The 144179-nt window shown below is 32.5% G+C and overlaps 2 protein-coding genes across 2 annotated transcripts in view; both read right to left on the bottom strand.

Moving 5' to 3' along the window:
- The window catches only part of LOC143046717 (tachykinin-like peptides receptor 99D), a 16470-nt gene extending 12300 nt beyond the window's left edge, over nucleotides 1–4170 (bottom strand). Inside the window, exon 1 of the mRNA XM_076219815.1 lies at nucleotides 3418–4170. Coding sequence (XP_076075930.1) covers nucleotides 3418–3785 — 368 coding nt within the window. The 5' untranslated portion in view covers nucleotides 3786–4170. The remainder of the gene's footprint in view (nucleotides 1–3417) is intronic.
- Nucleotides 4171–78630: 74460 nt separating this feature from the next.
- Nucleotides 78631–140821, bottom strand: LOC143044701 (tachykinin-like peptides receptor 99D). The gene is made up of 5 exons (XM_076216783.1): nucleotides 139876–140821; nucleotides 94323–94520; nucleotides 89657–89807; nucleotides 88501–88694; nucleotides 78631–78996 (listed from the first exon to the last, which is right to left on the bottom strand). Exons 1-5 carry the CDS (start codon nucleotides 140226–140228, stop codon nucleotides 78759–78761), a joined length of 1134 nt encoding a protein of 377 aa, XP_076072898.1. The 5' UTR covers nucleotides 140229–140821; the 3' UTR covers nucleotides 78631–78758.
- Nucleotides 140822–144179: the final 3358 nt, after the last annotated feature.

Genomic DNA, 144179 nt, shown 5'->3' with positions numbered 1-144179 from the left:
TCAATTTTCTTTAAAATAGGAAAAGAACGTTGCCTCGTGAGTAATACGTCACCTACGGAGTTATAAGAAAACCTATTGATAGATGACTATATTCATAAATCCCAAGTCTACCCTATCGTTTGAAAAGAATCTTATAGTAAGCAAGTGGATTTTGTGCAGAAAAGTATAAAACTGGCTTCTTCGTTTGATGATAACTATTATTTTTTTGTTGATAATTAAAAAATTTTGTCGGCAAAAAATCGCGGGGCTATTTTTATGGAAACGGAAAATAAACACTTTTAAAATTAATTTATTTTCACACCAAACTCTCTTGCAACATTTTATTCCTTATAAACTCAAGCAGTCATTTTTCTGTTTTGTTGTGTTCTACAATTCTTTTATTTTATCTATTTTTGTATTAATTTATCACATTATTTTTCAATAACGTTAAATATGATATTATTATAAAGGAGTGGATAGACTTTTCACAGTTATTCTGTAACCTGCAGAGGATTTGCTACTTTCGTTAGACGATTTCATTTTATTTCCGATGCCTCTTTAGTATTGATGTTAACGCCAAACAGGAAAGGTCTAGCAGCAATTATTTCAACATTTCAGTCAAAATTGAAATAATAGTTGTAATCAAATAAAGGGGGTTAAATGTCAAAGTATAATTCAGTTCTTACACATAGGTCGAAGATAAACTTACAACGCCATTGCAAAATCATGAAAGACGACGAGAAGACAAACAAGTCCCCAACTAGACAAATAAAGACACTACAACCTAAACGACACCAAAAAGTGAAAGGGATCTAAGGTTCCTCGCAAGGGTAAGCGAATCCCGTTCACCTAGTGTCACCCATTGTGTTATATATGGCAAGAACAAATTTGAAGATAAGACTCATTCGGCGATGTCACAATCTTGTACAAGAGAACGGGAATGTGGTAACACTATCAGTGACACATATATTTTATAACTAATTAACGCCTTTCAATGTCTATTGCTGTAGGTCTTCGTCTTTCTGTAATGCAGATATTGTTGTTTCAATAATTACATTTCTAGAGCATTTTAGTACATTCAAATACGCTGTCATTTATACTTATCATATTATCATTTAAAGAAAACTATATTATATTTAAAGAATAGACACTTCATTTGCTTATATCCGCGCGACCCATTTGAAATATAGCGAATAGTTGTCTCATTAGGAATCACACCACATCTCTTTATTTTTAAACTTATACTTTATAACAAGTAATACAAAATGTCGCACAAGGACATGTGTTTTTGTGGAAGGGTATTGCATTCCTTGGTTAATGAATCGGCGATGTATACGATTGCTATCTGAATTACATTAACTGTTTAACATACAAGCCTATTTCATTGGTAATTAATTCAATTAATTCAATCAAATGTAAAAATGAAGAACCTCCGTATGATGTAATACTTTGACCTTTCTTAAGTAATTGCATGCAGTTATTGATACGATATTTTTCTATGTATTGATGTAGTTCGGTTTTTATTATCTGTTATTTCTTATATTGCTGTATTTGATAGTGTTTTTTTCTTGACGAATATCTTAACTTTTTTATATATTTTGTTATTTTACTGTTCCAGAGATGAGAACTGACAAAATTCCAACCAAATATTAATGTGTTTGTCTATGAACGTTTTTTTCCAACTGTATGATACCCTGTTAGAATCTGTTCGTAATTTGCTAGACTATCAAAAAATGGAACTGAAATGAGTCACTGGCGATTGTTTATTATGTAAGACCGTTGGAATGTAAGTGTCGTTTTCTTTGATTTGAGTGTTATTTTGAAACACAAGAGTGTCAAGTGCATCCCTATATGGAGTAGACAATCTTACTAGAAATCCATAGAAGTCGTTCACGTAACATAATAAGCATAATGACGTCATTGAGATCAACAAATATTTAACAATATCCTTAGAATCGAATTTCGGATGTTCTGATCTATTTACTGAGTTCCATTTGTATTTAAGAAGAAATACCTTACACAAAACTAGATATTATAGTGAAATCCTAAAACATTTAACTGTAAAGCTTTGCATTTTGTTTTGTGGGTCCAAAGTGCTTTTTAGAATCTACCATCATCATGATCGCTTGGACTCCAATAATTTGTATTCCAAAGAATAATATGAATAAATGAAAAGCTAGATTTATATTATCCAAGAAGACCTAAAACAGTCAATTAATCGTAGATCCAGGCACACCGTATATAATACATGTATAACAAAACCAAAAATGAAAGAAGAAGGTATCTATGGACACGAATGCCCTCGCTAAAGTGTTGAAATATTTCAAATTAAAAAGGAGCATAACTATAGAACGATTAGCGACTCACTGTCCAAATTAAAAGTCTACCAGCAAGTATTGATTCGCAGCATTAAATATGAATGTCATATGAATTGAATTAAGAAAATTAAAATGAAAGTACGGAAATGAAATTGAGACGGGCGGTTAAGAGTAGCACTTAATATCCCCTTTTGCCTACAACAACAAAAACATCGAATATGATAGTCACAGACGAAAATCAATCACCGATTAGATACAGGCTCGTGCGGCCATCTATGGATTCTGCACAGTGTTGTTGATTGTGTTACTTAAGAGTCTGAGTATTTTCTTTTGAATGGAATAGGATTGAACGTGTGCCACTCCGATCTAAACGGACGGCTCTTATGGTTAGTTGTTTTCTACATACAGTGGAATTGAGTCTTATACATGTATTCTGTACCAAGTCAGGAATACTGTAGTTGTTATTAATTAGTTCGGTTCGATATATGTTACATTGTTGTTTTTTTTTTTTTTTTGTTGCACTTCAGTGTTTCTGTTGATTCGTTGTTTTCCTCTTATAGTATATGTGTTTCCCTCGAATTTAGTTTGTCAACCGGATTTGTTTTTTCTCAATCAATTGATGACTTTTTAACAGCAGTACATGACTGTTGCCCTTATTTAGCCATCCCATATTGTCTTTGGGGACTCCTTGATATTGATTCCATAACGTTGCAAAATCATGAAAAGGCATCTACATTCAAGTTTTAAAAAAGGTGAACCCGATATTACATGATAGTATTGTAATTGACGAATAAGTCACAATTTTAGAAACATATTTTGTCGATAAATTGTTTGCAAGGCCGCATTTTTCTAAGCATATATGTATGTTTTAAATTAAAACAGACAATAGGTTAAGTTGTGACCTTTTAGGAAAATTACTCTATTTATTAAGATTTTATATATTATACACGATTATGTGTATATATTTGCGATTATCTATAGAAATATACAATTGGAGGTCCCGATTTACGTTTATTTATCGGATAAATGTATAGATGATTAACAATTCTGTTAAATATGGTAGAGTTACATATTGTCCCAAACCACCCTGATTTTTACTACGTATGTATTTACTACTTACCTATCTATAGCAATTGCCATTAAAGTCAGTACACTAGCTGCCACAGTACATACAGAAATAAATGTTGTAAATTTACACCACGCTAATCCATACCACCAATCTTGATACATCAGAAAAGTTGACGTAAATAAAGTATTAAGGACAGAAATCAGAGCATCGGCCACTGCTAAATTAACAAGGAAATAATTTGTTACGGTTCTCATTCTCTTATGTGCTAACACAATCCAAATCACAATTAGATTGCCAACTGTGGCCACCAGAAAAAGTATAACAAAGGCGGTAATAAACAGCCCCTGTTGCCACCATGGCATCACAAAGATGTTTTCTTCCATCGTTCTGTTTTCTGTAAAAGAGTCGTTTCTTGTCATTATATAATATGTGATATATCCACAAATGCACTATGAACCACTGCTCAAGTCTTGATTTCAGAGATCCCTTCTATTAAATTCCTGAAGAACTGTTAATCATCTCCTTCATCAAGATATCGCACAGAAATTGAATGAATTAGTCGGAATCCAATATTTCAAAACTAATTTGATTGCTGTAAATTTTTTTGAACAATCTTGTGCTAATTTTTGGCTTTGAATGCGGTTTACAGTCTAAAGCATCTACACTGATATAATTCGAATGTATAATTAAATCAAATAGCTGCAAGGTAGTGGTGATCTTTCAAGTAATGATTCCAATAAAATACCAAAGTGTTGTCAACATACATCGTTTTTCCCCAATCAGATGAAAGACACTGATAAGCAGGAGTTCAATTACAGTTATACCTTCACTAAACATCAGACAGATTTGACTAACCTGTTATTCTGATAATCAATATAAGTTATACGTAATTAGTTTCACGAGGCGGTAAATTGCCGGACATTAAACGGTTTTATATGGAATATTATGTACTCTTAATTCTTTGAATTCAGATTTTACTTTTAAATTATCATTTGTAATCTTAAAGCATTAAAGATTAAACAAAATATAATTATAATAGAGTAGTAACAAACAGCACACAGGCAAATAACCTGATGTTTAAATAAAGCTCTAGTTGACATGTTGGTTATGTTTTTGTTTCTTAGTAATTAATTCATATTTCATTTTACATATAAAATGCTGTTGATGTTGGAATGTGTTTGTAGACTGTATAGATAACTAGAATGCATATGCACTTACTGAAATAATAAAATTAGGATAATATAAACCATTTACCACTGCAATTCATATCATACACACACGCTATTACGCTATTTACATTATTAAACTTAAATATATAAAATATACCGAACGTGTTCAACTGTAACAGTTGATACCTTCTATTTCAATCTACTGTTAACAAAGTACAGAATTTTAAAACGGAAAGTCCGTAATTAAATGGCAAAGCTCAAACACATCATACGAATGGATAACAACTCTCATTTCCTGACTTGGTAAAGGGATTTTCTCTCCAAAATAATACTAATTCAGCAAAAATTAACCCGACACAAACGACAAAATCTCTGAAACCGAATGAAATAGTCTAATTGCTGGAACATCGATATTTCATGGGGAAAGCTATGCACCTCTGCTCATTCATATTAGGCAGACTTCATGGAAGAGCTTCTGATATAGAACAATAGGAACATATGAACCTATGGTCATTCTTTTGCTTCAAGTTTCACTATATCTGATTATGTCCTCTCACTAAATAATTTCGACTTTGATTTATGAGTTTAAATCTCCCTACCATATCTTCTGGGGGTCGGTTGCCCAGTGGTCTTAGAGCTACTACTACGAGGCAGTCAACATTGAAGTTGTGAGTTCGAACTCCGCTTGTGCAGGTGCACTCGTCTTCCTTCTTTATTGATCAGAACTGTCAGTTTTCCTATCGAAGGTAGGTGTTGTTTTTTTTTCGGGCACTCAGAGCCCTCCACCAATTAAAAAATGGCTACCACGAAACAGCCTAAATGCGGTGCTGAAAAGTGGTGTTTAAACACTAAAAAACAAAATTCAAATCATATTTTCCGCCTATTTTACTATTTTTACCAATAAATCTATTTATACATTTTGGCATTTTATGTCTGTTTGTTTTGTTCACACATCGTTGTTAAAATAATGGAATTCGACGCGACTGTCATACAAGTGAGGTTTAGCTATCTACAAAACCAGGTTAAATCCACCAAGTCAGAAATATGACAGATTTTGTCCGGTTGTTTGATGTGTTTGGGCTTTTGATATTGCAATTTGATTAGGGACTTTACTTTTTGAATTTCCATCTTAGCTCAGTATTTTTGTGGTTTTACTTTTAACAATATTACTTGGTAAAAAGTTGCAAGAAATACATGTAATACAGTTTATAAACTACTGTAATTTATGCATGATCATAATTATTTGCTAGCATTTATAAGTACTTAAGATACACTTTAGATTGTTAGTAATTAAACGACCGCTTGTTACAGTTTCTATAAATGTTCAACAAGCGGACTGGAAAAGTTAATACAAAATCTGGAAAAATGTTGTCGCAACAAATAAACTCGTCCTTTAATGCATGTTACTTTACTAGTGACGAACGGAGATCATGTTTGTCAAAGTTCAAAATGATTGTTTAAAACTTATTAAGGGCAGAATATTGAATTTGTTTTAAAATCGACTTGAACAATAGTTGCTCAAACTTTCCAGTAATGGAATTACTGAAGCTACATTGAATAAAAACAGAACATTTCCGAACATTACTGTCTTTCATTAAAGGTTCTCAATAAAATTAAATCGATGTAATAACAAGACAAATATTCAGTTGAACATAATATTTTTGAAAAACAGAAACAGACGTAGTGCATAATAAATGCTTTCAGTGATTATTAACATGAAAGAGAAAGTGCATACTCCTAACCCATTTTTGAAGTGCACATTGCTGTCTGCCCTGGCACAACATCACAGTGTATTTACATGTTTCATATAGATTCTGATATGAAGAGAACAGATATTGCCTGGTTCAAATCTTATAATCTCTTTGTCATTCTTTTTTTTTAATTTAGAATAAAACTATCTACAAGGTATTTAAAAACACTTTAATTTCCCGACTGCACGATATTGAAAGAATGGGTTAGTTGAAAACTAATTAAGTTGTCTACAAAAAATACTTTAAAATTAGTTGAATTCATCCTCTAATAAGATTAAAATATTTTTTAATCAAGGTTTAACGAGTATGATAAAGGTTATTTTTATTGAATACTTTGTCCTTTATCCAATGGTTTATTACTTTCCAACATTAAACACTAAGCGTTCTTGAGGAAGACTAATCTAAAACAGAGATTCAAAGTCAGGTTCTTAGACTTCAGATCGTTTTATTTATATATTTTTTAATTTAACTTTGACCTTAAATTATTTTATTCCCAAATATGTATAAAAATAAAATAGCAAAATATAATTCCGGTATCACTGTTTTCAGTGATTTTCATGAACATTCATCCTAATTAGAACTGGAAAACAGAAACATTGTGATTAATGTTGGCATACCTACGTGTACCTAGTTTTAAAAAATAATGAAGGTGAATTTTCAATATTAAACGGAATGTAGCTATTGGAACATATTTTCGAAAACATTTTTACAACGTAAATACGACAGTTGATTTACATGTGTTCCGTTGGTAGATATAGTAGCGCATTTAGTTTTTGTTTTGTTTTGTTTTGTTTTTTATTTTCCAGAATTCCATTTTTTTAATTATCTTTGAGGTAGGTACTTTTTTCAAATATTATCAAAGATATAATTACAGAACGCGCGTTCAACATTTTGGCTTCATATGCATATGTTATGACATTAATACCATTGTACTTTTGACCTATTAACCTATTGCAACTAAAATTTTCAATTACAAACACGTTTTGCAGGATCTCGATATTGATGACTTCAAGTCTAAACCTCCTGATTGCACTTGTGCTAGTTCCCAATTCACATATAATCCTGCTGGCCACGTTATTACCGGTGACCTCAACATTGTTAATAACACTTCTCTACGAAATGTGTTATCGAAAGGTCCGAAATATCGTGAGCCTAAATCCATCAATTGGAAATACAACTTTAAAATTTTGATGGACTCAGTTGAGGATTATGCCAGGCAATGGGCTAAGCGCAAGAAGGAAGACGTAGACACTCTTTCCGAATGGATTAAGGCAGTGAGGTCGTTGATACAAATCAGAATTAAGAAACTGAATGGGTCTATCAATGCTCATGCTACGTCAATCTTTAAAGACCCAAATGTTGCAAAACACCTATCCTACCTCCATGACAAATATGGTGTTGTCCCCGCAGATAAAGCCCAAAACAACATCGTTTTTGTATGTAAAACTCATTACATAAACTGCTTGATAAACGAATTAGGTATTGACAATTCACTTGGAAACTCAACATATACCCTCACGACACTTACCAAAGAGGAAATCTTGGATAATCATAGGTCTGTTCGGTGTTCCTTTGGAATTTCAACCAAAGATGAAGAACTGGATCTGCCATCACTGTATTGGATACCTAAACTACATAAGTGTCCTTACAAACAACGGTATATTGATGGGTCTTCCAAGTGCTCCACGAAACCACTTTCTAATTTATTAACATCTATTTTATCAGCAATCAAAGACGGGCTTCAAAGTTATTGTGAAACTGCCTATTCGAGAGGAGGCGTGAATCAGATGTGGATACTTAAAAATTCCAAAGATATTTTAGAGTACATACAATCTAACTCTCTTTCATCTTGTAACAGTATTAAAACATTTGACTTTTCTACTCTGTACACTAATATTCCTCATTCTAAACTAAAAGACAAATTGAAAGAGTTGGTATTGCTTTGCTTCGTAAAAAAGAATGGCCAACGTAGATACAAGTATCTTGTCTTAGGGAGGGATAAATCCTACTTTGTAAAGGATCACGCTGATTCGAACAAAAAATTCTCTGAAACTGATATTATCAAGATGCTTGATTTCTAGATTGACAACATATTTGTTACATTCGGAGGACGTGTTTTTCAACAGACTGTCGGCATTCCAATGGGAACAAATTAAACTGTGCCCCTCTACTTGCCGACTTGTTTCTTTATTATTATGAGGCTGACTTCATGCAGGAACTTCTTAGTAAGAAAGATAAAAAGTTAGCAATATCCTTTAACTCTACTTTTCGCTATATAGATGATGTTCTTTCACTAAATAATTCAAAATTTGGTGACTATGTGGAACGCATCTATCCAATCGAGCTAGAGATAAAGGATACTACAGATACAGTTAAGTCGGCATCATATCTTGACTTACATCTAAAAATTGACAATGAGGGTCGGTTGAAAACAAAACTTAACGACAAAAGAGATGATTTCAGCTTTCCAATTGTGGACTTTCCATTTCTAAGTAGCAACATTCCAGCAGCACCTGCATACGGGGTATATATCTCCCAATTGATACGATATTCCCGTGTTTGTATTTCCTATCATGATTTTCTTGATAGAGGGTTGCTGCTCACAAGGAAGTTATTAAACCAAGAGTTTCAAATGATGAAGTTGAAATCATCCCTTCGTAAATTTTACGGACGCCATCACGATTTGGTTGACCGTTATGGAATAACCGTTTCACAAATGATATCGGATATGTTCCTTACGTCGTAACTACAATCCCCTTCCCTTTCATGAATGTGACCTACCGAATTAGACTATTTACCGGATTTGTTATCACATAAGCAACACGACGGGTGCCGCATGTGGAGCAGGATCTGCTTACCCTTCCGGAGCACCTGAGATCACCCCTAGTTTTTTGGTGGGGTTCGTGTTGTTTATTCTTTAGTTTTTTATGTTGTGTCGTGTGTGCTGTTGTTTGTTTGTCATTTTCGTTTTTAGCCATGGAGTTGTCAGTTTGTTTTAGATGTATGAGTTTGACTGTTCCTTTGGTATCTTTCGTCCCTCTTTGACACTTTTCAATGTAAAATATTCTGTGATGTTTCGATAGGATAATTACACACATACAAGAATAAACTGATACAGTGGTAAGTTATATGCATTTTTACTGTTTATTTATTCAACGAAGGCTATTGCAATAGTTAACACTGGGTAAAAATAATGCTACTCAAGCTTTAACATGTTTAATCAGTGCATGCAGTGATATCCATTTCATATCAAAGAAGTGGAATGCAAATTAACTTTGTAAACACACTGTTATCACTGATGTTGTTTGCTTCATTATTTTTTCAAGTTTTTGAACATCGACAATATGTGCTTGCATTTATAATTGTTTTAACATCATAGTATTTTGCTTCCATTTCAATAGTCAATTTGCTGTTATTACTTTTCACTTTTTAAGGCCTGGTATCTTTAATGAGTATTTACTCTCCCAAGCTGACAAAACAACAAACAATGTTCCGTCTTTAAACATGCTTGTAACCACTAAAACTTTCTTGTTTACTGAGTGGAATTGCAAAGATAGCAGAAAATCCTCATCCTGTTAAAGGAAACAGTAGTCTACATTTGTTCGAAACTCATCAATCGATTGAGAGAAAACAAACGTACAACTATAAGAGGGAGACAACGAAATTATAGAAAAAAAAACCAAACGCAAATATACATAAACATTCACTTTTTGATAGCAACTGACATATTCTTGAATCGGTACATAGCTAGCCAGACCTCCCGAATAACAAAGGACATCTTCCTTAAACATACGTTTCTAGACACGTTATGATTTAATGATTGAATAAGATATTTTACGTTCTAAACCTTCTCATACAAAAATACGGTTTTTTTTTAATGAAACGCAGCTGAACCGTGTTTGACAGCAAATATTGCAATAATCAAATGTTTATGTCTTCTAATGAGTTTTGTCTTTATCAGAGACGATCTAAGACTGAAGTCATCGTACGCCCGTTAACAATAACGAGAAAACTAGCTGCCTAATGTACATGTATGTGCAAAACAAAAGACGAATGTCAAATACAGCAACACACGACAACCACTAAATTGAAGACTACTGCTTTGGAAACAGAAATGAAATGAATACAAAATGAAGCAGAATAAAAAAAAAAGCTCCTTGCGGTTGCCAACCAATTCAGTAACGTGGGGCAATGGTGTATGATCACAACCCAAAGACAAACGATCCAAAACAATAAACGACAAAATAATTACACGACAAACAACCAATTACAGGCTTTTTTGAGACGTTAATACCTCCCAATCTTGATATTGCTTTCTGTGAAAGTAATGTAAGTGTAGACAGTTTAATGGTATTTGTTTGGTTGATATGAACCATGGCCGATGGATGTCTTTCGTAGATTCTACTTAATTGTGTTATTCGATCATTTATATAATGTAGCCAAAAGATTACTAGAAAGTCGCCTACGTTGACAGTATCTTATATACTCCATTCCATAATATCCTAATTTTCAGCATTCATACACCATTAATATATCAGTGTGTGTGTGTGAATGATTTCCTTCACTCTCACAATGTAACATTTCTATTACATTATATATGGTGTGTTAGATTATATATCATTCGGCATTAATATATCTCCTTCTGAGTAAGACTGGAAAATAAGATCTTCTTGATCATTTATAACCTTCATAAAGGCATTAATCAATCAAAAGGGAAAATAATACTTATTTTTATGTATTTAATCAAATACTCGATCTTGTATTAAGCAAACATTAATCTAGATTCTTTTAGACACGTTTATTATTCTGTTTACTATTGTAATGACTTGACGCCATACCATGATTTACTTCTATTTTAATCAGAAAGAGGTTAAGACATTGCATTTTCAAAACCAAAATAAAGGCAACAGTAGTATACCGCTGTTCAAAACTCATAAATCCATGGACAAAAAACAAAATCGGGGTAACAAACTAAAACCGAGGGAAACGCATTAAATATAAGAGGAGAACAACGACACAACACTAAAATGTAACACACACAGACGTCAATTGCAACTGTCAACGTTGTGTCAAAAAAATAAATCTATCAATCATTTGCTCGTTCATATTTATTTACCTCGCACAGTAGTTTATATGTTGAAATCCTGTTTCTTTTGCTGTTTATGCATTTTGTATTATTTTTTTTTTTTTTTTTTGCATAGCATTGCTTCTATTGCTCATTGAGAATTCGTAAATATAAGAAGAGAACAACGACACAACACTAAAATGTAACACACACAGACGTCAATTGCAACTGTCAACGTTGTGTCAAAATATTAAATCTATCAATCATTTGCTCGTACATATTTATTTACCTCGCATAGTAGTTTATATGTTGAAATCCTGTTTCTTTTGCTGTTTATGCATTTTGTATTATTTTTTTTTTTGCATAGCATTGCTTCTATTGCTCATTGAGAATTCGTAAAAGATACAAAAGTTATGACAAAGTATACAAACACACACTTAAAACTCAAAAGGACATCAAAAAGAAGTACATAAAACTCAATTATAAAGAAAAAGTGACTTAAAAATAAAAAGTGACCAAAAAACATCAAATCTTGCAAGACCATCTATTTCTTGTGGTAGAAAAAACTTTAGATTACACATGTGGTAATGCTTAAAGGACAGTAAGGTTATATAAATGACTGCATCAACGATTTGTTATGCTAAAACAAGAAATTTTGAAAACTGAGCATAAGATAACGTCGTGGAATACAAGTGACATGTGAGACAGCAGATTTAAACAAGTTCCTATAAAATCATCAAAGATAAGAAGCTAATAGCTTAGTACGTCAAATGCGGACTTCCTTTACCACCGACTCGGTAGTGGTGTTCAAATAACGGAAGATGGAATAAAAATCAAGTCATAATGTCCATGAGAGTTGACAAACTTCAAGAATTGAGCCAAATCTTTCTATAGTTTTTGTGTCTCTTTATAGAAAAAACATAATATTTAAGAGTGTCGTCAGCTCCTGTCAACAATCAGTATTCATCTATATTAACTTTCATTCGGTCGTGTGTTGCTAGCACAACTTTCCGATAAGGTCTCATAGTTAGACTTGATCGATCCCTTACTTATCCGATAGTGTACATGTATGATACACTATCACCGATTTTGTTTTTCCGTAAATTGATTAGAAAATGGAACCGGAAATCGAGAATTTTGTAGTTGATCGATTCTTTTCTTGATGTCTGACTAGTTTTTGTAAACTGTTACCTTTTAGTCTTATTTTCCCAGTTGGCAACGAAGTGGGTTACTAAGAAGTGGGTTACTAATTATGTTTAGAGTACTTCAATTGCTATCAGTCTTAATAATACAGATACATGTACGTTGCTTAAAGTCATATGAAACGAGTGACTGGTTATGTTTATGCACTTATTAAACCAATGCACGTATATGTCATAAACTTAGTCTTCGATTTTATCATTTTTACGCATCCATATCGTATAACTGTATAAAGAAAAAAATCTTCATTTGTTATGATGTGATAATATGGCATTTAACTAAGTGTCGTATTTTGACGTCGTAGTTTCCCGATTGTCACCATGTAGTAAACAATCAACAAAGACGCAGGATATTGAGAACATGTATAACATGTACAATAGGATTATAGTTTATTTTAATGACAGATCCATTGGTATTGCGATTGTCGGATTTTACGATAAAGGTCATGCTGAGTTCAGTGCATACGAAAAACAAATCGGCGAATATTTTACTGGAAGCAAGCAATTAAAAAACTTAATTTTTTTCTAAATTTGGATAAATAATAGAATTTTCTTGAAAAAAAAGTATATGGACATAAGCTTTATAATAAAAGCTAGTCATTTAGTTATAAAATCATATGCATCATTTTTTTTTTTTATTTGAAGTTCATATGACTTTTCATCTAACTATAGTTATACTGATTACTCTAGAGAAATACACTGTATTAAAGTGTGACCTTATATGCGATTAAAAGATATGCGGTCAAACCGGATACTTGATGTGGTTACTAGTTTTGGTTATGCAGTTTTACACATATAATTACATGTATTGCCATTGACTTATTTTGTTTTTGTTTTTAGATAAAGGCAGATGTGGTGTGAGTGCCAATGAGACAACTCTCCATCCAAATAACAATTTAAAAAAGTAAACCATTATAGGTCAATGTACGGCCTTCAACACGGAGCCTTGGCTCACACCGAACAACAAGCTATAAAGGGCCCCAAAATTACTAGTATAAAACCATTCAAACGGGAAAACCAACGGTCTAATCTATATAAACAAAACGAGAAACGAGAAACCCGTATATATTACATAAACAAACGACAACTACTGTACATCAGATTCCTGACTTAGGACAGGTGCAAACATTTGCAGCGGGATTAAACGTTTTAATGGATCCAAACCTTCTCCCTTTTTCTGAAACAATAGCATAACATCACAACATAGAAAAACATACGATAAAATATCAATTGGCAGACTTAACTCAATCAAAAAACGTATGATTACACAATGAACGAATAAATTTGATCTGCGATATCTGAATACAAATGCACAGTTAAATAAATATTAGAGACAAACATTCATGACCAAAAAGCTGACAAACAAATTCAAACACACTGAGAAATATTTAACCAATCAATGTTCACTATAGAAAAAAACCGGTTTTTTATAATCTTGAAGTTTATACAAATGTTGTAAGAATAAGTGAAAAATTGAGGATATTACAAATAATCAAAGCTGGTGTACAGACAAGATCCATATAAATAAAAAATAACAAAAAAAGCATTATAAACAGTATCAACAGGTCGAATTAACAAGAAAATACGATTTGAGAGTACTCGCAGTTACTGACAGCTAGTTAAAAGCCAAAACCAATTAATAGTAAAAAATCATGCATCAGATACTAAAATCGACTAAAACACATCACAGGGATTTAGTTTTTTAACGTCATTAATAGTCAAAGAAGACATGACTTGTGCAATGCCAAAAATAAATGTATCGACAGGTAGTAGTTTAGTGAAGAGCGACTTCTATAGAAACAAAAGTTAACGTGTCTGTGTCTCTATACATCTCGCCTCAAAAGATAATGAAATTTAGTTATGTTTTAATTTGCTAATGACAAAATCAATATTAGTGCCAATGTGAACTATATTCAGAGATCTAATTACAATATTGGTACGATAACCCTTACTTATAAGTTTGTTTAAAGGTTCGATGAGTTTACAAGGATCACATAGTGATTTCCCCGCTTTAAGTACAATATTACCATAAAATTTAGGATGTGAAATACCATTTTTAATAAGCTTTCAACAGGTATAGCCAAATTTACTTATCAAATCTTTGTATCTATGAAAGAATTTAGTAAAAGTTTTAAGTAATTTATGGTATCGAAATCCCTGACACAACAATTTACCAGTGATGCATTGATTACGTTCGTTAAAATCTATGACATCAGAACACACACGGGCAAACCGAACGAGTTGCGATATATAAACACCGTATGATGGAGCCAAAGGCACATCGCCGTCAAAAAAAGGAAAATTAACAATAGGAAATGAAAAATCGTCTCTTTTGTCGTAAATTTTAGTGTGAAGTTTCCCGTTTGAAATTGAAATGTCTAAATCTAGAAAAGGACAACTGCTGCTGTTTTTGTTAGATTTAGTTAAAGTAAGTTCGTTTGGGTAAATTTCTGAAGTATATTTAGAGAACTCTGGATTATTCAACGAAAAAATATCATCCAGATAACGGTAGGTATTTTTGAATGTATCAACCAAATGTAACAATGATGGGTCTTTACTGATTTGGTCATAAACTGAGATTCATAGCAATATAGAAATAAATCTGCTATAAAGGGGCACAGTTGGTGCCCATAGGAATACCTACTACCTGACGATACACTTTATCGCCGAAACGTACATAAATGTTATCAAGCAGAAAGTTTAAAGCTTCAATCATATCCTCACATTTCCAGTAAGTGTATCTAGCATACTTTCCTTTTTCGTTTGTTTAGTTTCGTAATTGTTTTTTGTTTTTTTAATAAAAAAAATAATGTTCATTTGGAATGTGTGAGCAGTAGTGATATGCATGTAAAGGAGTTTTATAAGTTGAGTCTTAACCTGTTGTCATGTATTACTTCAACAATATATTAAACTAAATTAACTTTTTTGGAACGTTTTAAAACTAATTCTGTCATAACCAGAGCATCTATACAGTCATATCAATGCTCTTCAAATATGTCAAATTCGTACTTAATTTGACATTTTAACTTTCCTGATTTAAGCTTCACTGGTAAGTCTTCGTTTGCAAATAAAGTGTACAATCAAAATAAACTGAAAAACCAATTCAAATGATAAAAATCATGCATCGAATGCAGTCATTAAATCAGAGGCGATTTAGGTTTTGAATTAGTTACATGTTTTTTCATCAATTATACTTTTATTTTCAAATAAAGAGGAGTTAATGAATATATATGTGTTTTTGATGATTCTGAAACCTTTGACATTCTGATGCCAATAGTAATAGTTCGCATGAAATATCCCTTAAATAAAAGTGTTAATAAATCTAAATCAGATATAACAGGCAAAAGTAGATATTGTTCATTACACTTAAGGAATAATTGATGGTATTAAACGCTTCAACCATTTATCAGGAATTGTATTTCGGTATTTCCCTTATACTTTATTAAACTTGATTGATGGCGGTTATTCATTAACAATAAACATTTAGAACACCAGGGTGCAATGGCCGTACTAAAACTAGCTGATGGGATACGTTGAAAAAACGCATCAAATAGACAGTAAACATGATAATACATAACAAATTCAGCCATTTTGTAAAAATAACTTTGATTTCTTTCGCCATTTTATACGTAATCATTTTGAAAATATGTTTTGGTTTTAACAATTGGGGAACATGGTTGTTCGTCTATTAAAACAATATGCCTGTGCCCGAAATAGCACAAAGACTATTCTCCAATAATAGACAGGTAACATACAAACTTAGCTTCGCATTTTTTTGAATCACAACTCTCAATAATTATATAATATTGATTAGAGAAATAAAAAAAGTTATTTGAAATCAAATAAAATTAAGACTCACACGTGCACAGTAGAGATAATGAAAAGGAAAACAACACGCAATGAATTGCATGCGTGCGAAACTATTTTAGAAAGGTTTGTGATAAAAGATGTAGTTATTTTAATACAGACTACTGAGCTGATGATATTCTCGGGGACTCAAAGTCCACTAGCAGAGGTGCTGTAAAAATTAAAAACAACACGTTATGAATGTCACGCATTCGAAGTGCTTTTCTGAATTGAAATTATCAGGAACGCTCGATGCTGAATATTTTAAAGCCAAAAATGTACCATAACCAAACAGTTGAAGAGCTATAAGACTAAAAATCACATAAAAATTACAAATTTCAAAATTTATAAGCGGACGATTTCAGAAACTTTTGTTATTACTCATGTCAGTACAAAAGTACTGACTTCCGAGCTGATGATACAATCGGGGACTGATAGTCCACCATAAGCGTAATCGCTTTTCTGGATGACTTACATAAAAAATAGTGATCAAATGAATTAAGGATGTACTTAAGGGAGGTTCGGTGAAAATTAATAAATCAAGAATTTAAAATTGATACTTTAAGCTGGTAGAGCATTCTTTAAGGATACAAATAAACTTAAAAATATTGATAGGTCATGGATCTCCTTTTCGAGATATTTGAGATTTAAAATATGGCGGGAAAAGGCTGACTCGGACTTTTACCATATGTTTGCATTTGTATTATTTCGGTCCCAAAACAAAAGAAAGAAAATTAAGAATCTTCTAAAATTTCGGTAAATGACCTTTCATGAGATATTCAGCCTTATATTAAAAAATAAATGGGTGTTATGGGGCAAAATATTTTACCTTGTTTTGTATGGAAAAACACCAATGAGTCCGAAAATTTGACATGAATTCCAAAACCTCACCTAAGTACATCCTTAAAAAAGTTCTATCAAAACAATAACCGATAAAAAAATTAAACCCAATTAAACCTTAGCAAAGCTTGTTCGGGCTTATACTGAAAGCAAACTTTAACCAGAAACCTGCTCATATAAAAGTTGATAATGTGTTACATAGAGGATGTCATCAATATTACTGTATCATTAAGAGGCAAATTACAGTAAGGATATTACAAAAAATGTGTTCAGTCTGACAAAAACTGATTTGACGAAAAAGTCATTAGTCATTATGGTACCATAAAATCCTGAAGTTTAAATTTCTACAGGTGAAATAATATTATCATAATAAAATTTAACATGATAGTATAATAAAAAAGTTGATATCTTGTTATGCCAGTTATAACAAAACTGTTAGTGAAATGATTTATTTTATTGGCAATCCAAGACGTTGTTACAAACATGAGCATATCGACTAAGTGGAAATAATGTCTCCTTAAGATAAATTAGGTAAAGACTCATCAAAAGTAGTAAATATTAGTAAATGTAAAAGTTGAGTCGATATCTTGACTTTATCTTGAAATTTGGTTTTGAGCAGGGACTCGTGTTGCCTTTGCTTTTGTTATCAGTGTTCTTTTAGTAAGTCTGTGTTGGTTCGTCCGGTTCAGTCTTGCCTGTCAGTTATTTTAAAATCCTTTTCCTTTATTTCAAAATACCCCACTCTGTTAAGTTAAGTTATGTTTATTGAATTTGTGATGTCTACAGTTAGACCGGAGATATTTGACGATCTTCTATCACCATAATGTGGATTCATTTATTTTCGTGGGTACCAATTTCGTTGATTAAGGAAAACTTGCATTTTTGTGAATATTTGATTTAGTGGTTGTTCAAAAGTCTGCATTTAATCATACAGAAAATTCCAATTCGTTGAACATTTGAATTCGTGATTTCCCTGTACCGACGAAATCCACAAAAATTGGTATCCAACGAATAAAAGTGAATCCACAGTATGTTACATAATCAAAAGATATGACTTACGAATGTATGTTACTAGAGTAATGCTGAGTGTGTCATTAAATGTAGTAGAGCAAGTTCAGTTCTGTGGCACCTGGTTTTATGTGCAGATTCATGTTGCTTAGTTTCCCATTTATGTTTAATGTTTTATGAACATATTGTTTTGTTTGCTGTTTTTTTCGTTTGTCAATTTGTGTGTTTAACTTTCTCTTGAAATTTGTTTTGTCTCCTTGGAATGTAAATGTATACTTTGATATCAAGATTGAAAAAGGACAAAGGGATGTTCTGGTGAGTAAATCACAGCAAAGGAGTGAACATGCAATAAGTGGGACGCATTGTTCTGGAAGCCTTGTAATCATTACAAAATATATTAAAACAACACATCATATCGTGAATTTTAATGATATCATCACCAGTTGGTTGACAGATGAAGACGGATATGTTCCAAATGTCGGAACCACAAGCCCATCCTCTTTTTCTTGACCTTCCGAATCAGACATATCACATGATTTTGTTTTGCTAACGTTATATTCTTCTCAGATAGTTTATGATAATAAAGCTCTAATGGGAGGGATTGTGCTTGATTTTCATATGATGAAAATATGATCTTTCAATCAGTCTATTTGAGACCTTAAGCTGGAATAGTCTTTCGAGAAATTGGACTGTTTTAATTGTTGATTATGTCATTTTATTTACTAGTAGTTTCTTTTGTTACCTATTCTAACATCGGACTCAGACTTCTTTTGAAATAAATAGTACAGAATGTATTGTTTTGTTTGTTTATTCCATGTTGGCTAGCGGTAAATGGGGGCAGGATATCTCATAAAACGTGTTTAACCCCTCATCGGGTTTACGCTTGATCCAAAGTCAGAAACCTTTGCAGTTTTGTGTTCTGTATATTTGTTTGTTATTCATTTTGGTTCAGCTATATGTTTTAGAGTTTAGTCTGACGTCAATTAGCTCTGTTTTTGTACATTTAGATTGCATTGACCGTATATTCATGATGATATACAGTTAATGACCGTTCACCGCCTTGTTTTTAACGCAGATAATGTTTTCCGTTTATTTTCATTTGTGATCTTAATAAAAAAAAAATACATGTTTTGTACTCTCATACTTGGAAGTTTTACATCGTACTCCTCAAATTCAATATTGATGATTTTGACCCAAAATGATTCATTCAGGTGTAATAATTTCAGTATTAAGAAATCAACCAGACATTCTTCAACGTATAAAATGTACTTGTCCTCGGCTCAAAACAGGATAGAAATTATCGGCAAAGTATTGCATTCTACATGTTTAAAAGTCTACACACACAGTATAGATTTCGAGACATGGTGGTGTATAGTTATTCTTTCTTTACACATTCAAATATTCGGATCTTCAAACGAGAGAGAGTTTACTAAAATCTCAGCATAGGCCGCAAAACAATGTCGAGTTTGAATGACAACCGATTTATCGCTTTCATCAATAGTGGTTGTCAATGACTTGGGCCACTGATGCCGTGAACAATTTTGTACTGACCGCGAAAATACTCGTATCACCCGATAAGCGTGAGGTGGAAAGTCATCATATAGCTGAAAGATAAAAGGAAGGTTTACGAAAATGACGTAAAATCCATATATTGATATAGACATCTAACGTTTACACTTACAAAAATATCGCAACTAGTACAGATCTCTCTAGATTATGATTTAGCCATACTTGGCATGCTGTGTTAGTTTCCGACAAAACAAGACTTGTCAACTGTTACAGAATATAATGATGAGATGAATTGTAAGTTGAGACAAAGATGGACGGGTAAATATAATTAGACAGTATACAGCAAGGGTATAAATAACGGACATGTGTGACAGATGATATGCTGTCATTACCTTGTATCACCGTAACTTATATCCTGTATAAGTCTCAACAATTATATTTTACACAACTCTTTGCAATTGTGTCTGGTCAACATTCAGGCTCGTTGTGATAAAGTATAACGTTAACGAGAATGTTAATACCCAGCTTATCTATAACGAGATTGATTCAAACAACGCAAATATTGTATACTCGAAAAGTACATTACAATCAGCTAGTTTGGTAATTGTACCAAACTAATGCCATAAAAGGTTACAAGGTCGAAACAATCGTGTAATTTATTGAGGAAATTAATGCTGCAGCAGGCAGGAAGAAACGATTAATCTCTAAAGTGCGTTAAAGTGTTCATTTATTTCAGCAAAAACAATAAAATGTTAAACAGAGCGTACCGATCCATTATTTACAGAATGTAGTTTCCACTTATAGCTGCAACTGGCCATTGCAAGATTACTTATATGTGTCATCAAAACTACTCAATAACATTAAATGTATAACTTATAGTTGTCGAATTGGACAATTTTAAATATTTACAAAAATATTTTGTCGAATATGAACTGTAAATATAAAAATGCAATCCTGGTATCTGTGATAAGTTTATTTGTAGGATACATGAAAACTCATCAGAGAAATCAGACTGCTGTACGCCGACGATCATTTGAATTAGTCTGCAAAGGATAATACAATAAAAAATGAAAAATAATGTAACAAGATCAAATAAAATACAAAGTTGAATAGCATAGAATTACATGCGACTATCATACAAGTGAGTAGTTTAGCTTGCTACAAAACCAGTTTCGTCCACCATTTTTCTACATTCCGGTACCAAGTAAGGAAAACGACATTTGTTTTCTTTCCTGTGTGGTGTTTCGGCTTTTGGTTTTGCCATATGACCCTCTCCCACCTCATCCCGGTCATAAATTTTCGTATATTGTTTTTTTTGTCTTTTGTTATTTTTCTTTTTTGAGGACCTAAATTCCAACAGGTTTTTCCAAATACAGCTTAAGTAAAACATTCTTTAGGCACGAAAATCGTTTGTATTTTGAAATATTTAAAGCTTTGTGAACAGTTAACTCATATTTGTTACAAAATCAATGATAGTTCATGTCAACACAGACGTTATGTCTACTAACCTGATCATAAACATGTATGTCAAATGGGCAAACCAATTACTATTTTGTTTGTTTTGTTTAGGAATCAGTAAAGTCATTAAAAACGAATATACGAAATGTAAATATGTTGATTGGCAATACGTTATTTTCAAGGACGAGAACAAAAAAAAACAACACGTAAATTTCGTACATCCGAAGCGCATTCCTAAATTTACCTTTACCATGAACTCTCAAAGCCGAATATTTGAAAGCCAATGATGAATAAAACCGAAATAGTTAAATAGCATTTCCATTTCAGGCCAACATTGCATGAGGGAGTTGAAATCCTAGTGTCTTTATATTTTCAAAATTTACAAACGAACAATTTTTGAATAGTTAGATATGAATCATATCAGTTATAAATTATTGACTACTGTGTTGAATCAAAATAATACCACCGGGGAGTGATACAACGTAGTCCAACAGCAGAGGTATCGACCTACTAATGAACAAAATTCAAAACAACACGTTATATGAGTCAAAAGCACTTTTTGTGAATGACCTTCATCAGTCAAATATTGGAAAGCCAGAGATGTTAACCTGAGGGAGTTGAAGGTGTTTAAACCAATTTCTAATAATCAAAAGGTAGGTTTTCCAAAGATGGTCGATTTATGCAAATGAGGTAAAATTGTGACATCCTCTCCAAAAAGTGTCTGAGAGAAGATAAAATCAGATTATTTCTTGCATTTAATCAGCTATGGTCAAATCAAATAAAGGCAACAGTAGTTTACCGCTGTTCAAAAGTCATAAATCGATTTAAAGAAAACACATCCGGGTCAAAAACTACCAGATGAAATGAACGAAACAACTGAAACACTGAAGTGCAACAAATAACAAACGATAATGCAACATACATAGAAACGAAATATTAGATAACAACTGTCACTACATGTAAAGTAAAGACCATAACCACCAAGGATATTGTGAATATGCATTAATTAGTTTCGTTTAATGATATTTCTTATCAGATCTTACTGTTAGTAGAATCTAGTTTTATATAAAGGCAACAATAGTATACCGCTGTTCAAAATTCATAAATCGATAGAGAAAACAAAAATCCGGGTTACAAACTAAAACTGAGGGAAACTTCAAATATGAGAGAACTACGACACAACAGAGATACAACACCGAAATGTAACACACACAGAAACGAACTATAATGTAACAATGGCCATTTTCCTGACTTGGTACAGGACATTTTATGAAAAAATGGTGGGTTGAACCTGGTTTTGTGGCATGCCAAACCTCCCGCTTTAATGAAAGTGTTAATTATAACATTAAAATGACATTACACGACAGGGCTACAATAAATGGGAGAAAATAAAGGACAGAGAAACAAACGAATAATAGCCATCAACAAGTAACAGGTTAAAATATTTTTTATACACCAGACGTGCGCTACGTCCACACAAAACTATGCTCAGATGAAAAAAGTTTGAAAGTCATAACAACTGCAAAGTTGAAGATCGCCGAGGACCAAAAGTTCCAAAAGATTGTGAGGCTAGGGTCATCCGCCTGGGACAAAAACTTTATTATTATCAGGAATAATACATAATTTTGCAAACAATCAATTTTATAAAATAACTATATAATAGATATACATGATTGAAATGAAGTGGTGACTAGCTATACAATAAAAACGAATACATTACAAAATCACAGCCGTGTTAGCCATAGTCATTGCACGCCCAAAGTGACGTCACATCTAAATCCCTTATACAGACACTGTTTTCAGTGTTCAGATGAAAGACATATTATTCGCTTGCTGAATAAAATTATATATAGAGTTGCAGAAATTGACTTCTGTAATTTGTTCAGATGCATTTTAATTATGTTGTTCAAATACATTTTAATGCCACGTTTATATCAGTTCATTTTTTACTTAATAATTGGCATGCCAAGAAAGACCACTCAAATGCTTTAGAACTAAATTGGTTTCAATTAATGATATTGACGTGTTTGCTTAAATTTGCATGATCATATTAATGAAATGTTAGATATATCTTCATAGAGTTTTTAAAACTGTGGCTTATCAACGTGACACAGAGTAATAGACGTGTTATTACATCCCAGCTCCTTTGTTCTAACAGGGGTGATCTGAGCCGGATCACCCCTACCAGATCACCCCAGTTTGATTTCTTTGTTATGCATGCTTTCCTTTGTTCTGTAACATTTTGGCGGGAATGTCAAATCCACTATAAAACTTATAATTAATTATACGGAAAAGACTATCAAAATTCACGTAGGAAAAATCCAGTGTATATGCAGGGATTCGAACTCAAAACATTTAGCATATCAAGCCACGACACATACCACTACACCAGGACGACTGGATACGAACTAACAGTAATTTAACATACTTAAAGGAAGCAAGATCTTTTTATAAGTGGGGCGAGTTGGCAGACCTTTATTTTGGTTGGGTTTAAACCTTTTTCGTTAATAAGTGAGTTGTCAGACTAATTGTTCAATTTGATTTTACACTTTTTCAAAATCGGGAAGAGTCGGTAAACAAGAGTGGGGTGATTTTTTTATAAAGTGGCGATATAGTGTGGGCCGATTGGCAAGTGGGGCGAGTTGACCTTGTCTGATATCTACTCATCGTGTTAGGGGGTCATAAAGGGTATACATCATATAGTAATATATACAGTATATTATAATGGTTGAGTGGCGTTCTAAACTCGATTTTATGAATTGTAGACGGTTTTTCGTCTAATCTTAAACAGCTGGGATGTAAAATAGTTATCCCATTCGGACTTGGTGTGTCAGTGTTAGATCACCCTCTGGCCTCCGGCCATCGGGGTGATCTAACACTGACACACCGCGTCCTTGTGGGATAACTATTAAGGAAAGTTGACACTACTGCTGGCGCTCGTGTTGGATGGAAGATGAATACAATATGACGTGTGGACCATCTCAAAAAGTACAAAACAAAATATTTGTGTTACCTGTATGGATAGGAGTGTTTGAGAGATTAATCTTAAATAATCATAGTTACTTAAGTACGCAGGAGAAGATCAAAATAAAAAATATATGGTTTAACGGATACTTTTTTGAATAATTAATATTAACTTTTAAATAATTTATCTTGATCTAATGTTTTGTAAACAAATAGTAAAAGGGTGTAGTTGTATAACTACGAAAGCCATAAAGGAACACTAAAAAAAAATACCCGTGATTTTTTGATTGACAATCCGTGATCTTAGATTGCTAATCTGTTATCTCGGATTGAAAATCCGTGATCTCGGATTGAAATCCGTGATCTCAGATTATTAATAGGTGATCCCGGATTGATAATCGGTGATCTCGGATTGATAATCTGGATTCATGAATTGCTCATCTGTGTTCATGAATTGCTAATCTGTGATCTCGGCGTGGTAATCCTGAACTGAATAACTATGACAATTGAATCATTTTTTTATACGACTTCCATTTACCGAAAGCTAGCTAAAAGTCATTTTAACAAACTATAAATAATTCAAGGTACATTAAAACAGTCGGATGAGGTTGGTATTTACTTTATGCTAGCGTTCAGAAACTGCAAGACTGAGTACTCTAATATCAGTACGTTGTGTCGACTTAAGAAATAAAAAGATATCAAGACATTCAAAATTAAAGAAGAAAAATAACTTTAGATTCAGTTGACATTGTTTCCCGCAGCTACAATAGTATACCCTATAACGGGCTTTCATCTATGTAAATACATTAAATTCGCCCTCTCCCACACACCCACATTGCCCAACCCCCATTGCTATCATGTTTAATAACATGTTCCTGCATTTTCAATTCAAATGGTTATTATGTTCTCGCTAACAAAATTGGAGGGGATCTTGTAACGATACCGTCTGTCTGTCCGTTTGTCAACTTTCGTCCGTAGCACCCTTGTTAACACTTTATATTCAATCGTTCCAGGATTTTGATCAAACTTGCTAATACTTAGTCCATATGAATATCTAGAATCCTATAAATTTTTAAGGTCAAACGTCAGGGATACTGTTAGACTTGTAATTTATTTTAACACTCTAGACTCGATTTTGACTTAACTTGGCATATACTTTGCCCTTATGACTATGACATTGAACCCAATTCATTTTCAAGTTCAGCCGGCAAAAGTCAATTGACCACAAATTGTTACACCATATAAGAGACATCAATTAAGGCACACACGCCGAGCGAACAAAATTTAGATAAAGGAACATCAGAGTTTCGTGTGTATGTTGAACACGTAATGAGACGTTTCAAGATAAACAGGGTCGTTTTGAACTTTTTGGAGACATGAAAGGAACGAACTAAATCAAATAGTTGAAATGTGTACCGGACTTGTCGAGATATGTTTTCGTATACAACCAATGCAACTGAATGCTGATGATAATAGGCACGTGACCAAATAATCCCAATTTGCATTTTAGAATAAATCATAGAGCATTCATCTTGTGTAAAAGGGGGAACTTGTATCTAGTTTCCAAAATATATTGTTTTATTCTTATTTTTATTTTTTAATCGTTCTAGAATGATAGTAAAACGATGGTTTATTTCCAATTCGCGGGGATAAGGCGGGACAAAAAACGTGTTCCTTTTTATTTTGCAGGAATTTGTTGATTTTGAAACTAGAATAAATATATATCCCCCCTTTTTCTCCACAAAAGGAAAAAAATTGCCTAATTGTTTTATCATATTTTGCATTCTTTAACCAAATAATTACAGTTACATAACTTGTTTTGTATGGTTATAATTATCTCTTCAATACTAGTACCCCACGTAATTTATTTAAAAATTCACATTTAGTTATTAATGTTGGGTCTTTAAAAAATGATTGAGTTGCTCACTATAAATAAAGTAATTCAGTGGTCATACAGGTAATAAAAAACTATATAGTATTTATACTTTTGGAGATGACCCCCACATCATATTGTATTCATCTTCCATCGAACACGAGCGCCAGCAGTAGTGTCGACTTTCCTAACACGTCTAATAAATTACGAGTAATAGAATTAAACTACTAAACTGACTGTATGTATGTTGATTTGTCTGTTAGAGTACAGTTCACTGAACATCTTTTTACTTGAACTGTCCAAAGTTTTATGTAGACGAAAGTTTTATGTAGACGAAACGCGCGTCTGGCGTATAAATTATAATCCTGGTACCTTTGATAACTATTTATAAAAGACAATCATCTGACTGATTAATTATTTGAAATCAGATTAAGTGTTTTCTTTCAAATTAATTACTCATTTTGTTTCTTAAAATGCCCTTCATCGTTCCTTTCAGCTGGGAGTTTTATCTTTCAAAAGAGAATATATAATTGTTTTTTTTTTATATAATTACTGAAATATTAGAATTAAATATCCCCACTGCTGAAGTATTATTAAGTACAAATAGAATAAAATAAAAAGAAAATGATATGCTCACTCTGTGATCTTTGATATTTGACCTGTAATAATTTCAGCATCTTGACCTATTATCTTGAATTATCTTTCTGACGAGAATATATAACTGGCATCTTTATTATATATGATAATAACATGCACAGAAAAATAATTAGTAAATTTCCTCACTGCTGAAGTATTATATTATACAAATGAAAAACGAAATGAGAATAATATGGTCATTGTGTAATCTAACTTTGATATTGTAATTGTGTTGAATTCAGCTCCTTGATCTGTATATATGTGATTGTGTTTCTAACGAGAATAATTTAGATAAATGGCATTTTTCATATAATAATTACATTTTGATATGAAAAGGTCTGCCCAAATATGGAAAAATCAGCATGTGCAATACTGATGACGTTGATTTGGCGATACAAACAAACACCTAATATTGCATTTCTAACCGATTTAATATATAAAAAAAACGTATTGGCACATGGGCTAATACGGGACGTTCACTACCGGTTTCAGATTTCTTACGCCTAAGTTGTTCAGTGTTTTGTAATGTCGTGAAAAGTAAATATTTGACAGTCTTTTCGAGTACTACTCGACAAATATCACTGTTTTATTTCCGTTGAACAACAGCATACGGCACTTTCCAGGGCCAATACAGAAACGTTCAATTTATACCACTAAAGCTAGGTTCACACTGCCGATCAGATCAACTCGATGATCCAGATTGTCCAAATTTCCACGACCAAGCTCAACCAAATTCTTGATCGGGCTTGTTTACGACTTCTATTCGACCGCCATCCGACTTTATACGACCTTAACTCGACCATTCACGACTCATTAATGATTCCAACACGACTCCATCCCGACAACAAAATGAATATTCATTCGATAATTCCGATCAATTCACGATCTTTACACGATCTTTACTCGACTAGCTAGACCAAATCAACTGTTCACGATCTCAGCCTGATCTCGACCAACTGCTTTATTTCTATGTAGATATTTTAAATGTATGATTTTACTCAGATCTGCTACTAAATATAACATTCTAAAGGGTAATGTTGGGATGTACCTGCGTACGGACGGACAAGGGTAAAATAAAAAAAAATCTGACGTTTTTATACTAAAAATGTGCATACCCGACCAATACGATCAGGTCGATCTGGTCTGGATTTGTGGGCAAGGTGGTAAGAGCTCAGAGAGACAGGTTAATAGCTGTGACGGAGTTTGTAGAGTGCATAGAAGACGAAAAAGATGGTGTAGACATCAATAGGCGCCTAGAAATCTAGGTGAGGCAGTGGCTGACACGACGACCACTATGTGGGCAGTTTGAGAGACTTGCACTTACTCAATAATTTTAATAAAGAGTTATTATAAAAACGTCCTCATAGTGGACACTGATATGTAATGGTAGTTTTATTGCTCTTTTTTTTGAAATGACACCACAGAATGGGATTTGTCACTAGATTAGTACTTATGTTAGATGGCAATATACATAAAGTTTACCATCCTCATTTCCTTGCTTTCTTACAAATAAAAGCGTACTGTTTGTCAAATATATGTGCATACGTATGTAATAAATATTTTTCATAGATTTGATATCCAGTAATTGAATGGTTAAAGATATTTATTTTCTTTGTGCTGCATGGCAACAACCTGTATGTTTTTGCCAAAAAATATAGCAAAAAGAGGGCAAAGATGTTACATATTTCCCCAAAATTTGACAAAAAGTAGAATTTAAATTCCCTGGAGTGATACCTTTTCTAAAACAGTTTACAACTTTACATATATCTATCAAGAGTGCATATCTTTCTAACCAAAGTTTGGTAAACGTTGTGTGCCGTTTGTTATAGTTTGTTAAACGTAACAGAAGTAGAAACAAATGCATTGTTTTGTAAGAGGGGATTGAAATTTTTAGTAATTTTAGTCAATGTTTTGAGTTATGACAAACAAGAACACGTTAAGACACTTGATTTGATGTTAAAGTTAGAAAGAAATGCATCGTTTGAACTAACAAACGACGAATGACAAAATGTAGACGCATTTGCAGCGAGTGTATTGTTTGTCGAAGTTTATGCAAACTTGCAGATGTATATTAGAAACAAATGAATAAAACTTGTGCTCGCTGAACAGTTTGTACCGTTACTGTTAGAATGAAAGGTGATCTATAGTTGTTATTGATAATTTCTGTGTCATTTGGTGTTCTGTGAAGAGCTGTCTCAATAGCAATTGTACCATATTTTCTTTTTTTTTATCCTACCAACATTTCTGGTCAAACGGAAAATACGAACAGACAAATCAGAAAATAGCCCATAAAACAGGTAAAATATAATCTTGATGTTCTTATAAACCAACTTTGAAAGATGACTTAGTCATCATCAGTCTAATAATGAATATTCTTGCACAGTAACTGTTACTTTAATATTTTAAAAATCCGCCACTGCCAAAATTGCACGCATTTCTTCCCTTCTGAAACATTTGAGATCATTCAAGGTTTTGTTGGGTTACGTATTGATTGCTACATGTAAGTTTTCAGTTGTCTATGTTATGTGGACTGCTGTTTGTCCTCTCGTCGGTTTCCTTTTTTCGCGATGGCTGTATCGGTTTGTTTTCAACCTCTGAGTTTGATTGTTCTTTTTGTGTCTTTTGTCTCTCTTTTAAAATGTTACCTCTCCTTGCAAAAGTAAAGGCACGTACTGTACATGGGGGAATGTTTGTAGAGCTAAAAATAATGTTGCCAATATATTTTTTGCGGAAGCAGAGTTATGAGAGTTATTCAGATTTGCACACACTTTTAAAGAATCGTGTAGCAGTCATGTGTTCTCGTGTATGGCCGAGTACAGATCGAAGAGTGGTCGAATGGGGTCGCGAATGTATCTGGTATTGGTCGAGTTGGTCTGGGATAATATAAAGTCGCAGTGATCTTGAAGCGATCGGGCATTGGTCGCGTTAATCTGGAAATGATCGGACATTAGTCGAGCAAAGGTCGAAATGATCGAGTACTGATTGGTAACATTTTAGTATTCCGACCAAACTCGATCTCTACACGATCCTTTCCCGATCAATTCGACCACTACTCGACGAATTCTTTTCTCGAGTGACTTGCTTCTCGATCCTTACTCGAATGTTTTTGACATGTCTTAAACTCTCGGATAGACAGTCAGATCGATGACGAGCAAGATAGACTATACCGAACATTCTTGTGATTGAGTCAGACAAGTCTCTCGATCATGCACGTAATTTGTCTTGGTCGGACTTGAGCGAGTTGATCTGATCGGCAGTGTGAACCTAGCTTAAAGTATTGTATTGAAGTAGAAAATCCTCACTTCTGATTATTAACATACAAACACATAATATTGCCGATCAAGAATAAACTATAAATAATAAAATTAAAATAAATATTGTACAATAAACAACAGGCAACATGTTTCGCGTTTACTGGAGTTAAAAACCTTGCATTCAATCCCAAAAATATATAGCACATAGTGTTTCGTAGTTTCTTCTGCCAGGACAGGGAATTTGAATCTTTTTTCAAATTCCAAATTGAATGAAAACTGAGACTGTGTTTTGCTTCGTTGCGGAAACCTGACGTAAATCACTTTTTAAAAGTCTACCGACACAAATTAAAGATATATGAGATATCCAGATATTTTAAACATCATTTTTCTATAAACCTTTCCAATGCTGTACAAATCGCCGGTTCAAATTGTGTGTTTAAACAAGTCGTCGTTGACTAGATAGCGTCAAGTTATGTTTCGACTGACCACAAACCCTATGGTTGGACTTAATGTTTTATTTATGTGAAAGAGACCACGTAAAATAACACCTATGTCAAAACACATTTGCTATTTAAACAGATTCTAGTTCACGAGAGTTTGATAAAATTCATCGTGATGAAGCATCCCCTGATAATATCGTTGGTGAACAAAGACGGAACACCAGAGTGAGTGATCCTCTCTGTTCTGTGTTTTTCATTCAAATCGTATCTTGAAAAATTCGCTCTGCCAAAAATGAGTTATGGCTGCGGTTAAAGGATTCGCATGATATCAATGACACAAAATAGTTCTTCAAATTCCTTGTAGGGAAAACATTTCCAAAATTTCTGAGACGGAGTTACTTTTTATGAAATACACAAAGCAATATCCGTGCAACATCCATACAACGACGTTACTGCAACGGATGAAGCAGATATATAAGCTAAGCACACTGCAGGTATGCGAGCCAGTGAGAATAACAGTGAAGCCTCTATTCTCTATTCGAAGTTATTCCAATTCTTCATTGATATCCCGAAAATGTTGATTTTATTATATGTTGTTCCTAGAGCCATTATCTACAAAAAGGTGTCTCAGATTTTGGGTAGAATGTATAGATCAATTTTTACAGCTAATCAAATATCATCTTCTTTTACGTGGTAAGGATGTTTAAATTAATTTGAGATTTATGAGAGAATGGAATATGATTGGGATAATTTAAGACACTCTTTTGTAGCTCCTGCTGTGTTGATTAAGATATCGTTGAAAATTCCTGTATAGTTATAGAGATGAAAGAGCTAATTTCATTCAAGTGAACTGACCAAGATTTTGCCATCAATTGCATAATAATTGATTACATAATGATTGCATAACAAAAATATTGAGTTCATTTAAAAGATTAATCTTTTATCTATCTATATATATGTTGTGTACAAGTTATCATTTTGTACAAGTTATAATTTGTACCAAAAAATTGTACAAATTATAATTAGTATTTTGACTTTGTACACATTGTAATTTGTACAAAAAGTGCCTGAAACACCGATCATTCTTGCAAGGAAATGTGCACTGTGTGGACAATAGACCCAAGACTAATATCTTACCAAGAAAACAACCAGTAACTATCATAACTGATTGTTTTGGGTTAATGTCATTATACATATTCCTCAGTATGATCGTGTCCAAACCTATCCTCGATATATTTAAGGCGTAATTGTTGAATCTGGAGATTTTTATTACCAAATCTGAAATACTGTATAAATTTTAACAGGATATTTATGTCTTATAGTTAAATTCAAGCTATGAAAGACACATGTTATTCACAGTAACTGTTCTCGGGCTTCAATTTTCGCTATGTATCGCAGTAAACCAGCCTTTTAAAAATAGGTTGTCAGGGATTTATTTCATGTAAATGCATAGGCGGGTACTTTTAATTGTAAAAATGTGAAAGTCAAAAGATATTGTGCTGCATTACCGATGCCATCTCAAACGAAATCAATGATACAGAATTATTTAGTATTTGATAAATATGGTGAATTGTGTGGTCATTAATTAGCAATTCTGTAGTGTATATCAAAGCCTTTTTCACCAAAATATATATTATAAAATATTGTACAAGTTATAAGTGAATTTTCATCAAATTTTGTACAAATTGTAATTTGTACAGGCACTTTTTGTACAAATTACAATTTGTACAAAGTCAAAATACAAATTATAATTTGTACAAAATGATAACTTGTACACAACATATATATACCTCTTTTATTAATGTATAATAATGTGCAGTCTTAAGAAAGTAACACATTCGAGTTATCTCGCTTTGACATGAAAACGCAGATGATTATCAATCGTTTGTTGTGATACTGTGTTATTCGTGGTGATCACCTTGACATTCAAAATGTGTTGATCAAGAGAGTAGCTCCCTAACGTAACTATAAGGGGGAAAATGCATTGAATTCTCTAAAAACTAAATTTCATAAACTTTACCTCCTTGATTTTGAGTTCATGTGTGTGCCATATGCAACTGCATTTGATTTTAGGATTAACAGAACCGTTTCACCAAGTGCACATTCTTTTTTTGAAATTGTTTAGAAAACACCTGTTTTGTATTGCAACAAATGTTTGCATTTCATATGTTATGCGCATCCAGGAAGACTAACAATTCATCGGAATCTTTACATTGTATCTTTGTATGTAGACAAGGATATCTTAGATCATTCTATGCTACCAATCAAAAAGCGAAGCTTAACGTATGGTCTGCATTGATATATACAGCTTCTGCGTCATTTTTATTCATATTGAAATTTCACGGCTGTATTCTTGTCAATTGAAAGATCATTTATTAAATTCAGATTTTCGGCATGACTAGCCACGATACAGATTGACAGGACATTCAATTCCCATACGTTCACATTTTTCTTTCGGCCAAAAATATTAATAAAACTTGTCTACGTGAGTGCTAAGCTATCAGACGACCATCGTTTTATTTGATTCCTTATTAAGAAATTTATTATATATCGTCAAAGATCGTCAAAGTAATTTCTCTGATTACACCATTTAATGTCTCGAAAACGTCACGAATACAACAGTAAGGAATATACAATAAAAAAGAATATAACAACTACAAAGACGGAAAAATGTTAGAAGATGATGGTATCGAAATTTTATATGAAGTAAATTAATTTTGTTTATCGGTTGGTTTTGTAATATTCAAGACATTCCCGTTAATTTCCTGTGCTCTTCGAGGCGCTCGTATTCCGCGTTTCCATTTTCACTGTTATACCAATTTGCTGGTGCGGGCGGAAAATGGAGAGGGAGTGTTCTTTTGTTTGTCTGTTAATTCTTTTCCCGAACTTCTTGACCGGATATTGTAGACTTTTTCTATGTAATGCTTTATGGCAGTGGGTGTGTCAATTTTTAGTTTTGGTCGCCGTACGTTTTGTTTGTTCAAACTCGTTCACCAATATACATGCTATTATTGTTGTGGGTTTTTTTAACAGTTTTGACTCTGGACTTAGTACTCTTGATCTTTACACATACATGTATTTACACTAAATCATGAATTTTTTTTTTAATTTTTGGTTCCTTCAAAAATTACTTAAACGAATGTGAAAAACATTACTTATACTAGTATCATTATTTAAGTCAATCTCCGGCGCAGAGATCACATATCCGTTCCGTTCAATACTTTGTAACACTACACTCAATATGACCTCTGCCATACCTTTTTTTGCGTACTTTTTTGTTCCCAATCTCTAATCAAAATCTACATTACTGTTTATTTAATTAAGATACTTTTATGGGAAAAAAACATAGAAATTCTCATTTTTGCGAAGAAAAGTATATCAAACGGAAAATGTTGCTATGTTTATTAACTTAATACTGAAAGTTGCATTTCCGTTAGAGATTAAATGTCTTTCGTAAATTGTTCTTTTTGCAAAAACTTTGGAACACAGGGAGGGGGTTTTGTTACAATTTGCTGGGCATGTTGGGTTTACGTTTCAATAAGACTTTCACTTACATGTACTTTGTTCCCACTGGATAATTTGTCTCCTCAGTGGCGGATCGAGAACTTTTCATAAAGGGGGGGGGGGGGGGTGTGTATCTGACTGACCTAACGGGAGCCCACTCCTGTCATGCTTCAGCGATTCCCTATATAATCAACCAATTTTTTTCTCAAGAAAAGGGAGGGCAAGCCCCCTGGATCCGCCTATGCTTCTATGTCTATCACTCTATGACATGTAAATTGAAGTGTGATTTTTGGGGGTTTCTTTTGTATATATGAACCCGGCAAATTGTAACAACCCATGTGGATTACACAGAGCTGCTAAGTGGACAACTACCTTCAAGGACCAGGATCAAAGGTGCTAACCGAGTGATAAAAAACTTGAAAGACTCAAGCCGTACATGTAGCCTGTCGGCAAAATTCATAGAATTTCTTCTTTTTTCGCTTCAAATATACTCCTCATAGTTACCAGGATTGAAATTTTGTGTTTGCGTCAGATGCACGTTTCGTCAAAGTAATTTTAAATCTTCAATTTGGCGACAATCCTAGTTGAAGGAGATGAAGCGATGAGATGATTCTCATAATTTCCGCCATCGCCACTTTACCTGATTACTCCTAACCTTCCGCATAAAAAATTTCGACAGTCCTCGCTAGGTTGTGTATCACGCAAGGGACTTTGCAGAGAATACCGAATGCTTGTCGGCCATGAGGAAATTTCCTCATGGGGTCGGACAATGTATGGCAGAGGTCATATTAAGTGCAGTATTGCGGAGCATGTATGGAACGGATATGAACTCTGCGCCGGAGATTGTATTTAAGTTAATATATATATATATATATATATATATATATATATATATATATATATATATATATATATAAATTAATATAATATCGGGTAATACCGGCGTCACACATCAGCGTATAGCTCCGACGTACGCCGGTCGTGTTAACAAATCATGTACGCTGCAAATACGATAGTAATTTTGGATGCATTCAACCTGTCAATCATATCTGTAACGTGCTCGTACGAGAAGCGTACCTAAGCGTTTATAGGGCGTTCAAAAAAACTCATTGTTGAGTATGTCTGGCGTTTGTCTGTCTAGCGTAGAAGGAATACACGCTACGAAGGAAAAATGTTTCTTTTTTGAGAACGTGCACGTGTTTGTAGAGTTTGTTTTACTGATCATTCTTGATGCTTACAATTATCTCAATCTATGATGAACTTGGCCCAGTAGTTTCAGGGGAAAATATTTTTTTTAAAATTAACAAAAAAATTCAAAATTTTTAAAAATAGACTATAATGGGCAATAACTCCGTAAGGGGTCAATTGACCATTTTGGTCATGGTGACTTATTCGTAGGTCTTACATTGCTGTACATTAATGCTGTTTAAAGTTTTAATTATTTCTATCTAAAATAATATTCAAGATATTAATCAAAATCTGCAAAGTTTTCTTGAAATTACCAATTCAGGGGCAGCAACCCAACAACGGGTTGACTGAATGGTCTGAAAATTTCAGGGCAGATAGATTTTGACCTAATAAATAATTTGGCAGATTTGCTCGAAATGCTTTGGTTTCAGAGATGGGTCATTATCAAAAAAACATGTAAAACTATGTTATTGGGTCTTTTTAAGTCACAGACATTAAAATATATCAAATAACACTTGTATATGTTAGATATGAATGTTTTGTGATACACAATATACAGTTTATAGTATGAAGTGTTATAAAAACATCCTTAATGTTTTCTTAACCCCTTGGAGATAGCCAGAAATAACTGTTATTTTTTACTATAAATCCTTTCAGACTTGAAATAGGACTATTATTCATATCATTTGTTATTATGATTTATCACTTTTTATTGCATTTTGATACATACAAACATTTTTTAATGATTTAAGAGGTGTATGTTGGTTTTATAATACAAAAATTTTACCAAAAGGAAATGTTACATTTTTTAAGTCAATGGTGTAACCTAAGAAGTATTTTTCATCTTTTTCTTTTGCTCTGTGTTCTTGGCTTTGTGTTCCTTACTTAATAAAAGTAAAATTTGAAATGTGATGTCAATGGTGATACTTTTGTGTCATTGGAGTTACTGAAGGGTCAGTGGTGTTACTATATAAAAATGCAACATTTTTTAAATTTCTATGAAAGTGTTTTTAGGTCGTATACGAAGGATTAGGTATATTGTTATCATTTAATCTTATACATTTTACATATAATCAGTTGAAGTGTATTTTTTGGTATTTACAACGGCCATAATTAGGACAGACAATTTTTTTACGACAATGTATTCTGAAATTTATGTTTGAATAGAATGTACAGCTATATGAATAATGTCAATAAGTCGTAATTTAAACCTAAACAACAAATTGGAACAGTTGTTTGATGTTTAACAATAATATTTAGTACCTAATTGTATGTTTTAAATTGGTAACATCATTGACACGATTCTATTAAAGGATGACCTAAAATTGTTAAAATTGAAGGAACTCTTCATTTTCCCCATTGCATATTTCTGAATATCGTTGCTACCATACTGTAGAATAGAGGGCCACATTAAAATGTTTTAAACAATGGCATCATTTTTTAAAATATTACCTCGTCGAAATTTGCACTTTTTTTTATAATGACCCAGATATAAGCCAAAAACTGCATTTTACCCTATATACTATTTTTAGCCATGTCAGCCATCTTGGTTCGCGGGCAGGGTCATCGGACACAATTTTTAAAGTAGAAACCCTAATGATGATTGTGTAAAACTTTGGTTAAATTTATCTTACATTTGTAGTAGTTTCAAAAGAGAAGATTTTTGTAAAAGATTACAAAAATTTGCAAAAATTGTTAAAAATCGACTATAAAGGGCAATAACTCCTTAAGGCCTTGGACCCCACTGATCATTTTGGTCATGTTGATTTGTTTGTAGATCTTACTTTGCTGAACATTAGTGCAGTTTACAGTTTATTTCTATCTATAATAATATTCCAGCTAATAACCAAAAACGGCAAAATTTTCTTAAAATTAATAATTCAGAGGCAGCAAACTAACAACAGGTTGTCCGATTTATCTGAAAATTTCAGGGCAGATAGATAATGACTTAATAAACAAGTTTATCCATGTCAGTTGTATCCTGGACGTTCTATTATTGAGTGGTTGTAACAAACACATCCGCATTGTTTTAGTTAAAGTCGAACGATCTTGAAGCGTATACAACGTGCTCTAAACGTGTCTCAAACTTACCTGTAGCGTTTTAAACGCGCTATAGCGTATTTATATATATATATTAATTAACTACACTGTTATTGGACTTAATATGATGAAAACTGCCTATGCAATATAAGGTGTAAACTCGGCCAATACAGAATAACTCGGCCAATACAGATTTTTTTCTGTATTGGCCGAGTTGACACAAATACGGATTTCGGAACGTCTCTATTTTTTACATCTCAAGTCACGATAAACACCAACTTGAAAAGTAAACAGTTGTCTGTAACGCGCAGTTTTCTATATAAACATGCTGAAAAGTTCAGTATGGCATATAATTCAGGCTAAAGACAGTCACATTCATTTAAAAAGCATTTTGAAAGCAGACGATGGAATTATTTTAGGTTTCGGGTATCAAAGTTCTGACATTTCTTGACGACCTCGTACCATTGTACAAATCGATTAACTGTTTACTTTCGCTTTTTTTTGTAAACTCTCGTTTATTTTAAAACCCGAACCAGGCATATGCATTCTGTTATTATGTAAATCTTCGTGCTTTAGTCATTTGGCTTATGGATAGTTGTATCATTTTCAACTCCTACATTATTTGTTTTGAATATATTCAATTAGTTTCTGCATAACACATGCAATGGCAGTACCTTTTCTAATTACTATTTATGTGTTGCGTCCAAGTTTAAGTTGTAACACTTTATAGTGACTGAAAAGGGTAGAAAATTCATCAAATGATAAAATGCTGAAGACACATGGAAACAGCACCAGATCATTATACATATTGCATCTTAGAATAAAAAGAAACTGAGATTTGTATTGTTCCACTTCAAGGTACAAATATTTATCTCTAGTAAAATGAAAAAAAAAAATAATTGTAACACAGTAGTTAATTAATAAAGATACTATTTCAGAAATACTTACGTAATAAGATCACAATATATGTATTACGTGCGTGTAGCGTACAGGTATACGCTAGACAAACGCTTGAGCTGGATGAAAATTTGTATGCTGTACATACAAATTTCCTCGAGTTGTAGCGTTCACCAAGCGTATACCTTTGTATTTCGACGTACGTCAAACTTATGCAACGCGCGTTTAACGATTGCTTAGCGTTCCTTTGGCGTGCAACTTACGTATACCGACTTTGTCAATTTTCTCTGTACGTTTGTTGCACGCCGGTCTATTCGCATATGTGTGACGCCGACATAAAGATGCATTGTATATATTTGTACACGGAAATCGTAGACGCACGGGTTCAATCATGCAGAGGTGTACAATATAGGTAGGTTCAATTTTTTCGGATATTTTTATTTGTTTGTTCATTCAGAGGGTCAGTTATTTTGCCATTAATTATATAATAATTGATTACATAATGATTGCATAATTAAAATATTGCATTCATTTTAAAGTTTAATCTTTTATCTATATATACATGTATTATATCTCTTTTATAATTTTGTATGCATTCATAAGAAAGTTACAGCATTTTAAAGGTTAGTGATTGGAAGTAAAAGAGTCTTTGTATTGTGCTACCTTAACCATGTTAACTGACAAGGACGTAAACTAATCATAATTATGCTAGTTATAATAGATTATTCTTCGTCATTTTGTAGAGTATTCATTGTAATGCGGCCACTTTTCTAGTCCACACGCTTGCAGTAAGTTCTAGATAGTGTGATAAAGTAAAGCCTAATGTTCGATCTTACAATAACAGACCGACGATATATAAAGTTGAACAGAAATGCAATTTTACAAAGTATAAAAAAGCTGTTCTTTACACTAAAACATACTCTGAGAAAACTAACATAGAACACTTCATCTTACATAATATGCTATCTGAGCGATACCAAATGTTCAACATCGTACACATATATGATTCCTTTAAACCTCCTTTGCAGCGACTATTATCAAACTGCTAATAATTACATGTTTTTTTTCAATCATAAATCAGATATATAATTATTATTCAATCATAATGATTAATTAAATGTTTAAAAACTGTATTCAAACGTACAATAAATGCGACGATTTTATTCATAATTATAAAAGTCGTATGCAGACATTATATGGCAGATAATGTGAATCAATGATCTGCAATTTATATCCGCTGTTACAATCAAAATGAATATTAATTGTACATTACAATTATTAATTATGATCTTTCAATTGCTTTATTGACAAACAATGATGAAATATTTGTTAATAATAAAGTGTTTTAATGATAATGACTTTAGTGCCATGTTCGGGATGACCCTTCCAAGATAAAACTTGCATATCTACAAAATTTACGACAACAGATATAAATGATTAGATTATAAGATGGTGATTTATTCAACAAACCCACAAATCATCTAATTCTTAATCTGATTATTCGAAGGGAAGCAGCGATTCAAATGGATGACTAATAATTGAGGGTAATTCAGATTGTATCCAACTGTCAATTAAGTTAGCATTTAAAGAGCTCACCTGCTATTTTAGGCGCTAAGAAGACGTTACATTTTATAAGTTTATAAGATGAATTTTGAACATTGAGGATTACGTAAAAATAGGAAGTTATATCAGTCATTTAATAAGAAAGTGCTGTTACCAAAGGTCTGGACTAATAAAGATTGTACAAAGTACTGGAAAAGAGGAATGCATATGATTAGAGTCGTCCTGATTTTCCCTTTAAATTTCCGATTGTGGTTTACCATCGAGTTAGATTAAAGTTGAAGTTTGAGCTATACTTCGAATTCGAGCTGAAGTTCGAGATACACCAAACGTCTTAAAGAGGCACTAAGAGTTCAACTTCGAGTTTGAGTCAAAATTAGAGTTCACAAGTTCGAGTTGGAGTTCAATTAAAACCTTAAAGAATTAGTTTCGAGTTATGTTTAACAATGATAATTATACAACGCAACAAAAAATAACTTTTATTTAAATATAGATTTTTGTTATAATTGTGGTAAAATGTATTCTAGAGCGAAATAAAACAAAATCGAAACGATTGATCAAGGATTTTGCAAGTTGCTATGTGAATTTAAATATTGAAAACTTCATTATAAAATTCCAATGTTTCGAGAATAAACAAGTTGGAATTGGAGTTTAATTAACACCAATCATTATAATACAATTAATTATGAAAATAGCGAGCATATAAATGATCAGTATTGAAAATTTTTGACTTTCAAAGGATATGAAAATCAGATTTAATTTGTCATTATTTACTGTTTTATTCGAATTTTATTTGATGGCATCATTGTCAATATAAACCATTTATAGATGGTAGTCCCATTTATAAAAAATAATCTTAACTATCACTCAGTGGTCTTTTACACAAACAAATAACTTATATACTGTAGCAGTATGTTATTAATACATGATTTCCAATTCTTCGACAATAGTCGATGTTGTTAATGTTTAACATTGATCATCAGTAAAACTGTTCAAAAGAAACATTGAATAACATGTTTTGCTCTTTTTCACCATGAATTAGTTATTAATGAAAATATGAGGAAAAAGAATACATGTATATCGGGACAACGCCAATGAGACATAAACCTAACGTTAAAAAATAACATTAACATATACTTTCAGTCTTGGACAGCAGGTAGATGACCAAACAATATGTCTTTTATATAGAGTATAATAGTCTTAGTTCTCTCTGTTATAAAACTAAGATTTTTTTCCTTACAGAGACAATTGAGATTTGATACGGGTTAGTTGGTCTTTGTAAGTTTCAGGTCATTTGGATTGTTTTTATATGTGCTCTCTCAAACGTTTTGTAGTATTGCTTTCCTTTTCTTGCTGTATATCATATTTGTTTTTCGTTCATTGTTTTGTGCATACACATCAGACCAGTATGTTTCTTCTTGGACCTTTTTTAATATTACAAACGATGAAGTTAAGATTGCCAGCTTTTGATTGGTTGATACGAGAAAGACATTTAACTCTATGTCATGGTAAATACTCTATAACATTTCGCGGAGACGCTCATTTAATAGTGCTCTTTGATAAATACGGATGAAAGTTCTGTACAAGACAACATTTCAAGTAACTTTGAATTTGAAATTCAATAAAATAAACAGCTAGAGCATTCGGTTTGATGCATTAAATAAGACATATGAGAGAGGGGAAAGAGCATATTGTTACCTTGTTCCCTTAAGTTCAACAAAGATATACGAAAATAATGGGAGGGAAATCGTTTCGGTTCCATGTTAGAATTCCTCAACAACAAAAAAAAGTAGGTTGCTTCCCTCATAAGTGCACATGGTGTTCTCAAATTGTTTGTTTGCATTGGAAGTCGTATGACCGTTTTCTATTTATATACTCACAACACCGTTTTATTATACAAATATTTCAGTGAAAATGATTTGTGGTTGAAAGGTTTCCTTGTCATTTTATAATGTAAATACGAAACTACCATTCCAAATTAAAGAGAAATACAGACATTCGCATTGTAAGAGCTCTTTGCATTAACATGCCACTGTAAATTAGTGTGTGACCTTATGTTTCTGATATTGAGACAGAAGTTATTCACTAAAATTTATCGCACACTTTCTTATTTTAGTTGTATCAATTTTTCAAGAATCCCAACATAGCGAATTCTTAAAGTTCATTCTAAAGAGTAACATTTTGTGTATCCTTTGTCATGAAATATTTTCCACTGGACTTTAAGTTATTAAGTATAACTGACATAGAACTTAGTTTTTTTGTGGTTTGTTTTATCCATGATAATTCTTCGACTAACAATGCTCACTAGTGTCTATTAATAAAACGTATGTCGTAATATAAATAAGGGGCGAAAGATACCAGTGGAACAGTCAAACTCATAAATCGAAAATAAACTGACAACGCCATATATAGCTAAAAACAAAAAGACAAACAGACAAAATTCAGCACACAAGAAACAACAAAGAAAAATTAGAAAACTAAAGACTGAGCAACACGAAGCCCATCAAAAAGGTGCCCCGGGAGGGTAAGCAGATCCTCCTCCACATGCGGCACTCGTCGTGTTGCTCATGTTATTTCAAATCCGGTTAATAGTCTTATTCGGTATGTCCCAATCATGAAAGAAAGAAGGGGATTGTAGTTACAACGTAAAGACATATCCGATATAAACTGTGAAACGGTTAATCCATCAATGTGAAACCAAGTCGTTATGGCGTCCGTAAAATTTACGAATGAATGCTTTCAACTTCACCATTTGGAACTCTTAGTTTAATAGCTTCATTGTCAGCAGCAACCCTCTATCAAGGAAATCATGATAGGAAACACAAGCGCGGGGATATCGTATCAATTAGGAGATATATACTACGTATGCATGCGCTGATGAATGCTACATAGAAATGGAAAGTTCACAAATGGGAGGCTGAAATCATTTTGTTTGTCGTAATTTTTTGTTTTCAACCGACCCCCATCTAGATATTAGTCAAGGTATGAGGCGGACTTAACTGTGTCTGTTGTATCCTTGATCTCTAGTTCGATGGGGTAGATGTGTTCAACATAGTCACCAAATTTTGAATTGTTTGGTGAGAGATCATCATCTATATGTCGAAAAGTAAAGTTAAAGGATATTGCTAACTTCTTATTATTCGTCTTAAGAAGTTCCTGTATAATAAAGAAACAAGTCGACAAGAAGAGGGGCACAATTGGTTCCCATTGGAATTCCAACAGTCTGCTGAAAAACACGTCATTCAAACGTAAAAAATATGTTGTCGATCAAAATATAAGGCATCTTGAAAATGTCAGTTTTCAGAAAATTTTGAATCAGTGTGATCCTTTACAAAGTAGGATGTTTCCTTCCCTTAGACAATATACTTGTATCTACGTTGGCCATCCTATAAAGTACTAATACTGCTAGAATTGTACAGGACAATTTCATTGCAACTATATTTAGCAACGCATTTTATCATCTTGGCATATCAACGATATAAGGATGAGGCTTAGAAACGGGGAAATGCGGGGCTGTGCCGAGCATTTTCACCGTTTCGGGCCGAATCCTTATATCGTTGATATGTCAAGTCAATGCACTATTATTGTCTTTATACTGCAATCTAAAAAAAAAATTCAATTGTTGTTTAGTGTGTTAATGTTATTTATTTGATTTAAATATTGGGAAAAGTCCCCTTTAAAAAGGCCTCATATCACACAGGCGGAGAAATTTACAATACTATGAAATGTACATCATTATCTGTTGAAAACCGCAATCAATGGTGAACGAATTCGTTTGTTTACAGTCTAAAATATCAACAATAAATATAAAACATAATGATTTATACGTTGCAAAACAAAATAGTAATAAGAAAAATATGTTTTCCCAAAAATTGTAAAAGAAACAAGTTTGAGTCGTTAAACGCATCGTTGTTTACATTGGAAAGAAGAACAGGTTGAAGAGGTCGTATGCATAATTAAATATAATTTCGACAATTTCTTTTTAAATATTCAGGAAAAGTGATATCCGGTCAGTGACTGTATATGACATAGAAATATACGGTCAACGCATTTTGACTGCTTAAATCGAACGAGTGCAGTATAAATATGTATACTGGTCTACGTATACAAATTGATTTTACGCAAATATAAATAACTTTGTACAATTGTTTGACCCATTGGTGTCCTTCGGCTGTTTTCCGCTATGTGGTCGTGTTGTTGTTTCTTTGACACATTCTACATTTCCATTCTCCATTTTTATAATATATATATATAAATGATATATTAATGCCTATATAGACGGGAGCTTTAATCATAGATTTTTTATATCATTAGCTATAGTGTTAATAACCATTTATCCTTTGCTATATTGTTGTAGAGTTGTAATGGAGAAAAGGCGTAGGATACGTTTCATTAGCAAACAAATCTATTTCTGCTTTCTCCATAAATGATTACAACTTTGAAAGATAGGAGAGAATGTTGGTCAGTAATTTACATCTATTGAATATATTAATCCAATGTCGTCACGTTTGATATAAAAAAAAAATCAAAAACCTTTTTTAGAATAATTGGGTTAATTCAACAAACTATTTATATGTTTAGTATATGAACTAACATGTACTACGTCATAAGGTTGGACTTGTAAAAAGAATCCTATAACCGAAAAATTATTACTATTAATATCAAATTTGCATCCTTGGTATCTTATCGTAAAACGAAAATAAGGAATAGTACCAAAAAAAAAAATAAGATTGAAAATAAGATATAAATATTTAAGCATTTCTCGTTGAAAAAAAAGATAATTCAAATGAAAAAAATAAAATTATTTTAATCAAATCTGGAGCTTTATTATGATTTGAAAAGCTCTATAAAATTCTGCAACTGACATATTAAAGACATCAAAGTAGGTAATGTTATTATCCAGATGGTTAGAAAATAGACAGCTGTTAGGATTATAAAAAATGGGAAAAGTACCAGAGGCACCTTTACACTCACAAGTCGAAAATAAACTGGCGACGCCATATCCAAAACAGAAAAAAAATATCGCACAAACAATCGCTCACACTAAAACACTAAATAGTTAGCTTAAAATTAAGCATCACGAATCCAACCAAAATCTGGGGTAGTCCCAGGTGCTCCGGAAGGTAAACATATAGTACCCGTCCTGTTACTTATGTTAGTACAAAAACGGTATCATCTGTGAAACAGATATTCAATAACTGTCAACCAAATCGTAATGGCGTCCATAAAATTTTAGAAGCATTAGAGATTATTTCATTTCACCATTTGGATCTCTTGGTTTCATTTAGTTTCCTTGTGCACAGCAAACAACTATCAAAGAAATCATGCTAGGAAATACAAGCCCGGAAATATTGTATGAATTGGGAGATACTATACTCTGTATGTAGGCGCCGCTGGAATTAATGTAAGTCTATTATGGTGTTGGGTTGTTACCTCCTCGACGTACATAATTTTTGTGAAAGTTGCATCGATACAATCACACGCACCTAAATAATTCAAATAGTACTTCGAAGATAAAACATTCTTTCTACTTATTGATTTATAAACTATTTGATAAATATCATACAATTTTCATGAATCTGTCAAACTGCAGTTTTTGGATCATTTTTTGATTCATAATCATTTTATTCCATGATCGGAATATAAACTGCGTACTAGGGTATACGCAAATGAAGCTTACCCATGTGAGTTTTAATCTATAATACTAAAATTACGAGGTCCAATTTGTCAGCCGTCATCACGTAAAAACGACGAATCAAAGAATTCAACTTTATATATAACTAATATAGTACAAAGGTGTAGATTAAAAATTACACCACTCCAGGCCCTTTTGTTTTCCACGTAATTAATATTGCCAATAATTAAGAAGTTCCGGGTCGAGTCCGATACCGATACCAATAGTATATTCACCTGTTACAGATTACCTTATCTGTACGTTCTGCATCTGACAGGCGCGCCACCAAACGGTGTATTCAGGATTAATATGCTATATAGTATTACACGGGTCATAATCACAGGGTTGACACTACTTAATTGTCAAATTGTTACCTATTATAGTATTTTAATCAGTTAGACTTTATAAGATAACAATACGAGTACTAAAAATCTGGACTAAAATAAGGCGTATAGGTACAGTTTTCAATTTGTTAGCGGGCATGACGTAAAACAGCGAATCAAAGAATTCAATATTTACAACTAATATAGGACAATGCTGTTGATTAAAACATACTCCATTCCAGGACCTTTTGTTTTCCAAATAATTAATATTATCAATAATTGATAAGTTCCAGTTCGACGGGTTCAAACAGAAAGATTTGAAAGCAGAGAAAACTGTGTATCTTATAATCAGCATGACTTTATCAGATGACAATACTAATACTAAAATAAGGCTTGCGCATAGTTATATACTTTAATTCAGTCACGGGTGTGTTCTAGTACATATTAAAATACGTCGTAACAAGGGCATTGGTGTAAATCAAATTCAGTTGAAATTAGTTTTACGTCTTTCACATATGCAATAATGATAATAAAAAAGAACACTGTATAATCATACGTGCATTTGAAGAGCTTTTCTTTTCCCTTCATCGACAACTGATTATTTTTAACAAAATGTGTAAGCCAGAGATGTATTGATACTTGACGATCTATAATAATAAAAGAGACATTTAAAAAAAAAACAGTCACAGCCATCAATAGTCAACTCTGTTCCTGTTGGTATTGGAACCCTTTTCTCTAAACGATACGATATAATAAAATTCATCCATTTTCTCGAAAACCGAATAAAAGTCAATATTGCATTTGATTTAATAACGACAACTTATTGTTTCTGTTTCTAAATCAAAACTTCAATACATGTTAGACACAAATTTAATACAGTGTATTACCTGCCAGACAGTAATGCTATGATGAATAAAGTGATGGTTTCATATTATTAGATTTTTTTTTCTGGTTTCTGCATTCTGTTATATGAATTTTTAATAAATAAAACTTTAGTTAAGTTATGCATAATGAAATAAAGATAATGAAATAACTCGTCTTAAATCGAAACTGAATCAGCTGTATATCAAACTTCAGTTTAATATGTATCATACCTTTTCAAGCAACTTATCATTCTGTTCATTGTTATGATACATGACAGTTTTAATGTTTGAATAAAAGGAAAATCACAAAAATAATGAACTCCGAGGAAGATTCAAAGCGGAAAGTTCTTATCAAAAGGCATTATAACCAAAAGTTCAAACACATAAAACGAATGGACAACAACTGTCTTATTCCTGATTTGGTACAGGCATTTTATTAAGTAGAAAACGATGGAATTGTATGACAGTCGTTTAAAATTCAACTAACATGACAACAATGTGTGAGAAAACCAAACAGACTTAATAGGTAAAAAGAATAGAAAATAGGGGTACAGCAGTAAATTTTTTTAATGTTGTGTTATTATCTTAATCAATATAAAACAGAAAAGATATATAAACAACCATTTACCATAAAATAACAACACAATGATAAAGAAAAGAACCTACATGTATGTTTCTAACAACCTTTTAACTATATCAAAACGTGGATAGCGTACTTGTTTAAAATACTGGTATATCTTTGATGACTTTTTGTATAATATAACCGAAAAAAGACCTCTTAATTTTATTTACATTGTGAATCAGTTTTAACCTGTAATAAGATATGCTATGTCATTCGATATAATTACTGTTAAACCAATATTGTTTCGTAACTCATATGTGAATGAATGCGCATTTACGCAAGGTATCACCAATATCTGCTTCATTGTGTAAGTTTTTATTCGCTCGCCAATGCAAAAATTTGCAGCGAAAGTTCAAAAATTTGTAAACAAGTTAAAATTTTATGAATAAATTATACCTACCTGACATATGTCCGTTAGGATTTCTTTCTCTCGTTGGTATTTAACTCGCTCCCCACCGGAAGTTAAAAACTAGTACTCAGGTGTACTGTTATGACTTCCGGTCCAGGTAAACGAGATCAGTTTTCACTCGGCGCTTGAAAGACACCTCGTATCAAACTTCTCATTTACGGGGAGGTAGGGTGGTCTGACATATGTCAGGTAGGTATAATTTATTCATAAAATTTTAACTTGTTTACAAATCTATACTATTAAACGAGAAGACCTCATTTTGGGTGTCGCTTCTCTTCTTTCCACAATTAATTGATCAACACGCCTCTGTGTCCTATAGGTACAGTGCATAGTGCCATTTGTCATCCATTCATATGATTATTCAGATTGACTTATTTTTGGAGAAAAACGAGAAAAAAGGCATCCGGATATTGTCCCGTCATTGGACGAAATTTTAAGTAAGATTAGACTTCCGGTTTGCGTTTTTCTGTATACTTTGAACGTACATATCGAAGAATAAAGTGTATTTTCAGAATTCTATCTGGGTCAGGATCCCTAATAGACCTTGAGATGAGGAACTCAGATGACGTAATTAAAAAAAAATATTAGTCCGCCATACAATTGTGGATGCTGTGATTTTAAAAATGGACATAAATGAACAATAAGAACTGTTTTATAGAGCTGATGTGATGAGAAAAGAAAGATGTAGATTTGACCTGAAATAAATTATTAGAAAGGACAATTTTTTTATTGAATTTTATGATCAGAATTTTGGGATTATTTCATGAGGAGAGTGACATTTTTCACCATCTTCCGGGGTCCAGCAATTTGCGAAAAAAGTAATCTCACTTGCCACCCCGAAAATTTAACCAGATATGTATAAATGTATCAGCTTCGATATGAGCCATCATACATGTTCAAGTAAACGATATGGACTGAGCAACGGAGGAAAACGTTACCATTACGGCCTATGGAGAATTAATTGTAAATGTATACCCATCTGCTATCATTTTCAAGTTTACTATCCACGGCAGTCACAGAGTTTATTAAATAGAGAGGGTATGTATACTATATCAATGACCACTATGGATCGATTTGTAAAGTAAATATTTGAATAGTAATGAATGTTCATAATATACAGATAAGCGCTAAAAATATTCATGTGAACTTTTGATACCTTTTCTGAAATTCTCCAGTCATTAAATCTTTTACAAAAATCATTTATTACAAAAAAAGAAGATGTGGTATGATTTCCATGTTGTGACAATTCTCCACAAGAGACCAATATGACACAGATATTAACAATGTCAACAATTATAGGTTACCGTACGACCTACAACAACGAGCAAAGCCCATACTCAGCTTTAAAAGGCCCCGAACTGACAATGTAAAACAATTTAAACCAGAAAACTAGCGGCCTTTTTTATGTATAAAAAAATGAACGAAAAACAAATATGTAAAACATAAACAAACAACAACCACTGAATTACAGCTTCCTTACTTGAATGTTCATAACATACTAAATGTATGTTCATATATAATGAAATTTATAGAAAACCAAAAAATGGGAATATTGGAAATAAAGGAGGAGGGATAAAAAAAAAAGCATTTTCCTGTCCCCAATAACCTATGACTTATGATACTTTTGCTGATATTCTCCAGTCATTAAATATTTTACAAAATTCTTCCAACAACACTTTACATACTTTAAACTACGCTTTGAATGCCCGCGATTTCGCGGGTGTGTTCTAGTTTGAATTTAAATTTCATAAATTAAAAACCTACCTGACATATGTCCGTTAGGATTATCTCTAATTTCAAAGCAATCCCTTTCTGGATGTGGATAAATAGAAGTTTGCCTCTATATATCTTTAGGAATCATTTTCCTCTTCTTCACATCAGTTCATTTTATATATATGTACAAACATCTTTTTGTAGTTTTTAAAGTTTTATGATTTTTTTAAATATTTTTCTGCATTTTTTATAAAAATGTTTCCCACAACTTCATGTTGTAAGTATTTTCTATATACAGTTAAAATATACCACTGTTAATATTTACACACAAAACTAAATTATTCTCTCCACCAAACTCGTCGGGAAAGTATTCAAATGTTTAAAAAATCCACCTGTACATCTTTTAAGTAAAAATTCACAAAAGTGTTGGCTTGACTCCAATCTGCACTATCTAAAATGTCTTTCATTTTTGCTCCTTTGAAAAGAGCCCAGGAAGGTCCAATTGACCTAGAAGAATGTCCTTTCACTGAAGGAATATCTTTCTTCTGTTTCTTATATGCATGCTTAATCACCTTAACTAACCAACTTGAAATAGTTTGTGAAGACACTGGTCTATGTGGTTTATTTACAGTTAAAAACAATTTCAGTTCATCTTTGCCATTCTTGTCTCTTAAATCCTCTGTATTCCTCAAATAGTGTGTCAAAGCCCTCTTAGGATCTAACAATCTGTTGTTCTCAAAAGCGGAAACAAAAATAATTGGACTTTGATGAGAAATTCTATCTTGTTTTGACAAACCATGACGTAAAAAAGTTACCCTTTTTTTCTGAACATTAACTGAACCTTCACCAATTCTCAAAGATTGCAAATCCCCACATCTTCTAAAAGTAGTAATTGCAATAAGAAAAATTGTTTTCCAAGTTATATATTTCAAACTAGCTTTTTTCATTGGTTCATACGGTTCTTTCTTTAGTAAGTCTAAGACTAAAGGTAAATCCCACTCGGGTACAAGTTTTCGTTTAGGCGGTCTCGTATTAAAAACCCCTTTCAGTAATCTTATAATGTAAGGGTGTTGACCAACAGGGATTTTTCAATAGGAGATAATACTGAAGACAGCATAGACCTGTAACCCGCAATTGTCCTATACTGTAAACCTTTGTCAAATAAATGTGTTAAAAAATTTGCACAATTTTCTAAAGAAGCTGTATAGGGATCGATATCCCGTTCAGAACTCCAGCTATTGTATTTTCTAAATTTAGCTTTGTAATCCTTTTGAGTACCTGCCCGCCAAGATGCTGAGAAGAGTTTCCTAGCGTTTTCAGAAAAACCTTTTGTTTTGAGCTGCTGGTCGATAGTAGCCATGCAGTTAACTGAAACACTTCTGGGTTCGGATGTGCCACTTTTCTCTTGCCCTGAACCAGCAGATTTTCTACTAGTGGAGGTTTTAGAGGACAAGCTACTAGTAGTTGTAACAACTGGGGATACCAATGTTGTCTTGGCCAATGTGGAGCTATCAGTATTATCTCGCACTGAAATTTTTGCATGTGCTGTAAAATTTTTGGAATTAGTGCAAAGGGGGGGGGGGGAATGCATAGGCAAACATGTTGTTCCATTCTATGGATAGAGCATCCACTGCTAATGCTTGTGGGTGATTCATCCATGAGCAAAACACAACTGCTTTTTTTGTTTTCGTTTGTCGCAAAAAGATCGATTGTTGGATGCCCCCAATTTTGAAAAATTTGATGCACAACTGAATTGTCTAATTCCCACTCTGTTTCCTGAATTTTTATCCGACTCAATTGATCTGCTAACACATTGTTTACTCCCGCAATGTGTGCTGCTTTCAGATAAATTTTGTTTTCTAGGGCAAACATCCATAAATTCCAAGTCCTTTGACATAGCTGAAGTGACCGAGTCCCTCCTTGCTTGTTTATGTATTGGACTACCGTAACATTGTCTGACCGAATCAAAACTAGTTTGTTTTTCAAAAATTTCTAAAATTTCTTCAGTCAGAAAAACTGCTTCAAATTCTAGATTGTTTATATGTAACTATTCTGATTCACTTTCGCAATTATATTAACTGTATAGTCTATTGGATTAAATTTTCAGACATCCATATTTTCCGGAAATAATTCGGACTTGTCCGTATTTTCACTAGTGCTTACTTTCTCTTCCTCACCTGTCTATTGCAAATGGATGCCACGACAAAACGACTCCTGTGGATATTGTGACAAATCACCGTCAAGTACGTTTCAAATCAATTATAAACTGTTAAATATATATACCGTTAATTCCGTTAACTTGGATTCCACGTTTATTCAACAAATACGAACTGTAATTGTTTATTTCTATGAATTGAACTGAGAATTCTACTTTCGTTTTTGACTTGATATTATTACTGCATTGAACATTCATATATTTCTTTCGTACATATTGTAAATATTGTATTTTTATTTCTTTCAGTTTACCAAACAATACACGCTCTGTAAAAACTCCTGTGTCATTTCTGGTGGAATTATAATCTACAATCTTCAAACACAAGTTGTTATCCTTTATAATTTGCCGAGATTGCGATACAGTCCCATGGTTATACTAGCTGAGTCAGGCTCAGCATAGTAAATTGACGACAACCTGTCTTTACATATCCAGACAAGGAACGACAACGTAGCAACTTACATACCTTTACACTGACAGTGGACTACATAGCTTGTGTATACTCGACAGCAAACTAACAACGTTGAGTCAACATGGATCCCAGTCATGAGGAACAACAAGAAGAGATACAGACCCCAGAGGGAAAGGTTCCAGATTTAGAACTATTACAAAATCCATCTAATACAATCCAGTCAGATGAAAATCCCGAGGCTAGGCGAGTTCGTGACCTCGCGGAAAAAGGACAAGGAGCTTTCACCGAAAAACGTGACAAGTTCTGTCAGGAACTAGAGGCTCTCTGGGCAGACATTGAATCCCAGTTATTGGAAGTAACAGCGCCCCCTAACGATCTCCAGCAACTCCTAACAGTCCAGGACAAACTTGTTAAAGCCTGCAATAATTATCGTAGGCTCACAGATGAATACCTAGAATTTCTGAAAAGGACCAGAACATTGGAGAGTCAAAAAGAAATTGATGCATGTAAACTCTCTTTGGATTTACGTCTGTCCAAAGTGGAACTTGTTATGGAAAAACTACACGAGCATCGCCTCGCCCTAACAAAGGCCAAATCCACTAAAACAAAGACCTCAAAAGGTCAGAAAACCTCACGCAGTGGTAGCTCTAACGTGTCAGACATGTCAAGCCTAGCACGGAGAAAGCGTGCCAAGGCAGAGGCTGCCAAGTCTAAAATAGCCTTTGTAGAAAAAACATGCCATTATCCTACAACAGGAAGCAATGTTAGAGGAACAAGCCCTGTTCAGACAAATTGAAATGGAACAGGAAGCAGCACACAAAAAGGCAGAAATGGAACAGGAAGCAGCACACAAAAAGGCAAAAATGGAACAAGAAGTCGCTCAGGAGGCCGCACAGAGAACAGTTCAGTTAGAACAAGAGGCTATGCGCAGGAAGGCTCAAATGCAACAAGAAGCCGCACGAGTAAGCCGAGAAAAGGCCCAACTTAAAGCCAAATTTAACCTTCTTGAAGCACAGAGAGAAGCTGCAGCCGCAGAAGCCGAGGCTCGTATCCTGGAATACGATGATAGCCAAGCGTATAGCGATCTCCCTGACGAAAAGGAAGACCCGCTCCAGCGCGTGCAAGATTTCGTCAATAAACTTCCTGTATCAACTGTTGTAAAGGAAGTAACAGAACCTCAAAGGAAAAAACAAATTCCTGTTAAGATCGAGCTGAGTCACGACGCACCGGCGTTCGTGCCATCCGTGGCACAGAACTTGCTGTCACAGACATCTGCTGTCTTGCCTCCCAATAATAAGTCACCGGAAGTTACCTTTATCCCAGATCTGGGATTAGTAACCGGCATACAAAAACTAGGCCTTTCAAATGAGAGCCCTACTGAACATCAAAAACAGGGTGTTAAAGAAGCGATCCCTGTCTTACGCATAAAACAAGACTTTATAGAAGAGATCCCTGTTTCACACCAAAAACAAGGCGTAATAGAAGAGATCCCTGTTGCAAACCAGCAACAAATCAACCTTACATCAGAGATAACTAGATTCCTTTTACGCAAGGACTTGCTTTTCTCCCGATTAACAAGCTTTAACGATCGGGCAGAGTCCTTTCATACTTGGAAAGCAAGCTTCAAGAACGTGACTGATGAGTTACAAGTCTCTGACTCAGAACAGATCGATTTACTGATCAAGTTGCTCGGTCCAGAGTCTGCTAAACACGCCATTAGCATAAGAGCGTCGAACGCTAATAATCCTACCATAGGTATACAGAGATTATGGAAGAGGCTTGACGAGCGGTATGGCGCTCCAGAAATGTTGGAAGCCTCTCTCAAGAGTAAACTTGCAAAATTCCCTACCTTAACAAATAAGGACAACGCACGTCTCTACGAACTGTCTGACATTCTATCAGAAATAGAATATCACAAGGAAAATCCCAAGCTGGGATGTTTGCTAGCATATTTTGACTCCTCGTCCGGGATAAATCCTATTGTTGAAAAATTACCGTACGGACTCCAAGAAAAGTGGACCACAAGGGTTACAAGATACAAGGCCAAATATGACGTTGCCTTTCCACCTTTCACAGAATTCTCTGCCTACATCAGGGAAATAAGCAAAACAAAGAACGATCCTGGGTTCATCTTTGGGTCAAAAGCCACACCAACTACAAAAGGTGCTGCGCCAAGGTCTACGCCTTACCCTAGGACTAAAGTTGGTGCTCATAAAACAGCAGTTGGGCAGCAATCTGGAGACGCCAGCAAACAAGGTCTTTGTATTCTGCACAATACAAAGCATTCCTTAAATGAATGTCGAGCGTTCCGAGCCAAGTCAATAGAGGAGCGCAAAGGTCTTTTAAAAGAAAACAATGTATGTTACAAGTGTTGTGATTCTACCACACATAGAAGCCGGGATTGCAATGCAAGCATAAGTTGTAAAGAATGTGCAAGTAAACAACACACTACCGCACTTCACATCACTAGACCACAGCAACCTGCAAGTTCACAGTCTAGCTCGCCTAAGCAAGCCTACGGCGGGGAGCCTATAGAATCGGCTGAAACTAAGGCAACCTCAGTTAACTCTACCTGTACTGAGATCTGCAAAGATACATATAGTGGGAAATCTTGTGCTAAAATACTTCCTGTGAATGTTTATCACAAAGATAACCAGTACAAAGTTATTCGCATGTACGCCATCATTGATGACCAAAGCAACCGGTCACTAGCATCGCCCGAATTCTTTAATCTTTTCGACGTCAAAGATAAACCGGAAAACTATACTTTATCAACATGCTCCGGCAAAGTAGTCACTTCCGGCAAAAGAGGAAGAGGTTTCATCATGGAATCAATCAATGGTAATGACAAGTTTGACCTTCCTGTATTGATTGAATGTGATCATATTCCCAATAATAGGGACGAAATACCTACTCCTGGAGTAACAATGCATCACCCTCATTTAAAAGAACTTAGAGGTAGCATTCCACCAATAGAAGAAAATTGCCAAATTCTTCTCTTAATTGGCAGAGACCTTATAGAGGCACACCATGTCCTCGATCAGCGCATAGGACCACCCAGAACTCCATATGCACAACAATTGAAACTTGGTTGGGTAGTGATAGGAGAGACCTGCATTAACAAGCAGCATGTTCCTCTTGAGTTAAATGTCAAAATAACCAACATTTTGCCTACAGGACAACCTTCAACCTTTCAACCATGCACAAGCAAATTTGACATCCGGGAAAACTACACAGACCCTGTAACGAAAGACCTACAATCGCCACTCTTTGAAAAAACAAGGGACGATGACAAGCCTGGACAGTCATATGAGGATAAAATGTTCATGAAGCAGATGGACAACGAATTTGTAAGAGATTCGGAAGGAAGTTGGGTAGCACCGTTGCCGTTCCGAGTCCCAAGACAGCCATTGCCAAGCAACAGACAACAAGCTCTTCATCGTGCTAATATGTTAGACATCAGTTTGAATAGAAACCCAGTTAAGCGGGAACACTTTCTTACTTTTATGAGTAAGATCCTAGACAATAATCATGCAGAGCTCGCTCCACCATTGCACGAACATGAGGAGTGCTGGTATTTGCCATTGTTTGGTGTTTATCATCCGAAGAAACCCGATCAGATAAGAGGTGTGTTTGATTCTTCCGCCAAATGTAACGGAGTTTCACTTAACAGCGTCCTGCTTACAGGTCCAGACTTGACCAACGATCTCTTGGGAGTACTGCTGCGTTTCAGGAAAGAAATGATCGCAGTAACTGCAGACGTTCAACACATGTTTCACTGCTTCGTTGTCAGAAAAGACCACCGTAATTACCTGAGATTTTTATGGCATAAAGACAATGACCTACAGGAGAACCTTGTCGAATACCGCATGAGAGTTCATGTTTTCGGGAATAGTCCGTCACCTGCTGTTGCTACGCTTGGACTCAGAAAAGCAGCTCAAGCATCAGAACTAGAGTTTGGCAGTCATGTGACTAACTTTGTTACAAGAGACTTCTATGTTGACGACGGTCTAACGGCATGTCCTACTAAGGAGGAAGCTGTTAAGCTCATGAAGGACACACAGCAAGCATTAGCAAAATATGGAAACTTACGTCTTCACAAGTTTGCCTCTAATTGCGCGGAAGTTATGTCTGCATTTCATGCCAGTGATTTGGCTTCAAATCTTAAAGATTTAGACTGAGAATGCGACAGCAAACCCCTAAAACGTAGTCTTGGTCTCAGCTGGGACGTAAACACTGATAACTTCTTATTTCAATTATCATCAGAAAACAAACCGATCACTCGGAGAGGAATTTTATCAACGATAAACAGTCTCTACGATCCTCTGGGATTTTTGGCTCCGGTGAATATACAAGGGAAACTCCTATTGAGGAAAATAGTATCAGAAACCGTCGATTGGGACCAACCTCTCACTGATGAGACAGCCGATGAGTGGAAATCTTGGAGAGATACTTTAATAGCTATCGAAACACTGCGCATTCCACGTACCTATGTGCCGTATCTCAGTAAAACTGCCACAAAGGAGTTACATGTATTCTCCGATGCATCAGAAAAAGCTATAGCAGCTGTTGCATATCTACGCACGACCGACAGTAGTGGTGAACCAAACATAGGTTTCATTCTTGGGAAAGCTAAAGTTGCACCAACAAGTGGTCATACTATTCCACGTCTTGAACTATCTGCTGCAGTATCAGCAGTCAAGATAACACAGACCATCATGGATAATTTAGATTTACATATAGACACTGTAAAATTCTACACAGACAGTAAAGTAGTCCTAGGCTACATAAGTAACGAGACAAGAAGGTTCTTCATCTATGTCGCCAATCGAGTAGAGAAAATAAGAAAATTTAGCTCTCCAAGTCAATGGAATTATGTACCAACTCGCCGCAATCCCGCAGACTCGGGAACAAGGTCCGTACCAGCCCATGAAATTCACAGCAGCGAATGGTTATTAGGACCAAAACAACTTCTTTCCTGAGAACAGAAGAATTCTGAGGATATATTCCAGCTAATAGATCCACAAGAAGATGGAGAAATCCGTGCAACTGTTAATGTTGCAAAAACATTTTCCACACCTGAGCATAAAGGTATCGGAACTGATAGATTCAATCGATTCTCCAACTGGACATCACTTGTGCGAGCGATAGCCTTTTTGGAACGTTTCTCCCGTTTACACGGGTCAAAACAGGTATCATCAATGACTTCTCTGGATAATTTTTCGGATGCCGAAAATTTCATCTTAATATCTGCACAACATGAAGTTTATGGAGATGAAATAGATTGTATAAAACGTCGGGAACAAATTAACAAGCGGAGCCCGATAGCTAACCTTAATCCGTTTTTGGATGAACGAGGACTATTACGAGTTGGAGGCCGTATTGTAAAATCTGACTTACACCTCCGTCAAAAGAAACCATTGATCGTCCCTGGACGCCATCATATAGCGACATTATTAGTTCGACACTTCCACAATAAGATAAAACATCAAGGTCGCCATTTCACAGATGGAGCGATTCGATCCGCAGGATTTTGGATCGTAGGAGCAAAACGCTTGATCTCATCTTTTATTCACAAATGTGTGATATGCCGCAAACTCAGAGGAAAAACCGAGTATCAAATCATGTCTGAATTGCCAGAGGACCGTCTTGAACCTTCACCTCCGTTTACTAACGTTGGAATAGACACCTTTGGACCCTGGACAATTGTTTCACGTAAAACACGTGGTGGATACGCCAACTCAAAACGTTGGGCAATTTTATTCACATGCTTAGTGACAAGAGCTATTCACATCGAATTAATCGAGGAAATGAGTTCTTCAGCCTTCATAAACGCTGTCAGGAGATTTGCCGCTATAAGAGGCCAAGTTAAGATTTTCCGATCTGACCGTGGAACAAACTTTATCGGAGCAATCGACGATTTAAAGATTGACTCAATCAACGTTGAAGATGGACCCTTCAAGAACTTTCTGTACAATTCTGGTACAACTTGGATCTTCAATCCGCCGCATTCGTCCCACATGGGTGGAGCCTGGGAAAGAATGATTGGTATCACCAGGAGAATTCTTGATTCTATGCTTCTTAACGCAGCCGGAAGAAGTCTTACACATGACGTGCTTAACACACTAATGGCAGAAGTTTCAGCAATAGTGAACTCTAGACCTCTGGTACCGGTGTCAACAGATCCAGAGAATCCGTTAATATTAACTCCGGCTATGTTATTGACACAGAAAACCAACTACGTTTTCACTTCAGACCATCATGGGGAATTCGACAAACGAAATCTCTGTCTTGCCGAATGGAGACGAGTGCAGGCTCTGGCCAGTGTTTTCTGGTCCCGTTGGAGGAAGGAATACCTGCCGTTACTACAACAACGACGAAAATGGACCGAAGATCGCCGTGATCTCATCGATGGAGACGTCATTCTTCTAAAGGACAAAAACCTTTGCCGTACTCAATGGCCCGTTGGAATTATAGTGAACTCATTAAAAAGCTCAGACGAACATGTCCGAAAAGCAGAAGTGCGAGTAATCGTTAATGGAAAAGCCACAACCTACACACGCCCTATCGTGGACATGATTCTTCTCATAGAGAACAACCCTGTGTAATTATATGTATATATTTTAGGATTCATATAGTGACATTCATATGTGTTATGGAATAGTGATATCAGGTAGATTTCAGACGGGGAGTATTCTGATTCACTTTCGCAAATATATTAACTGTATAGTCTATTGGATTAAATTTTCAGACATCCATATTTTCCGGAAATAATTCGGACTTGTCCGTATTTTCACTAGTGCTTACTTTCTCTTCCTCACCTGTCTATTGCAAATGGATGCCACGACAAAACGAGTCCTGTGGATATTGTGACAAATCACCGTCAAGTACGTTTCAAATCAATTATAAACTGTTAAATATATATACCGTTAATTCCGTTAACTTGGATTCCACGTTTATTCAACAAATACGAACTGTAATTGTTTATTTCTATGAATTGAACTGAGAATTCTACTTTCGTTTTTGACTTGATATTATTACTGCATTGAACATTCATATATTTCTTTCGTACATATTGTAAATATTGTATTTTTATTTCTTTCAGTTTACCAAACAATACACGCTCTGTAAAAACTCCTGTGTCATTTCTGGTGGAATTATAATCTACAATCTTCAAACACAAGTTGTTATCCTTTATAATTTGCCGAGATTGCGATAGAGTCCCATGGTTATACTAGCTGAGTCAGGCTCAGCATAGTAACAGTTTTTGCTCCTCTGTCCAAAGACCCTGAGCTGTTAGATTGTTCATGTGACCCCCCAACCCGACTTGGAGGCATCCGTGGTGATCGTAACTGAGGTCTGATTTTGTTTTAAAGATCTTCCCTGCATAATGTTGCTAAAGACAACCACCATTTCAAATGAACTTTTAGGTTTGGAGTACATTGAATTTGAAAATCTAAACTCATTTTTGATGGGGTCCAATTTCGAAGTAAATGTAATTGGACAGGCCTCATAAATAACCTGGCATTCGGAATCAACTCTAGACAAGATGCCATTTTCCCCAATACTTCCATGTAATGTCTGGCTGTTACCATGCCATTCATTACTTTTTGTACTGATAAAAATAGACTCTGTATCCTGTCCTGAGTTGGTAATACCAAACCTTGATTGAACTTGAACACCGCTCCCAAATAAGTGATTGTTTGATTTGGTATTAAACTGGACTTTTCGTGATTGATTAAAAAGCCTAGTCCAACAAGGAGATTCAACATTATTTCTCGATCTATTACAAGTTTTTGTTGAAACTGATTGACACACATCCAATCGTCTAGATATACTGCTAGACGTATGTTTTGTTTTCTTAAATGGGCAGCAACTACTGACACCACCTTCGTAAAAACTCGTGGTGATGATGTTGGGCCAAAACAAAGGGCTTTGAACTGGTAAACTTGACCTTGAACAGAAAATCTGAGTTATTTCCTGTGATTTTTGAATACTTTTATATGAAAATAAGCGTCTTTTAAGTCCAGACTTATTGCCCAATCTTCTTGTTTTACTAAGTTTAACACTTTTGAAATTGTGTCCATTTTGAGGTGTTGCTTCCGAAGATACTGATTTAGTGGTTTCAAATTTATAACCGGTCTCATTTGTCCATTCTTTTTTGGAACTAGGAATAATGTACTGTAAAAACCTGTCATTCTTTCTTTGACTGGTACTTTTTCTATAGCCCCTTTTTCCAAAAGAGAATTTATTTCTGAATTTAAAATATCCAATTTTTTTGTACTGACTACTGTCTTTTTTATTCCCTGAAAAGGAGGTTTTTGCAGAAACTCCAGTTTGTAACCGTCTTTGATTATTGACAGAACCCACTGATCCTGAGTTATCTGCTCCCATTCTTGTAAAAAATGTGTTAACCGCCCCCGACCGGTATGTGTATCTTCGGAAACTTCACGTTTCTCACCTTGTCATCTAAAGTATCCTGAGGTTTTTCTTCCTCTACTATTACTAGCCCCTCTTTTAAACTTAGGGATCCGAAAATGTGGCACTTCATTTTTAGTCTCACTATGCCCAACTTTTTTCTCAAACTGTCTACTATTAAAATTTGGCTTATTTGTATAACCAGAACGATCTGATGACTCTGTTTTGTCCTTTACCACATAAGGTTTCTTAGAACCAGAGGCTTCTGAAGATGACACAGTCTTTCTCTTACCCAAATAGGACTTTTTAACACTAATGTCTAGTAGTAAGTCGCCCAGAGCTTTATTTTTCTCTTTACGAGTCTTGAGAAATTTTTCAAAGTCAGATCCAAACACACCATCTGCTGATAATGGTAAATCAGACAAGTCTCTAGCCTCATCAATTTCATATAAACCTGTATCAGTCATAGCTACTTGCCTTCGTACAATGTGATGAAAAGTACCTGTACGCCCCACTTGATCCAAGCTTTTAGTGGACATGGCAAATACATCTCTAACCTGTTGTATTGCTTAATCAGAATCTACATTGTCTGACTGTAAAGTTTGCATTAGCGCACCCAAACCTTGTTACATGTACATATCCATAACAATACCCATGCAGGCAGCTTGTTGACCTCTGTAAGCTATTTTTTCAATCATTTTACTAGGTTGACAGAATAAACATTTACCACCTTTTGTAACTGAAGCTTTCTTGCCATGTTTTTTAATCAAACATCTACTTATCAAATCATCAATAGTAGGAACCAGTAAAAATTTTTCAGTATCTTCATGTACTGAAAAATCATCTTTGCTTTCTTCAGCAAAATCAGAGACTAAATTAGGATGTTCAGCTCTCCAACTATTTAACAATACCTGCTTTTGTGCCTCGTCAATTTCAATGCCCATTTTCTTTTCAGACTTTTTTGTCAAGGCATCATCCCCAAAGAGATCAAACAAACACTTTTTTGTCTCTACGGACAAGTGTTCTTCATCAGAGGACTTTGTGTCCCACTCATTGTCACTTTCACCTAATATTTCATCGTCCCTTGGTCTGATTGAAACATTGTCATCAGAATTTCCATTTTCGGCACAATTCTTGGCTTGAAACAATGTAATTAAAGTGTCAAATTTATCATTAATATTGTCCAACTTACTGTTCATTTTCTCTTCAAGAATGTCATATCTGCTTCTCCGCTTTTTCTTCGTCTTTGAACTTGAAGAACTAGTTTTTCTAATGCCAATGGCGGTTCCCGCGCCATTAACACTGCTCTCATCTCGTGGTTCATCCACGTGCTCACTAGTACTGACGCTATTCATTATAACTACAGTTTACATAAGTTTTATACCACGCTGAAAAACACGACCGTCTTTCAAGCGCCGAGAAAGAAAACTGATCTCGTTTACCTGGACCGGAAGTCATAACAGTACACCTGAGTACTAGTTTTTAACTTCCGGTGGGGAGCGAGTTAAATACCAACGAGAGAAAGAAATCCTAACGGACTTATGTCAGGTAGGTTTTTAATTTATGAAATTAAAATTAACCAATTGATCCGTCAGACGTTTTGCACTTCCGTTCCAGTATTTTGTGTGTAATCGGATTGGATCTGTTATTTGCACTTCAGTCGTAGTCAAATATATACCAGATGAATGTTTGGTAAGGTATGAGTTGGTCTAATTCAATGATACCGTGTATTTATAAGCACTTTGGACTAAAAAAAAGTCGAAAAATATTATATTTAATAAACACTTTTTTCAATATTCAACTACAGATTTCTTTTCTCGGTTCATTTTTAAACCAAATGAACTTCATTTTGGATTTGATTTTATTAGGAGAATAATATTTTTCTGTTCTAAATTCAATAGATTTCATAGTGATAAGTATCAAACTTTATTGTTATGTACTAGCTGTCCGAGAGAAGCACCATGATTTATAGAGAGATGATATCATTAGTAGTTCAGTTTTTCCCCTGGGTTCTTCTTTCTAGTGTATATATTTCATAATAAAATGAATAAAGCTTTAAAGTGCATTGGACAAACCCAAATACAAATTATAGAATGATTTTCCTAAAAAAGTTAGCTCATCAACTGCAAACCAACCTTTTTCTTTAATTAATAGAAAGATTTTCACAGCAAATTTTATTTTATTACCCATTTCATTGGGATAATACATGTATGGTTATAACAATTTAATTGTCGTGATTGGTACTTCAACATTCGCATTTTTTTGCTATTTCTTACAATTAAGAGGTTTAGCTAGCTACAATACCAGGTTTAATTCAAAATTGTCTACCTAAGGAAATGCCAATACTGATTCTAGAATAAGACAGGTGTTTTCCTTTCGGTTATTGTGTTTCAGCTTTTGATTTTGACATCTGTGAATTTTCCCTGTAGTGAATGTTGTGTTAATACACTTCTCGTATGTTTCTTGTCACGCGGATAGTATACTGAATTGATAGTCTAGTGTCTTTAATGAGTTATTTTCATAAATCTGTAGTTCAAATTCAATATGGATATGGATAAAATGGCTTTTAACTTATATGATTTGCAATCATTCTTGAAAATGTGCAGCACTTACGGTATCATGAATATATAGCTATGGGTGATATCTTAAACTAAATTAATAAATGTTTATACACTAGCCACTGAAAAATTTGCAAAGAATATTCCATGCTGTCTGTCCTAATCCATAAGTATTTACCGTTTCGTTTCCTGCTTTTTTCGTGTTATCGGGTCAGTTTTTAATTTGACTTTTGCAATACAGTTGTAGTAATCAGACATTATACTAGATGAATGTTCGATCTGGTTTACGTTGATCTATTTTTAATGGAATAATGCATATTGGACATACAAAAAGTCGAGAAAGTAATAGTTGCTACACACTTATTTGGGCATTCTATTGGAAATAACAGATTTGATTTCTTTTTTGTTTCAGATGATTAATTTTCATAGAATTACGTACTGTGCATTAGGAGGATAATGAGAAATAAATAGTTTCAGCATTTGTTGTAACTTTTTTCAATTCATTTGTGGTACATAGTAATTTATAAAAAAAACTTTCATCCCAAAAACAATTATCATGATTACTGAAAATTACATTTTGATTGGTACCTTTTTGTTCCTAAATTTTATATAGGATGTCTCTCAACCGCATATTTTGTATTTCATAAATATTTGTTTTCAAAGTTGAAATCGGTTGCTTGCATTTTTATTGTACTTTTGATTTAGCATTTCCACTGATTGATATCAAAAAAGAGATATTGAAAAGAAAAAATATATAGGTTAACCCAGCTATATGTTCGTGTCCCTGTCCTAATTCACGAAACTCGGGAGGATTGTAATTTTGATTAAAACCTTTAACTGTTAAATCTGGATGAATAAGGACATACTGTATAAACATTTACCATATAATATTGAAAAACCTTATAAAGACCTCTTAATTTTTTTTACATTGTGGATCAGTTTTAACCAGTAATAAGATATGCTAGGAGATCTGTCATTAGAAAGTCTCTAGATATGTTCTTATACACATAGAACAGTTTCTATCTCATGTTTGAGAGCTGCTACAATTTACGAAATGTTAAGCTGCTATACCATAGAACAGATGCGCTTCTATTGTAATCTGACGGTTCTACGCAATAACTACTCTAGCATTAAGTACATCTACAATTTTATCCTACAACAATATGATAAATAACGAAGGCGACACTTTCTAACTTATGATTTGAGAGCTGCTTCAGTGTAGACAAATTTAAAGCTTTACATTTAAAACAGATGCTGCTACCGTGTTGTGGCGATTCGACCCAAAACACTCTAGCATATATACAGCATAAAATGGGTCTACCTTTATACACTGCAACATTATGGTAAAGGATTAAGGTGACAGTAGTTTACAGATGATAATAACAATATTTGGAAATAAATAGCACTCAAAGGAATATTTTACCATGCTTCCTTTTGTTAACAATGGTATACCATTTTTCTTTAGATTGTGTTCAAATTAATTTAAAATGGTACTTATATGTACCGACTTCCATTGTTATAATATTTCCTTTATTCCATCATGATTTACTTTATTCTAACGGCTAGTATAAAATGAGGTCCTGCATTATGAAGAGACATGTATTGTTGAAATGCGCATGTGGTGCAAGAAAATTGGTACCGTTAATGTTATTACTATCACTGGGTCGATGCCTCTGCTGGTGAACTGTTAGTCCCCGAGGGTATCACCATCCCAGTAGCCAGTACTTCGTTATTGGCATGAAAATACGGATTTTTTGTGTTATTAAAATTTGCTGTTACAAAATGTTAGAAATTATTATAAACTGAGAAATGTATCTCCCTCATGCAAAGCTCTTATTCCTTTCACGCGGATTTGGCTATACTTTTTGAACGTTTTGGATTATAGCTCTTCAACTTTTATATAAGCTTTGGATTTCAAATATTTTGGTCACGAGCATCACTGAAGAGACATGTATTGTCGAAATACGCATGTGGTGCAGGAAAATTGGTACCGTTAATGTTATTATATGTATACACATTTTATTACAACAAAATGTTTAAAATCCAATAAAAACAAAATATTTAAGAAACAATTATGTTACATTGATTTATATTTGAAGACAAATTTTCCATTCAATGTTTCCAGTTGGGTTTATAGTATTCAGATGTAGTTTTTAGAACAAAGTTGCCAATTTTTGTTTACCAAACTATCAAAAATTCAGTAGTACATGACTCTTTTCATGCCCAATTCTCCGACACGTGTATTTAGGCTTTTGGCCAGAGACGAGATAAAAAATATGTAATCTTTTTGGGTAACACAACACTTCTGAAAGATAACAGGCGAACAATTATGTACCCCCAGACGAGGCTTTCGTCTGTAAAACACTGAGTGAAGCTCAACTAAAAAAAAACAAATGCTACTTATTTGGAAGCCACAGAAATATCATATTTGAATGAAATCAATGAAAATTCTAAGAAAGATAGATTTTTTCCGAAAGTAAGGAACAAATAAGCATGTTAAACTTATAACTCCGTTACAGTATATACATGATATATAAGTATAGAGCTTCAGTGAATAATGTGACGAACACTGATTTTGTTTCTCTGTTGCAGAAACAATTTACCACAAGGCAGTTTCCTGTACTGTTAAAAGAAATGATCATTTTATTTTGCAGCAAAATATAATTGGCTTTATAATTTTTCATATTTTATAATTACTTAGTAGAGATTGAAAACAAACCGAATCACACGGTTTCATATGGCACATTAATCAGGAATTATAAATGTTGCTATTTTAAAATGTATTGTGATGGCGAAATTGTTTTTAAGAGTACAAAATATTAAAAATCCGATATGATGACACAGTAAGAGATAGGGATATTTCATACTTAGCGTGATCCTGACTCACACATTGACGTAAAGTAAAAATTGGGTCAGGAACGTAGGTTTTCGTACAACAAATCAATCAAAATAAACTCATCATAGATACCAGGATAAAATTTTATATTTACGCCAGACGCGCGTTTGGTCTTCTAACGTCATCAGTGACGCTCGAATAAAAAAAATAATTAAAAGGCAAAATAAAAATGAAGTTGAAGAGCATTGAGGACCAAACATTCCTAAAAGTTTTGCCAAGTACAGCTTAGGTAATCTATTCTGAAGGTAGAAATGCCTTCGTATTTCATAAGTTCAAAATTTATTATTATAAACATACCTACGATAACTCAAGTCAACACAGAAGTGCTGACTAAAAAGACACATATAAAAGGAAATTGCGGTAAATACAAAGGGATATATAAAGATAACATGTTGAACAGATATTGAAATCGCCATGGCAAACATAAAACGGTACACGACTAAAACAATTAAGTCCACAAACACTGTTTTGAAAATAAAAGTAAGATAAGTTCTACTTAGCAGCTGGAATGAAAGTTCTTGATTTGAATAACGATTAGACACAACAAAAACAGGAATATTACAATGCCGTTTATAATGTCTAATGCCAATTGTGCCAATAGATTGATAAGAAGTCTCTGGCTTGTGACATGCAAAATGCAACACTCAGAAGAATAACACCAAAGCAGATAGTTGATATTCGATATTGCAGGAATTTACTTAACACATATCCCCTACAAACACATACATTGTTTGCACCTTAAATTCATGTATATCGACTTTAAAACTAAATCGTAAAGCAGAATTTTAAAATAAATGCATACAATCTTCTGTTTATATATGTTATTCGTGGTTCAGTTGGTTACATGAAGTGGAACATTACTTCAGACTTATCCAATCAGATTTTTTTTTATTGTTTATCAAAAATTTGAAGCTTATTATGAAGCTTTCAAAATATGTACCCCATTAGTGAACGAAACAAAACCGGCAAAAAAAGTAAACCAATGTCTGACGACCAAATCTTTTTATAACGTAATCTCAATAAACCAATTTAACTTTTTCATTCTCTCTCGAATTGGAGAAGGCAGTTTTATATTCAGACATCTGTACTTTTCTATGTATTACAAACATTTCCAGTTTCAAAGTTGGTAATATTATTACGTTGTATTATAATGTAAAATCGATATTTGAACAGGTTGTTTAAACTGTACCTAAATTTATTTTTGAAATTGCTAGCATACCATTTCAGGAAAATTTCTAAACATATAATAAACTAGAAAGGAACCAGCGTAGGCGAAAGTATGATTAAATAGCACATCAAACATTTTCACTAGACATTTATAAAAACAGACTTTTGCAAAATCGTGTAAAACATATCGAGATCGAGTGGGTGCTGGTTTAAGCACGACATAGTTCTTTTTATATATTTATATACACGCATTATTGACGATTTATTTTTTATTCAGTTTACAGACGGGAATTTTCCAAGATGATGATTCACTATTATGTTAAAAAGTTTATAGTTTACTAGCAGGACTTATTCTTAATTCGTATAACATCGTAATCGTGTCGAAAACATCTATCAAGAGACGAGTCTTTAAATTTCATACATATTTTTATTACAATCCCGTTCCTTTCTCCGAATGTGACCTCCCGGTTTAAAATTTTTACCGGGTTTACACTAAAATGAGCAACACGACAGGAGCCACATGTGGAACAAGATCTACTAACCCTCTGTATCACCTGAGATCGTTCCCAGTTTTTGACGGGGTTTGTGTTGCTCCGGGTTTTTTTTCTATGTTATTTTGTTTACAATTGTTTGTCTTTTTGTCTTTTTTATTTTAAGCTATGGCGTTGTCTGATTATTTTCGCCTTTGAGATGGAATGTCCCTTTCGCATTTTTTTTGTTTTTTTTTGTTTTTTTTTTTTTTTATCATATTCAAGTGCACGATATGAAAAGATGAGAGGCGAATGATACAAAAGTGATATTCAAACTCATAAGTCGAAAACAAACCGTATAAACAAAGGATATAGGCAACTGGTGACTGCAGAAACAAAACCGGGGTGATATCAGGTGCTCCACAAGAGTAAACAGATCCTGTTCATCAGGTTGCTAATAAAAGTAAAAACTAGCAATCAAATATACCATTTGATTACCACAAATGAATATCTACGTTAATATTTTCACCCGATGATATATTTAAAACAGAAAAATATGAACTATTATTACGCGATTAAATAATTGATATTTCGTAATCGTCGAGTTCTGTATTCGTTGCCTTGTTCCTGAAAGCATCACCTGATAATAACATGACAAACAAAACCAGGGGGACACAAGAGTCAAATTTTACCAAACAAAATACGATTAAGATTGATCGTAAGTCATGAACTACATGTATTCAGTATATTTAAGATAAATCTTAGTCGTAAGTTTTTTCGTGAAACCGACTCAAGGTTATTACCAATGTTATTTCAACTGATCGGGCGGATCTTACGTTTTAATTTGCACGAGGACAGTCGATTTGAAAATGTGTGTGATTACGACGATTGCCGTTATAGTTATTACTGATTTCTGATCACCTTTCAGTGACCTCAAAGGAATTTACAAAAAAACAATTGGACAATGCATTGATGAGTGTATCGTAAAACACATATCTATAGATGGACTGTTTTTTTATGAGCGAACTGGATAAACTCCGCCCAGTCAAGTGAAATAAATTGAGTAATACCATGAAGGATAAGCACATACAATGTGTCATATAATATAAAACACGATTAAATTTGAAAAGAGATCAGTGGAACAACTGTTGACTGCGACATTAAACCTTCTTACATTCCAATGACGAGAAATTGAGTTTCTAATGGCTTTATTTAACTCCTTATTGCATTATACTAGAGCAAAAGATGAATTATAACATTTTCAGTATGTTTTATGTGTTTCTTATCAAACTGATATCAACCCGAAAAGCGGTACCATGTATTAATATAACAATAATAATAGTATCATTACTTTAAAACTAAGTTTAATTTGGACTTAGGAAGCTCGTAATCATATATTTAGTGTGTAACAACTGGATTTGCAATAATGTTTGATTAAACTAATTCAAATGCAGACGTTTTATTGAGATCCACCTAGTGAAATGAAATAATTTAAGTCATTGACTAAAAAAAGGTTTTAAGCAATTCCTGATATCGAGTTTAGCAAAATGATAATTGATTAACAGTTAGGGAAACTTTATTTCAACACTATATCTTTTTCTCGGTCTCTTTCTTTTTCTCAACTTCACGGATAATTTGTAGTTTAATTATCCGGTTTGAAATACACACTTACCTTAGAAATTCTTTCATGTTAATCTTTTGCGTGAAAGAAACCAACAAACAACAACAACAGATATAAGAACAAATTTGATTGCTTTATATAGTAAATGTCAGTTTCAAGATCATTATGACTTTTTTTGTTTCCTGATAAGATTTTTTTCTTTCTTTTACAATATGATTTTATTATCATATATTTGTGGTTATATAATAAACCGTGTACGCCGGCATGTTTTCATTTGTGTATTTCCTATTATCTTTGAAAAATTGTAACTCCTGTCAATCCAAATATGCAGTGCAGTAATTAGTTTTCCATTTCAAAATGTGATATAAGTAATTACAGAGGGAATAATAACATTTTAAGTATATTTAATGTGTTTCTTACCAATTTGATGTCAATCCACAAAGCGTTAAGTATATCAATGTCCAAATATAACAACAATAATATAATGACAACTTTTAAAAATAAGTTAATTTGGACATTTGGGATATCTAGAAGACGTTTTATATATATATATATATACATTAATTGTTTAACAACTGAATTCGCAATAATGTTTGATTAAATTTAAGCAAAGCCAGACGTTTATTTAGTTCCCGCTAGTGGAATCAAATTATTTAAGTCATAATCTATGGTATGACTTAATAAAGATAAGTGATTCCTAATATCGAATTTTGCAAAATGATAATTGATTAACATTTAGAGAAACTCTATTTCATCAGTTCATCACTATCTTTTTCTCTCTCGGTCTCGTTCTTTTTCTAAACTTCACGGATAATTTGTAGTCTAATTATCCGGCTTTAAATACGTTCTTACCTTGGAAATTATTTCATGTTAAACGTTTGCGTGAAGAAAGAAACTAACAAATAACAATGACAGATATCAGAAAAATTTTGATTAGTTTATATAATTAATGTCAGTTTCAAGAACATTATGACATTTTTTGTTTCCTGATCAGATTTTTTTCTTTCTATTACAATATGATTTTTTTTTCATACATCTGTGGTTAGAAATTAAACCGTGTACGCCTGTATGTTTTCATTTGTGTGTTTTCAATCATCGTTGAAAAATTCCAACCTCTGTCAATCACCATACACAGTGCAGTAATTAGTTTTCCAATTTACAGAGTTTATAATGGAGAAATATTTTAATAGTTTTGCCAGAGGTATAGCCTTCACATAGTTATTTCTTATCATGAAGTAAAAACATCAAGATAAGGATCGTTTTGACATTTTTATTTATCAGTATTATATAGTTATAAAATATTGATTCACTCATAGGGTATTTGCATCTGAAATGAAACATTCATTCTAAAACCAGTTAATTGCATGATACAGGTTATGTTCTTCTCATATATATTATGATGGTATGATACGAAACCCCTTACGAGAGATTGTCACGTAATGAAGAGATAATCTTTCAATCAGTTAACATGAGCTCTGTAGCTGACATGTCAGTAACTGCTATTCGTCCTTTGTTAAATTATGTATCATTGTCATCTTGCTTAAGTTAGTTTCTTTTGTTACCTCTTTTGACATCGCACAGGAATGCGTTTTACTGTGCATATTACTTTGTGTTTATTCTACATTTGCTAGATGTATATTTTGCACTTGCAAGAACCAGGTGAGTCAACAGAGTATGCATCTCTTCCTATGTGTGCGCTAGCCGTACTGCAAATCAATACTAAAGACCAATTACAGTAAAGTAAAGTCTAGGTAAACAGGATAAATATTGGAAGGAATAAAAAATCACAAAAATACTGAACTCCGAGGAAAATTCAAAACAGAAAGTACAAATCACATGGCAAAATTAAATGATGACAAACGTTAATAACTGTAATCTGCATAACAATTATCAAAATATTTTGAGTTTGTGTTATGCTATACAGATTAAAAGATAAAACAACTTGAAGTTTAAACCTTCAAGCATATTGCAGGAAATACAAATGTTTAAATGATGACGATTGCATTTTGTATCTGCAGATTGACCTTTCAGATTTCTAAAAATATTTAACTTAAATAACCGATCATAAATCATTATTACTTATGTGCAATGTGTTACATTATAAGATATACAAAGAAATTGGCAATGCAATCACAAGATTTCATGTGATGACATTATAGGTTTTCACAAATTACAGTGCAGACTAGAACTGCTGGAAGGGATGATACATTTATATCCTTAATAGGTTTTATTCTGTAATGTTTACGAAATCATATCAAGCTGAAAAATAAGTATTGTTATCAAATTTAGTGCCACTCCTACAGGTCTCCAATTTGGCAAATTAAGTTATAAAACAGCCGTAGTAAACATAATGGTTTATATTGAATTATACCTACTTGTGCACTGAGGATACATGTAAAAAAAAATAAACATGATAGGCAGCTTGTTGGCCATTCTTTCGTTATGGAATTACTTGTTCAAATTTAAAAGGCAGCTATTCGACAGCGACACAATGTAATATGTACATTGCAAAGTAACTAACCATTCATTTGAATCAGAACTAATACAGAACGACTTTGATAGTAGCGGCTACAAGCACCAACCCTCACATCCTCGATTGAACCCATAAGTATTTTTTGGTGTTAGTAGTATATCTTTGTGATGTTTTTGTTAATGAGTGGTGTTTTTTTTTTTTTTTTTTTTTTTGCAGTTGGAGCTGTTTAGAGTGAACATAATGGTTTATATTGAATTATACCTACTTGTGCACTGAGGATACATGTAAAAAAAAATAAACATAATAGGCAGCTTGTTGGCCATTTTTTCGTTATGGAATTACTTGTTCAAATTTAAAAGGCAGCTATTCGACAGCGACACAATGTAATATGTACATTGCAAAGTAACTAACCATTCATTTGAATCAGAACTAATACAGAACGACTTTGATAGTAGCGGCTACAAGCACCAACCCTCACATCCTCGATTGAACCCATAAGTATTTTTTGGTGTTAGTAGTATATCTTTGTGATGTTTTTGTTAATGAGTGGTGTTTTTTTTTTTTTTTTTTTTTTGCAGTTGGAGCTGTTTAGAGTGTTATTTTTGGTATCTATTTATTTTTATTTTTAATCTAAATATTTATTTCGTGTACTTAAACAAAATACTTGTAAAATTTTGTCTTTTTGTCTTGCTCAACTGATACATTTTTATCGTAGAATACATAATACTGGATGTATAAGAAGTAAGTTAGATTAATAAAAAGTAGAGTCTTTAATTGTATGAACTCAAATAAAGTTTTCACCACCTGTTTATATGGTGGGCAATTTAACAATAATGTACAGTCCAGTTTGAACTGCTGGTGCAATATTTATTACTAATTTGGTTTGTGGAATTTGAGAGAACAAGACAAATATTAAGTAGAATGAGAGAAGTTCTTCATCTTTCATCCAAGTCCCGACAGAACATAAAAACAGGCAACAGTAGTATATTGCTGTTTGAAATTCATAAATCGATTGAGAAAAAAAAAACAAATCCGGGCTACTAACTAAAACTGAGGGAAACACATCAAATATAAGAGGAGAACTACGACACAACAGAAACACAACACTCAAAATATAACACACACAGAAACGAACTATATATGTTGTCTGCTTTATGGTCGGGTTGTTGTCGCTTTGACACATTCCCCATTTCCTTTCCCAATTTTATAATATAACAATGGCCATGTTCCTGACTTGGTACAGGACATTTTAAGAAAAAAAATGGTGGGTTGAACCTGCTTTTGTTGCTAGCCAAACATCCGGCTTTTATGGTAATGTAAAATATAACATTAAAATGACAACATTACATGACAGGACTACAATACAAATAAATGGGAGAACATATCGGACGGATAAACAAACGAATAATAGCTATCAAAAGATATCAGATTTATAATTTAATACGACAGACGCGCTTTTTGTCTACAAAAGACTTACCAGTGAGGCTCAGATAAATAGTTCAAAAGCCAAAACATGTTCAAAGTTGAAGAGCATTGAGGACCAATAGTTTTACAAAGTTGTACCTAATACGGATAAGGTTTTCTGCCTTGGATGAGAACATCCTTAGTATTTAGAATAATTCTTACTTTTGCAAACAGTAAATTTATAAAAAAGAAATGACTGTATAACAGATATGCATGATAACAGCGAAGTGGTGACTTACTACACAAAAAACTAGACGCTCTAAAGAGCCTGTGTCGCTCACCTTGGTGTATGTGAATATTAAACAAAGGGCACATGACAAAATTGTGTTTTGGTGATGGTGATGTGTTTGTAGATCTTACTTTACTAAACATTCTTGCTTCTTACAATTATCTCTATCTTTAATGAACTTGGCTCAGTCGTTTCAGTGAAAATGCTAGTGAAAATTTACAAATTTTATGAAAATTGTTAAAAATTGACTATAAAGGGCAATAACTCCTTAGGGGGTCAATTGACCATTTAGGTCACGTTAACTTATTTTTAGGTCTTACTTTGCTGTACATTATTGCTGTTTACAGTTTATCTCTAACTATAATAATATTCAAAATAAAAACAAAAAAACGGCAAAATTTCCTTAAAATTACCAATTCAGGGGCAGCAACCTAACAATCAATTATCCGATTCATCTTAAAATTTTAGGGCAGACAGATCTTCACCAAATAAACAATTTCATCTTCTGTCAAATTTGCTCTAAATGCTTTGGTTTTTGAGTTATAAGCCAAAAACTGCATTTTACCCCTATGTTCTATTTTTAGCCATGGCAGCCATCTTGGTTGGTTTGCCGAGTCAAGCCACACATTTTTAAACTAGATACCCCAATGATGATTGTGGCCAAGTTTGGTTTAATTGGGCCAGTAGTTTCAGAGGAGAAGATTTTTCTAAAAGATTACTAAGATTTACGAAAAATGGTTAAAAATTGACTATAAAGGGCAATAACTCCTAAAAGGGTCAACTGATCATTTTGGTCGTGTTGACTTATTTGTAAATCTTACTTTGCTGAACATTATTGCTATTTACAGTTTATCTCTATCTATAATAATATTCAAGATAATAACCAAAAACAGCAAAATGTCCTTAAAATTACCAATTCGGGGGCAGCAACCTAACAACGAGTTGTCCGATTCATCTGAAAATTTCAAGGCAGATAGATCTTGACCTGATAAACAATTTTACCAGATTTGCTCTAAATGCTTTGAGTTATAAGCCAAAAACTGCATTTTACCCCTATGTTCTATTTTTAGCCATGGCGGCCATCTTAGTTGGTTGGCCGGGTCACTTTTTACTCATTTTTTTCACATTTTTTAAACCAATGATGATTGTGGCCAAGTTTGGTTTAATTTGGCCCAGTAGTTTCAGAGGAGAAGATTTTTGTAAAAGTTAACGACGACGGACGACGACGACGACGACGACGGACGCCGGACGCCAAGTGATGTGAAAAGCTCACTTAGCTCTTTGGGCCAGGTGAGCTAAAAAACGAATACTATAATAAAATACGCCTAATTAGACTGATGTGTCTATCTTAGAAACTTTGTAAGGCTTTCAAATACTCATATGTTATTCAGAAAATTAACATCCGTGTTCAGTTCTTTCAAATTGTATCACACTTCAAGTCCTGTTTATCTAGAAAAGGACCTTGTACCCTATACACTCTGAATGAGTTATCTTTATTATTAAAATTGGTTGACCTATCCTTCAATTTGTTACGAAAAATGCATAGACTTCTTTTAGTCAATGACCGCATATAGTTCACAATGGAGATGTCTTTTTTCTGAATATTATACACAACACCGGAAAATATTCTGTTGGTCACCTTGAGTTCATTCTGAAGTGTACAAACAACTCGAAAAGTCTGATTGTATTGTATTTCACAGAAAGCTGACATCAAGACAGTTTTGGTGCTAGAGAGAAGATCAGTGTTTTGCGGAATTTTCTTTGCTACATAAAATTCATTTGTACTATAAGAGACAAATGTTTAAAACTCGAAAATATGGATATCGCTGGATATTTACTCGCATTATCTTATTTCAGTAAAAACTGTTATCTAGGAAAAAGGTTATTTTATATTCATATCATATCAAATATCTCGAAATGATATCATGCACTATCGAATTCGCAGTTGCTTTGAAGCCTAAAAATATTTTTTTACATAACTGCTTAAAGGCTTCCTTCTGATATGAGTAATTGTAATGATAAGATAAATGAAACTGCATAAATGCATAAAAATGTGCATACATTGATGTACATGATATCACAGAGGACATCCTTATATTTGATATTATCCTACTCACCCTAAGATTCTACAGATGACAACGCTATAAACTTACAGCTAGTGAAATCTTAATATAATTAGCTTAATACCAAAGTAACATTAAAACGATATTATCTAGCCAAAATATCAGATATCGTCAATGGAAGCCTCGTAATATACTTTTATTAGATTACCCTTCGTTTTAATGATATGAGGAAAATTCCGATAGACAAAATTCCTAAGTATATTAGATAACTGTTGATTTCATGTTTCTACACATTTAACTTTCAATTGAATTACATGAATGTTACGTAAGGATTCCCTCACTTTGGTTGGCAGAAAACACTCTTGTGCAGGTTTTAAGTGACGTTTTATGTCCCAATAAAACGCAACATCCATGACAGCACGTGTTCTCCACAACAACGTCACAATAATGCATACGTAAGATATTTGAATTAGTACGACACAAAAAAGATCAATTAGATTGACTCGTAATTTCCAAGTTGTACCATTATAAAGCAAATATTAAATTTCAATGTTTTTTGTAGTTTATAGTTAAGTTGAATAGTGATTCTAATCAATCTATCAACAACACACAGACCTTGAAGAAGTCTTATCTCCTATCGTATACATGTACCTGCTGATAGATACACTGTGGGAGGTTAAAAGGCAGAGAAGGTGGATATATTTTAATCAGCCGTAACACATATACAAAAATCATATCTGTGGAAAAACGATAATTAAGTAGAACAAATTAGTTGAGAAAAAGCACTGATAATTAATTTATTTTAAAAGTACTATAGTGGGTATACTTGATACCGACTACCGTGCTTTGTCTGAATGCAGGTTTTAGAAGTAATAGTACTTGAATGAAGCAATCATGTCTCCTTGCTAGTATTAGGTTTTGGATTTTCAAATATTTTGAACTTAGTGTTGAAAGATTTATTTCTTCTGATGCAGTAAATTTGGCATCGTTCGTGTTATTTCGACTAGATTTAATTCAAGCATGTCAACATTTGTGCAAAAAAGTGATATTATGCAATTTCTGAATTGAGCTTGTTTATAAATTATACTTTTAGATAATTTCAATAGTCAAGAAAATAATGAAAAGATTAAAATAAGTTATCAGATTCTCTTGTCTGATGTTATGTTACTTAAAAGATCATCTAAAATTCATTTCAGCCTGCGGAAAGGCAGTATATTAGACCCTTTATAAGATACCAAAAATGTGTTACACTTCTCTATCGGAAGCTTTCTGCGATCACTACTGACATTACACATTAATAGTGTTACTGACTTTTTTAATCTTTATGACTTATACTGTTTCGTGAAATACTAAAATGCGCCGTCGCAGAAAAAGAAATTAACATGACATTCACGAATATAATATTGTAAACAGCATCGTCTTAAAAACCATTGCAAAGACTTGTTTATGCCGCTATTTTATTCAATTGCTATAAATCGTTTTTGTGATTACATGTATCAACATGAAAAATAAACTAATCATAACAAAAGATTTACATTTTGTACTTCAGAAGCGCGTTTTGTCTACAAAACACTCAGTATATACACTTAAATCGTATATGTGAAAAAAGCTAAATAAAGTACGAAGTTGATGAGTATTAAGGACCAAAATTCCGAAAGGTTTTGCAAAATATTACACCATCCAATGTACCACTGTTTGTAGAATCTCAGTCCCCGAAGATACCCTCCCTCTCTTACGTATATTAACACGAATTACGTCTCACTCGTTTTGAAGTGTATTTGATTTTCTGTTTTTGTTGGTCACCTTTTTTTCTATTTATGAGATTTGAACATTGATAAACTAACTTTTTTACATAATACATTGTGTCTGAAAGGTTCAGGTTTATGATTTATGTATTTTAGATAAAACCAAGGTTATAAGTGTACTTTTCTAATTGACTTCCAAAACCATATTACCAGAAGGCGAAGCCAACGATCATTCGTCGCCATACAAGGCCTGACTGTAACTTTAAGATGCAAAACAAAGTGCTGTTCATATGCTTTTTGTGTCTTTTTGCTGTCAATGTAGTGACTTTTTTTCATGGATGGATATCCTATATCAAATGTTTTTTTATTTTATTATGGTCAATTTGTTCATTTAGAAGAAAAAAAGAAACAGCAAAGTGGACAATTAAAAGGTAATACATTTCGCAAGGCTATGTCTGAAACAGCTATTGTTCAAATTAAGCAATATGTTGTTTGATCTGTCTGACATTTATCCATGGATAGTAACTGCAAACAATCGGATTATAAATTTACTTACTTGCACTTGCAGTACAACACGAGAAGAAATATTAGTTTGAGCAAACAAACTTATGTTTTCTTTCATATCCTTGCACTTCCAATTGTTTAGCTTCGTCTAAAAAGATTTAGGCAATGTCTCAGATTATCTTTTATGCTTATTGAGCTTTAACTGTTGTTGTTGTTGTTGTTTCTTTTATTAGATTTTGTGAACGTCACCTTAATCAAAGACTCTTTATATCCTGCTGATAGCATATGTTATAAGATTGTGTAATTCACACACAATTTAAACATATCCGGGTGTTTTCGTTATTTGGACAATTTAGTGTCATATCTTTGTTTTATTAATTAAGTCTTTTTCTATCCGATTGATAAGTCAAAAGAATCGAAACTGATGTTTTATGGACAAATATCTTTCTTTCAATTTATGGATGTCTTTCTCTTTACTTATACCCAGTAGCTATATTTTTTTTAAAACAACAGTTTTTCGCGTACAGATCATGAATCATGTTTGCTTGTTCTTCGACGAATGTACAACATGATGTTTTCGGACTTTTCATTAATCAATTATTGACATTATCACTATTGGTGTAATATTAGTAGTGATCTCGAAAACATTATTTAAGTTGCCCATCCATGTTTGACCACTTACTCTCACAGTCATGTTTTAAACTTGAAATTATGCATACATAATAGTTATCAAAGGTACCAGGATTATAATTTAGTACGCCAGTCGCGCGTTTCGTCTACATAAGACTAAGCAGTGACGCTCAGATGAAAAAAGTTATAAAACCAAACAAGTACAAAGATGAAGAGCATTGAGGACCCAAAATTCAAAAAAGTTGTGACAAATATGGCTAAGGTAATCTATTCCTGGGATAAGAAAATCCTAAGTTTTACGAAAAATTCAAAGTTTTGTAACAGGAAATTTAAAAACTAGACCATATAATTGATATTCCTGTCAACACCGAAGTGCTGACTACTGGGCTGGTGATACCATCGGGGACGAAACGTCCACCAACATAAACTTTTAGTCTCGTTTTAAATTCTTCAGATTTGTGTATTGAAATTGACTTTAATAGTTTTTAACATCGTTAATCATCATTTGCCTACAACTATGTTTTGATATACCCATAGATATTGGTCTTCCATTTATATGGCTCTGAGCTATCTGTGTGCAGATTTTAAAAAAAGTACTTCATCTTGTATACATATATTAGTCCGCTGTAGTTGGTGAATTATATAAGTTATCTACAAACACAAATACTTTAATGAGATCACAACAATAACATTCAAATTTTGATATAACAATACACAACACCGTTTTAGTCCACTAATTTGTGTGGATTATGTTTGATACTTTTTCTAACCAACGAGGATGATGTGTCATCCATGTCCTCCGTTACTGTATGCATTGATGAACCATTCCGGTGATAAAACTTTTCTGACATTGTAAATTGTCCAGCCGGATATAAAGCACGAACATGATACATTCTTGTCCGAATTCTCTTACATGGTGCACATGGACAACAACAGAATGCACGGACAAATCCTTGTCGGAATCTGAAATACACAATTTATTATTTATTAAACCAAAATACTTCATATAATAACATAAATTAAAGTATTTCAGTTTCACAAATGATATCGGATATGTTCCTTACGTCGTAACTACAATCCCCTTCCCTTTCATGAATGTGACCAGCTACCGAATTAGACTATTTACCGGATTTGATATCACATAAGCAACACGACGGGTGCCACATGTGGAGCAGGATCGGCTTACCCTTCCGGAGCACCTGAGATCACCCCTAGTTTTTTTGGTGGGGTTTGTGTTGTTTATTCTTTAGTTTTCTATGTTGTGTCGTGTGTGCTGTTGTTTGTTTGTCTTTTTCATTTATAGCCATGGCGTTGTCAGTTTGTTTTATATCTATGAGTTTGACTGTCCCTTTGGTATCTTTCGTCCCTCTATTAAGTGTGTGCTCATGCGACACATTTTTGTTATATTACAGTTATCGTTTGCTAAAGTTCTGCTGATAACAGTAACAAGCTGTTATGATATACTGTTAATGGAAACTAAAATAGGTTGAGTATAAAACAAACATGTTGAACCAATGACTTTAACTCGATGATAGGACAATAAGAGTCAATCGTCCGAGAGTTGTTCTAATTGTCTGAAAAAAAAATCTCAACAAAAACATTGCAAAACCCACCTATATATATTGACATTGATAATTTTAAAACATACCCTGTATAAGTTAAATACATTTGTTATTCTCTACTCCATGTATTCGGTCATACGTTCAAAAGAAGTGCAAACCGTTTTGTCTGATGTATAGCTAATTAATACAAAAATCTTATTGTGTACATTAAAGATTTTGTTCCATTAATGGATTTGATATAAAAAACAACTGAGGAAATTTATTGTTGTGGCTTTATACTGACAGTTAAATCTGTGAAAGTTTGAAACAATTGAATCACACAACGTTGGCAACCACTTTATGTTATCTAACTCACAAGGGGTTATTGTTTTTCAATATTCGTTTCAAATCTAGACATCTAGTGGTTATTGTTAAAGTACATTTCGCACTGTTAGGTGTTTAATTATTCTAGTCAGGGGGACATAATTCATTAACTGTCAGAACTTCAGTTTTGTCTTGATATTATTTTCGTCTATTTACCATTCTTCATTTCCTTACGAAGTTCATTGTTTCAAATGCACTTTTGGATTTCAATAGATTTTAATACATAAGAGTAATCAAAGATCAGATGTCTCCGATCTATTTAAGCTAGAAGTATTTGTGGAAGTTTATGATACTCATATAAGTTGTGACCTTTTTGTCTATACATTATGGAAGTAGCATTTGTATAATGTGTGGATATAACAAATCCACGAAACGACAGCGCCAAGAATTCAATGAGAGTTGTCATTGTCAATTGCCTTAACAATACTTTTAAAAAATCTTTATTACATTAATTGGATAACATCTTAGTTATACATTGAAAAAGGTATACGTTATTCTTGAAGTAAACTTAATTGAATGTTTAAATCACCATGTCTTTACTGATTTATTTGTTTAACTTTGTGACATTGTCTTAAAAGTCTATCTTTATAAAACTTTCACTCAGATTCACATGCAAGAGAAAAAAAAAATAGGCAGTAATTTACCATAATGTTACGGAATTCTAAATTAATTGTCGTTACATGAAAAGCTAAATATACATGATATTAGGCGTGATTAATGTTAGACTAAGTTAATGGTAGAGAGAATTTAATCATAGTGACATTTTAGATGTTCATGATTAAAGAACCGAATTTCAAACAAAAAAGAAGGGATAGAACTTACATGTAGGTGTTCTAATGAAGCAATGCTGTATTTCCATGGACAATTTTTCTTATTGTCTGTAAATTTTAATATCATAACTCACTTTGCCATTTTCAAATGTCATATCTTTGTATGAAATCTCTAGCTGAAGAGATAAATGTATGACTTGTATGCTATATTATAGTCATATCAATACGTTCCATCTCGGTCTTCTCCGCAATAATAAAACATTTCACAAATGAGAGAAAATAATCCAAGAAAATAGTCTGGAGGCATAAATTTCACTCACTAATCCTTATATTATTGACGAAGACATAAAATCGCATACTGTACATGACCAGCTATATTCAATACAAGTCATGTTTTATAAAGTAGAAAGTGACATTAAAATATTTTATACATGCTAAAGACATTATTCCTATTAAATTCAGACATTCCCTGTAAATAATGTATCTTTGTTACTATTTTACTATTTTTGCTTCGTAATTTAAACTAAAGGTTCTAAATAGACTTTTACTAATCTTGATCGACGATTAGTCGCAAAATTACCACTCTTCAATCCCGCTATATTTATCTTGTCTCCTTCTAATTTTACAGCAATTTGTAACAAAAGGTGTTCTAGACTCCAGGTTTTCATCTGAATAAAATGAACTGTAAAATCTTGCAAATGAGACTCTATTCATTTAAAATGTAAAATAAGTGAAATATAAAATATCAGAAAAGAATATGAAAATGTAATTTCTTATGAGTTCAACAGCACCTGTGATTGCAAGCTTATCAGTAATAATAAATAGAAAGCCTTGTAGAATTATATAACTCAGATTGCAATTCAAATTGATTAAATAATTGCAAATAGAACTATTGAAAACAAAAACAAAGTATCATACATTTGTTTTGCGTTAGGGAGTTCCTCCTACTACAACCATAAAAATACTGAAAATATGACAATAAATGTACGATTAAAGATATTCCACATCTAAAACTTCGAAGATATAAAAGTTCCAGAGGTATATACGTGCCAATAGTATTGTTTAGTTGAAATCAAGGTTTCGGTGACCATGTGGTCTAATAATTTCATCTACAAATATCACAATCAATGATATTGTGAGTTCAATTCCCACTCTGTGTAGGTGCTGGTGGCTAATAAGCGAGAATTGCCACTTTTACTGTTGATGTTGGTCCTATCAAATGTATCATTCCAGCATCTTATCTAAAAAAAACCTGGTCAACACGATAGAGCTTAAAATGTTGAAAGGGGAATTTAACCCCAACCAGCAATTCATCCAATGAGAATCACAGTAACAACTAGACTAAGTATGTACGTTGTACTTTGTTTATTGAGGGCACTTTGATGTTGTGCTATAGAAAACACAGAGGTACATCCCAAACATAACGTCAATATTTTTTGGTTTGCAGAATATATTTATCGTTGTGTTTTTGTGACATTACAGTACAATAAGTTCTGTCAATGATAAACAATTCTAGTGCACAGACAGGATTGTAAGAACATATAAAATCTCAAAAACAGATTTGCAGTTTTTAAACGTATTTGTACTATTATGAAGTAAAAAAAAAGTACTAACAAGAATTCAGAATCAAATAAGTCAATTTTTAAACTGATTTTGGTGTTATAACGTCAAATGCAAAATAATGCTTGTTTACTCCTTGGTTTTGATTGTTATTGTCTTATTAAAGTAAAGCACAATTTAAAAAAAAATAAGATTTTTAGACAATTTATTCTACTGATATAGAATACTTCAATTAACTCGTACGATTTCGATGCATGCAGAATTATATAACGTACGGTACTTGTTGTTTCCATATGATACTTCAAAGTACTTCAAAATGTCAAATATGCATTAAGTGCCTACGTAATCTCTATCGGAAAGATGGTTCATATCCTCAAGATGAGATTAGTTCATAAACTTGAAGTGCAGACAATATCTATAAGAACAAAAGCCCTTCATACTTTATATACTGGTATCTTTGAAAGTTATTCGTAAATGTTTATGTATGTTTTCCATAAATATATTCAGTTCTAGCACACGACACACTCGTCTTCACATGTTGATGTATCACCGTTTCCTTAAAATTGTGTTTTCTTGGAATGCCTATATTTTATAAAATATTCATTCCTCAAATCACAACAAAACAAATTGAATAGATATAGTGTTTAGTGAACTTGTTGATTAGTAGACAAAAGTAAATGATGATGAAAAGGTTATTCTAAAGGTAAAATTATTTTGCACCTTAACAATAATCACTGTTTTGAAATAATCTTAAAATAAACCTGTGAAGTAAATCTTTTGTTCAAACTCTCCATTATTTTTCAGGAATGGAGAAATGTTTTCTATTGCTCATCTTCAATCATGCCTGTGGATTGGTGGGTACAACAGTGGGGACATAAAATTAAATAGAAACCCATTACAACAGAAAACGTTAACATCAGAAAGTTCTTTCTATTACGGGCCTCTATTACATTTTCCCCCAGGAATGGACAGTCATTTGTGCTTTCTCTATAACAGAATAATGACATGAAAGCTGAAAATTGAAAACAAAAAAACAAACTGCAACATAGAAAGGAAATAAGCCGTATTCATAGATGTTTTTAAAGTTAACAATTTAAAACTTAAAATTTCAAATATGTGTTGTTCTAATTTATAAGTGATCGTGACAAATGCTTTGATATTGTTGCGTTCTTTTGTTCTTTGTCCGTATATCTTTGAGTCTTTTTTCACAATATTATTGGAGACTGGGACTAACAAATTTAAAGCTGTTGTGGGAGAGAACAAAAATCAAAAAACAAAAAAATAGCAATTGACAACACCACTTAGATGTTTCATCAGCAAATATATCTTAACCTAACAGAAATGTGTCATCCTTTATTTTTATTCTTTTTTTTTCAATATCATCAATACATGAAGTTTTTATAAATATTCTGAAATTCTTTTACGTTTTATTCGTCTGATCTAGATACAGCATACTATATAAATACCCACTCTTCTTTATGCAACATTATGAAATATATCCCATAAAGATTTTTGTTTTAGTTATGTCTTAAAAATCAGGATAACGATATATTTATTATGCTGAACGTCCAGTGCAAGTGAATAGGAAGTGAAATCTTGTCTTGCAAAATAGTCAGGGGTTTTTTTTATCGTCTAAAAGAAAGAGTGCATTTTTCCATCATGCACAAAAAATGAACGTTAACGCCATTTGGCAAGAATTTTTTCCGTTATTCGTCATGAAGGTATCCACAGTATGCCCCTCATTATTCCTCAGATGCCTTTTATCTCACCTGTATTATTTCGGCACATCAAATGATGTAGGAAATCAAAGAATAAACCTGTTTTAATTGTATCTGTTTAATTTGTGTCAGTCAAAACTCTGAGAAACAAAGCTAAACAAATATTTTACTACACTCTTCAATAGATCATCACTTAAGGAGTCTCGCGGCTACAAAAATTTCAGCGCAAAATTAAATATATGTTATTCATTACAAATTTTATCTGTTCCACTATTAGTTATTACTTTATAATATGGTACAAAAATCTACAAAACACAATCGATTCGGTTTGGCCCTAAATGACTTTTAAAAGATTTATATCATTGAAAAACCTCTAATGTATCTCCCTTTGATGCAAAAATGCCATTTTTTAAATTAAAATTGAAATATCTTTTTAACTGATCGGTGACCTATATTTTTTTATTATTGTTTTCAAATAAGCTGTACATAAACTAATCATTGTACAATGTAAGCAATTTCTGTAATTTAGTTCTTTTTCTATTTCGATATTACCTCTATTTCTCTAAGTAGTTCAACAGAGAAAAAAGGACATTAAGAAAAATGTTTGCTCCTGTAGGGGCAGATTTTGAGCTTAAATGAACGGTGCCCTATTTTTCCATTTCATTTTTCCATTAAGTATATGATAAAGTTCGTTTATAAAGAAAAATATAGCGAAATACTAAAGTAGAAAAAAAATGATTTATACCCGTGAGCCCCCTTAACAACAATAAAGTTATTAAAGAAAGCCAAAGACAGAACGAAGACAAGTAAGTTTACGGAAAAGTCCAGATTAGCCCAAATCTCTTGTTGCAAAACCTTTCATTTTCATGTGGTTTATTACTTAACAAAATTACAGCAGCTTCCACAAAAGCAAGACAAATGACTAATTAATACTCGACTATCCTCATAAAAGGTCTAGATATGGTTTACAGGATGGCTAATAAAATATAAAGGAAAGAGAGAACAATGGGAGACAATAAATGTGAAAAACAGGAGGCGTTCTTCAGCTGGCCCCTAAACAAAACTGTGTTCTTGTTCAGTAATTGACTTCGTACTAAACTCCAAAACATATATATGAACATGCACTATTTCAAAAGAAGTTTCTAGTTTTACATAAAAAAAAAAGAACATCAAGACTGTTAACATATTTAGCAGTCAACTGTTCGGTTTTTTGACAATGACATTTTGGTTTCACAAATTAAAAAAGACTCTATGAAAAGTTAAATGTGAAACATTATTGAAATGGCGATATCATTAAATAAAAAATAAAATATAATCAACATAGCAGGAAGAATAATCCATGTATTCTTTTCAATATTGTATTTTTGTATTTACGTTTTTGTACTAGTATTCTATATTTATCCTTCAATTTCCTACTGTAACTTGAGACTTTATTTTTGATACAAAATAAACATTTGGTCTTTTAATGTCCAGGTTATTATAACATTGATTCAAAGTCAGATTTTAATAGTATTTCAGTTATGCTGTACCATTATTCATGAAAATTTAGTCACGATTTTTCTAGTATTCCTGAACTACCAATTTTGAAAAAAAAACGTTATCTTAGTTTTTGTGTGTTTGGTTTTCTTATTAGGTTTTTTTTGTTGGGAGGTCTCGGTTTTCTAGCAAAGGAAAATAACAAGTAAAATGAAACAACATCAAAGCACAAACAACGATATACAACAAAATTCGAACTCGTCTATAACACCTTTAGAACTGAGAACATAGTCCCAACCACAACCGGGTTTAATACTTGACGTGTTTTGTGTGTTGTTTTTGTCTGTACAATTTTTTTCTTTTAGTTAGTGTTTTTAGTCTTTCGCTCATTTTGGTTTATGATTGTCATCTTTGTTTTCAATTATTAGTTGGCATGCTAAATATATTTATTTTTCTAAAATCATACCATTTAACAATGATATTCTAAAAATTTATAAAAAGGAAACGTATTCCGATCAAAACTCGTCCCAGGTGGCGTCTTTATCTTGCAGTGAGTTGAGAGTTTTACTTTACTACACAGCATCACATCAATACGAAGTATTTCATATCACGAAATTAAATATAAAAAGGTAACGATTTCATATTATGACCGATAACATATATTTCTATTTAATAGACTTCTATGTGTTTTTATTAATCTATTGTGTAGGAAATAGCTTTATGATTGAAGTCTGGAGACTAATAAACTCAACCAAAAACTGAAAAAAATTATATCACATTGCCTTTATTCTTGATATTAATAAAATAAAATGATATATGACTGTAGTGAATACTTGATAAACTAGACATGACTTCAGAAGGTTTTTGTGGTTCTGTCTAGATATACAGTTTGAAAAATGATCTGGCGCAAATACAAAATTTGAATCCTGGTATCTGTGATGAGTTTATTTACTTCAGGCAAAGTTTATACCTTAAATGGATTTGTCTATCATTTTAGGTCACTTTTTGTCATACATCTCTTCAAGTGTTTCAGTTCCTAAACATTCTTGTCTTTAAAATATTTTATATAGAACGAAATTATATTTTTTTTTATTTTCTAGACTTCAGATAGTTAAGAACTTGATACAAAATCTTAACTTTAAGTATATACATAAAGAATAAGAAATTATGGTATAATTTTCAATAAGGCAACTCTAAATCACTCCATTGGGGATTAAATGACGAAGATTAATCCAGAATCACATATTACGTGCACGGAAACCTGTTTCAGTTTTGTTTTAAACATTTTTGAAGACTACTGTACTGTTTTATATCTTCTTCTAGTGATGTGAAATGGATAGGATATGTGAATGTGATATTAGCTAAAAACAATAATTATATAATTTGTTCTTCCCATGATATATAACATATTAATTTCATTTTGACATAAATACACAACTTCTTTGTTTCTTGTTAAGACATGAATTTATAAAAAAGAACACCAATTTCATATTTTGACAGATGACATATATTTATATTTGATACACTTTATATCTTGTTTGAAATTTTGTTTTTTCATTTATGTAAAGGAAATAGATTAGAATTGAAGTCATGAGTTAGTCATAAACCCAAATTAAACAATAAATGAAAAAAAACGTTATTACGTTGAATTCCATTGCGGGTATTAATGAGTAAAAGTATAAAAGACTATTGACATCATAAGTTATTTATAGGCATGTGACAGATGTTCTGATGATTTTGTATTTACAAACGAAGTGTCCCACTCCTTTCGGTAAAGATGAGTTTATTTAGGGGAAGATGACATAAAATGCATTCGGAAAATATTTGTATGTCTCTTTCTGTTTTCTATTTTTGGGGTTTTTAAAAATATTTTGCGTTCAAATATTTGACATTAAACAAAATTATATTGACTTTTTATTTATTTTCATGTTTGCCAGAACGCCAAATGTTTTTTTTTTAAATAAATGATTTTCTTTTGCAACATATAAGAAAGATAAGCTTAATATTCAAACATTTGATTTATTGAATCAGAAAAATATTTTAATCTCTTGTTCATCTGCTATATCAAGAGAAATGTAGGTATCCCAGATTTATATAATTGTTTTCCTTTTTTTAGATTTAAGACATTTACAACTAATGAATGAATGATACACATCAAATCAGATTTGGGATTTATTCCAATCACAGCAATCTAACAAGACACATGAACATTAAAGCACCTCTACTGGTTACGTATAATTCGGCTCTTGAAGGGATGGATACAACAAATACCTAAATGAATAAAATTTATCAACAGTACAACATTAACAACAATATATTCAAATTATGAGTTAGAAATATGATTTTGGTAAAATTCTATCAGAAAATCAAAAAGATTAATGTCACCTGAGTTTTGTTGCGCTATAAAACTAGGTTCCATACACCATTTTCTACATTTCAAAATGCCTGTTGTCCATTCGTTTGGTGTGTTTTATCATTTGATTTTGCTATTTGATTAGGGACTATCCGTTTTGAATTTTCCTCGGAGTTCAGTATTTTGGTGCTTTTGACTTTTTACATGTATTTCCCGTAAGAAAGCATGAACTGAATATTTATAATAAAAGGAACAGTGTGTGATTCTAAGTAATGTGCTTCACCTGTCGCGTTGTTTGTGTAATAAAGTAAACATTCTCTGATAAGTCCTATACGATGATGTCACATTCGAAGAAAAGTGAAAGGACTTGCGATTACGACAACTCGAACAGATTCATTCTCATCTGTGAAACAGATATTTCATAACAGTCAACCAACGTAAAAAGTAAAATCTCAAAAATACTGAACTCCGAGACAAATTCAAAATGGAAAGTCCCTAATCAAATAACAAAATCAAAAGCACAAACACATCAAAAGAATTGATAACAACTGTCATATTCCTAACTTGATACAGGCATTTTCTCATGTAGAATATTGTATATTAAACCTTATAGCTAGCTAAACCTCTTACTTGTATGACAGTCATTGTTATTTTAAACTACTTACTTTGCGTTCATCCAACAGTAGATGATTGGGTTGTACATTGAATTACTCATAGCTAACCAATAAATGACTAAATAGAACTCCTGTATATACTTCATCCGGGTTATATTAGTGGTAGATACTAACACAAAGTATAGGTGGTATGGTAGCCAACAGATACCAAATATTATGATAACCATTACCATCATTTTTACAACCTGAAATAAATTTTAAAAAGAATTATAAAAATTGTAATAAGACAAATTGTTATTTTGTATTGAATTATGCAAAAGGTATGTTTTTTATTCTTGTTTTGCACAAAGACATTGTTTTTAATGTGTAAGAAATGGTGAAAATTCAATAAACGGAATTACGCGAATTATTTTATTCCATAAAACATAGAATACATATGTTTGACGATTCAGTGTTATCGACGTCATAACATAAATAATTTATGGTTGGGTCTCACAACACTGTAAACTAGTTTCTCAACATAATGAGTCGTTTTGAAACATATTATTAAGAACAACCTTTTTCAATGTAAGTGATGTCTTACCGTTGTTCTCATTGAATTCATCTATACAGATAGTGAAAAACGATTTAATGAACAACGACATAGTACCATCCGCGTCCTCGAAATATTCAGGTACCAGTTATACAATTTTAGAGGATAAAACACAATATTGCCCTTTTTTAATTTTAAGGTTTAAAAGTTGAAAACATTTAATAAGAGAAAATAATTTCATAAGGTTTAACCTTGACAAAATGTTCTTGGTATGTTTTGTTCATACCCTCAGCTATAGGTACTCAATATTCGTTGGTGATGATACAATTTGTTATCAGGAGTTGTGTCCCATAAGTGGACATAATATAGAAATACAATATATAAACCCATCGCTTATCAACCTCGCTAACGTCAGATTTCAACTTAACTGATTTTAACTTCACCTATATTGCCATGTCAGTTCTCAACTTGGCATACTCCTGTTAATAATTGTTATCAACTTCAACCACGTCGGAAAACTTTATAAGGAATCAACCGCACCTGTGTCATGTAATATGTTTACATTGGTCAAGCATTTTCTTCGTTTGATAAAAAATAGAATTAGAAATAGTTTATCAACCAGTATCTTGCAAATTATTTTGACGGTATAAAGTTTCTCTATATTGTAAAACGTACCCGTCTTTTTGATTTCATCCTTTCAAACTGCACTGGTGTATTTTCACCTATTGTTTGTTGACCCCAGAGCTCAACACCAATTCTTGTATAGGTTACTGTCAATGTAGCCATTGGAATCAAGTATGTCGCCAGCAAAATAATGATATTATACCTGGAATAGGAATAATATGTTGACTATCAATGGCCAATACGATTAAGAAATTTAAATCATTTATTTTATTTATTGTGTCTGTTTAGTTCACGCATCATTGTAAATATAACGGAATTAGATGAGACTGTCATCAAAGTGAGAGGTTTAGCGCTATAAAACCAGGTTTGATACACCATTTTCTACATTTGAAAATGCCTGTACCAAGTCAGGAATATGACAGTTCTTGTCCATTCGTTTTTGGTGTGTTTTGTCATTTGATTTTGCCATGTGATTATGGTTTTTCCGATTAGATTTCCCTCTGAGTTCAGTGTTTTTGTGATTTTACTTTTTTATCTTACTGACAATTTTTCTGGTTGAGAGTTGTGTCCTAGTCAATTATACCACGTTTCCTTATTTCTATATTGTTCATACAATTGTGTGTTCCGTACACTGTGTTCGTTAATAAGTGTGTGCAATACAACAAAAAAATACGTAAAAAGTTCTTACATCGTATCATATTAAATTATACCACGTGTCCTTATTTCTATATTGTTCACACAATGTTGTGTTCCATACACTGTGTTCGTTAATAAGTGTGTGCAATAAACAAAAAATAGGTAAGAAAGTTCTTACATCGTATCATGGTATTTGGTGATACTATATATATGACTGTACTTGTTATACAATAGTGTTAGAAAAGGAACAGAAAGTATTTAATGAACATTTATCGTTATAAAATCTGTTGTGAGAAGAAAAAAAACAGCCGCGCTATTAATACAATCCCTGTTCATTTGATTTTCTTAAAATTTACTGGAGTTTATGCCCCGTGCAAATTTTTGTGAATAGGGTTTCTTTTCGGATACAATGTAAAGTACAATCGGAGTTGTGCATTGTAAAAAGTCTGAAAATACCTCTGTAAAAAAAGACTCAGGTTTTATCTAAAATTACCCCAAAAAACAACGTGTAAACTTATATGCGAATAAGGATAGCGATCTCTGGAATAATAAATATCGTCGCTGGGCTTCTAAAATGTTGTAAATTACGATTTTCAAAAAAAAATTTCTCACAAGCAGGTTTTGAAAATTATGGCAAAATGCATGCTTCCAAAATGTTGTATGTGAACTTGAACATTTTTGTAAATAGCAGTGAAATAAAAACGTTGACATTTCTGGATTATCCAAGAACTTAAATTATTTTCACAGAAATAAAGAAATGTACAGTTATTTTTTTTCCAAAACCATTCTACAACGATTTTCAAGTTTTCATACAACAATTTGGAAGCAAACTTTACAAACAACTGACATTGGCAATTTTGTAATATGTCTCATTTCACACATTTTGATTGGTCTAACTGTATGCTATTTTGTGATAACAAAGATTTCCTCCCGCCCAGACAAAAAGTATTTTTAGCCAAAAAAGTCATATACGACATTTTAGAAGCCCAGCGACGATATATCTTTTTAGAACTATATACATCATTTTGTAAATTGAATATGTGATCGTTTGAAATCAGTATTCTGAAATATTTATATATGCCAATCTAGCTTATGTGATATATTAATTTATATATTTTGATTATTCATTTTTATTTTGTAATTCCCTTTGTGAGCACCAATTTCATAGAAGCATTAATTAATTAAAAGTCTTTTTAGCAACAAAACATTTTGCTTGCATATTCGTTGTTATTTCAGTCTAGAATTCGATCGCCAATCTGTGTCCGTTTGTCTGTGGGCGTTTATTTCTCTAACTGAAACAATCAGTGTGATTGTTGCCTGACTGTTTCTTTAAATTAGTCAACAAAGCCATAGCAGTCTAATTTCCGTTTGCATGGAATGTAAACAGCAAATTAAAATGCCCTTAGATTGAATGTATTCCCATTGCACCTAAATTTCAATTTCTCATGTTGACATTTTGTGAAAATGAATGTTTATTCAAAATCCGTTCGCATTAGCTTTCAGAAAGAAAACAAATAAATGACATGTTTTCTCCCAGAGGAAGTTGCTAAGTTCATATTTCCTCTATTCAGAATACGAAATTATTTTGATTACGTAATGCTCTGGTGTCCTTTAATGTGTCAAGTAGATATACAGCATACCGATTTCACTTCCTTGTTAAGGACAATGAAAGAGGCAATACGGGGTGAAGATAGGTACATTGCATACCGATTACACTTAAAGAAAATGCATACAGGCGTAACGAGGTGAGAATATGTGTACCATCACGATTCATATCTTAAATTACACGTGCTATGTGTAGTGAGTTAACATTGAATCTGAAATATTTTCTAAAAAGGCATTTTTTCACATTCTTGTTTCGAAATGTGTTTAAATTCTGTACTAAATAATTTTGGCACAATGCAATTTTAACACGTGGTCACAAAGTATCCATGTATTTTTATTTTACCTAAAACAATAAAAAGTTGGTATATGAATGCCAAAGAGCCTAATTTTATATCAACTAACAATCAAAAGAAAGCCATGTGAACAAGTCATATATGTCGAAGTGCAAATATTTCAACCTTTTATTAAGAGTAAATTATACAGATAGCAACCATGATTCGATTAGATGACGACAAGTTATTCAATATCTGAACTAATTGATAAAATTATAAAGCACGTTTGGTGGTTTTTTCTGTTACTGTCATGTCTGTACATTTTGTTATTTTCATCGGAAATCCGATCTTCGCCAATGTGTCCTATCGGTGCAACGACCACGCCATATTTTCCAAAATGTTGACCAAAAAGTTTAACCATGAAATAGTGCGTTGAACCTTATTCTAACAGCAGATTTTCATTATCTATTTCTTAAGTCTTTTTTTAAACCCACAATCCCTTTTATAGATTCATTTTCAATTCAATATGAGAAAATAATTAACCATATTATGGCTGTAAAATGATAAAAACTACGTCACTTCTCTGTGCCATTCTTTCAAAAAGATGGTCACATTTCCTCGGCTACCACATAACATAGTAGACAGGGCCTTAACTACATTGAGGCAAATAAGGCATTTCAAATGAGGCAAATGCCTCATGTTAGAAATTTCAAAAACAAAAAAAAACTTAAAAAAAGATTGTCTTAATATGAAATTGTTTTCACGGAAAGTGTCTAGCAAGAAGCAAGTTCTCTTCACTCTCTGGTGTCGCCCCTGCATGTTTTTTTGTGATCCATGTTTCTATTTCACTTTAAGTTTTCAGAGTTGATGTTCTATTGTTTGTACTTCTATGTGACTGTCCTGGGTTTGTTTTTTGTTCATTTATTGTCCTACTTTATGACTATAGTCTGAGTGATGATTTTCATTTGTAAACGTGTGGTTTTGTAATGTTGCATGCCCACTGATGTCCAGATATTGTGCGAGAAAATATTTTAGAAATATACAATGCTACAAGACACGGAAAAAAATGGTCGTTTCTGCATGGAGAATTGAACTTGATATCAAAGAATACAAAACTGGCTTTTGTGGGGGGTAGATAAAACTAGAAAGCTGACATGGTTTAAATTAAAGTAAGGTCACCAATTTCCCGGATTCAAATAATTTGGAAAAAAACAATAATGTATTGCCATATGACCTTTTCCATTAAAGGGTTTAACTTGCATTAATTCATGTTCAGACCCTCTAACAGAAAATAAAGGAATATGGAGTAAATGTGAACGAAACCTAATCGCACAAAGTCAATGCATAGACAAAAATTTAAAAGACAATGATCAAAGTTGCTGGAGGGTCTTCAACAATAAAAGAATCAATAATACCGTAAAACAGAGTCAAGATGGTCCCTGGTGTGGACTGAAGCAGTAATAGTACTTAAATAACAATCTGTCACTATATTTAAATCTAGTCATAAAAAAATAACCATAGTCTAAGCACAATACAATTAAGACAAAAACAGACAGACAGATCCTGTATTAATGATTGTAAGAATTACGATTTTTGTTTTATCCTACATATCGGTCTTTAAATGTTTTCCATAAAACCTAAAAGTCTTAAATCACAATGAACCTATGTTCTTGCTTTGAGACCAGATTACTGTCGGAAAATAGCAAACAATTAATTGCGTTTTAATGTCAGAAAGAGTCCGGGGAAACTTTGAGAATGCACGATTTTTCTCAGAGCTTCTGGAGGCCTTGAGCGGCCCCAAAAACCCCTCCGCTCGACGAATATATTTTGCCTCACTATTAGAAGAGGCTAGTTACGGCCCTGATAGAATTTTCAATACACATGGAGTTTTCAATTTGTTTTGTGTCTTTTTACATTTTGCTTTGTCTGATTTCTCTTGAACTTTTTAAGAACGACGTCATAAAGAATTTCATATTTTCTTTGGAATTCTACAAAATTGTTCAGTTCAGTATTTTTGTGATTTTACTTTTTGTTAGATTAGTATATCTCTGTTCTCTAGACAAAGGTATCCTGCTGGTTGTTTTTTTAATAAAATATGGAATATTGTGTTTGTTAAATACAAATATTACTACGACAGAATAAATAAATGACTACAAATAATAAAGCTTACAAAAAGTAGGTGAAACGCAATAAGCATATCTTACCAAAAATCTATCCTGCTATTAGCCGAGTTGCCATCTGGCCATTCAAATGTACAAATGTCAGTGTAATTAAAGTTCACTGTAGTTGAGTATATCAAATTTGGAAATGACAACACTGTCGAGGCAATCCATATGACAATAATGGCGACAATTACTCTTCCGGTTTTTCTTGGTCTCAGCGGGTGAATAATTGCCATATACCTGCAAATACAAATAAAGAAAGGTTAACAAAGGCACTAGAACAAAAACAAAGACGAAATTGATCTGGTCCACCTTAAAGATAGCGTAAAAACATATATCTTCCTCTGCTCCCTATTTAACAGCAAAACAAAAGAAGTTTTAAAGGTCTAAAATTTTACATTTAATTACCTTTGAAAGTTTTTTTAATAGGTATGAAAATTTCTCTAATAACTTTTTTCAGAATGTTGTTGGAACGAGAGGGGATGTGATCGCAGAAATATCTGTTTTGCTAGTTTGTTCCATCTTAATAGAATGATTTGCCTTCTATTAAAGATACCTACAGATATGCATGAATTTTTGTTTTTGTGTCTTTTTCAACACACGAATTGACGAGTCACAGACAGGCAGATTCTAGACATTTCTTTATTGTTACCATTACGCCGCCGAACGGAAGCGGAAGCAAACAATATCTATGCATAAAATAATTAAATTTTATTGCATATAAGCATGACATTAAGAATTTGCTGTCTGCGTACTAAAATGACATAACATGATCTTGTTTGCGTTTAAGTGCACTTTCTGTTAACATTACATCTCAAGTACAAGAGTATAAACAAAAACAAGGATACCTTTCAAAAGTTCGATTGGTTAAATCTTTATTTACTGACTGATTTGATTATCTGATACCCTTTTTAATCTGATTATATGATTGAAACATAAAAAGCTATCATCAATTCCAACTGGAATGTTTTTAAAGAAAATTAAAAGAATCACTGAGAAGGTTTCTTCGTTAATTACAGTTAAACTTGGTGAACCGGAACGTAAAATAATCTTGTACTGAATACCGCCTACTAATCGTCTCGCAAACTATTCGATTTCTATACATTTTCTCAGTTTGTCTTTTACGGTTTTTGTAAATTAGACTGAATCCTGCATAATAACAAAGTACATGCCGTGTTTACAACTGTGACGAATACTTTGAAATCAGAGAAAAAGAAAAAAAGATTAATGATGTGGCGACATCGTGCAACGTGTTCACATTACCTTTAAAGTTTTTAGTGGATTGTCTGTCAAAATTACATGTAAACAATTCAAAAATGAAATGATTAAAGGCAAAATTTTCAACACACTGTCAGTGTTTATCTGAAAAAAAGTAAACTGAGTCAAAACTAAAAAGTTATGTTCAACAGTTTTGATTGCATAACACCGCATTTATTCTTATATCTCTATTAGCTGATTTGAAGAAAAAAAATGTTCGAAATATATTTGTTTTATTAGTTGAAACGCAATCTAAAAAAAAACAAAAATGTATCATTATATGTGGTAACAATTTCAGCTTTCCAATTGTGAACGTTTCATTTCTACGTAGCAATATTCAAGCAGCACCTGCATACGGTGTATATATCTTCTTATTGATACGATATTCCTGTGCTTGCATTTCCTATCATGATTTATTTGATAGAGGGTTGTTCCTCACAAGGAAGTTTTTAAATCAAGAGTTCCAAATGGTGAAGTTGAAATCATCTCTTCGTAAATTTTACGGACGCCATCACGAGTTGGTTGACCGTTATGGAATAACTGTTTCACAAATGATATCGGATATATTTCTTACGTCGTAACTACAATCCCCTTCCCTTTCATAAATGTGACCTAACGAATTAGACTATTTACCGGAGATCACCCCTAGTTTTTGGTGGGGTTCGTGTTGCTTTTTCTTTAGTTTTCTATGTTGTATTATGTGTACTATTGTTTGTCTGTTTGTCGTTTTCATCTTTAGCCATGGTGTTGTCAGTTTATTTTCGATTTATGAGTTTGACTGTCCCTTTGGTATCTTTCGTCCCTCTTTTATAGCAATTTGATTGTGAATTGTATGTATGTACCTCTTCATTACATGTAGTATAGTCTAAAATCAGAAATTTTTTGTTCCTTAAAAACCGGATCAGTTAATTGTTTTTTACTTATTTAAAAATCCCCGGCCTTTTTAAATATTTTGGATAAGATATTTTCGGAACGCTGGAATTTCATCGTGATAATACAAATGAGGTTTGATATGATTGAAACATACTGTTATCCGTAAAAATATTTACTCTGTGACTGTATAATGAAATCAGAAGTATACAAGTCAAGTCTTTTATCGTGTTTTTATTCCTTATTAATGACTATCTGGTCTTGAATAAACATCAACACAAGAAAAGTAAATGTAATATGATGGCATGGTAAATATATTTATAATGACATTTAATAAATAGAATCTGGCTCCATTCTCTTGAAAGAATATACCGTTTTAGGGTCTAATAACCATTGACTTTTATTGGAATAATCTGACATTTTTATATTTTTCACTCGAGTATTTTATGTATTTGCTCAAGGAATGGGGCTTTGACCATTATTGGCCGTATGGTGACCTTTAGATGTGTAAACAAATCGTATTACAGTGGTCGTCTTGAAAACTTTGAAAGACATTTTTTTTCAGTTGGGGTCACATCACCTTATTTTCTTACTTGAAGAATGAAAACATACACGGTACCACTTGTTCTGCACTAGCTGTGCATTTTGACTATCTATGTCTCTTCGGTGATGTTCAAGGTCAAAATATTTGAAAATTCAAAGATTATCAAAAGTATGAAGAGCCATATACATGTATATATGTGTGTGTGTAATGTAAAAGGGACAAAGAAATATATCCGAAGTGGGCAAGGAATCCGATCTTTGCATAAGGTAGATATATTCTAATCTCCCAAATTCTGTAACAGCATGCATTGTATTTTAAATCTTTTTTTTCATGCAATTGCCACAGTACTGAATATCGGGATGGTAAAACTCTCGGGAACTATCAATCCCCTGGCTTAGACATCGTCAGAGTGGTAGCATTAACATTCATTCAGGATTTTTCAATCACTGAAAAAGTACAACGTTGCATATTTTTAAACCGCCTACATTATCGATAAATCTTGCTAAAGAATTATCACGTTTCACGAATATATCTGAAACGGATAATCTTTTAAAGACCATGGACACAGACTGCAGTATGCGTACAAGCGTCTAGACAGTATATTAGTATTTATCAAAACTACATGAAAATAACGACAGCTCATTTCTTTTAATAAATGTCAGGGAGAGGTGTCTTTTTAAAGTACTATAAGGACAAAGGCGTCAAAAAATTGTAATCACTTCCGAAACCATCCTTAAAAGGAATCAATTTGTCGAGGAAAGTTAGCGAGCGTCATGACGTTAGGTGTCAACTCGATTTGATTCTGTTCACCTTAATTCAATTTAAACTATTCGGTGATAAGATTGCTTTAGTACATTATTTTTTGAATTACCAATAGTTTTACAGGAAGGCGATTTTGTAGGAGTAGAGATTATTTGATTACCTCTTGTTCGCTTTACAGTAGAATAATACTAGATTAAAGTCCATGTAATTATCAAAGTAATACTTATCAACAAATAAAGAAGTATGAACTTTTTTCCGGGCTACTTATGGTGTCATACCACTAATTACTTCCTCAAATTTAGAACGTATCTGAAAGTAGGCCTACTCGGACAAAAAATAGTGCATTTGATGTCATTGTTTATTTAAACTAACCAACAAACTGTCTGAAATGAAACTTTTGGTGAAAGAAAAATATACTAAGACCATTTTGAGCTAAAATTTACTTGTTTATGAGTTTGCATTCAAAATTGAGGATTAATGCACTCCATAGTATACTAATTTAAGATTTCCAGAAAACCAGGGGTTATTTTTAGTGGTACCTCTATTCGGAAGGCCTTTTCTTTTTTATATGATTTTAAACATCTGTTGAAAATTGGCATGTAGAAAGCTGATACATGTACGATTCAGGATATACCTGGTTTCTATGAAAATTGTAAAATTTGGTTGAACAAATAGGGACTTTTAATTGGTGGTATGACACCTTTTATTGGCGTTAAGACTTCCCTCATGTACAAGAATACATGCATTTACAATTTAATTCAAATCAACTTCTAAGTATCCTATATTTCTGTCACCTAGGGTTTTTATTTTTTTGGTTATCATTGTGAAAGAGAGACTCGCATCTATGTCATCATTTTCACGACTAACAAACGTTAAAGAAATCATTGCTTCAAACTATGTTTTCCTTGTCAAAATACGAAATAAATAGGAAACTGAAGTTATAATTGGCATGTCATAGACGAACAGCGAAATTGTTTTCTTACGCTTATCTTGATAAGATACATGTATATCAATACAACCATGCTGCAAATATCACAATATGTTTTTTTCTGATAATGGTATTTGATGTTCTCTTACTAGTTTTCCACAACAGCAGGTTTTAATCAGTATAGCCAATTTCTTTTTGTTGCAGGTTCAATGAATATACCATTTAGTAATTGGTTATCAGATAAATACTCTTAGTTTATTTACCTTGCACTATCATCTTATTGATATAAGAACATTTGTCTATGCTAGACGTGTATTGTTTGATGGGATGGTCAGTAAATAAACACTGTTACAGGTCAATTTATGATAACTATAACCATGGTACAGAAACAGATATGTTTCGGAAATATTGTTTCAAAAGCATATGAGAAAATCAACGATAAAAGTGGCTGAATGACCTACTCTACATTTGTATATTCAATACATCTATCAGCACGCTTTATTGGCAATAAATTTCTTTATAATTTCAATAAGTTGGCTTCATGCAGTAATTATAATAAACAGAAGGGATAAACGAAAACAAAACACATCATCGCTTCAAGCGGTAGGTCGCGAGTAATGATTTCAATCGATGAAAGCTGTCTTGTAAATAGTAACATGGTAACCTTAAGATATATCCATCTCTAAGTTTATTTATCTGAATGTAAACGGTTTATTTATAATATGTGAAAAATAAGTATAAACATCAGGTAGGTCTCAAAGACAGATCAATCTGAAGCCATTATAAAGTTTGAAACGGAAAATGATAAATAAAACATCAATATTGTTCAGCTGTTACTGTGGACTCTTTTAAAAGTTTGAATTAGTTTGTACAATATTCTTTATTTCAGCTGTTTTACAATGCACGCCTAAAAACCATCTGAAAAATATGTTTGCATCATCTATTGTATTCCTATAATCAACAATTGCAGGTGTTTGAAATATATTTACAACAATTTATAATGAAAACACAGGCAAGGTGAAATCATAATGGAAACCCGAATAAATGAAATGTGATTAGAAACATACGTGCATATCAACCAAAAGTATAAGTTTTTTTCAAATACCTAACGAAATCTATGTAGCTTCAATTTTAACACTTTTGTTGACTCTCCTCCCCTATAAAAACTTCTTTGGGGGATTAATAGATGCCCTGCTTTAAGGTCAAATTTGGGTCAACTTTATATTCTTGTAGCGGTCAAAATTCCATCCCTTCATCCCAGTAGACCAGTCAAAATTTACTGTAAAACTCGACATAATATACATCAAGTATTTGCCACTGGACGTTAAGCAAACAACATCCAACCAATGCAAGTCCTATGACAATAGAGCCAATCTATTTTTATATAATTTGTACATACACCACTTCGGTCATTTTTTATACAAATATGTATCTTAATAGCAGCCTGTGACGAGAAAAAAAATCAAAGTACAATAAGTCAAGACTAGAATATTTAGATAGGTTCAGTAAATACAATAACAAATTTGAAATACCAACGCCGCAATTGAAACCATAAAGCAATTCATTACACTAACTAAATCAGATCGCAAGGGACCAAATCTGATTTCTAAAGATATAATTTGTTTTGGGAAATTTTCCGTTTGAGTTGCAGACACCTTTGGGGATATTTCTCAACGAATACAAGCTAGTGCTTTAACGTAAGCGTTTGGGAACCATTCATAAATTGGCGACAACACATTAAAAATCTATTACACTATATTTTTTTCAACACCTATTTGGCTGTCTTTTTCATACGTTTGTAGATCTAAGACTAACTGATGTTGAAAACTGAAATTAACCAGAAATCAAGAAGGAACCCTTTTGAATTATAGGTGTAAAATATTTATTATTTACGTTTACTTTCAATTGACGTACATTGTACTAACAAATTAATATTTTTAATATCAACGAATGTTACATGTACAGCATGTATGAACTTACCGAAAGGAAAACAAATGAAAAGGTTGGTTAAACACATCAGAAATCGATTTGGTATCAACAAATTTTTACAACCAAGTTTTAACTTATTTTAACATCTTATTAACACTGCTACATGTACCAAGTTCTTTAATACGAATGTAAATTTTCACAAAGAAAAAGTAGAAGTCTTATCTGTCCCTGGCATATCGGTGTTTTCCTTTTTAAATATATTTCTATCGACAATACTGTTAGTTGACGAGATTAATTAGAATTCATATTGTAAGTTTTATTGTAAGAAACTATTATTTTCAACTATATGAAATTGAATCTTTAGAAAGCACACAATGATGGTTTTTTTTTTCATTTCAGAGTTAATAATATTGATTCATTAGTTCGTGCGATACTAACGTTTGTGAATTTGATTGGACAGATTAACTACGTATTTTCTTGCTGGACAAAATAGATTTGTGTGCATAAAACCACGAAAACATCCACTGAAATATTTATTGGTTTTTTCTTCTTAATCATCGGAATATGGTTTCAACATTATAACTAAACCCAATTCACCCACAGCAGGTATTCTTCATCAAAAATAGTTAATATAAAGCAGCTACAGTCATTTGGCTTGTGCCTTGTTTTGATACCGGTTGTTTTGGTTACAGTTCTTTTATATGTTAAGATAGCAAATCCAATAACATGTCGATACTAAGATGCATAAATAAACAAAGACAGTATTTTTATTGATAAGGACTTTATATATGTCTTTTGGTTTCAGGTTATTGGGTTCCATATTCATTGACACTAACTCAACGGTTTTTTTTATACAAAATTATAGTACGTGATGTATGCGATAGTGTAAATTTATCAACGGATACGCGAAGAAACTATATATAACGGACTCAAGTTGGATGATCATAAATATCTTATCATTTCAGATACATAAATTTTAAAGGCTGTTAGCGGATATTATCTTACCTCCTATACATTTATAGGAATGTGATTGGTTATAAGCGTCCGCGTGAAGACCGTGTATATTTGATATTAGGTTAGTAGGGAGGCGGGGCTTATTTCATACACGGTTAGTAGTAGAGTTAAAAAATGTACGTCCCTTTATATTCCATATTAGGCAGTAGGCAGGCGGGGCTTATTTCATACACGGTTAGTAGTGGTGTTACGTCTCTTTATAAAAATAAAACGGAGCTGAGAAAAATCTGAAAGGTTTCAACAGACGAAGTTTATGATTAAGATTGAAATAAATTCATTAAACAAATTTAACGTAACAAGTTGTTATCGTTGGCTATTCTTGTAGAATCAATGGAAGTAGTTTCTTAATGCTAACAGTATTGAAGACTGGCTTGCTCAATTTGATAGATCACAAGTCTAAATTTTACACGTTAAGATAGTCGGTAAGATAAAGTCACATAGTTGACGGAGCATGATAAAGACAAATTCCATTTACTTATGTAAATCTATTTCCGTTCTTTTGTCACAATGTCAGGTTCTAAGAATAAAAGCAGCAAAATGTAGAGCCAATTAATAGTCTTGATGGAGGCGTTTGTACAGACGTATGTCGATCAAAAGGGAGAAAAAATAACCAGATTTGCATATATTTTGTCTCGATAGGTAAATAATAATCCTTCATTAAAAGAACTGATATGTAGAGCATCTACATTCTCGTATAAATTAGCAATTGCAAATGCAAATGTAAGATACAGAAAATACAGGATTTCAATGATGTATATTTGAACAAAACATTTTGCTTATCCCTTATACGGATTTAGACTCTGAATTCATACGTTTTAAAATCACGACAATTTGTTTATCAATCATGCATTCTTCTCAACGACGTTTCTGTACTTGGTGCGGTTAAAGTGTTGACATAGTTATGTGTCTTCTCTTTTGTTTAATACCTCCATATGTTTGTCTATTGTCGTTGGTATGTTGCATCATTGTTGTATACCCGATATCTCTTTTTGCTTGTGCATTGACAATGTTTGCATACGTTAATTATATATATAACTGTCTGTTTTGCTGGTATAAGTATGAGCTGAACCTACTAGATTAACTCAGAATATGTTACTGGTACAGTTGTCATTTTTAACAGAGATTTCCCCTTCTATACTTATAGCTATTTATTTCTTTTAGTTAAATAATTACAAGTTATTGTTTAAAATGTTTTATGATAAAGTATCTACACAACATTGTGTGAATTGTTTTCCCGGTTTTTCTGAAATTTTTACAAAATTAACATGCCCGACAAGTATTTCTTACGTCTTATATGTGCATGTTTCCACTTGATTAAATTGAGAATGTAAGTAGGGAATGTGTTAGAGCGACAACAACCCGACCATAGAGCAGACAACAGCCGAATGCCACCAATGGGTCTTCAATCTAGCGAGAAACTCCCGCACCGGGGGGAGTTTGACTTAACGTTGGGGGTTTTTTTTTTTGGAGGGGGGGTCAAGATTGCTTGAGATGGGTCTATGGGTAAATGAAATTAAAAACTAAATAATTCTAATTCGATAAATCCAGACTTTTTCTTAAAACTTGTTAGCTTTAGCTAACTAGACGATATGAGAACAAGAGCTCATTAGTATATTTCTGTAAAACAAAGGGATGAATGTTTGATTAACATATATAGAAAGTACTTGTTCGTTGTCGAAATAGTGGCCTCTGGATATCTATTTCGGTTACAGAACTTGTAATATAAAGCTCTGCCAAACTGACGCTGTACACATCTCCAATTGTCCAAGTAGCGTAAAAGTTGATATATGTGACAGTTAAACATTGCCACTATTTGAAATCACAAAAAAAATAATGTTTTTTTATCCATTTTTCACCCCAATCGGAACAAAATGACAAGGTTAATAGCTTAACCTGATATTCGTCCGCAGAATCACTAATGAAACATTTCTCTTGAAACTAACCATTACACACCCACATACAAATATAGAAAAAGTTCTACAGTCAGAAGTTATTACCACTTTCTGTCGAATCTAAGCATTATAGTTTAGACTATTGTATGTCAATAACATTAACAGTACAAATTTTACTGTACCAGATGCACAATTCGACAATTAATGCGTATTTAATGATGATCGAAGCCTATATATTTGAAAATCGAGTTTGTATTTTCGCTTTTGTGTCTATCATAATATGTTGATTACCCTACTGTGGTCAATTGCTTTGAATGCACCGATGTTCACCTGTTTTATGTTATTGATATCATTTATGTACCAAATACCGACCACAAAAAGAACTCATATCTTAAGGAGTTTTATATCCTGGTCATGACAATTGTCAAGTTCGAGGATTATTATCATTATGCTACAAATAGCATGTATGGCATATAAAATAATAAAACCTATGTTTTGTACTCAGCAATTTATTTTTTAACTATATAGAATTAAAATAATATTATGAAAGGGTATTATAGTCGTAAAACATTGATTGTTTCATTTACAATAGAACCAGTCTTATTGATTGATGTATGAAGAGAAATCAGAAATAATTTTAAAAAAAACACAGATTTATGATCAAGCGTAATTCCAGCTGCTATATGGTTTAAAACAAAAGTGTTTGCGAAAGCACAGCATGTGAAATTTTCAAGTTAATACGTCGTCACTAGATTAAATAACTTGTACATATAAGGGACGACATAAAAAGTTCAATGTAGGATAAAAAAAACTTAATTCACATAGTTTTTTCATTGACTCACCCACACACCCTCTTATCTTAATTTGGGAAAAATTGATTTACCAATAGGGATATATGTAAAAATCGATTTTAGATATACAAAACTTGCAAAATTTTAACCCCCTCCCCTCAAACTATTTGATTTAAACTTTTGATGCCGTCACTAAGTTAAATACTATTATTTAGCGGAATGAATGATTAGAACAGTATACTGTCGTTTTATTTGAAAAAAAAATCGGACTAACATTCAGGACATGTGGTTAAAAGTGCCAAATCAGCGCCAAATTAAACTCGTTTTATCTATAACAATTACTTATTACTTAAGTATTATCTTAATATACGGAAAGAGTGCAAAGAACAGATGGGAAACTTTTTGTCATGAAATGCTGTAATATTTTAATGCTTTTATGTCAAATGATTCAGAAACTCGTATGTAATCTTCAGGCTCAATTTTGTGAAATAGTCGGTTGATATTTTGCATCTACAGCATTGGCCTGAATAATTTTTACTTGTTACCTCTCCAGAAGCAACTTTTGAAGAAAAAAAACTGTAATTAAATTTTATATCACAACATATAACTGTGTTACAGTTACTGTAGAGATCAAGGTTTGAACGTTCTGAAATCAGTATAATTTATTATAAAACTTGAATGATTATAAACAAGTTTTATTTCAATATCCTCCCGGTCTTAATCTATAAAATGTATCTGTTCTTCCCGTCTCAGAAAAGAAAAAAAATATTATTTTATTATTTTACGACATACAGCAGACGACAAAATTAGATTGATATTTTTTTTAAACAGCAGGATAGCTTTAATTAATATTTTTACTGAAGACCGAAGAACTAATTTGGCCTTATTTTAATTTCAATTCGCTCATGCTTATCATTTATAAATTTATTGCATAAGAAGTTCCTACATAATATCAACTGCGCAAAATAATGTACTTGACATACATGTATGCAAGTTTACGGAATAAAAACCGTCCTTAATGCATACAATATTTTTAATTATTTATAACTAGTAACTGCGATTTGCAAATCCTAAAATCCACTCAATTGTTTCAAGCATGTACACAGCTAGGTCCTATTGGAATAAGCGTCTTATTGAAATTTGTTAGACTATAGCGTTGATTAATAATTTTACGGTATTAAACTTGGATTCACTAAATTGAATTTAAAACAATGAATCACTGAAGATGTTGGTTACAGCGTAATACTCTTATCTATCCCTCGTTTATTATATGATACATATATTAAAGTGAAAATTAGAATAGAACGCCATCGGTAAATTAACATATCTGACGACATTTCTAGTATCTAAAGATACAAGACTATAAACAGGTTGCTATTGAGTTGAGAAGCATACGCATTGTATCGTCAACCAATTTGTGGTACAAGGCTTATGATTTAATACGCCAGATGCGTGTTTCCACTACATAAGACTCATCAGTGACGCTCAGATCAAAATAGTTAGAAAGAAAATTAAGTTTAAAGTTGAAGGGCATTGAGGACCAAAAATTCCAAAAAGTTCCAAATACGGCTAAGGTACTAGTAATCTATCATGCATGGGATAAGAACATCGTTGAATATTTCGAATAATTCATACTTTTGTAAACAGAGTAATTTTTATAAAATTTACCATATAATTTATATTCATGTCACCACCGAACTCTTTTTATCCCCCGCTATTAGAGAGGATTATGTTTAAGACACACACCCAAAGTCTTTTTAGCGTGGACATGCATGGTGTAACTGATTTGAGACCTGCAGATGCCAAACGATTGACAAGAGAATGTGACCGCCAAAATGGGAATCTGACAATTGAAAGGTTGTTATGATCACGTTTGCCATGTATAGATTCATGTTTGAATTTTTTCGTCTGCACGAATATTGAGGAATTGGTCAGGTTATGAAGCTGACCTGCTTGTGTCTGTAGTATCCTTAATCTCAAGTTTACAAGAATATATGAAATACAACCACTCATTGATGTGTGGGATATTGACTAACAAGTCTTGAAAGTGGTTATTTAATATGAATTCTGCTTACAATGAACACAAAATATAAGTCTGTCAATACAAGTGTAAAAAAAAATCCATTTACCAAAAAAAATGAAAAAGAGGTGTTTATTAGACAGTGAATCCAACTTAAAAATCAAGTGAAATTTGATCGCTCGTTTAAGAATTGGTACCATCGCACATACATGACATACGGTAGTTCTTAGTTTTTCCCCTTAATTTGGAACATGTCATCAGAATGACTGTAAGTTCAAATTCCGAACTTAGCAATTCTTTTTAATGGGAAACATTTTCAGGAACAAATGTTACCTCAAATATTACGATACATGAATTGAAATCATCAGCAGCAGATGAATGCATCGTAAAGAAGTATACCTATTGCCGTTAACCATGAGTGTTTTGTAATGAGCACATCTTACTCCCCGAAAAGATCGAATAGATTTAAAACAAACTAAGTAATAATAACAAAGTTCGTACTGTACTGAATGACACAGTGTATTGTTGATAGCCTGCCTACTACAACTATTTCCATTTTTTTATTCTAATGACAATGTATATTGTTCCTACAGCACGATTACTACCTGAACCAGACTTGTCATGTTTACATTTTGCTGTCATTTACTCAAAAGCCCAATAATGTAGTATTCAAATGGGGTCTTTTATGTAATGTCACGATCTAAGATCAAGGTGAACTACTTTCAGACAATGCTCGAAGATGTATGATTGTAATAAATGACACTTAAGATAAAGCTTGAAGTCTGAAAACCATTTCATTAGTATATAAGATGGTTGGTAAATTCAGAAAAATTAATAATTTTGCAATCACAAATAACTAGTAATCAATAATACTGCGTAGCTTGAATTTTACAATATAAATGCAAGACAATCCTTGTTTCTTTAAAGAAATATGAATTTGATCTGTTTGGAATTACATTTGTTATTATGTTCTGAAGTATTTTGCTTTTGAAGTATGAATCTTCTTTCAGTGGGCAAGTTTCCGTAATGGCTATTAATAAACACATTGAATTTGAAATATCAAGACGTCCTACATTGTTTATGATATAAGCTATACACAATGTGCCATTTTTATCTGGTGTTTCATAAGAAAAGGTATTGATTATTTAATGTGAGCTTAACGGTCAGTGAAAAATATGTCAGGCAAAATTCAAAATGGGGTTTAATCATTTATAGATTTAAAAGGTCATTTCTGCAACATTGGTTTACTGAGATGAAGGACTAGACATTCAAATTTCTAACGAAAACTAGATATTTTAGTTAGGGAAAGACATTGCTATACCCCAGTAAAGACTCCTTGAGATCCATTAGTAAGGTTGGGTTTTATTGGACGGTAGTATGAATTAAAAATAAGTTTAGCCGTCTCCACAACATTGGTATACGTTTTCAACATGTTAGTATTTTAACAGCTGATACATGTACTTACACAGACATAAATTACCAGTCGTGTGCTAGTTAAATAGTATTTCAATTTTCTAGTGCTAACGTTCAACCTTTACTCTAGTTACAGTAAACATTTTTTATTTTTTTTTCAGTTTTTATGAACGTTTATATTGCTGTCTTTATATGTTTCTGTTACAGTAAAAAAATACAAAATTTCAAAACAGGTATAAAAAGTATTCACACATATCTGCTGGTGGACGTTTCGTCCCGGGGGTATCACCAGCCAAGTAGTCAGATCTTCGGTGTTGAGATGAATACCAATTATATGGTCACTTTTATAAATTTACTGTTTGCAAAAGTATGAGTTATTCAAAATACTAAGGATTTTCTTATCCCAGGCATAGATAACCTTCGCCGTATTTTGCGCAACTGTTTGGAATTTGTGGTCAACAATGATCTTCCACTTTGTAATTGTTTGGCTTTCTAACTATTTTGTTCTGAGCGTCAGTGATAAGTCTGGCGTATGAAATTATAAATAAGGGCAACAGTAGTAAACCGATGTTAAATCGATGGAAAAAAGACAAATCCGGGTCACAAACCAAAATCGAGGGAAACGCATTAAATATAAGAGGAGAATGACGGCACAACATTAAAATGTAACACAAACAGAAACAAACTAAGCATTAGACTGGTATCTTTGATAACAATTTACATCGCATATAGACTTTCAAATCAAATCACACAATACAAAACCATACAACTGTTTGTTTAGGGGCCAGTTGAAGGACGCCTCCGGGTGCGGGAATTTCTCGCTACATTGAAGACCTGTTGGTGACCTTCTGCTGTTGTTTTTTTTCTATGGTCGGGTTGTTGTCTCTTTGGCACATTCCCCATTTCCATTCTCATTTTTAACTGTATTTACTTTCTAAAACGAGGCCTAGACTCGCTGTTGTTCACTAAAATAAAAGCCGCGCACAACAACTTTGTTGTCTTAGGGATTAGTCAGTGTCTACAATTCTAAACGAATCTGTATGTAAACAGATTGTATTGGAGATAAGCTGTGCATGTATTTTGTTTTAAATCTGCTTTGTGGAAAGGGTACTCTTGATCATATAAGTTATTACTAAACCAAAGTATTGTTCATCAGCATACAATTCTTTTAAAAAAAAACTGGATATTCCACAGATGACAACAGGACTACCAGTATCTCTGTGTTGAAATATCTCGTTTTTTATTGAGATAGGAGAGAACTTTAAATAATTACATACGGATTTATATCATTCATATTTATTGTTCTATGATTGTTTTGTTTTATTTCCTCTTGTATTATAGACTGATGACATAGGATGATTAGTCCAGATTGTAAAGGCGGAGCGAAATATACCAAGATTTAAGATTCAAAGTTTTATTATGAAAAATTTCTAAAAATGAAAAAGACCAACAGATAAATAATAGTACACAAAACACAACATAGAAAACTAAAGACTAAGCAACACAAACTCCACCAAAAACTGGGAATGATCTCAGGTGCTCCGGAAGGGTACGCAGAGCATGCTCCACATGTGGCACATGTTGTGTTGCTTATGTTATTACAAATCCTGTAAATAATCTTATTCGGTAGGTCCCATAAGTGAAAAAGGGAAGGGGATTGTACAACATAAGGAACAAATCAGATATCATCTGTGATACGGTTATTCCATAACGATGAACCAACTCGTAATGGCGTCCGTAAAATTTACGGAGGGATAATTCAACTTCAGGAACAGTTTTAAACTGTTTATATTTTGTTTTAAATAACCATATGAAATCTGATTACTGTTGATTTATTAATTTTCGTGTAGACAAATTGCCTTTGATTGATGAAACTTTGTATCATCGCGCATATTTGATTACATGGTTTTCTTTCGGTTTGAATACAGGCCCAGACAAAATTTGTAACATGGAGAACTAGATGCTCCACAGGGCGCGGCTTTATACGACCGCAGAGTTCGAACCCTAAACATTGGGGCAAGTATGGACACAACATTCAAGCCAAGTATGGACACAACATTCAAGCTTGATACAGCTCTGAATTTGGATTGTGTTTAAATAGTTGACACAACACAGGTTTCTGACACATAATGAATGTGGTCTAAGAACTTAAACATAAAAACTTTAAATTTTGAATTGGACATTACCTCTTATGGTCCAATATCCAAAATCTAAATACATGGTTAGATTCAGCATATCAAAGAACCCCAAGAATTCAATTTTTGATGAAATCAAATAAAGTTCAATTTTGGACCCTTAAGAACTCAATGTGGACCAATCGGATAACCGGGTCCAAACATCAAAAATCTAAATACATGGTTTGATTAAGTAGACATCAAAGAACCTTATATATACAATTTTTGTTGAAATAAAACAAAGTTTAATTTTTTGACCCCAATTTGGACCAACTTGAAAACTAGGCAAATACACAAAAATCTAGGTACATGTTTAGATCCATCATATCAAAGAACCCCAAGGATTCAATTTTTGTTGAAATCAAACAAAATTTAATTTTGGACCACGATTTGGACCAACTTGAAAACTGGGCCCATAATAAAAAAATCTAGGAACATGTTTAGATTCAGCATATCAAAGAACCCCAAGAATTCAATTTTTGCTAAAATCAAACTTAGTTTAATTTTGGACCCTTTGAACCTTAATGTACATGTAGACCAATTTGAAAATGGAACCAAAAGTTAAGAATCTACAAACACAGTTAGATTCGGCATATCAAAGAACCCCAAGGATTAATTTTTTGTTGAAATCAAACAAAATTTAATTTTGGACGACGATTTGGACCAACTTGAAAACTGGGCCCATAATAAAAAATCTAGGTACATGTTTAGATTCAGCATATCAAAAAACCCGAAGAATTTAATTTTTGTTGAAATCAAACAAAGTTTAATTTTTTGACCCCAATTTGGACCAACTTGAAAACTAGGCAAATACACAAAAATCTAGGTACATGTTTAGATCCATCATATCAAAGAACCCCAAGGATTCAATTTTTGTTGAAATCAAACAAAATTTAATTTTGGACCACGATTTGGACCAACTTGAAAACTGGGCCCATAATAAAAAATCTAGGAACATGTTTAGATTCAGCATATCAAAGAACCCCAAGAATTCAATTTTTGCTAAAATCAAACTTAGTTTAATTTTGGACCCTTTGAACCTTAATGTAGACCAATTTGAAAATGGAACCAAAAGTTAAGAATCTACATACACAGTTAGATTCGGCATATCAAAGAACCCCAATTATTCATTTTTTGATGAATTCAAACAAAATTTAATTTTTGACCCTTTGGGCGTCTCATTCCTAAACAGTTGGGACCAAAACTCCCAGAATCAATCCCAACCTTCCTTTAATGGTCATAAACCTTGTGTTTAAATTTCATAGATTTCTATTTACTTATACTAAAGTTATGGTGCAAAAACCAAGAATAATGCTTATTTGGGCCCCTTTTTGGCCCCTAATTCCTAAACTGTTGGGACCTCACTCCCAAAATCAATCCCAACCTTTCTTTTGTGTTCATAAACATTGTGTTTAAATTTCATTGATTTCTATTTACTTATACTAAAGTTATTGTGCGAAAACCAAGAATAAAGCTTATTTGGGCCCTTTTTGGCCCCTAATTCCTAAACTGTTGGGACTAAAATTCCCAAAATCAATCCCCACCTTCCTTTTATGGTCATAAACTTTGTGTTTAAATTTCATAGATTTCTATTACTTATACTAAAGTTATAGTGCGAAAACCAAAAGTCTTCGGAAGCCGACGACGACGACGCCAAAGTGATACCAATAAACGATCAAAAAATTTTGCGGTCGTATAAAAACTAGATTCGTGGTTCACCTGTAACTACGAAATCTACTAAACTAGCAAAAATTGTACCCCACGAATAATAAAGAATCCAATGTACTCTACATGTATCAATTTAATATATATTTAATATAAGATATAAAGCCAATACTATCTTAATTGATTTAAGAAAATGCTGGTAATTGGATATTATTTAATTCGTTTTAACAGTTTAAAATATATCCATAAATCAAAATGATATATATATACAGTTTTTGATATAACATCTCAAATTTTATTTTTCGTGAAATTTTACATCAAAGGATATCAAAGTTATTTAAAATAAATATGAATGAATGTATATTTGAAAGAAAAATAACAACATACACGTATGTATTAACTTTAATTATAATCTTGCGTTTTAAGTAATAATGCCAATGATTAATGTAAACAAACATCCAATAATCACTCACAATTGTCAACAAAATTTGAAAAAATCTAACAATATTGCACTCTTCGTCCTACTGTAGACATTGCTTTATGTATCCATACATTGTCATATCGTGTTGTTAATCTCGAAGAACAGACACGTGCATTTCATATTCATTGAATTATAGTAAAAGTATGATGACATTTTGAAAAATGACCTTGCTCTGAAATAAATCCAGGTACAATTGGCCCTACCTATTCCTGTTTGCTATGTAAACTGTTGTAATGTTGTTGCATACACCAGGAAAATATAAAAAATCCCATTATGATGTTCTGATGATTTTCTTATATCATTAGTTACTATAAAGCAACTTTATGAGCATATTGATTAGAAAAATCTGTTAGTTCAATTTCTGCAAATTAAACCGTAATGACATCAATTTGAGATAAAAGACAGCAATAATTAGATTAAACACTAATTGCAATTAAATTATCGTAAATAGCATTTATTTCCATGTGTTTGATTGTAAGTTTAGAATTAGAGAACTTAACGTAATTTTCAGATTTGTTTTGTTCGAAATGATGAAATACCACATGTACAGTATTTGTAAGCCTCCTTTTAACAACATACAAATGAGATTTTTGCTGCATGACTGTGCTTTGGGGGAAACTTGTCAAATCATACTGTTAAGCTAAACAAGTATGAATGCATATGCTACATACTTTAACCGTCGTGCATTGTTGTATCCCAGCATTTAATACATGAAAAGGCTATACTTTGTAACAAAAGTAATAAGTTTAGGTTATAAACTACTCTCTTTATGTCAAAATGCAGTTGAGTTGTTTTTATCTACATTTCATTAAACCTCACCAAATGTCGTAAGTTTAAAGCAAGTCACTTTTTAAGTCGCAGTGAAGATGTTTATTAAAAAAAAATATCGGTTGTTAAACTAATGATAACCTCTTCTAGAAATTTCACATGTCAAATTCTGGATGCAAAATGACAATAATGACAAGTTTATTATTGCACTTTGATATTCCAAAATTATCTATTACAAAAATACCTTATCTGTTTAGTTTCAATAAAATCAACATCATGTAAAAGCATACGTTTATTCTATTTTCTTTCAATTAACCTTATAATAGTTTTACTAAATGCCACGGTATTAAGTAGTTCTGGATGATTTATAAATTCTTTCTTTAATTTTTAACAATTATTTTAAAAAATAGTCGACTAATGTAAGCTCAAGCCTTTTTTCAAATCATAATTTGAATTGTGTTGATCACATGTGAAGGCGGTAGGTAAACATAATGAATAAGAACTGTCACTTTTATGCATTTTTTAAAGAATGTATATACATTCAGTCACTTTTCATGTTCGTTTAGATACGTTAAATGCAGTTCTTTAAAAATTAAGTAGCTTTTAACTTGGTGCTGCTAATTATCTTGCAATTCTAAGAGCATTGCTACATGTATGCATTATATTTGATTCAGTCACTTGTAATGCAATTCATTGAAAAGTAATTAACTTTAACCCTTTTCAGTGCCATTTCAGGCAATTTAGTATCTTTTGTTTAAAACACGTTTTAAAGAATCATACCTTTTTAATGACTATACACTAATTTATATTTAACAAACTTTACTAAAATTGTCCGTTAAAAATTTTGAAATTATTATGAATCTAAGGTTTCAACTCCCTCAGGCAAAGTTGGCTTTAGGTGAATTTGGCTATTTATTTTAGGTATTTTTGACATATAGCTCTTCAACGATTTTCGGTACTTATATATCTTCGGATGTTTGGCTTTGAGCGTTTCTGATGAAGGTAAATCCAGAAAAGCGTTTCGGACGCAAGAAATTATTAAAAAACAAAGGCAGCAGTAGTATACCGCTGTTTAAAAATTGTAAATATATGGACAAAAAACAAAATCGGGGAAAACAAACTAAAACTGAGGGAAACGCATTAAATATAAGAGGAGAACAACGACACAACATTCAAATGTAACACACATAGCAACGGACTAAGCATTAGACAAAATGTGCTGTTTTCAATATCTTATAAGTTCTGGTGAAGGATAAAGTTATAACCAAAAATACAGAACTCCAAGGTATATTAAAAAGGGGAAGTTCATAATAACTGACAAAATACTAGTAAACATTATCAACCAACGGAACGAGTGAAAAATGCCTGTCAAGATCAATGGTTTTTTTTTCGAAAAAGAACTTCATTTTCTTATTATTTTTACTGTAGATTGTTCATTTCTTTTTGTAGTATTTTCATAATAATGTCAATATTCATTTATCTGATCACTAAATAATCTTCTCTTGTCATTTTTTAACTTTTTTTTTTGAAAATGTCTAAAATTAAGTAATAGTAAAGTTAACATAAAAAAAATACTAAACCCAAAGGAAAATTCAAAACGGAAAGTCCCTAATCAAATGGCAAAATCAAATGTATAACACATCGAACAACTGGACAACAACTGTCATATTCCTAACTTGGTACTGGCATTTTTAAATGTAGAAAATGGTGGTTTAAACCTGGTTTTATACCGCTAAACCTCTCACTTGTAGGACAGTCGCATCAAACTCCATTATATTTACAGCGATGCTTGGACAATACTTATCAAAGGTATCAGGATTATAATTTAGTACGCCAGACGCGCGTTTCGTCTACATAAGACTCACCAGTGACGCTCATATCACAATATTTATAAAGCCAAACAAGTACAAAGTTAAAGAGCATTGAGGATCCAAAATTCCAAAAAGTTGTGTCAAGTACGGCTAAGGTAATCTTTGCTTTGGAAAAGAAAATCCTTAGTTTTCCGAAAAATTCAAAGTTTTGTAAACAGGAAATTTATAAAAATGACCACATTATTAATATTCATGTAAACACCGAAGTGTTGACTACTGGGCTGGCGATACCCTCGGGGACGAAACGTCTACCAGCAGTGTCATCGACCCAGTGGTGTAAATAGTTATCAAACGTACCAGGATTATAATTAAGTACGCCAGACGCGCGTTTCGTCTACATAAGACTCATCAGTGACGCTCATATCAAAATATTTATAAAGCCAAATAAATACAAAGTTGAAGAGCATTGAGGATCTAAAATTCCCAAAAGTTGTGCCAAATACGGCTAAGGCAATCTATGTCTGGGAAAAGAAAATCCTTAGTTTTTCGAAAAATTCAAAGTTTTGTAAACAGGAAATTTATAAAAAAAAAAATTACCACATTATTGATATTTATGTCAACACCACTACTTGGCTGGTGATACCCTCGGGGACGAAACGTCCACAAACAGACATAATAGGTAAAATTGTCAAAACCACCGTGACACAATCTCATAAAATATGTTTTTCCTATATTATTGATTGGTTTGAAATGTTTTAAAAGTACACTTTCTTCTTTTCGATATCACAACCCTTATCAGAGATTATCTCTTAGAAAATATTAAAGCTAGAAAATTACAGTGGTCAGTAGATTTAACTATAATTATCAACACTACATATTACGTGCTTGCTAGGAGGAACTGTCCGCGCGATGATTTAATGTCTGTTGCTAAAATATGTTAATTGATATTTGATTTAAAGAACAGTTGATAGTAAAATAATTGCCAAAACAATCAAAATATCTTTAATATGTCATGTAGATGTCAGAATTTATTTTCATTTAATGATACATGAAATTCAGATATGCATAAGGAGACATGGTTCATTAAGAAATTTATTGTCTGACGGCTGTAAAATGCATTGCAAATTTAATAAAGTTGTACTACTATCGAAAATGCAAAACACATATTATCTTCCGACAGGTATACGGAAGGTCATGATATTTCAAAGTGCTGATGGTCACTGTGACCTTAGAGAGAATAAGTTCAAAATAGGGAATTTGCCTAAATGTGTCAATGTTAATCAATAAGAATGTTTGTATTTAGTTCCTTTTTTTGTGTATGTACCAGCGTGAAATACACATTCAAAATGTAAAATCACAAAAATACTGAACTTGGAGGAAAATCAATTTGGAAAGTCCATAATCACATGGCAATTTTAAATAACAAAACGCCTCAAAAACGAATGGACAAGGACTCTCATAGTCCTGACTTGGTACAGGCATTTTCAAATGTAGAAAATGGTATATTAAACCTGGTTTTATAGCGCTAACCCTCTCACTTTGATGACAGTCTCATCAAATTCCGTTATATTTACATTGATGCGTTAACTAAACAGACACAATAAATAAATAGTCAAAATATGGGTACATCAATCATCATCGTATAACAATTTTAAAAGGGACAATTTAACAGAACACAAAAACATCTATCTACAAACACATTCATTGATTTGTGTGTTTGACGTCAAAAAATTTTATACGTCACATAAATTTGTCGTTCAATGTGCATGCAAACAATTCTAAAATTTACATAGGCAATGTTAGCATATAGGGTTAAACAATCAAAAGTATGTGAGAATAAATATCAGAAATAGACCGAGATTGAAAATAGTCCAAAAGTTGTATATAGAATTTATAAGAATCCACAAATAGTTAATTTCACTATCAGTCATCATCGTATAACAATTTTAAAAGGAACAATTTAACAGAAAACAAAAACTTCTATCTACAAACACATTCATTGATTTGAGTGTCTGACGTCAGAAAATTTTATACGTCAGACAAATTTGTCGTTCAATGTGCATACAAACAATTTTTAAATTTACATAGGCAATGTTAGCATAAAGAGTTAAAAAATCAAAAGTATGTAATAATAAATTTCAGAAAAAGACCGAGATTGAAAATTGTCCAAAAGTTATATATGGAATTTATATAAATTCACAAATAGTAAATTCTACTACGCGATTGAATGATTTTGACGTTTATGGTTCAACGTATTTTGTAATTCATAATAGAAATATATCATAATGACATAAACTAGAACAATATCATACTGATGGGATCTTTTAAAGTACGTCATAAGAACCAAAGAAATACAAAAAGTACAAAGCACGACACCAAAAATTGAAAGCCAATACAAACACATTGACGAGATGTACAAGTACCGAGCCACGTCATACGGATATCACATAAAACCATTCAAATGAAAGAACTATAAACACGTTGTTAAGATGATAAACAACATCAGTACACAGAATCTATACATCAAGAACATCGTGTATTATTTGTGAAATTGATACGGAATATTTATCAACAAGGTCTTGGTACCTTCCGATGAACTTTTTTAGAAAAAGGACAAGACGTTCTTTGACATACCCCTAAATCATTAACTTTCTACTCAGACACTGATGACGTTTTCCTGAGTCTGAGTCTAAGTAGTAGCTGCAAGCTCTTGAATATTGAATAAGTTGGGAAATATATATCCCATATGCAGGTGAAGTTTGTATATTGCTACTAAGGTGGGGGAAATTTATAATTTCAAAATTAAAATCGTCTCTTTTGTCATAGATTCTGGTACTGAGATGACTGTGTAAGTCAAATTCGAGAATGAGGCGGAGGAAGCCGTGTCTATTGTTTCTTTAAACGTTCGTTTGGGGTTCCTGTTGTTTATTCTTTAGTTTTCTATGTTGTGTCATGTGTACTATTGTTTTTCTGTTTGTCTTTTTCATTTTTAGCCATGGCGTTGTCAGTTTGTTTTAGATTTATGAGTTTGACTGTCCCTTTGGTATCTTTCGTCCCTCTTTTAATCTCTAGTTCTGGGGAATATATTAATGGAACCCAATCAGAAAAGTTCAGATTATTTATGGAAAGAACATCATCAATATACCTGAAAGTGAAATTAAATAATCTGGCTTATTTGATCCTCTTGTTTTTGACAAGTGTCTGGAGGAACTCCGATTCATAAGAAAATAAGAAGAGGTGCACAGTTTGTTCCCATAGGAATGCCGACAATTTGTTGGAATAGTCTACCTCCAAACTCAACAAATATGTTGTCGATAAGAAACTCCAGCATACTGACCACTTGTTCTTCTGTGTAGCATGTTTTACCTTTTTGTTTGTCACTATTAACAAAATATGCCTTATGAAATCCCAAAGTAATAAATTTATAGCGTATGCTACCATTGTTGAAAGGCATTGTGGATTATTTCTTTAAGGCGATTTTTCAATTTCACATGGGGAATGGTGGTATACAGGGTTGAAAAATCGAGTTTTGATAGAACTAATTTCAGAAAAAAGATCGAGATTTAAAATTGTCTAGAAGTTCTTGAGAATTTTTAAGAACCCACATATAGTTAATACCACTACGCGAGTAAACAGTTTCACAGTATTTCTGAAGACCCTCTTTTACTGCGGACAGAATTTTAGTCAATCTAATGGACAATTCTTTGCTGGAACATGAAGATGAGCCAGCAATATACCGTTGTTTGTACGGAATTTTATGAAGCTTTGGTATCCAATACAAACAAGGTAAGTCCTCCGATTTGATGTTCAATGTAATGTTTATTGAAGCCATGAAGGACTTATGATTTGCTAAAATCTCATCTTTGTCAAATGATATGTCCTTGTATGTGGGATTACCTGATTGCTCCTCTATACCCAATTCTTTTACAAGACATTCATAGTAATACGATTTACATACAAAGACAATATTATTTGAAGCTATGTCCGCAGGAACAACAACATATATTCAAAGAATATGAATCATGCATGCCTACTCAACACTTAAATTGTGCGATATTATAAATCTCCTGTTGATTTTATAAATTGTAATTAGCCTATTCAATTAAAACGTGCAATTGACAGGAACGGAAAACCCCTATTTAAAGGTTGTTATAAAGCACCAATAACATTTAAAATAATAATGAGTCGTTGCTGAAGATGGCATTTGTGAAGGACAGTGTTTCATGTTCAAAATTTCCCCAGCAATATAATGAAGAACAACTTATATTTTTGATTTTAAGCGCTGGGTATTTCTGATGAAGGTACTAAACGTACTAAAGATGCGTATCGCATGAACGACATTTATCAAGTGGTATTTTCCTTACATGGTCACTTCGCATTGCTTACGATGACGAATTACTTGACAAGTTTGATCTGTCTATCTCAACTCAATAGAGACGTATTTTTGCAGTCTTATATCTAAGGAGTGCGCAAAGTTAATGATCACGATTCGCATTTAAAGTTACTAAATCGAACATGAAAATTCCACCAAAATCTAGCAATTCTGTACGAAACAAACAAACCGTGTCTAAACCGAGCTGGACTGTAACTACAATTAACTCCTTCAGTATTATAGGATAGTGATTGAAAAGAAAATACAAAGTGACTGAATGAACATCTCGTTTTAAAGATTAGCATTACAAGTGACCACAACGAGTTGAATGTTATTCAATTCTTAACGATTGCATGACAAGTGACAGAATTGAAATGTAGCTTATAAGTTAAATCATGTAACAAGACTCATTTTTATTGTGATTGCTCCGTGACCACAACTAAACATAATCTCATCAACTCTATTTGTAATCGATAGATAACACGAGTAATAATGTAACAAGAAATCAAGATACGCATAGCAGAAAGATGAACAACGCTTATATCAGATTACACCTACTACGTACAAAAAGAATCGCAATTAACAAACAAGGAAAGCTGGTATTTGTAGACACTATCGGCCATACGCACTAGACAAGAAATTTATTGATGCCCGTTTTTAAGATAGTACAATATTCCAAAATTGATACCACAATTTTGACCAGTAGATCCTGACAAGAATTTTGGTAGCGACCACCGATATCATTATAAGACCAAACACGCGATTGGCCTAATTGAACGAAAATTAAGGTAATAAGAAAGTTTGGTGACCAGGTGTAATACCCCTCCTTTGTTTCAAAGAACATGCGTCATACTAGACGTTGCAGTCGCACTATAGTACCAACTACCAATCAAGTCAGATCCAGACTCAATTTCATGCTTAGACATGTCAGATTGCATTGTCCATTTAAGTCTTATTTGCTAGTGAGTGCACACATCTACTGTGGATTCATTATTATGTGTTGCCTACCAATTTTCGTGGGTTTCGTTGGTACAAGTGAAAGACGAATTTAAATGTTCAACTTATTACAAATATTGCTAAGGGTTTGTATGTAGTGATAGGTAAAACCAAGAAATCAAATATCCACGAAAATGCAAGTTTTCATCAATCCACGAAATTTGATACTCACGAAAATAAATGAATCAACAGCAACCCATACTTTTGACAACATCTGCATATCTTCGAGAAAGAATACATCAATTTAGAGTACGCACTACCCTATATATTTGTAAATAGGCTATTTAATTATTACTCCTTGCGAAAAGGTTCATGATGTCTCGATAGGCTCAGTTGCGTTTATTATTTCCCCTGGTAGTCATGCTGGTGCGATCGAAACGCACTATTATTTCAGTTAAAATGAACATCACCTATATGATTAAATTACACATTGTTTGTCTCTCTTGGCAAGTTTTTTCTAAAAATATAAACTGTCTGCCGTTTACTTATTTACACTATTGTTTTTTAAATTGAAATGTCTTCTCAAGCTGACATGTATGTCTGAGGCTTATTATTTCGTATTATATCATACAAGACATATGCAATAGTTCCCTAGAAACCGTTAAAAAGTACACTAGAACCAATATATCTGTCAGTTTGTGCCTGTGAAATCACAGCTTTTAGTCTCGTTCATTAATGATTTAAAAACTCAATACAAAGATTTTTCTGATAATTAAATGAAATATACTAAATCAAACCACTAGTCAGCATGTGGAATGTTTAGGCTCTTTATTAAACTAGTCTATGGAACTGAGGACAGGGGCCCCTTGAGGTCATTTGTCATTGTGTGTTTTTTATGTAAATTATAATATCATCATTATATTGCTGTTAATACAACTAATTGTCATGCCTTTGGTCCTCTTATGGGTGTAATTTGTGATTGATTAAACGGCACTGTGCAAATTTTGTCTAATTGCTTGAGAACAAAACTTTAATAAAGGTGTCAAAGGTGAGGATCCCAAGTAGAACGGGCACATACTATCTTGCCTAATTTAAATCAACCCACTACTTAAATTCACTTTACCCCTGACAATTCCCCGTTTCAAAATCTAAAGGTTTGGGAATAATTTTATTAATCGTACATCAAAAATTAAAACACCGTTACGAAATTGGTTGCAAATTATTTGTTAAGAAGATATTACATGTCACCAATAAATTTCATCATTGGTCTTCTTGTGTTTTCAATATTGAATATTGTATATGACAATGTCATCAACTTGTAACCGATTGACCATTAGTTAATGATGATATGTCTCATAGCGAGGCTCGTCAGATTATCAACCAACTAAAAATGACAATAATTGTTCTGCATCGTATACTTACTATACAAAACTGATTGTTTATTGATAAATAAGACCACCTTCTTATATATGTGTATTTAACTTAATTGACAAGTTTAGCAAGCATCTTAAGAAGAAAACAAGACAGAATTTAATGCAATGTTGACAATGGCGACATGAAGTCGGTCATTTTTTTACTAAAAGTACATGATAGTCAGGTATTAAGTTTTCCATATTATTTTCCATTTTTCGTTTTACTCTTGGCTTTTATTTCGTCATTTGAAGGAAATACTTATTTGGGAATTACTAAAACAAACTTAAAAGAGAGGTAACTAGTTATCAAAGGTACCAGGATTATAGTTTAATACACCAGACGCGCGTTTTGTCTACATAAGACTCGTCAATAATGCTCAGATCTAAAAAAACAAACAAACAAACAAACAAACAAACAAACAAAGTAAAGATACTATAACTTCACGTCAAAAAAATAAAAATGATCATGAGACAAACAATAGTCTACAAACAACAAAAAAATACAAAAGACTAAAAAAACGCAACCAGTCAAAAATAGAAGTATATAATTATTAGGTACTCTTGAAGGATAATTAGATCCGGTTTTACATATTACACCCGTAATGATGCTTGTGGAAGTATAACATGGAGATGTCATATTAGAGGAAAAGATAACTGTATTGTGGTAATGCCAATTGGTTTAAACATAAAAAATCCAATTCGACCAAAAGTTCAAAAAATCCGCTTTCGTACAAGTTCTTTCATCTGCATCCTATTTTAATATTTTTGGTTTGATTAGCCACAAAACCACGTTCAACCCATCATTTGTTCTTAAAATGTCCTGTATCAATTCAGGAATATGGTAATTATTATATTATAGATCGTTTCTATTTATGCTGCATTGTCGTTTGTTTCTGTTGTTTCGTTGTTTTCCTCTTACAGTTAGTTGATATGTTTCACTCGGGTTTTTTTTTTTTTGTAAGCCGTATTTGTTTTTTCTTAATCGATTTACGACTTTTGAACACTGGTATACTACTGTTGTTTTTATTTGATGCATTTTCAGATAACTTGAAAGATCGTACAACAATTTTGTTTCATTTTAAAAAGGTTACTAGCCAGATTTTACCTGGCAGACCAGTAGGGATTTTTTTAAACGACAGAAAAAGAAGCACAATATTATTTAAGAAAATAGTAGATATTTCAACTTATTAGATCTACTACGGTTTGTTGGATTTTTGAATTGGGTTGGTATTAAACCAGACTAAATCAAATTGATACATTTCAGTGGTATTACCAAATGTATAACCAGTGGAGCTAGCTAAAACCCATAGTATAAAAATAATGTGATTTACATTAAAACATTTTATGTAAATTATCAATACTGTTTGCCGATATATTGCCTGAAATTATTTCATTGATTCAATTGAAAATTTTAAGAACGAAAAAGACATGTATGATCAATCTATATATTAATAAACAGTAACTTTTACCTGTCATTGAAAAAACGTGAAATGATATATATTCCAATAATCATTTCTGCATGCAAATCACACGTTGAAAACTTTACTTTGTGCTACCAGTAAATTGATTTAAGTATGATTGCCAATAATAACTTAATCTTTTGCAATGGATATATGATATTATATAAATATATAAAACCATGGAAATATTTTGAAAAGCTTTTGTTTAAGTTGACTATGTGTTTCATGTGTTATCCTTCTTTTGAGTTGACAATTTGCCTGCAATAACGCATGTACTGATCAGCAGCGTCTTTATCTAAAGCCCAATAAATGCTTACAAGTCGAGTGTGTTGTTCTTTTTTTTTTTTTACTTTAATTGATTATAAAATGTCTAAACCTGCGAAATAAGATCACCTATTACAAACGCAAGAATTACTTGACAAAAAAGTGTTTATTGAATTGCAGAAGAAAACAACGGGTACTCCTGAAATGTTTTACTCAAACCAATCTAAAAGCATAAACTTGAATAATCAGACAAACACAATAATGATTGGAAAGGTTTTGAGTATATAAAATATGTTATACCTTTAGTTGAAATGTATAGTAACGTCATAATCAATAGCCCGTTATGTATGATTATATGTACAGTGATTCTAACACACGACATTACCATTGCAGGAAATACATCTAGTATTTGTTCGACGATTAATTCGAAATTTTGATTATTATAGCTTGATTTAAATCTTTAGTTTAGATTTAACATCAGCAAATATTTAAGGTAATGTTATATGTTAATATTATATTTCAACCTTTAAGCAATTTATAAGTGGAACTTGGCCATCATTTTGTCATAACACTACTCGATGAATATTGCAACATGTAATTCTATATGAAGTCTGTATCTTGTATGACTGATCTTATGCAGAAACAATAAAGAAAAACGACCACGCAAATGAGGGTGACTGACTTTATCAAAACTCAGGAATGATTATTAGTATAGTAGTTTTACATTGTATTTAGACATTATTAACAGAGATGTTACATGTTCTTCCAATGTGTCGCTAATATCAATGATAGAATGATTCTCTACGTTAAATTAAATAATCTAGATATAATACTCTGAGAGGAACAACTTATATTTCATTTACTAGAGATAGTCGGCAATAACTTTCTTCGCTTATTGTGTATAGCAATATGAGCTTTTTTTCCAGACAATATTTTATACTATTCTAAATGCATTTATGTCAATCGTTTTATTTTATGCACCCTTTGACAATTAATTTCTCATCAGTAATACTGGATTCAAAAATGTTTGAAAATCATAATCAAATATTTGCTATTATAGCGAGCTAAATACCCAAAAAGGAACACAAATGATTTTCTTTTCAGATTATAATTATTACAGCTGACTTTTCAAGTTGAACATTTCGTATACCTGGCATGGTCCTACTAGGAATGTAATAAAATGGTAATAATACAAGATAACAATAAGGAGCATTTGTAGATTTTGATTGAGTTATCAAGTGTAAATCGATATGAATTTGTTTCATAAAGATACTTGAACGTGAACATTTAGTCCTGAAATAAGCCCTGTTCATATAAAGTAATGACTCTGTCTAGATAAGCAATGTCCTTGAATAAAGTAGTATTACCGAAATTAAGATTTCATTTAGGAAAGCTTCATATAACACATCTGAATGTGTGTATGAAACTGCAGAGCAAAATCGAGATATTAATAATCTAAAGTACTTACAAACTCAATTATCGTGAAAGTACAAACGAAAACTATTCACGAAGGTTTCATTAATGAATATATTGCGATACTTAATTTGATATACAAACTGCATGATTCAAAATAACTGTCATTTGGATCATTCAATGTGAAAGATTGGTAGAAAAAAGGAAAATAACAAAAATAACAAAAATACCAAACTCCAAGGAAAGTTCAAAATGGAACATTCCTTAACGAGTTGCAACATCAAAAGTTCAAACACATCAAACGAATGAAAAAACAACGTGTATATTCCTGACTTGCTACAGGCTTTCCATTATATAGAAATGGTTCATTAAACCTGGTATTAAAGCTAGAAAAACCTCTTACTTGTATGACTTTCGCGTAAAATTCCATTATACTGACAACGTGTGAGCATAAAATATAATCATATAAAAAAACTGAAATTCAAAACTTGCATTACTAGTAACACTCTAAACTGTCTGTCACGTTGTGCATAATGTTTGTATTTTTTATAAAACATATCTTTCATACTTTAATATTCAACATGTCACAAAATCAATTAATAGCAACTTTTAAGTTTTAACCTTAAAATATAATTTCAAGTTTGCAATTGAAGTATCCCAAACATTATGTAAACACTACTCGATCTGACCTCTCTGGAACAAAAGGCTATAAGGCAACCGTGTTTAAATAGTAGTAGCGATAGATTTACAAGAAGACACTCAACCTTCATCAAAACGTTGCAAAACTCCATGCATAGAATTGCAAGGCCTATACAAAACCATCATTCAATTTCCCCTTGCGTGGTAAACTTTCTCAAAAAGGATTGAGATCCACCTAACGAGTACTAATTTAAGACATGTACTGTACATTTTGTTGTAGTTGGCAAAGAAGCCTTTATTATTCTTATGTCAGTGACCATTAAGGGTGATTTATCTTTTCTTTTTTCTTTCTTGTTAATTAATCAACCTACATTTTTATTTCACTATTTGTCACTAAGACAATTGTTGGTTACAATTGCTTATTGTCTATATGACTTAGCAAAACAACCTACATTAATTTATTAATTGGTTACTTTATTGGTTAAGTAAACTGATACTAATAAAGACAGATGGACATAATATCAACATTAGTGAGTATTCTCATTATTCAGGTATCATCTTAACACATACTTATTCAGCCCACAAATATATTTGAAAGATTGCACTTTTCTCTGAAATTTCATTATGATTGAATACGTATTGCCGTTTACGCTCTATCGTATGTTCGCTTCCCATAAAAGAAACACTAAACGGTTTTTCCAGTTGGATATTTAACAAAAAGTACTACCTACAAATATGTAAAACTACACCTTAAATGTGTCTTTTAGTTTTACAGTCAAATAGAAAACAAATATCATACAAATCAGTTATGAGTTGTTCATAACAACCTGATTAGTCAATAAGTCAGTTGTTTGTGAAATTTATGTTAGCGATTTGATAACGGACTTTAATTTTGACGTTTTGAATTTTTCTTCGAGTTAAGTATTTTTGGTATTTTACTTTATACACAAGTTACCATTATGGAGTGAAATGCGCATTTTATACACCAATTGAGATTTTTTTTCCCATACAGTCAATTTTAAGAAGAGACTAATCTCATCATTTATTATGATGATAGATTAGATGCAATAATTTTAGTTTACTAGTGTTCAAATTTCGATCATATATCCATTAGGAAGATACTAAAAAAGGCGCAAAACAAAAACTGAGGGATCATTGCATGAACTTAAAGAGGCAATACCAGGTGCGTCGATATGTTACCATCTGTTGATATGCAGGCATCAAGCACACTGAGAATCTGCATTCAATCGGTATTTGATTAAATTTAGCCAAACCTTAATGGATGCTTTTCAACCATTTTTCATTTCAGCTTTTGTGTAGATACTAATTTTTTTATTTATTATTATGTTGATGATGATATTTTAGAGGCAACAGCAGTTTTCAAATGTTCGAATTTCGAAAATAAACCCACTAAGAGGAAACAAATGAAGGTACACATTAAACACTGAGGAATAGCATGAACTAAAAATGAGGCGGTACCAGATGCGGTAAGCACATGTTACATTGCAGATATCAAGCACACTGCTAATCCACATTCAGGCTGTATTAAATTATACATAGCTTAGTCTAAATGGATGTTTTTCAACCTTCTTTACTGTTAATTTTATTTTATGAGTGGATTTCGATCATACAAATATAACACCATCAAATTTCAGTCTTTCAGTAATAGATTTGATGTAATTACGTTTTGTAATCTATAATTTAAAAATATACCAGAAAGTAATCTTGCGTATTACAGCGGCATATTTGAACTTAACAGTTGAATTAAATTATAGAGTACTTAAAGTAAGGTCATTTAGTATTGCCCTTCATTAGTCTCTTATTGAAATGTCATGACTGTAACAATTCTAATATTACTAATTTTAACAATTCTACTGATGTTGTACCCAGAAATAGAAGTTCAATCTAACATGAAATAAATTTCACTATTTCACCGCGATAATGGTTTATAAATTGCTTTATTACTTTTATAAAAGGGGTGAATGCAATAAATCAGAGTAATGCAGATGTAATAACTTATTCTCTTTCTCTCCCTCTCTCCTCGTCATATTAATTCAGGATAGAGATTAAACTGCAAAATAGAAAATAATCGGCCTACTTTTGCGTCAGAGGTCTCTATATACAGCTCTATACTTTTTGGTAAGAATTCATGTATTGTTACTATGGTACGGTTTGGTTTTCTAGGTTAAGGGCAGGGTTTAATTTAGCTATGGGTAAAAGTAGGGTTTTGATTAAAGATAGTTCAGAGAACATGCTACACTATCGAATTTTAAAAATTGCTGTCGTGTGTTTTATTTTTATAATCATTTATCATATATTAATTTCATTTTTTCTCGTAAAGGGAAATGATGTTTCACGTCACATCCCTCGTTAACTTCACCAATAGACTCCTAAATTTTGGTACAAAAATACAACAGAACAAAAAGTGCTATAGAAATTTGAGAGCTATACATTTTTTAAATCAATTTTACTATCGAACAACACAATATATCCCCCAATAAAGGACCTCTTATGTTTACACTTATCACAGATCTTGCATGTCTATAATAGGATATTTTTATGTATATTTACCCGAATTTGTTATTTTCCTAGAAGCTATAACCCTACTGTATAGCAATATAAAATCATATACTGGATTAAGAATAAAATGATGATCGAAACTAGAGTGAAATATGCTTTTTAAATCAAACAGTAAATAAACAAATTCGTAATCTGCGCAAAATAAGGGAAGGATTTTGGTTGATAAATATTTGCCATAATATTTTTGTCACTTTCATTGATATTGATGATAATCTTATGCCTTTAGTTATGATTAAACAAACTAATAAAGGGTGTCATATGGGAATTTCTCGATTTTTTCACAAGTAGGAAAATATTGCAAATAAAATCCAGACAAAAAAAAACATGAATCGAATTGAGTCATTCTTTTCAACTTTAATAGCAAAGAAAAACAGGTTTCCCTAGAATAATTGTCTTTTCATTGCAATTTTATTTGTCTTCAGGGAAAGTACGACAGAAAAGGATTTTCATAATCAGATTCACTTATGAGACATGCTGTAGTATCATCAAAAGATATGGATACAATAAATCTGTTTAATAATTACTGCAAATGTATATGTACAATTGTGACGTTGTTATTGGCGTGTTACAGGGATTATTTATTTGACATACAAGCAGATGTGAAAGGGTTTAAAAAGTAGTGCTATATTTAATTCATTTCAGTAGGGGCTGGAATGTTTTATCATGTGATCCTTTGTGAGCTTAAATTTACTTGTTTTAATTTTTATTCTTCCTTGTCATTCTTTAATTTTCTTTAGATAACTTTATTCATGAAAATTTAACATGGGACATAGTTGTATCCGGCAATCAGCAAACTATTGTACAAAAATCAGACACAACTTTTTGGATTTTAACAACTGTACATTAAAGTGCCTGGTGAAAAAAAACAGGATAAAAACAATATGTGTGTATCGTTGGAAAAACAAAATGTAGCTGTACTCGCTATGAAACAGGAGGAAACCTCGGCGAGCCTTGATTTTCGTCCTGTTTCTTAAGCTGGAATAAATAGAATTTGTATTTTACGACATTGTACATATATAGTATATTAACATGTCGGTCGTTTTTGTTTAACTGATTTCGTCATGTACAGACATATCTGAAGTTTTAGTGGTGCATTGATGGTTTTATTCGTTTTAGACTTTTTCTTTTGCATAATACGAATCGCCCATGTCGTCACGTGTTTATAATTTCAGTGTATCGGTAAGTATGAAATTGCCAAAACATTATTTAAGAATTGAATGCTTCTTTTTGTAAATTTATTGGGGTGTAAAAGCGTTGACCGAAGTACATTTTGTATGAAGCGTGGAAGCGCTTCATTCTAAAAATGTGCGCACGGTCAACGCTTTTACAACCCTATAAAGTTACAAAAAGAAGCATTCAATACTTATAATTATTTTTTTTAAGCTATGATCATGAAAACACGAATTTTATATATTTTTTTATTTAATTCACCTGTGGACTTTATTATTGGACCACGTGTTATCATGAATGAAAAGTTGTATTGAGCAATGAATTTGCTTACGGAATAACACGTGATGTGCAGTTAGCCAATCAGAATAAAGTACTATAATGAAACATACATCTAATGTAATTATTTTAATATAATCGTTGACTGACTCCTTACAGACGTAAATCGAGCATCATTACGTTAGCTTTTAATAACACTACATGAGAGAATGTTTTTAAATTTATTGTATTCAAAAACATAATTTAATTATTTTCATCAATTTTGTACGTGTTTGTAGATGTCATTTAGGTCAAAGTTTGTTTTTTTTTTACATACATTTATAGGATATTGATATGTCACGAAATACAATTAGGTTTGTCTCCGACGCAGACGCTTTATTATAAGATTAACACAGGAATTAGATATTTGTACATATTAAATATGTTTTAAGAAAAAGATCATGAAATCTTTCAGTTTAGAGCGATAGCTAGTACATTCATTCTATACTTTTGTTATCATCTTGTCACGCACGACACGATTTTTCAAAGAACCATATTTTTATTGAACGGTTTTAGCGCGTCTGGCGTATATACTAAATTTAGTCCTGGTATCTATGATGAGTTTATTCATAGACTTAAGTATGCCTATCGAGTAAACTTTTTCTAAGTTTTTTAACAGCTTAGGTCTGATATAACATAGAGATATGCAATATTGAATTTTCACCTTGTTAAAATGGATATATTCTTTGAATTAGTCATAACAAAGCGATGCATTGCTGTTGAAGTGTGTGTACTTGTGTACAATGGTTTTCACTAATCCTGTTAGTAGACCATTAGCTGCTTCCTAATAGTTATAATGTATTCTTTTCTTCAATTGCAGCTAATAGATATGTTAATATTGTTTAGGTTAAACATATTATGAAGGGTTCAATACGGGGTTTTTTTCAACAACAAAAAAAAACAGAGGATTCATTTTGACAGACTTGCCATTAATTTTGAATTAGTGAAATAGTACATAATGAACTTAGTATTAAAAGATCTCATAATGTACTCAGTATTAAAAGATCTGTCATAAAACAGATATAAACTAAGATTAAACTATAAGCTCTCAAATAATTCCCTGTCACATATTTTTTAAACAGGATTCTTAGTTGGTTTTTATTTGAATTTCAAATTGTAAGTAGATTTGGCTTTCTGGCGTTGTTTTACTTCACTAAGTCACGTGCAAAACAATTTCTCTGAAAAAAAGTTTGATGGTTGTGTTGACTGTATCTACTCAATAGAACTTACAATTAAGAATACTTCTTATTTTCTCGTTCAGAAGATTACATGTAACAGAAAACAATGTTCTCCTTTTCAACGATTGAATAGACAATAGACAATACTTTATTAATAAACCTCAGACACATAGGTGTACAAGAGGACATCATATATACACGTATACACATTTTTATACTCAATACATTCACACTAAAGATTATAATGCTACATACATGGTAAAATATAGCAAAATGTCAATTTACAAACTACCATAACATTCAACACTGAAAAAATGAAAAACTATATTGTGCTGTGCAGATGACAAGTTGAAACCATTATTATAATATCGTATAAAATAAACAGTAATCAAAAGTTTATAGTGCTTAATCTGTATATATATATATATATATATATATATATATATATATATATATATATATATATATATAACTATTTTTATTACTCTAATCTGCTGATGTAGACATAATCCTTATTTATATTCCACTAGGATTGTCAACTTCCTTTCCCAAGGTCGGTATTCCGATTTTCTCCACTATTATAAAATGGTCGCCATTTTATAGGTTTGAATAAAACATCTAAACAATCACGACCAATATGCTAAAAATCTAGGATAACATGTTTAGTCTTAGATGCATAATTTTTTCTTAGTTGTTAGTGGCTTTCAACTAGCTGTCAGTTAATTGCGAGTACTCTCAGATCTGTACCTAGTGTCTTTTTGTTTTTGGGATGTACAAGTACCCGGCCAAGTCCACTTGTATTTCATTCCATCTGATGAGTTAAGCCTTTTTCAACTGATTTTTATAGTTCGTTCTTATGTTATACTGTTATATCACTGCCCCAGGTTAGGGGAGGGTTGGGATTCCGCTTACATGATGGGACCCCGACACATTCTGTATGTGTGTGCCTGTCCCAAGTCAGGAGCATGTAATTCAGTGGTTGTCGTTTGTTTATGTGTAATATATTTGTGTTTCGTTCATTTTTTCTTCATAAATAAGGCCATTAGTACTCTCGTTTGAATTGTTTTACATTGTCATTTCGGGGCCTTTTATAGCTGACTATGCGGTATGTTCATATTGTTAAATTTTTATATGTCCTGATTGTGTATGAAAGATATGGCTCTACAGGTTGCACAACAAACATGTCTTGCTGCTAATAGTGGTAACTAGCACACTGATGTTGACTGTGAAATCAATCCTCACTTTTGGCAGGTGCGTTCGACTCCTATCTTTAATGACTACCAATGTTAGTTTTTATGCCGAAGTTCTGTGGTTCTCTCCCGTAGTCACGTTTCATTCCACATAAACGCCGCAATAACGAAAAGCGTGCCGATAGTTTCGTAAACACCAATAATTGATCAATCATACAGTCCTTAACAATTTCAAATTATTGTATCTTTACAATTTAGTTATCAGACATTTTAGACATTTAGTAATCAATACTCAATCAATCAGACATTTTGGTAATACGATATTGATCACACCACATAATCATTACTCATCTAGCCTCTAAGTAAATAAAAAAAGACAAGGGGTGATATTCTGTGTTATTTTCCTGACAACAGCATTAAATCATAAAAACTTAACTCTTTGATGGAAGAAACTGAATTATTATACGTCAGTCTATATAATGTACTAATCTTTTAAAAGCAAATATACACATTTGGTATAAATATTCGGTACGTGACATAGGAAATCGATAAGAATGAGGTTTTCTTTAGAGTTTTATTTCCCCGGATTATTAAAAATATTGTTCAGATGGGAATTGATTGTGTTAAAATGACAAAAGAACTTTATTTTTTTTCTTCTTTCAATACAGGATTTGAGTTTGTATATTATGTATAAGAATATACACAATGTATAGCATGAAATATATTAAATGTTGAACGAAGAAAAGTATAATAAAAATACCAAACTCCAATGCAAATTCAAAAGTCCATAAACACTGATAAAACCATACGCGAACAACCAACCAAGCTACACATGTTGAATAAGTAAAATTGAGAATGGAAGTTAAAATAATACAAGACTAGCAAAGGCCAGAGGCTCCTGACTTGGGATAGGCGCAAAAATGCGGCGGGGTTAAACATGTTTGTGAGATCTCAACCCTCCCCTATACCTCTAGCCAATGCAGAAAAGTAAACGCATAGCAATACGCACATTAAAATTCAGTTCAAGAAAAGTCCGAGTCTGATGTCAGAAGATGTAACCAAAGAAAATAAACAAAATGACAATAATACATAAATAACATCAGACTACTAGCAGTTAACTGACATGCCAGCTCTGGACTTCAATTAAACTGATTGAAAAATTATGTCTTCATCATATGAATATCATGCACAATCCTCCCCGTGAGGGGTTTAGTATCATACCATCATAACATATATGAGAAGAACATAACCCGTGTCATGCCAACAACTGGTTTATTAATAATAAATGTGTTTAGTTCCGATGCAAAGTAACACATAAGTAAGTAATTTGATATAATTTGTATTACTAGTTTGATAAATTACAAGTTCTGTTTACAAAATGCAAGCTATTTTTGGTGTTTTACCTGACTATCAATTTTTAATAATTATGCAAAAACTGTAAACAAATTGAAGATAAAATTCATTTCTTTTTATATTGTAATAGAAACCCTAATAATAGAAAGTTTATTTTGATTTTTTAAAAAATGAGAATATCCACTTTATAAATTTAAATAACATAGATAAAATAACATATATACACAATCCAATTTCACACATTCAGGTAAATAAGCTAGGATCCTTTTTGAAACAGTCTATTGAACTGAGGACAGGGGACTCTTGAAATATTTACTTTTATTGTGTATATTTATGATCTTGTTGTTATTTTTTATTTTCATTTTGTTATGTTGTGTCACATACTATAAATATGTAGTTTTATGGCAATAAAAATTTGAATTGAATTGAATTGAAAATAATCGGGAGTCCGTGTTTTCAGGAGTGTTTGCAAAAATAATAGACGTTATTCTGTGTGTGCTAAGAAACAATTAATGAACAAACCAGACTGCATTTGCTAGTACACAAAACGGTCTTTTCATTAGTAGTATTGGCATGACATGTAGCTTCAATCAAAACCAAAAGCCGAAGAAAAACAGACAAAACCCTGGTATAAAAGACAATGATGAAACGACAAACAAATCTAAAAAAACACACAGAAAACTATAAAAGAGGGACGAAAGATACCAGAGGGACAGTAAAACTAATAGATCAAAACTAAACTGAGATCGCCATGGCTTAAAAAGTATTAGGTAGTGCTGCAAGTAGATCGGACGTCTAAACGCCTGGTAAACATTCTATAACATGTTAAATTTAAAGGATTATATAACATAATAGTAAATAACCAATACTGTTATACATCAGGGACGTTTGAGCGTTACCAGTTGTACATAAATAAAAGAGTATGTTCAGTATCGTGACAGCAATCGAGAAACCTAAAGAAAAGACATCTAGAGAGCTGCAATGGTAATAATTATCTGAATCAAACTTATTTAAAGACTAAAAGAATAAGATATTCGCGCATTTTTTTATTTTTTTTTTTATCTCGTGTAATAATAGTTGATGAATTCCAGGGAGTACCGATACAAGGAGATCCGATGGTGGCCATATAGGACCCCAAACCCTTCAACCTACATTTAATGGGTGAAAACAAATAAAAAAAATAACGTACTGAATGTAAACCACCCGAATAGCTATATAATAAAACACGAGAAGGAGAAAACAAGAAACAGATAGGTAACTCCGACCAAAAGTTTTGTTTTATATCTTATTTTCCAAGAGAATAAAAAAAATGCTCCTCAAATAACCATTATTTATTTAAAATTTATCTTTTATATCCAACCTTTGTGCGTATAAGAGACATTTTTTTTAAGTATAACAAAATGATGAAATCTTAATTTGGCATCATGATAATAGAATTTGATGATAGTTTTATTTAGGACATTTTTCGTTTAGAGTCTAAGCTAATCTAATTCCATCAATTGAACTATCTCGTTGTTGCTATAAGGTGTCACCTACACTGGAAATATCGTAGACAGTCGTTAGACAACTGCGTAAATGACAATTAGTTTAATAAATTAGTACTAAAAGCATTCTTCAATTGCTATATTGGTTCTAATAACACATTTCTTGAGATTTTATTCTCTTATAAATCGTTTTACAAATTAGAAAACGAAATATCTTATTTTATCATTGTATTTTTTTTTTTAATAATTATATGAAATAAAATTGTTTTCTTGTCTTACACGATAAAGGTACCTTATATATGTTTTTAGAATGTTCAGAAATTAAATGAACATATGAAGCACGCACAATTGATAGAAACAACTTAACAGATCGAATTGATATAGTGCATAAGGTCATGGGTTCGATCTCCAGTCGCGTCTAACCAAATCATTGAAAATTATATTGATGCTTATTTGACAAGAACGCGGTACTTTAAAATGAGGGGAAAGACTGCTCAGCTAGTATCTAAAATGTGTGCGTCAACCTAGAATAAAAATAGTATCATAAAATAGAGAATGGAAATGTGTAATGTGTCAATCAGACAACAATCCTATAAAAAAAGTAAATAAACAACCAAAGGCCACCAGGGAGAATTCCACACCCGGAGGCGGACTTCACTGAGCTGGTCCCTTTACAAAAATGTGTACTATTTCAGAGAAAATAATCGTCATAATAAACTCCTAAAGATATAAATGAACTCGAATTTAAAAATAAATAAAAGACTAACAAAGGCCAGAAGCTTCTGACTTGGGACAGGCGCAAAATGCGACTGAGTTCCACATGTTTGGTGAGATCCCAACCATATCTTCTTGCAGGCTTTTCGTTGTGAGCTAGAACGTTACGAACCAAAGTGCAAAGTATGATTTTCCTACATCACATTATTATCCTGAGTATGTCTTCAATGAGAGATTTCACAAAACATAGTTTAATCTCGCTGCGTTGATGACCCATTGGTAGCCTTCGTCTGTTTTCTGCTCTTCGGTCGGATTTTTGTCTCTTTGATAGATTCACCCGTTTCCATTCTCAATTGATTTTCTTATATTTGCTGCTGGAACTAAACCAACATTTTTTTTATTTTTTCAAAAACACAAAAATACCGAACTCCGGGGAAAATTCAAAAAGGTGTCCCTAATCAAATGGCAAAATCAAAATCAAAAGCTCGAACACTCTGTTTATACGTTCATATACCACTCACTACATGTGCAGCAGTAAACGGATTTTTGACAGCTAAATAAAAAAAAATAATATTTAGGTTTCTTGACTTTTGTTAATGAAAATGTCCATCTTTCTTGTCAGACAGAAAGAAAAAAATAATAATGCTCTCTTCGAATCATGTCATAGTTTTAAAGGGTAATGTATATTGATTAAATATAAATTAAGATCGCCTACAATTGTTGAATTATTATTTATGGAAGATATTACACTGAATACATTGTTATAATTTCATAATACCTTCATCGCCACTCTAATATAGAAAATATCGATGAAAAATATCTGAAAGACATGGGATTGATTTTATTAAATTATTTTCCTGGAGATTATTGATGCATAAACTTGCCATATGCACTCAAACACTTAATATAAGTTTGTTAACACATGTATGTCCCCGTATGGTATTACAATGAGCAAAACCCTTATGCATAAACTCATAGATACTACGATTAAGAAAAGTTAAAAGGGCCAGATAAAGTACGAAGTTGAAGAGCATTGAGGACCCAAAGTTCCGAGAAAAAACATTGCCAAATGCAGCTAATGTAATCTATTCCTGTGATTACAGGTATATCAATGAGGTAATGGAATAGCTAAATATGATTTTTTTTTAGAGACGAAAAGCAGCGTTTATTCATGCTATAAACGAGAAACAAGAAACAAATATGCCAAGCATCTTGATATACCTTCATTTTAACGACCACCGACATTAGACTCGTTTGACATCTTTATATTACAATTACGACAAGACTAGTATAATTTATAAGATCTTTCGCTAAAAGCTTTTTTTTTAAATATTTTTTATTGGTTAAAAAAAGTAATGACATATTCATTATGGCATAATGACGTCATAGTGCGTCTCAAACTATTCTGTGACTGGGCTTTCAATTTATCTATACGTAATACTTATTTCCGTTTCCGTTTAATAAGATCGTGTGCTTCACACGTTAATAAAGTAAATTCATTGCACTTTAAGGATTATGTAATAACAAAAATATCTAACGAGGTCTTATCTCGACTAGTAATTAGAGTTGAAAGTTCGTGTCTATTCTAAGACATATTCTCATTGAGTGCAAGGATAAACGGGAGTAACAAATGTTCTCAACTTCAATGTACTATCTTCAAAATAATTAGTTTCCGTATACATTTTTAATTGTACTGGCAAGTTCTGATCAATCCCGTCAAGCTGTTTCATTTACGAAGGTCATATGTTGAACTATGTTTTTCAGCGCGTCAAACCACCCTTATATGACAATCATTTCAATTCCTATTCATTCTAGAAAATTAATAGTGGTATTCCTATGCTCTTCGATGGCTTCATCTTCGTGTAATTACAGGGAAGATCTGAATTATTTGGGTTAATTCTATCTATATAAAATTGAGAATGGAAATGGGGAATGTGCCAAAGAGACAACAACCCGACCATAGAAAAAAACACAACAGCAGAAGGTCACCAACAGGTCTTCAATGTAGCGAGAAATTCCCGCACCCGGAGGCGTCCTTCAACTGGCCCCTAAACAAATATATACTAGTTCAGTGATAATGAACGCCATACTAATTTCCAAATTGTACACAAGAAACTAAAATTAATTCTATCTATATATATATTTAAGATATCATGATTTTTTTATAACAAAAGGACCTGGTTGTGGTTTTTTTTTTACATAATGTACACTAACATTGTTTTACTTTAACAAGGAAAGGTGAAGCTACAAATGATTTGAGCGTTAACATAGCCCGTCTTTATCCAAGTTTCTTATATCAAATTCATCGTTTAAGTTTATGGTTTCTTTTTTTTTTTTTTTTTTTTTTTTTGCAACTTTAAAGATCAACTCACTTTGCTACAAAACTGCATCCCTATTTTAATTTCACCAACTCAACAACAATAATTAACTATGTCTGTTAAGTATGAACCAGGTGTTAAAAAAAAATATCATAAAGGGCATTCTTGTCAAGGAGAGGCGAAAGATACCAAAGGGACATTTAAACTCATGCGTCAAAAATAGACTATCAACACTGTGGCAATAAAAAAAAGAAGGAGACCAAAAGACAAGCTACAGTAGAGAACCCCAACAGTTTCAACCCCAACAGATTCAACCCCAACAGATTCTGCTCAACATAAACCAAAGCTTATCCTATGAATCTAAAGACAGTGCAATACGAACACGACCATATTGTGCTCTACATAAACAAAAAGATATCGTATAAATCATGCCAATCGTAAAACACAGACAACTGTTCTCATGATAACTATTTGAAATACTGTGGATTCAATATTATTTGTTGGATACCAATTTTCGTTGATCCCGTGAGTAGAGGTGAACCACGAAACTAAATGTTCAACGAATGTCAAATTTTCTATTGGCTTGTATGCAGGCTTCAGCAGGTATCAGGTCCGTTCGCCAAAAACTATGAAATTAAATATCCGCAAACATGTAAGTTTTCCTAAATCCATGAAAATTGGTACCCACGAAATAACTGAATCTACAGTACTCCAAAAGAGTATCATATAATAATCCGAACTCATATTATTTTCATGTACTCGCAGTCTATCATACAACACACTGGACTGTTGTGTTGCTTATTATTCTGTAGATCAATTTACGATTCAGGGCTCCATGTTTTAATATTTAAGAATTGAATGCTTCTTTTTGTAAATTTATTGGGGTGTAAAAGCGTTGACCGAAGTACATTTTGTATGAAGCGCGGAAACGCTTCATTCTAAAAATGTGCGCACGGTCAACGCTTTTACAACCCAATAAAGTTACAAAAAGAAGCATTCAATACTTATAATTACATTTTTAGCTATGATCATGAAAACACGAATTTTATATATTTTTTTATTTAATTCACCTGTGCACTTTATTGTTGGACCACGTGTTATCATGAATGAAAAGTTGTATTGAGCAATGCAACTGCTTACGGAATAACACGTGATGTGCAGTTAGCCAATCAGAATAAAGTATTATAATGAAACATACATCTAATGTAATTATATGAAAAGACTAAATTTACTGATTAAGTATTAAAAAGCTGTCTAATGAACCATATTGCCACAGAGAACTTAGAAGACTTACTCATGCGTGTGATATGAATTTAATAGGGAATCTAATATCATGCAATTTTATATGTATTTTGTGAAATATTGTCTAGATAGTGAAGTATTAATGCCTATAACGATACAAAAGTTATGCAATTCAAATGATCAATCAAAATCATTCATCAAAAAACAGTTCAAACAACAGTCGAAAGAGATAAACTAACAAGTTCCAAAAACATTAATCTGATTTCAAAACGGAGTGAAGGCCACAAAACCAACAAAAAAACCTCCAAGATTAACTCCTGAAGAATAATATGTTATTGCCCCTTGTTGCACTCTTAGTGTTTCTCATGGTCAATAAAAATGCGGTTCCTAGTCGTTTCGTTGATATAATTATAAGCTAGGAAAATATTAGGAGTGTTGCTACGAAACCATCCGGGTTCATATCCACGTTTTTATTTTGTAAAGGTCAATTTATTCGTAATGTAGTTAACTTTAAGAAGAGATGACTGCAATGGTACTATTTCGAAGCTATGGTTCAGTAAAAATTTTGTTAACAGCAATATTATTGCTGCAATGAAATCCTAGTACGGAACCAATATAGGTCATATCTTTTCCAATGAGAGATACATGTATATAATTAATTTGAACATGCAGCTTAAATGGCGCTACTTCAAATTAATAGTGTTAAAAGAGGGACGAAAGATACCAAAGGGACAGTCAAACTCATAAATCTAAAACAAACTGACAACGCCACGGCTAAAAATGAAAAAGACAAACAAACAACAGCACACACGACACAACATAGAAAACTAAAGAATAAACAACACGAACCCCACCAAAAAACTGGGGGTGATCTCAGGTGCTCCGGAAGGGTAAGCAGATCCTGCTCCACATGCGGCACCCGTCGTGTTGCTTATGTGATAACAAATAATGTACATTCAAAGTACTAATATAAACAGCAAAACTTAAACAGTCTTTTACAATATGACTTGATGTTGGCAGAGTCAAAACAATATTCCACCTTTATTTCATAGATTAAAATTGTATTGGTAAAACAATTATTGCTAAAATTTAAACTGTTTCGGGTCTTTAGCTGTCTTTGAGTTATTTTTGTCGTTAGACTACTGTCTTCTTGACATTTCTTCTTTTATTCACATCAAAATTCAAACATTTAACTGTATAGTTAGGGGTCTTGAAAAGGAAAATATAAAAACTTACCTATCTATAGCAATTGCCATCAAGGTGAGGACACTTGCTGATACGGTACAGATTGCCACAAAATTGGCAAATTTACACCAAATGTCACCAAACCACCAATTTTGATACAACAAAAATACTGAAATAAATGGTGTGTTCAGAAGTGAAATTAAAGTGTCTGCCACTGCTAAATTGACTAAAAAGTAGTTTGTCACAGTCCGCATTCTTTTGTGTGCCATGACTATCCATATAACTATTAGGTTGCCACCCAGAGCCACAGTTATCAAAATTACAAAAGCAGTAAGGAAAATAAGTTGACTCCACCATGGCATCATGTACGGATCTTCATAGAAAGTTTCGTTTGAACTATTCATCTTCTTACTCTTTTAATGGACCATCTTTACGTAGAATTTTCACTTCACAATTCCATTAATTGTTTTTACAGATTCTAATAATCTGCGATAGAAAAATATCTGAATGAAACAACTGTCCTTGACTACATTGAAAAGTATCTTTTCCACCCGATCACATCTTTATATGACAGTACATTAAAGACCTAATCAATCACGTATTCGATTTAATGACAAAGTTTTAAGAATTCGTTTCCAAGTTAATCCAACTGAAGTTTTTTCTTTCTATTAATTATTATTTATAAAGCCACCGAACAGACCATTCAATTGTTTTTATTCCATCGATTCTTTATCCGCATTTGTCTATACTTTTTTTGAAGTATTTTTTTTTTTTTAGTTTAAAACAAACTAATGTCTTAAAATCTCGTCGAGAGACAATTCATAAAACAACATTCTTATCCTTATTAACCTTTTAAAAAGCAATAGATTCACCCCATATCAGACAATTAGCTATAGAGCAAAACCACGTGCTCTGCAGTAGCACTATACTTAAATACTACACGCTATTGAATTTTGAATGCCAATCAAATTGTTAGGCTGCAATAACTTCTAACATCTGGTAAGATATGAATGGCTACATCTAATATCAGATCATTGAATGCGTAAGTACTATCATCTCTGTAGCGGTGAACAATACATTATATCGTTGTCTATCGGCTCTATATTGGAATTCCGACGAAATGTTTTTAACAGTTTTAACCAATATGAACTAATTAACAATATGACAGTATCATGAGAATAATGATTATTTTTGTTTACTGTTATACAATGTTTTAACGATAAAATATAGTCTTGTCTGACAAGTTTAGTTAATGTTTATTGTTGTTGTCTCTCATCCAAAGTCCAATGAATATTTCACTCAATCAACACCTAATGATACGTATTTGTTGCATAATTATGGTGCCCTTTGATCGGTTCAGTATTGTCGATAACTTGGTATTTTTAAATTGTTTTTTTTTTAGTCTAAAACATGAGCAAATTGATATGAAATAAAAACAAAATCAATCGAATAGCTTCAGCATTTTTAAACGTTTACTGTTGGTTTTTCGTTTTGGGATATATTTAAATACATGTACATGTATTTTTTAAAATTTTCACTCCAAAATATTCATCTTAATCAAATTATCAAACCGCTTTTCGCTAAATGAACTGCTTTGCTATATACATGAACACACTGTAAGTGTGACTCCCATTGCATCAGTTTGCAATTATGTGCATATTTTCAACGATCCTGTTAGTTTTAGCAAATGTCCGATACCAAGTTACGCTGATTTTGACACTTTTAGAACTTTTCTTGCGGAACTTTAGATTCCAGACATAAAAGGTTAATGATTGAACTGAACGACTCTGATTCCATTTAACTATTATCTATATACTTAGTGTTATTTAAGTAGCAAAAGTAATTTTATTTTTTTTTAATAAAAAATAAAGTATTGGGAAAATTAGGAAAATGCGGGAAAAATTCTCTTCTAATGAGCTTTTTTATATTTTTATTAATTTAACTTCGCTCTCAATGCATTTCCTGGGTTGTGTCAATCGATCATACAATTATGTTGAAAAGTATAAAATCAACATTACTAGAAATAGTTTCATAATCTACCAAAACAATCAAAAATATAATGTCTTGCTCACAAATAGGTGGAAACCTAAAGTTTCAATAAATTACAATAATGTCTTTTCTTTGGTCGGGTTGTTGTCTTTTCCCCATTTCCATTCTCAATATTATAAATACTTTTAAAATCAATATTTTTTTTTTGTCAAATAAATAAGAATTTACAGTAACAGCGTTTTACATCCCTCACAGTTAAAACGTTATCAATGCGCTGTAAATTTGACTATTTGTGGTTTTTTTTTCGTATCATAGGAATATGGTGATAATTTAGTCTTAGATACATGATTTTATGCCCCACCTACGATAGTAGAGGGGCATTATGTTTTCTGGTCTGTGCCTCCGTCTGCCAGTTCGTCCGTCCGCCCGTCCGTTCGCTTCAGGTTAAAGTTTTTGGTCAAGGTAGTTTTTGATGAAGTTGAAGTCCAATCAACTTGAAACTTAGTACACATGTTTCCCATGATATGATCTTTCTAATTTTATTGCCAAATTATAGTTTTGACCCCAATTTCATGGTCCACTGAAAACAGAAAATGATAGTGCGAAGTTCAGGTTAAAGTTTTTGGTCAAGGTAGTTTTTGATGAAGTTAAAGTTGCATCAACTTGAAACTTAGTACACATGTTCCTTATGATATGATCTTTCTAATTTTAATTCCAAATTAAAGTTTTGACCCCAATTTCACGGTCCACTGAACATAGAAAATGATAGTGTGAGTGGGGCATCCGTGTACTATGGACACATTCTTGTTTTAATTAGTTGTTAGTGGCTTTGAACCAGCTATCAGTAACTGCGAGTACTCTCAGATAAGTACTTAGTCTCTTAATGTTGTTATATCCAGCCATGTCCACTCTGTACATGTTTTTGTCCATTTATTTCTTTTTGTTTCCATCTGATGATTTAAGCCTTTTTCAACTGATGTTTAAAGTTGAACTTCGTTCTTATTTAGTACTGTACAGATTGTGTTACTGTTACACCACTGTCCAAGGTTAGATGGAGGGTTTGGCTCCCATCTTACATATTTAATCCTGCCACATGCTGTATTTATGTGTCTGTCCCAAAGTCAGGAGTCTACAATTTAGTGGTTGTCATTTGTTCTTGCTGCATATTTGTTTTTCGTTCATTTTGTTGTACATATTTTAGGCCGTTAGTTTTCTCGTTTGAATTGTGTTACATTTGACATTTCGAGGTCTTTTATAGCTGACTATGCGGTATGGGCTTTGTTCATTGTTGAAGGCCGTACGGTGACCTATAATTGTTAATTTCTGTGTCATTTGGTATCTGGTGGAGAGTTGTCTCATTGACAATCATACCACATTTTTTTTATAATTGGTATCTTTTATTTTCAATTTAAAGATCACAAAGCAAATTGTTTTCAATAAAAACAAAATATTGCAGTTTACTAAATTATCTACATTGTTATGAAAATGATGTTTAAAATGTATCCATCATATATTCAATTTACAAAAAATAAGAAAACACTAATGCAGATTAAGTTTCGTGTTTTTGTGTCAATATGATTTTGATTTTTCTAAATTTCGTTTTGTTTTTTTTATCCCTATATGTTAGATGTACATTTTTTTTAAATTTTTATTAACAATTTAAATAGTCAATATCTTTAAAGTAAAACATTTTTTTTTATTTTTCCCCATTGTAAATATACATTACTTGCCTGTTTCCCTTACAGTTCTATTTTTTACATGTTTTATTATTTATCTTACCTCCTATACATTTCTAGGAATGTGATTGGTTAAAAGCGCACTCGTGGAGACCGTGTATATCATATTAGGTTAGTAGGGAGGCTTCGCTCTCACCCCATATGGAATTTACTGACCCCATATATACCGTATTAGGTCACTAGGACACTATGTAACTAATATTAATAATTTTATAAAAGATAAATGTTCTTCGTTATGAGGATGAAAGATATTTAGTATTCCTGTTTACTTTATTTACCAAGGGTATACTAATTTAAAACTTAATATATATTGTATAAACACGTATCAGTTTTTTCTCAAACAATATTGAGTATGTGTGGGTGTTTTTTAACCTTAAGATGTCGTTTGAATTGTGTCGTTTGATCGTTACCTCATTGATCAGTGGCGGATCCAGAAATTTTCAAAAGTGGGGACCCACTGACTGACATAAGAGGGGGTCCGCTCGAGTCACGCTTCAGTGATTCCCTATATAAGCAACCAATTTTTTCCCAAAAAAAGGGAGGCCGAGCCCCCTAGGCCCCCCCCCCCTCCTTAATCCGCCTCTGTTGATATAAATCTTAATCCCATGTTCATACTTATACATGGTAAAC

Source organism: Mytilus galloprovincialis, chromosome 9, assembly GCF_965363235.1.
Source record: "Mytilus galloprovincialis chromosome 9, xbMytGall1.hap1.1, whole genome shotgun sequence".
Classification (NCBI taxonomy): domain Eukaryota; kingdom Metazoa; phylum Mollusca; class Bivalvia; order Mytilida; family Mytilidae; genus Mytilus; species Mytilus galloprovincialis.
This window is presented reverse-complemented; position numbering and strand designations above follow the sequence as displayed.

Bases quoted from the DNA above. Each gene is read 5' to 3' on its own strand.
- LOC143044701 (XM_076216783.1), bottom strand. From the start codon at position 140,228: ATGAATAGTTCAAACGAAACTTTCTATGAAGATCCGTACATGATGCCA. The intron at 94,521-139,875 runs GTAAGTTTTTAT...TTGTATTTGCAG, and splicing joins ATGGCAATTGCTATAGATAG to GTATATGGCAATTATTCACC. The intron at 78,997-88,500 runs GTAAGTAGTTTA...TGTGTATTTCAG, and splicing joins TACTGTTGGATGAACGCAAA to ATTCCGACAAGGATTTGTCC.